We start from the raw sequence: 144,179 nt of genomic DNA on the forward strand, positions 1-144,179 counted from the left end.
ACTCCCCAAATACAGGTGTGCCAAGCTTGTAACGTCATACCCAAGAGGCCTCGAGGCTGTAATTGCTGCCAAAGGTGCCACAAATTACTGAGTAAAGGGTGTGAATACTTATGTAAATGTTTTTTTTTATAAATTAGCAAAAATATCAAAACTGTTTTTGCTTTGTCATTATGGGGTATTGTCTGTATATTGATGAGGAAAATAAACATTTTATTCCATTTTAGAATAAGGCTGCAACCTAACAAAATTTGGAAAAAGTCAATGGGTTTGAATACTTTCTGAAGGCACTGTACATATCCCCACTAACATGGGGTGAACAGCTGCGGTGATTGCGCTCTATCCAATCGCATGGACTGTTACAGACCTGCCCAGCAGCCTGTTTACATAAGACAACACTTTGCACATTTTTCACTTGCGAAATACTGCACCAAACCTGAGATTTAAAAATGTTATTAGCAAAAGAAACACATGCCAATCAGCGGGTTCAGTGGCTCTTTAATAAGCTAGATGGGTTTTTTGTTGCATGGGCTGCGTCTCAATCCAGCGCATCCGCCGATTTTGGCCTTCCTCATTTGCGGTGAAGGATAGCAGAGCTAAAAGTGGTGTTTGGCAGACCAAAACATCCCAAAAATCAGTTTTGCTCTACAACTCCCATGGGACTCAGTACCACCGATCTGCCAACTTATGTCTGTAGCGTCCAAACAGTTTGGGATACACACTAATATTTCATTTAACTAGGCAAGTCAGTTAAGAACAAATGATTATTTACAATGATGGCCAAACCCTAACGATGCTGGGCCAATTGTGTGCCGCCCCATGGGACTCCCAATCACGTCCGGTTGTGATACAGCCTGGAATCGAACCAGGGTCTATAGTGATGCCTCTAGACCACTGCACCACTCAGGGGCCCTGAGTATGACCCCTCTATGATAAGGTGAGACTCTCACAGAGAAGTACATAACTTCTGAGGGGTGAAAGGGGGAGGGCAGAAGTGCATAGGAAGTTCAGCATCCTTTCCTAGGGTATATCCATAAACCATAGCCTCCCAGGTTCAGACAAAAACATGACTCATCCATTGTTTATTATTGTACTATAGTGCAGCTCAACACAAAATGGTTTTCCCTACCGAAGAACAAAAACTGAAATATCTAAAACAATTTTATTTCACCTCAGTGGCATACACTGACACAGAACTCCCCTTCAAAAGATAAAATATATGATAAAGAAACTATAATTAACCAAGAAACATGTCCTTCGTTTAACATGACATTCATGTAAAAAACACAAACAAATCCAAAACAAAACTATAGAGTACAGATACAAATTTGGGACATTAGTCGGGAATGGGATGAGAGCTATGTGCTCACTGGTATTGTTTGCATTGACTTTCAAAGTATTATTACTGGTTAGCATTACAACGGCTGGTAGAACAGAGTGCTTAGTATCAATTTTGTTATCAACTAACATTGTACTAACCAATCATACTGGATTCACTTCCCCATCACCTGTTCAAGCACCACAAATTGCATGTAGAAACCATTAAACTGGGGTTTACCAATAATTCCTATACTGAAAATCAAAAGTTTATCAACAATGGGCATTATGACATCAAGAAAAAATGGCTATGACTTAAGGGGTTTGAGTGACAGTATTTCTTATTTTAATGACAGAAAACTGTCAGAGGCTGGACCATTTTGATGTTCACAGAAAGTGATGAACCCAGGCCAGAGGGCAAAACATACATACATTTTTTTTTTTTTTTTTTTAAATCGAGCAAAAAGTTCAATCAAAGTAACACTGTCGGCTGATCAATGGCTCTGTAGTGCATCCAGAAAGAACGATATACTAACGCTCACTAATGCTAGGTTGTGCCTGCAGCAAAGAAACATGAAAAATCAGCTCTCTTGTACTATGTAGCTGTGTTCTTGAAAGAGTTTGGAATAAAATACATTTTTGATACATCTTAAAGCAGGCTTATTCTGGAGAATGATAATTCTTGTTCCAAGAGAGTATAATACATTCATCTTTCTCATTTGCATAGAGAAAATGGCATATGGGGCAGTAGTAACAAGCGTAAAGACATTGAGACAAACCTACAAGCTAGCTGCTTTAAAATAATAAAAAATAAAACTTTGGGATGGGCATTGGATGGAGATGCTGAATTCTCTACTTCCAACCATTTCTATTTCCTGTTCTACCCCAATTGAACCAAATCAAATCACTTACACAAAAAAAACATACAAAATAAATCTCCTGTCCCTTGTCCAGTGTCCATAAGGTTGTTTGTTCCTCTTATGGAATGTTCTGCAGGTTAGGTTGTGTGCTGGAGTGAGGAACATCAGATCAGTGCTGCATCCTGATTGGCTCAGAGTCCAGATCAGTGCTTCCCGATTTAGCTCAAAGTCAAAACGGAACAAAGTCTTTCTTTTTGTCATGGCTGTAGAACATGTCCCAGGTCAACTCAGCCTGCTGGGAGCAGCCTCCCCGCTCCAGGTCACATGTGTATCCCATGGGGCAGCAGTGCCTGGTGTCCGTGCAGCATATGGCCTGTGAAGAGAAAGCGAGTTTAAAGGATTAGTTCTGGATTTTACAACTCGATGTTAGATGATTCCTCACTCTGAAAGCAGTCTATGGGTCAGTAGAAAATAATCCATGGTTATGTTCTTTAAAACAGCCACCACAAACTTCAACTAACTTTAGCCACCACAACCTAACAATCAATGGAAGTAATTGGGGCATTTGAGCATATACATATATATATATTTTTTTTTTTACAGCATCAGAGTCTCAGACGCCTCTTCCTGATTGGCTAAACAACCGTACGTGCATTTACTACTTTATGCACAATTGTTTTACGTAGCTGCTGCTCCCTCTGCTGCAGCTTCCCCCTCCCTTCCTGTTCTCACTCACCCCGCCGTGATGATTGGACGTCTGTCTTGTGTAAGCAATGACTGTATACATGAGTGGACAAAGCCATCGATCAAGTGACATCAGTCATTCCTATATGAAGATTCAATAGCGCATTAAAGCCAAATGAAGTTGGTTAAGATGATGTCTCATGGAAACCTAACATGCGCAGTTTGAGCTACTCCAGGAAGAGAAGTTGCAGGCTAGCTCAGTCCTGCCCCGTCATTGAGTAATTCAAGTTGAAGGCCGACTAGGGTACTGCAGGATGCCATGAGCAACTCAATTATCGGTATAACAGCCTTGTATTCAAAGTCAGGGGAACTGCAGTGGGATCACCCCAAAAATGTTATTTTGTAACCCAAAAACCCCCCAAAAATATATACTGTCAAGGAGGTGTGTAAACAAAACTCCTTAAAAATTTGGCAAGACAAGAAGTTGGGGTATGGGGGAGACAAAAATACTGATACCTACATATAAAAACATTTTTGGATTAGCCAAATAGGAACTGTTCACATTGGAATTTTGTTGTGTAGACAGGGTAGGCTAAACGTTACATGTAGACTACGTACATTGTCACATAGGCAGGAGCACGGAACGGAACGACGCCATGCCACTTCTTCGAATGTTACTGGTTTAAATAAATTGGAGCAAAGTTGAATCAATATCTCACAAGATCACTTAATGACAAATGAATATAAAATACCAATATCACAGCGTAGCATAACTCTTATGTTAGACTAAAGACATCAGGCAATTCCTTATGAGATTTTAAGAGGAGTGTGCTCATGTGCCTAAAACTCATTGCACACCACTGTGGTTTGATTGAAACAAAATACAGACAGGCTAGCTTATTCACACCATCTGCTCTAAAAGTCACTCACGAAATAGTACTTCTACATTATGAAGGGAGGGGGAGCAGCTGCTATGTTAAAAAAAAAAAAATGTGGGTAATGTAACAAATGTACAGAACGTTTTAAGGTTGTTTAGATATGGGGAAGCGGTGTCCCGGAGGACAGGGCAGTTCAATCTGGTCGCGCAGCCTCAGCCAAATTTTTTGTTTTTAAAGGCTACATTTCCTTTATGTACCAAATATGGAGTTGATTTAAGAACATCTCAACTTGTCAAATGTACACACATTTCCCATCTACATCAAAATTCAAGGTTCCATATTTCAAGTTAGGATTTTCATTCCAAGTAACCGTTTCACTACCTTTGGTGCAGGGCAGCAGGACCATTCTGTGGGTGAGGTCTTACAGCAGGTTTCCAGTTTGGGACAGCTGTACTCTCCAGTGCTGTCACACTTCACATCTATACTCATCTCTGCTGCCCTCTGCTGGGACTCTGCTACCTTTGTCAGGGGCACCGTACTGAGGACTATAGCCTCTACCAGTTTCTCACAGGTCCCAGTCTGCATGTTGCAGCTGTAGCCCTGGGGGCAGCAGTGCTCATGGTCTGTACAGCAAACAGCCTGTGGATTGGGGGCGAGAAGGAGAGAGTCAACAAACGCGGCGAAACGGGGAATTCAGAAAGTAGTCAGACCCCTTTTTCCACATTTTGTTACATTACAGCCTTACTCCAAAATTGAATACATTTTTCCTCATTAATCTACACACAATACCCCATAACGACAAAGCAATAACAGGTTTAGATTTTTTTGCAAAATTATTATTATTATTATTTTTTTTTAAAACAGATACCATATTTACGGTAAGTATTCCCTTTGCTATGAGACTCGAAATTGAGCTCAGGTGCATCCGTTTTCCATTGATCATCCTTGATGTTTCTACAACTTCATTGGAGTCCACCTGTGGTAAATTCAATTGATTGGACATGATTTGGAAAGGCACACACTCGTCTATATAAAAAGGTCCACAGTTGACAGTGCATGTCTGAGCAAAAACCAAGCCATGACGTCGTAGGAATTGTCCGTAGAGCTCCGAGACAGGATTGTGTCGAGGCACAGATCTGGGGAAGGATACCAAAACATTTCTGCAGCATTGAAGTTCCTTAAGAACACAGTGGCCTCCATCATTATTAAATGGAAAAAGGTTGGAACCACCAAGACTCCGAGCTGGCGGGCGGCCAAACTGAGCAATTGGGGGAGAAGAGCCTTGGTCAGGGAGGTGACCAAGAACCTGATGGTCACTCTGACAGAGCTCTAGAGTTCCTCTGTAGAGATGGGAGAACCTTCCAAAAGGACAACCATCTCTGCAGCACTCCACCAATCAGGCCTTTACGGTAGAGTGGCCAGACGGAAGCCACTCCTCAGTAAAAGGCAAACGATAGTCTGAGAATCCAAGCGGGCTATGAGAAACAAGATTCTCTGGTCTGATGAAACCAAGATTCAACTCTTTGGCCCGAATGCCAAGCTTCACGTCTGGAGAAAACCTGGCACCATCCCAAAGGTGAAGCATGGTGGCAGCAGCATCATGCTGTTGGGGATGTTTTTCAGCGGCAGGGACTGCGAGACTAGTCAGGATCGAGGCAAAGATTAACAGGGAGCAAAGTACAGAGAGATCCTTGATGAAAATCTGGTTCAGAGCACTCAGTACCTCAGACTGGGGCGAAGTTTCACCTTCCAACAGGACAATGACCCTAAGCACACAGCCAAGGCAACGCAGGAGTGGCTTCGGGACAAGTCTATGAATGTCCTTGAGTGGCCCAGCCAGAGCCTGGACTTGAACCCGATCTAACATCTATGGAGAGACCTGAAAATAGCTGTGCAGCGACGCTCCCCATCCAACCTGACAGAGCTTGAGAGGATCTGCAGGGAAGAATGGGAGAAACTCCCCAAATACAGGTGTGCCAAGCTTGTAGCGTCACACCCAAAATGACTCAAGGATTTAAATCGCTGCTTCAACAAAGTACTGAGTAAAGGGACTGAATACTTATGTAAATGTGATATAACATTTTGTTATAAATTTGCTAAAAGTAAAATAAAATAAATAATATTGTCTGTAGATTGAGGGGGGAAAAAAACAATTTAATCCAGGCAGTAACGTAACAATGTGGAAAATCTCAACGGTTCTGAATACTGTACGAATGCACTGTATATAAATCCAATCCATTATCACAGAAAGTCAATGGCGACGCACCTTGACCAGGGGACAGCAGCCCCATTCGCCCGTGGGCAACTTGCAGCAGGTGGCCCCCGAGGCACAGCTGCTCTTGTCGTCACACTTTACGTCTTTCAACATGGCTCCCTCAGTCAGGGCCTTCTCTTTGCGGTACCAGGGAATGGTCAGGGGGCCCTTAGTGCAGGAGGTCTTGTGGACATCACAGCTGTAGCCGCTGGGGCAGCAGTGGTCTCCGTTGGCACAGCACACCGCCTGGGGAGGAGCAGACCATTTACAGAGAGGTCATACAGAGATTACTAGTGTATAAATCACTACTTCACCATGTCATTTCAGCCAGCCTTATGCTCCACAAGGAGCAAAGAGAAGTAAGTAACAATTAACCATTTTTAGCATTTTCAGCTGCAAATTTTCTGTTACATTGCCATTGCTTTGTTCATCATAAATAATAATAATATCTTGAAAAGTTGCCACGGCCAAAGTCCCCAGAGTAGCCTTCTTACCTTTGGCAGGGGGCAGCATCCCCACTTGCCAGACTTGTTCATGAAGCAGCAAGTGGTATATTTGGGACAGCTGGTGTGGGGGTCACACATGTTCTTGGCTAGGGGGAAGGAGGGGGCACTGGCTTGAGGAAGCACTCTGTGCAGGAGCAGGGCTGGCACCTTGGGGATCCAGGGCAAGCTGAGGGTCCCAGCTTTGTCACAGGTCTGCTCGGCCACATTACACGTGTAGCCTTTAGGGCAGCAGTGCTCGTGGTCATCGCAGCACACCGCCTAAAGGGCAACAATAACATTATTTCAAATCCTAACTTAAGCATTAAGAGCCCTTGTTTTGCAATCACCAAAAATCGAGGCTGGTATTCACAAAGAGGCGTGCTGAGCCCACAGGAGGTTTGTGGCACATTAATTGGGGAGAACGGGCTTGTGGTAATGGCTGGAGCGGAATAGAATGGTACCAAATACAGCAAACACATGGAAACCATGCGTTTGATGGCATTGCATTCACTCCGGCCATTATCAGGAGCCATCCAAATATTGACATAATAACCATCATATCAGAGTAAACTTGGAATTTAACCCCAAAAATGTATTTTAAGCGTACTACGTCACCACACACAGCCTTTTATCTGCAACAAGTCAATTTGATGGAAACATCTCTGGTGGGAAAATGCTCATATTGTTTTTATGAGAGTATTCGCATGAAAATCTGTCGCTGATTGAATGGTAAGATCGTTATTGAAACCACCAGATGGGGGGAAAAGTTAACTCACATGAGGTAGAGGACAGCATGCCCACTGTCCTGAGTTCTGTCTGCAGCAGGTGGTGCCCCCGGGGCAAATGGTCTGTTCGTCACACTTCTCAGTGGCCAGTTGTGCCTGGGTGGTGAGTGCTGGCACCTTGGTGACCCACGGCATGTTGAAGCCTAAGGGGTCATCGCAGCTACTGGCCTCCAGGTTACACACAGTGCCGTGGGGGCAGCAGTGGAGGTGGTCATCGCAACACACAGCCTGAGGGCCACAGAGAACGCACGGAGTTGTTATTACATGATGTAACAGCTAGGCTACCTTTAGGCTATGAACGTGATGCTTATTTGCCTCGGATTTAATGAAAATGACTCACAGAGATGATTGGAAACAAGGACTATTCATAAGTGTATCAAATTAGCACCACTTGGAGTGACTGTACAGGGACAGTAGTGTTTTCCCAATTAGTCAATTCAAGTCCAGTTACTTTAGGAATAGAATTTAACATGGACGTCATTTAATCAATTACAACCGGAGGTTAGGTTACCTAAAGTGAACTAAAAGGTTAGACCCTTAACAAGGACTGGACTTGGAAAATAAGTCAGTGGAGGGGTAAATGTGGAAATGTTCATACATTGGGCAGGGGGCAGCATGCCCAGTTTCCTGTGGTGGTCTTGCAGCACGTGGATTTGCCCGGGCACAACGTGGATTTGTCACATATGCTGTTGGGCAGCGGCTCCTCCTGCGACACATAGCTAAAGGCGGGCACCTTGTCCAGCATGGGTACCAGGGCAGAGCCCGAAGAGGGGTCATCACACGTACTCTCTGCCAGGTTACAGATGGTCCCGTGGGGGCAGCAGTGGAGGTGGTCATCACAACACACAGCCTAGGGGGAAGTCAAAGGAATTAGTGCGGGGGGGGGGGGGCTCAGGAGGCGTCTACAGTGTATACAGCGTTTCTGTTCTCATATCTGTAATGCTACAAGACAAATTTAACACCACTGACCGTAAAAAAAGAGCAGCACTCACTTTCAATATTAATAAATGAACTTAACTCAGGTCAGGGTCTCAAGGGCTGAGCACTACTGTCAAGAATTATTGCTGACACACACATACACAAATTGTTTACAGTACCTTGGGTAGCGGGCAGCAGGCCCATTCTCCATTTAGTAATTTACAGCACGTGGTTCCATCAGCGCAGGCCACAGAGTCGTTGCAGGGCACAGCATTGACTGAAGGCCACAGAGCACACACATTCACATGTTAATGTATGGACATTACACTTCTGTCGCTATGCAACTTTTCATCTGGAATATTCCCACTGAGTCTGTTGCAAATCGATGTTAACATCATGCGCCAACGTTTGATGTGTAACGTTGTCTCTGACCTGTGCTCTGTAGGGATGTCGTGGTCAATGTGGCGGGGAATTTGACAGCCATGGAAGTTTGGCCGTGTTCAGACACACAGGTGCTCTGTTCCAGGTCACAGGTGGTTCCCTCAGGACAGCAGTGGATGTGGTCTGGACAACACACAGCCTGAGGAGAGCAAGAGGGGACTTGATACAGCTGAATCAAACAGGAGCTGATATTTCCTGGCAGCTGAATATGGATGTGTGGTGAGTTATTGGGTTGAGAGCAGATGACTCACACTTGGCATAGGGCAGCAGCCATAGCTCCTATCCCCCAGCAGGCAGCAAGTGGTCTCATCAGGACACGATGACACCTTGTCTGGGCAATCCACTAAAAAGAGATGCACATAATTCTTATTATTTTCTTAGAGGACTACAAGACTGCATAACCACCGATTCAGCTGGAAAATTACAGGTTTACACTACAAAATCAACTAGCAACATTCAGTAGCCAGGGATTAGGGGGGAGAAGCGGTTGGTGTTAAGTTCATATTTTAATGCTAAATTGTAATTATTTCACCTCCATGGCCTATTTATTGCCTTACCTCCCTACATTTGCACACACTGTACATCGATGTTTCTATTGTGTTATTGACTGTACATTTGTTTACCCCATGTGTAACTGTTGTCACACTGCTTTGCTTTATCTTGGCCAAGTCACAGTTGTAAATGAGAACCTGTTCTCAACTGGCCTACCTGGTTAAATAAAAAAAATAATCCATATATTTGTTATCAAGGTGCTATCACTCTTAATAGTACGCCTGCGCAGAAGTCTCACTGTAGATAGACCTGGCCTGAGTGCGATGGCAACTATGTATGGTAGAAATACGGTGAAGTAACCCTCGTTAAACTGGAACCTTGTCGTTGTTTCATTTCGAGTTAACATTGGTAGCAGAGGATGGTTAATAACTACAATCTGACACCTCGCTTCGACGAGAAGAGGTCGTATGAAAGTTGGAAAAATGTCATTTGAATCCGGACACGGGTTACTAACCTGGACAACAAAAAGCAAGCACTTGCGGTGGTATTATCACTCGAGGGAAGAGCGAGAGATACAGCACTGGAAATATCCCTGGAGGATTTGAACAAGGATGACGGTGTGTGAACTTTGATTAGAGCACTGGGTCTGTGTTTCTTAAAGAGAAAGACAGTGCCTACATAGAATATTAAAAAACGGGCAGTGTTACTGGAGACATTTCAGTTGCAATGACGGACTACATAATTGCTTTCGAACAGAGGTACAATAGGATGCAGTGGTTAGGAAGACATGGTTCTCCCGGATGCAGTGTTCGTTTTCAAGTTAGTAGATACTACCTGGACGGTAGGGAGAAAGAGTTGGCTTTGACTGCTTGTACTTTGCTGACATTTGCGTCAATGAAGTCGGCACTAAAGATACTTTTGGGTGAAAAGACGTCTGCCGCGCAAATAACAGATGGAATGCAAGTGAGTGACGCGGCATATTACACTGAGCAGCAGAGAAAAAAGGTGCCAACAAGTCACGTTCTCAAGACAACTGGTCGAGGGCGCCATTTCCCGGAACAAATCCAATGGACAGGCATGGAAGGAGATCAACATTTTCTATTTGTCAAAGCACTTACCATTGGGTTAAAGACCGTCCTCATAAAAATGAACAAGTTAAACTAACAGAGGAAAATTTAAACAGATAGAGCAGTGTAACATTACACTGTTTTCAAACAAATCTGCTTCTAATACAGATCTCTTTATAGTTGAATCCTTAGGATCTGCTATGATTGATACTGCATGTACAAGCACAGTGTGTGGTGCAAAATGCCTTGCTAGCTATGTCAGTGAACTAAATATGAAAGGAGTACAAAATATGATTGACACACCAAGCAACAAAGTGTTCAAATGTGGATATGGGAGAATCGTCCATTCTACCAACAGAGTCAAGATACCAGCAAAAATGGGTCAGACTAAGAGTCACATTGAAACATAGGTGGTCCCTGTAGATATCCCCTTACTATCCTGACTGGTTGCATCACTGTCTGGTACGGCAATTGCTCGGCCTCTGACCGCAAGGCACTACAGAGGGTAGTGTGTACGGCCCAGTACGTCTGCCTGCCATCCAGGACCTCTACACCAGGCGATGTCAGAGGAAGGCCCTGAAAATTGTCAAAGACCCCAGCCACCCCAGTCATAGACTGTTCTCTCTACTACCACATGGCAAGCGATACAAAAAGGCTTCTCAACAGTTTTTACCCCCAAGCCATAAGTTTCCTGAACAGGTAATCAAATGGCTACCCGGACTATTTGCATTGTGTGCCCCCCCCCCCCCACAACCCCTCTTTTACACTGATGCTACTCTCTGTTTATCATATATGCATAGTCACTTTAACTATACATTCATGTACATACTACCTCAATTGGCCCGACCAACCAGTGCCCCCGCATATTGGCTAACCGGGCTATCTGCATTGTGTACTCGCCACCCACCAACCCCTCTTTTACGCTACTGCTACTCTCTGCTTATCATATATGCATAGTCACTTTAACCATAGCTACATGTACATACTACCTCAATCAGCCCGACTAACCGGTGTCTGTACGTAGCCTTGCTACTGTTATAGCCTCGCTACTGTATATAGCCTTGTTACTGTTATTTTTCACTGTCTTTTTTACCCTTGTTTTTATTTCTTTACTTACCTATTGTTCACCTAATACTTTTTTTGCACTATTGGTTAGAGCCTGTAAGTAAGCATTCCACTGTAAGGTCCACACCTGTTGTATTCGGCGCACGTGACAAACTTTGAATTGATTTATTAAGCAAAGCTTCCCTCAAGAAGGCAGGGGCTGTACTAGACATAAAAAATGACAAGGAAGTGATGTTTAAACAACCAGTGACCCTTGAACTTACTACCTCAGGCTACTATTGTGTAAACATTTTAGACAAAGACATCAGAGTCCATGTAAAAATGAAATTCTGACAGACAGACACAAGAGCAAATGGAGATTGTGTTCATGTTCTCTGGGACTGTCAGAGGAACAAAGTATTAACTTCAAACAGTTTTGACATGCTACAGTTGAGACTTTAGAAATTACTCAGCAGTTCTGGGAATAATGAAGAGTGTATTTACATTCTACGGCAGATAGTTAAGTTGTGAGACTTGCCAGAAATATACAGCAAACCTAAGCTGTTGGTTTGCCACTGGCTTCCAAGTACAATGAACCAGTGGCTGTAGATCTACATGAGCTCGGACCAAGTGTGTGGCACCTTCACATAGTCGACCACTTCACACGCTTCAGCGTTGGAAGCATTGTGAATACAAAGAAACCCAGTGAAATCATCCAGCATTTCATTCATTCCTGGATAAGTGTGCCTGGCCCTTCCCATAAATTGTACAGTGACAATGGAGGAGAATTCAATAATAAGGAACTAAGAGAAATGGCAGAGAAATTCAATATGGAAGTAAAGACAACTGCTGCATACAGTCCATGGAGCAATGGACTTCTGGAGAGACATAATCAAAACACTCGCAGATATCATGTTGAAAGTGCATGGGTGGGACCGCACCTTTCAGCACCACATGCAGCGAGAAAAGCGTTCACTGAAGCAGAGTGTTCAGAGAGAATTCGCAGGGCTCTGCGTAAACAGCTACGACCCACCGATGAGAAGTACGAAACTGGAAACAAAGTGTACTACAAACGAGTTGACTGTCATGAGTGGAAAGGACCAGGAGTAGTCATTGGCCAAGATGGTGTGGTGATATTTTTGAGTCACGGAGGCACCAATGTCAGGGTGCATCACTCAAGATTGCAGAAAGTAAATGATCAACAAGATGGAGGGGCTGTTGCTGAGAATCAGCCTCCTACTGAAAATGACATTAAAAAGACAAACCTACCTGATGTTGCATCCAATGATATGGACACAAATTGACACAGGAAATGGAGCAGTGACCTTCAACCATGACAAAGGTAATACTGTTGAGGGTTCAAATTAGGAAAATGTTCAACAGCCACATGTGTTAAGACAACATGGTTGTTCCAATCTGAAAACTCGAGAAGCTTAAATACAGGGACAGAGAAAGTGTTACTCCACACACAGCAACCGTCATTGGACAAGCACGAAAAGCCAAAGGAAAACACCAGAACTGATACAACTTGCAGTACTCTAAACCCCCCCCCCCCCCCCATTAAAAAAAGGGGACCTAGTCAGTTGTACAACAATGCATTCAACTGAAATTAGTCTTCCGCATTTAAAACATCCCTTCTGAATCAGAGATGTGTGGGGGGCTGCCATAATATCGACATCATCGTTGCCCGGGGTACAGTGGGTTAACTGCCTTGCTCAGGAGCAGAACGACAGATTGTTACCTTGTCAGCTCGGGGATTCAATCCAGCAACCTTTCCAGCTACACTTTCTGGGTCAACAGGGTCAGCTGACCTGATCTCATTGAACCAATGGAAAATCGAGAAAAACAGAATGAGATTTAAAATGATGTACTTGAAACAAAGGACTTGTCATTTGACTCAGTTAAACTACATAAGCTCAGTAATTGGAGGAAAATGTTAGTGTTTGAGGAAGTCAAAGATGGCGGAAAGATGGCGCCGAAGAGGATAGCGGATGTTTTACATGCCCGTAACCAATTGTGCTATTTTGTTCTTTTTTCTTGCGTAGTTTGTAACTTATTTTGTACATAATGTTGCTGCTACCGTCACTTCTTGACATCAGAACTGGGATTACTCACCACGAACTAGAAGAAGCTTTTTCCTTTAACGAGTGCGACGAGAAAGATATACCGCTATCCCGGGAACAGGCCCAGATCCGTCATTTGGGTGAAGAAAAGACGAAGGAAAAGAGGACGCAGATCGGGCTGCCTTTTGAGAATCCGTAGGCGAGCGAGTAAACTCCCATTGCCATCAATTCTACTTGCTAACATGCAATCACTGGAGAAAAAAATAAATAAATTGACCTACGATTATTCTACCAACGGGACATAAAGAACTGTAATATCTTGTGTTTCACCGAGTCGTGGCTGAACGACGACACAGATAATGGAGCTGGAGGGATTTTCCATGCACCGGCAGAACAGAGAAGCTACGTCTGTTCCTTTTTAAAACTACTTTTTTCAAATCATCGTTAGTCGCGTCATGCATTACAATGTATGTATTAAAAATCTAAACACATAGCCCAACAACCTTTGTAGAACAACTAAAGTTACATTAATAACTCTAAATTAAACACTCAACACAGAATAGCCGTAATGTGCGCACTCCCTCAAATCGTTTGGCAAAAATATCCTTTCTATTTTATTCAGCTTTGTTCAATTGCATTCTTCATACTATAAAATAATGCCACGGAATTCTAAGCATATCTTGTCTGCTAAATGAACTAGTGTAGCTCACAGCGATTTGGCATAGCCAGATCAGGACCTAACATAAGGACAACTCCGAGTATGCCATTCTGTTCTTCTGAAATAGACTACATTTTCTTCATATCATGCTTCTTTAGACCTGTCTAAAATAAATAATGATATTACATGGATTTATTGTACTTTTTAAAATGTAGATGTTCCAAAGGTCTTCATCAGTGGCTTGTAGGCTGTGTGTGGAAGCCAGGAGATGCTAAATGTGTTGACGTTAATTAACGGTCAGTTACCGTGAGACACAGTTATTGGCTTGACAGTCACCGGCTGACAATTGTGACCAAAATTTGTGTGCGAAGGTTAACCATTTTGTATTACTCAAGCTGCACCTTTCCATTACGGAGCACAATACCGGATGCTCCCCTTTTAGTCAGACAGTCAGCAAGCTGTTCCTTTTGTGGCCGACCACAGAATCCGCTGGATTCTCTGCTTCAAATACGTTTGTTAATGCTACTAATCTCGAGACGAAGTCTTTTCTCTGTGACAGACTTGGTTGGCTTCACAGCATCAACTAAGAAGTAGTTGTCAGTGACACAAACTACAGGTAGAATGTGCCGTATTGTCTCACCAGTGATAAGCTCTGAGAACAGAGTTGCCAGAAAGATGGCATTGTCAATTACATCCAAAAGAGCAAGAGTTTCTCAGGCAAGTTTGCTTCGGACAATCCTTCTGATCCTTTTTGACTGCCAACAGAAAGGTGAGAATCTTCCTCCTCCTATTAACACGATTTAGATGTCCACCTTGTGTCTCCATCTGTAAGGTTCCCTAGGGAAGCATCACTGAAGACAACTCATTTCAGAGTCATCTTTTGGAACATGCTGAAACTTTAGTCACTTGATGTTATTTCAGTTTACAAACTACTTTCTTTGCCTCATGAATGATTTGTATAGTGGTGTGTTTTGTGTTGGATGCCAAGTTGTAGCCATCTAACATTTTAAAAATCAGGTCTACTTTGTTGCATCAGTATTTTTCCATCAACTATAATAAACTCTATGCCAACATAACAAAAACTATCATGCTCCTCACGGCCGACCTGAAAAACAACTGAGGTGTGGAATCACAGTTGTAGCAAAGGTCTGTGAGCCACCCCAGATGAAGTCATCAACATGACAGACAAGTACTCCAGTCATATTGAAGTCTTGGTCAAGCCAATAGAAGACTGCAGGATCCACTTGTGACATTTTTCCACCTGTATTCAGCATTGTTGCCTTGACTTTGTTGTACCAGTAGAGTGTGGCTGTAATGCATCCGGGAAAAAAGCCATGCCTTTGTGTGGCTGTAATGCATCCGGGAAAAAAGCCATGCCTTTTGCTGCCAGTGGCCATTGTGCTGAGCGCTCCGAATCACCTCTCACTCACATGGCTCTCCATCACGTGATCGGATCTTTCTCGCAGGCTACAAATCAAGAGACACGTCGGGGACACAACTGTGCACGTCCTTATCCAACTCTGAGGTGCATATTGAAGATATTGGAAGAACTTTCCACATTTACATGTCGTCAGCCAACAAAATGAGTAGGCCTAACGAACAACAAAAGCACTAACCTATATCAATCTACTGTCCCCCATAGTATTCAAGTTCACCTATTCTATTCTGTGCAAGAAATAAATATTCCAAAAATAGTCTGGGACAGTTGTGCGATAGTTCCCAAATTAATACAACCACTAGCATCCCCAAAACGTTTTTACGCAATGTGTCAGACGCAATAGATAAGAACGTTTAGCTTAAAATGTTGATAAACTATTAGGCTATTTCTTCACATTATAAGCGCAGCAATGCACACTTGGTAGGAGGCTATAAGCGCGGGAAAAAACTATTGACTGCAAATGCAATTATGCATGTAATGCTTTTATTATAAAGGCGCATTTTTTTAATGGTGAAAATTATCTTCCCAAACTTCAAATTCACACTCTGCTTATGTATGCCAGTTAGGCTTTACACCCCTTGTAAAGCTGATTAATGTGTTTACATTTTAAAGAAGTTATTTGGCCACTTTAGTTGTGATACAAACCTTATCAAAACATAGGCCTATTGGCTAGGTAACATGAGGTGTGCGACTCGAAAAAGTGGCGGGAAAAACAGGCTTTGTTTCTTATGCTGGGCATCATTCATTCAAGTAATGTTGTCACCCATCAGACTAGTCTTGATTTAAATCTTGTCTTTACATATACTAAATAATATGTGTGAAATGTGTTGTGTAGGCAACAGCCCTACACACAACCCATTTGTAATGAGTAACTTCAATAAAACTTGGGACATTTCATTATTTTGTTGATGTTTTATTTGTCTAAGCCTCTAAAGGATCGGACCCTTTTTTTTAATTTTAGCCTAAAATGACATGCCTGCCTGTAGCTCAGGACCTGATGCAAGGATATGCATATTCTTGATACCATTTGAAAGGAAACACTTTCCACAAGTTTGTGGAAATGTGAAATTATGTAGGAGAATATAACACAGATCTGGTAAGATAAAACAAAAAAAAGCATGCATTGTCAAAAAAAAAATTATCTTTGAAATGCAAGAGAAAGGCCATTATCATTTAGGAGTGTAGGCGCAATTTAGATTTTGGCCACTGGCAAAAAAAGGAGTGATGGCAGCAGTGTATGTGCAAAGTTTCAGACTGATCCAATGAACCATTGCATTACTGTTCAAAATGTTGTATCAAGTCTGCCCAAATGTGCCACATTGGTCAATTGATACATTTTAAAGTACATAACTATAGAGAACATACAAAAATTATATGGTAATATTTTTTTTATAGTTTACACACACCCAGGAATGTCATACATAATGGATAATTAGCTTCCCTACAGAAAAAACACTAACCTTCCCACATCTAGATATGGGGGGTGGGTGTGGGGCCAGAGACAGCAGGGGTTCAAACTATAGAACCCAGTTCCTACATTTGAATATAAAAATGTATTTATTTTATCAAACAAAACTATGCTACATTCTCTCTCTGGGACCCTCAGGATGACAAATCAGAGCAAGATTACTGAATGTAAGTACATTATTTACCGTCAGAGGTTAATGTATCAAGCCAGTTGCCGTGACAAAAGTTTTGTTGTTGTGCACTCTCTTCAAACAATAGTATGGTATTTTTTCACTGTAATAGCTACTATAAATTGGACAGTGCAGTTAAATTAACAAGAATGTAAGCTTTCTGTCCATATAAGACATGTCTATATCCTGGGAAATGTTCTTGTTACTTACAGCTTCATGCTAATCACATTAGCGCACGTTAGCTCATCCGTCCCGCGTGGGGGGGGGGGGTTTGGGTTGTGACACACCGATCCCGTAAAAAAGTTGGAGATTGTTATGTTCATGTTTTAAGTATCCCTATATTTCTGTTATTACGGTGTCATCACTATTATTAGTACGCATGCACAGTAGTCTCACTGTAGATGGACCTGGCCTGAGTGCGATGGCAACTATGTACTGTGGAAATAGTGACGTAAACGTTGTTCAACTGGAACCTAGTCGCATCATTTTGCATTAACAGTTGGTGCCTCACCATCGTTGGGGACGGCAGGGGTCTTCTTAGCCAGTGGGGTCTGTGTGTTGGGGGAAGTGCATATATCATGCTCCAGGTCACAGGTTGTATTGCCCGGGCAACAGTGGAGTTTGTCGGTACAGCACACAGCCTGTACAGAACACACGTTGATTAAACACGTAATTCATCAGTTTTGAAATGCTCAACCTCTTCATGTCCCCATTTCTCTTTAGCTACCCTTTCCTCATGTTGAAACACTCTTAGACTAAGAACTGTCCGTCACATGTATCTTACACAGACAGTGTGCAACACATATCGTGCAATACACAGCTGAATAAAATGCTTGAGATTATGTGACCCAGGGTCTTCTGTACTGCCCCAGTTCCACTCACCTCCAGGTAGGGGCAGCAGCCATAGTCGCCAATGGTCAGCAGGCAACAGGTGGTTCTGTCTGGGCATCTGCTCGTACCACCTGGGCAGGTCACTGCTTATCCAACCACCAGGAACAGACAGACACATGGGGAAAATAAATATTAATAAGAGAACGGTGTTGTGTTCATTAGGCACCAAACCGAAGGCAACAGAATGAAAAGGAATAAACTGTGGACTTTTCCAATAGAAAATATATTTTTCATTTGTAGCATTAATTATTATATTTTTTTTTAAATCCCATTGTTTGCCCTAATGGAGACCAGCCTGGAACATAATTCAACAACAACTTCACGATGATCTTGTTGTTTATTTCTGTCTGTTCCTTCAGTACCCGTCTGCTTCTTCATTGCAGGCCCCTTTTCCCTCATGGCAAAGGTCTCCAGGGTGGGAGACACACACTTGGAGTGGGCTAGATCACACTTGGTGCCCTCTGGACAGCAGTGCATCTTGTCCTCACAGCACACTGCCTTGAGAGAGAACAGAAAACAAACATTTAGAATGCTTCAGAATAGGGTGTGGAAGGACCACCAGAGGGCAGGCTGGGCTCACGGATAGTAGCCCAACAAGGCATGTGAGACAAGGTAACCAGAGTCAATTAAGCACAGCTGACGGTACTAATGAGATATTCTCTTTCCCCTACAAGAGAGAGGATGGAACCAGCAAGAAGAGGGGAAGATAAACTATCTCTGGAGAATGGCTACGGAGAGAGAGGTGCTATCCAAGAAGACCCATTAAAACGGTGACGACCCAATATGTGATTGTTGTTATAGTTTGAAGATAATCGTAATGTGATCCTGTGTCATCTAAAGAAGAAGATGTATGTTGTTCCTTTGGAGATTCTCATTGACTGTGTTGGAGTGTTTGTATTGTCAGAAATCCCTCAATAGACAACTGTGTTGAATCAAGAAAACCTACTCTGGACTCGTTTATTCCACCTTTCCACTTTAGAGTGACACCAAATAACTTGGTCCGCTCACAGGTTATTAAATAGCAAATCCAACTCTGCCATTAGTTTTTGTTGTGTATTATGCAGAGATGGCAAAGATGCATTAAAATGTATCTCATTACAAAATAAAGTCTTCAGAGCTTTGTGGCCACTGATAACCCCCCCCCCCAAAAAAAATAATATATTTGGGCAGAATTGGTGTTAGAAATGAGATCTTGTTTGCATTACCATGACGTAATTAGAGGTGCGATGGAGGCGCAAAAGTGTGTGTGAAAGAAAGTTGAGGCACAGGACTCACTTCTCGAGTTCACTTCCCCCTTTTGGAACAAATTCACTGAAATATCCTCACTCTGGAAGCGCATCCTTGTGCTTCAACTTTCTTTTCAAGGTCTTCTGCCAACACCTCTCATGTCTTCACACAATAGTGCCATAAGACTTCTGATCAGTGGTGGAAGTATTAATTTATTCCCAGTACGGTACCCCCTGTGTGTGCACCCTCGTGTGCAATACCAAACATAGATTTACATATAGAATCCCTCTTCATTTAATAGGATCTCTGTGGGCATAACAGTAAAAATGTGTTGTTTATTACCTTTTAAATATCGCATTAACATAACCGGTTATGTTGTCATCTGATTGTCAAACAATTACTTCAGCAGGCTCCTCCTGAAAGCCTGGCTACCTGCGCACGTTTGCCCACTCTAAAATAAATGATTGAATCCATACAGTGCACCCGCCATTTGACGAATGAAAAGAGACGTCTGTGACAAGACACCAAGAAGTCTTGTCATTCATTTGGCCTACATTTGAAACCAGGGTTGATGCGTCCACTGTCCGCGCACGCCTCCGTCACTCATCTCTGCCTTGTTATCGTCGAAACACACCGCATTATGGATCGTATTTCACACGTTTTCAAGTCCATTTTGGAAATGTTTCATGCGGGTGACATGCGGTAATGATAAATAGATTACAGTTCTTGGCATCTTTGTTTAATTGTCGTCATAGGCTCAACATAACGTTGATGATGTGGTTGTTACAAGGAGCACATGAATGAGCTCTTTAAAATCACCAGTCAGGATTCCTATTTCGACTCAGCCATGCCTCATTGCCCGTCCAACATTTCCTCATCTCCCACACATTCTAATGCGACTAGCCCCGATGCTCCTCCCTCTTTTCCCCCTGCCCCGCTACAAAGTTCCTCCCTGCAGGTAGTCACCGAGGTGCTAAAGGAGCTCCTTACACTTGACCCCCCAAAAAATCTGGATGAGATGGTTTAGATCCTTTCTTCTTTAAGGTTGCTGACCAAGCCTATCTCTGACATTTTTAACCTGTCTCTCCTCTCTGGGGAGGTTCCCATTGCTTGGAAGGCAGCCACGGTGGTCCTTTCTTTAAAACGGGGAGATCAAGCTGATCCTAACTGTTATAGGCCAATTTTATTTTGCCCTGCTTATTAAAAGTGTTGGAAAAACTTGTCAGTAATCAACTGACTGGCTTTCTTGATGTCTATAGTATTCTCTCTGGTATGCAATCTGGTCTCCGCTCACGTTTTGGATGTGTCACTGCAACCTTGATTCTAAGCAATGTTGTGCTGTTATTTTTATTGACTTGGCCAAAGCTTTTGATACGGCAGACCATTCCATTCTTGTGGGCAGGCTAAGGAGTATTGGTGTCTCTGAGGGGTCTTTGCGCCTGGTTTGCTAACTACCACTCAAAGAGTCAGAGTGCAGTGTATAGTCAGTACCCCAAGGCTCGATCCTAGGCCCCACGCTCTTCTCAATTTACATCAACACAGCTCAGGCATTAGGAAGCTTTCATCCATTTATACGCAGATGATACAGTCTTATAATCAGCTGGCCCCTCCCCGGATTGTGTGTTAAACACTAATTGCTATATCTGAGGGTTTAGAGCTTGAGGTAGTCCTCATACAAGTACTTGGGAGTATGGCTAGACGGTACTGTCCTTCTCTCAGCACATATCAAAGCTGCAGGCTAAGGTTAAATCTAGACTTGGTTTCCTCTATCGTAATCGCTCCTCTTTCACCCCAGCTGCCAAACTAACCCTGATTCATATGACCATCCTACCCATGCTAGATTACGGAGACATAATTTATAGATCAGCAGGTAAGGGTGCTCTCGAGCGGCTAGATGTCCTTTACCATTTGGCCATCAGATTTGCCACCAATGCTCCTTATAGGACACATCACTGCACTTTATACTCCTCTGTAGACTGGCCATCTCTGTAAACCTGTAGCAAGACATACTGGTTGATGCTTATTTATAAAACCTTCTTAGGCCTCACTCCCCCTATCTGAGATATCTACTGTAGCCCTCATCCTCCACATACAACACCCATTCTGCCAGTCACATTCTGTTAAAGGTCCCCAAAGCACACACGTCCCTGTGTCTCCTCTTTTCACTTCGCTGCAGCTAGCGACTGGAACGAGCAGCATTCAAAGACTCAATCATGGACACTTACTCAGTTGTTGCAGCTCGCGTGATGTATTGTTGGCTCTACTTCCTGTGTTGTTGTCTGTGCCCCATAATGTTTGTTCCAAGTTTTGTGCTGCTGCCATGTTGTGTTGCTACCACGTTGTTGTCATGTGGTGTTGCTACCACGTTGTTGTCATGTGGTGTTTCTACCATGCTGTGTTGTCGTCTTAGGTCTCGCTTTATGTAGTGTCTCTTGTCGTGATGCGTGTTTTGTCCTATATTACATTTTTTTTTATCCCAGCCCCCATAGGAGGTCTTTTGGTAGGCAGTCGTTATATATAAGAATTTGTTCTTAATGGGCTTGCCTAGTAAAATAAATCGGTACGGCGTACCCCCACTATTACGTACCGGACAGTACCGGCTTACTTTCACCCCTCTTTCTGATACCAATGCAGAAAATGTGGGTGATATGGGACCACAAAACTGTGAATTGCTATAAAACGTAGAGTACTTCAAAAATACAAAGTACCATTCTCTGAAGTATCGTGTTACAAATTACATAGTGACTTATTCCAACGCCTTCAAATACAAATGTCCCCAAAAAAATAGATCCTCAAAAAGGAATTGAAATACATGACAGAAATAGGCCTACTGCCCATCTGTTGTTGAGGAATATTTACTCTATGCTTATGGTAAATCATATATTCATGCTCATGTTAATTCTTAATCTGAACAATAAAATGAACTTTTGCTGAATAGTAAAATGCCTATGATCGGTAACTTGAGGGTAACCAGCTTTGCAGAACTATCAGAAGAACCAAGCGATAACATGATGTAGTGAGGGTAATTGGCAGAAAGCCCAGAATAGTGTGTGTGTTTGAGAGCAGGTGCTGTGGGAACACAAACAGTTTCTGCAAGAGATAGACACTCCCTATAACTGTAGTGTATGAACAAAGGTTTATGCAGTCCTACTTTAGATGTGTCTGGAGTGAGTCTCCCTTGCTGCAGCTTGTAATAAAGTAAATTAACAGTTCTTTCTGATATTTGCCACAACACTGTATATCCATACCCAAGTCAACTACATATGCCACCTGGGACAGGGTAAGCAGTTTCAAATGATTAATACAGTAAGTAGCATTTTGCCCCCTGAAGTGTTAACCTCTCTGGGCTAGGCGGGACGAATTCGTCCCACCTACGCAACAGCCAGTTGAATCCGGTGGCGCCATTTTCAAATACCTTAGAAATGCTATTACTTCAATTTCTCAAACATATGACTATTTTACAGCATTTTAAAGACAAGACTCTCGTTAATCTAACCACACTGTCCGATTTCAAAAAGGCTTTACAACGAAAGCAAAACATTAGATTATGTCAGTAGAGTACCCAGCCAGAAATAATCAGACACCCATTTTTCAAGCTAGCATATAATGTCACAAAAACCCAGAAGACAGCTAAATGCAGCACTAACCTTTGATGATCTTCATCAGATGACACACCTAGGACATTATGTTATACAATACATGCATGTTTTGTTCAATCAAGTTCATATTTATATCAAAAACCAGCTTTTTACATTAGCATGTGACGTTCAGAACTAGCAGGAGTAGTAACCAGATTAAATCGGGTACGTTTTTTATCCAGCCGTGTCAATACTGCCCCCTAGCCCTAACAGGTTAAGCATTACAATCACATATTTACAATAACAATTCTGAGACAGAGCGAGAATTTCACAAAGTGAGCCCACTTTTGCAAGTACTGTAGAAAAAGTCAAACGTATTCTGTATTAACTGAATGTAGCTAACTCATTAAACCCTTGATTCCACTTAGTGAAAAGCACCTCCAGCGGTCACGGTGACTCACTTCCTTAACTATGTTTAATCTGTTGCCTAGTAGTCAGGTCAGGTCACTTTCTACGCAAATGTATGCCCTGTTAACAGCTGAAGCCAAGCATAAGGGGCATTGAAACTTAACCTGTATTTTCACGGCTGGATAAAAAACGTACCCGATTTAATCTGGTTACTACTCCTGCCCAGTAACTAGAATATGCATATAATTATTGGCTTTGGATAGAAAACACTCCAAAGTTTCTAAAACTGTTTGAATGGTGTCTGTGAGTATAACAGAACTCAAATGGCAGGTCAAAACCTGAGAGATTCCTTTACAGGAAGTGGCCTGTCTGACCATTTCTTGAACTTCTTTGCCATCTCTATCTTTTACAAAGGATCTCTGCTCTAACGTGACACTTCCTACGTCTTCCATGGGCGCTCAGAGCCTGGGAAAAACCTGAATGTCGTCATCCCAGCCCCAGGCTGAAACACATTATCGCCTTTCTCAAGTGGCCGATCAAGGGACTGTGGGCTTAGGCGCGTGCCCTGGCCGCCCCCGTCTTTGTGATTTTTCCTCTGTTTGCCGAAAAGGAGATTCCCGGTCGGAATATTATCGCTTTTTTACGAGATAAATGACATAAAAATTGATTTTAAACAGCGGTTGACATGCTTCGAAGTACGGTAATGGAATATTTAGAAATTTGTCACGAATTGCGCCATGCGCACGACCCTGATTTACCATTTCGGATAGTTTCTGGAACGCACGAACAAAACGCCGCTATTCGGATATAACAATGGATTATTTGGGACCAAACCAACATTTGTTATTGAAGTAGCAGTCCTGGGAGTGCATTCTGACGAAGACAACAAAGGTAATAACATTTTTGTTATAGTAAATCTGATTTTGGTGAAGGCTAAACTTGCCGGGTGTCTAAATAGCTAGCCCGTGATGGCTGGGCTATGTACATAGAATATTGCAAAATGTGCTTTCACCAAAAAGCTATTTTAAAATCGGACATATCGAGTGCATAGAGGAGTTCTGTATCTATAATTCTTAAAATAATTGTTATGCTTTTTGTGAACGTTTATCGTGAGTAATTTAGTAAATTGTTAGTAAATTCCCCGGAAGTATGCTAGTTCTGAACGTCACATGCTAATATAAAAAGCTTTTTTTTTATATAAATATGAACTTGATTGAACAAAACATGCATGTATTGTATAACATAATGTCCTAGGTGTGTCATCTGATGAAGATCATCAAAGGTTAGTGCTGCATTTAGCTGTCTTCTGGGTTTTTGTGACATTATATGCTAGCTTGAAAAATGGGTGTCTGATTATTTCTGGCTGGGTACTCTGCTGACATAATCTAATGTTTTGCTTTCGCTGTAAAGCCTTTTTGAAATTGGACAGTGTGGTTAGATAAAGGAGAGTCTTGTCTTTAAAATGCTGTGAAATAGTCATATGTTTGAAAAATTGAAGTTTTTGTATTTTTGAGGAATTTGTAATTCGCGCCAAGCCTATCATTGGATATTGGAGCAGGTGTTCCGCTAGCGGAACGTCTAGATGTAAGAGGTTAACATGTTATTTTATGACGCTCGAGAAGACTGGAGGGACTTGAGCGGATGGATCAATTCTCTCAAAAGGGTCGCTGGGGGTATTTTAGCGTGCATTGTCGACAGTTGCAGAATCATCTGAAAGATCTTTGCAACACATTACAGTGGTGGTTCCCAGGTGAACATTGTACAACCATTGGCGAAGGATCCGAGGCAAGTTAAACGCAAAGATCCTCATTTTGACAAGACCTAAAATATGCAAACCTCGACTGTATTATTCACGTCCCCTACAGACGTCGCTGCAATTTAAGACTGTCAAAATTGCACTCAGAGGACTTCAAGATAAGGAATAAGGGACAAGTGTGTAACGTACCTTGGCCAGCGGACAGCAGCCCCAGGAGCCATCTGGGAGTTGACAGCAGGTGGTGTCGTCCGGACACTCCGACTCGCCGTCGGGACAAATTACTGCCCTCACTCCCTCCACCATCTAAATGGAGAGACAGGCAATGCATACCAACGAGGGTTGGGTTGACACATACATCCCATTCACGCAACTAGAGTTAAATAACATTGTTGAAAAGGCTTACAAGAATCATTAAGAAATATAATCTATATTAAACAAAACAGACACTATAGTTTATAATACACAAGAGATACGGAGAATAAATGTTGCATTCTCTTTACCAGAGGGCTGATGATGTGTTGTGCGGGGACTCTTCTGACCCACGGCAGAGAGACTGTTTTATTGAGGCACTTGGAGTGGACTAAGTCACACACTGTCCCCTCATAGCAGCAATGCAGGTGGTCGGAACAGCACTCAGCCTGGAGACGGGTTTAAGACAGTGTGATCTTTGAAAAAGTCATGAGTTGGCAGTAAAACAGTCCATTTTATAGCGATGTTACAACATTCCAATGACTAGAACCCCCACAGAATTAGCAATACCATCAAAACACTGTGTTGCTGATGATGGTGTTGCTGGGCTATGGCGATAAAATGATCTTTGTTCTTTCACACTATGGTGATGAATAAGCATTTTCACACTACCAGTTCAAAGCAGGGTCAGCTGGACCGACACCCTGTCCTGCATACCTCATTTAACCAAGCAATCACTCACATACAAAATTTAGACGACCGGGGACTAATCTCTTACATTTGGTAATGGACAGCAGCCATATCCACCGCTGGGGGTCTTGCAGCAGGTGTTCTCGTCGTCACACATCCCACCATCGGGACAAATCAGGGCTGAGGTCAGGCCTAGGAGGGCCAGACATACCACCCCTATCTGCACAGTTTTGAGAAAAGGGGTTAAGAAAACCTAAGACCGTGTGCTCGCGTTGTTGACGAAGTTAGCTATTACCTCGTGCACATAAAAAGGTTTCTTGAAGCCAGGTACAGTTAAACTGCAAAAATGTTGAATTTATTTGAATAAATAGAAAAATTCAAATGACAGGTTAAAAATCAGGCTGTGATCTAAAAGGCTAAAACAGGGATAAGTTCAAAAAATGTTAAGAGCATAACAAGTAGCAAACAAATGCTCTCCATCATTGCTGGCCCTATAACAAATGAACAAACACAATGAGAAATGTCTTTAGGTCATCCTCACACGGTTGTAGATTTGACTTATTCTGCTACGTAAATAGGTGGTGGTGATGAATAACGTTGTGCACATGGTGAACCATTGTTTCAGCAGTAGGCCTAGACACGGTAGACGAGTTTGCCCAGTCTAGGAAAGTAGAAATCTATTCATAACTCCAAACATTTACTCTGTGGTTCATGTACTTTCAAAGCAAATATTTATACATACTGCATCACACTGAAAATGTAATCTCCAATCTAGGTCTTTATATCTACATGGCACAAAACGTTCATATCTAGTTTGTTATCTGTGGATGTATTAACCTGAAAATGGCCTACTTCACTCTGATTCAGAGTGTTTAATAGTCGCATGTACAGCTGTCATGTCAGAAGTTTATATACACCTTAGCCAAATACATTTAAACTCAGTTTTTCACAATTCCTGACATTTAATCCAAGTAAACATTCCTTGTCTTAGGTCAGTTAGGATCACCACTTTATTTTAAGAATGTGAAATGTCAGAATAATAGTAGAGAGAATGATTTATTTCAGCTTTTATTTCTTTCATCACATTATCAGTGGGTCAGAAGATTACATACACTCAATTAGTATTTGGTAGCATTGCCTTTAAATTGTTTAACTTGGGTCAAACGTTTTGGGTAGCCTTCCATAAGTTGGGTGAATTTTGGCCCATTCCTCTTGACAGAGCTGGTGTACCTGACTCAGGTTTGTAGGCCTCTTTGCTCACAAACACTTTTTCAGTTCTGCCCACAAATTTTCTACGGAATTGAGGTTAGGGCTTTGTGATGACCACTACAATACCTTGACTTTGTTGTCCTTAAGCCATTTTGCCACAACTTTGGAAGTATGCTTGGGGTCATTGTCCATTTGGAAGACCCATTTGCGACCAAGCTTTAATCTTCCTGACTGATGTCTTGAGATGTTGCTTCAATATATCCACATAATTTTCCTACCTCATGATGCCATCTATTTTGTGAAGTGCACCAGTCCCTCCTGCAGCAAACCACCCCAACAACATGATGCTGCCACCCCCGTGCTTCACGGTTGGGATGGTATTCTTCAGCTTGCAAGCCTCCCACTTTTTCCTCCAAACATATCAATGGTCATTATGGCCAAACAGTTCTATTTTTGTTTCATCAGACCAGAGGACATTTCTCCCAAAATTACAATCTTTGTCCCCATGTGCAGTTGCAAACGGTAGTCTGGCATTTTTATGGCGATTTTGGAGCAGTGGCTTCTTCCTTGCTGAGCGGCCTTTCAGGTTATATCGATATAGGACTCTTTTTACTGTGGATATAGATACTTTTGTACCAGTTTCCTCCAGCATCTTCACAAGGTCCTTTGCTGTTGTTCTGGGATTGATTTGCACCTTTCGCACCACAGTACGTTTATCTCTAGGAGACAGAACCCGTCTCCTTCCTGAGCGGTATGACGGCTGTGTGGTCCCATGGTGTTTATACTTGCGTACTATTGTTAGTACAGGTGACGTGGTACCTTCAGCCGTTTGGAAATTGCTCCCAAGGATGAACCAGACTTGTGGAGGTCTACAATTTTTCTTCTGAGGTCTTGGCTGACTTCTTTAGATTTTTCCATGATGTCAAGCAAAGAGGAACTGAGTTTGAAGGTAGACCTTGAAATACATCCACAGGTACACCTCCAATTGACTTAAATGATGTCAATTAGCCTAGCCATGACATCATTTTCTGGCATTTTCCAAGCTGTTAAAGGCACAGTAAACTTCTGACCCACTGGAATTGTGATACAGTGAAATAATCTGTCTGTAAACAATTGTTGGAAAAATTACTTGTGTCATGCACAAAGTAGATGTCCTAACCGACTTGCCAAAACTATAGTTTGTTATTAACAAGAAATTTGTGGAGTGGTTGAAAAACGAGTTAAGGACTCCAACCTAAGTGTATTTAAACTTCCGACTTTAACTGTACCAGGTTGCAGGTGTGATTGCAGGGTATAGTGAAAATCTTAGGCTTCGAGCTCCAACATGCAGGACTAAGGGATACACAATGAAGGACTAAGGGAAATACAATGAAAATAAAACAATATAAATAACACTATATACATAACTGTGGCAATGGAGAATAAATAAATGGCTATTGGGGTGGAGGCAGAGTAAAGACTTGACGGTATGGGGGGGAATGACCATAGGGGAGCAACATGACCATTGAAGGGGTTTGGGGACCTACTATCTATCACACACCAGAAAAATTATGTAGCATGAATGTTGTGTGGATTTTCAGCACATTCATCTCATCTCAAAGTAATGTAGCTAATTTAGTTAAATAGTAAACAAGTATGCTAGTTACAATTATTTTAATTTCGTCTAAACCAAACTTTAAAATCTATTGATCTAAAGAATCTCATACCATTGTGTTCAGAGAATCTGAGAAGAGCAAGAGGGCAGATGAGGGAATATCGTCAGATGTGTTATTCAAGTTGGGAACTGCAATGCATAGTCTTCATATAGTCTAAAGATAGAGGCAAGAAAACAAGTCCATCATTATTAGCTGATCAAAACAATGAATGACAGAGCTGACAGTTGTCGCTAGCTAATTTCGCTAGCTAGCATAGCAAGTTAATAAGCATAAAATAAAACGGGTTAGGCGTAACGTAAGACAACATTAATTACATGTGTTATTTACCTTCGTTAGTGTGCGATGTAAAAGCTCAAACTAGTTAAATAATCTTTCATTCGAAGCGACACTGGAGTATTTTGCAATCTGTAGTGATTTTTTTTTTTTTTCTTCCAACAACGGTTATCACATGACATTCGCACCTTATGACCAAGGGCCTGTTCCAGGGTCGTGTTTACATCAGTCGCGCTGCACACAACTCTGGAGAATTGACTTCTCAGAAACATCAATAAAATAAAATGATTGCTAAATATCTTTGTCAATAGTGTAGCTCAGGGTTGCCCAAACTCGGTCCTGGGCCCCTCCCTGAGTGCAACTTTTGTTTTTTGCCCTAGCAATGCACAGCTGATTCCACCCTAGATGTTCCAGAGAAGATGGTTGACGTTTTACATGCTCCTAACCGATTGGGTTTTATGTTCGTTTTTTTGCGTTGTTCGTAACTTTTTTTTAAATTATTATTTTGTACATAATGTTGCTGCTACCGTCTCTTATGACAGAGAAGAACTTCTGGACATCAGAACAGCGATTACTCACCACGAACTGGCAGAAGCTTTTTTTCCTTTAACGAGTCCGACGTGAACGACATACTGCTTTCCCGGGGACAGGCCCAAATCCCTGTCATTTGCGTGAAGAGATGACAGAGGAAAAAGAGGACAGAGGTCGGCTGCCCTCTGAGAATTTGTAGGCGATCGAATAAACTCCCACTGCCTTCAATTCTTCTAGCTAACGTGCAATCATTGGAAAATAAAATTGACGACCTACAAGGAAGATTAAACTACCAACAGGACATTAAAAACGGTATGCTTCATGGAGTCATGGCTGAACGAAGACATTATCAACATACAGCTGGCTGGTTATACTCTGTATCGGCAGGATAGAACAGCCGCATCTGGTAAGACAAGGGGTGGCAGAATATGCATATATGTAAACAACGGCTGGTGCACGATATCTAAGGAAGTCAAGGTTTTTCTCACCTGAGGTAGAGTATCTCATGATAAGCTGTAGATCACACTATCTACCTAGAGTTTTCATCTGTATTTTTCGTAGCTGTCTACATACCACCACAGACCGATGCTGGCACCAAGACTGCGCTCAATGAGCTTTATTTCGCCATAAGCAAACAGGAAAATACTCATCCAGAGGTGGTGCTCCTACTGGCCGGGGGACTGCAGGGAAACATATCTGTTTTACCAAATGTATATCAGCATGTTAAATGTGCAACCAGAGGGGAAAAAAATCTCAAGACTACCTTTACTCCACACAGAGACACGTACATAGCTCTCCCTCGCCCTCCATTTGGCAAATCTGACCATAATTCTATCCTCCTGGTTCTTGCTTACAAGCAAAGATTAAAGCAGGAAGCATCAATGACTCGGTCAATAAAAAAGTGGTCAGATGAAGCAGATGCCAAGATACAGGACTGTTTTGGTAGCACAGACTGGAATATGTTCCAGGATTCTTCCAATGGCATTGAGGAATACACCATTGGCTTCATCAATAAGTGCACCGAGGACGTGGATCCGTAGCATTCACGTCTGTAGCCATGAAGTGCTTTGAAAGGCTGGTCATGGCTCACATCAACACCATTATACCAGAAACCCTAGACCCACTTCAATCTGCATACCGCCCTAACAGATCCACAGATGATGCAATCTCTATTGCACTCCACACTGCCCTTTCCCACCTGGACAAAAGGAACACCTATGTGAGAATGCTGTTCATTGACTACAGCTCAGTGTTCAACACCACAGTGCCCTCAAAGATCATCAATAAGCTAAGGACCCTGGGACTAAACACCTCCCTCTGCAACTGGATCCTGGACTTCCTGACGAGCTGCCCCCAGGTGGTAAGGGTAGGTAACAACACATCTGCCACGCTGATCCTCAACACGGGGCCCCTCAGGGGTGCGTGCTCAGTCTCTTCCTGTACTCCCTGTTCACTCATGACTGTACGGCCAGGCACGACTCCAACACCATCATTAAGTTTGCTGATGACACAACAGTTGTAGGCCTGATCACTGACAATGATGAGACAGCCTATAGGGAGGAGGTCAGAGACCTGCCGCCGTGTGGTGCCAGGACAACAACATTTCCCTCAACGTTATCAAGACAAAGGAGATGATTGTGGACTACAGGAAAAGGAGGACCAGGCACACCCCCATTCTCATCGATGGGGCTGTAGTGGAGGAGGTTGAGAGCTTCAAGTTCCTTGGTGTCCACATCACCAACAAACTAACATAGTCCAAGCACACCAAGACAGTCGTGAAGAGGGCACGACAAAACCTATTTCCCCTCAGGAGACTGAAAAGATTTGGCATGGGTCCTCAGATTCTCAAAAGGTTCTACATCTGCACCATCGAGAGCATCCTGACTGGTTGCATCACTGCCTCGTATGGCAACTGCTCGGCCTCCGACCGCAAGGCACTACAGTGCGTACGGCTCAATACATCACCGGGGCCAAGCCTCCTTGCCATCCAGGACCTGTATACCAGGCGGTGTCAGAGGAAGGCCCTAAAAATGGTCAGACTCCAGTCACCCTAGTCAGACTGTTCTTTCTGCTACAGCACGGCAAGCAGTACCGGAGCACCACGTCTAGGTCCAAGAGGCTTCTAAACAGCTTCTACCCCCAAGCTATAAGACTCCTGAACATCTAACGAAATGGCTACCCAGACTATTTGCATTGCCCCCCCCCACCTCTTTTACACCACTGCTACTCTCTTTTATTATCTATGCATAGTCACTTTAATAATTCTACCTACATGTACATATTACCTTGACCAACCGGTGCCCCTGCACATTGACTCTGTACCGGTACCCCCTGTATATAGTCTCGCTATTGTTATTTTACTGTTGCTCTTTATCTACTTGTTACTTTTATTTATTTTTGATTTTTTTTAAACTGCATTGTTGGTTAGTGACTTGTAAGTAAGCATTTCACTGTAAGGTCTACACCTGCTGTATTCGGCGCATGTGATTAATACAATTTGATTTGGTTCAAATAATCAAAGCTTGATGATGAGTTGGTTAATTGAAACAGCTGTGTAGTGCTAGGGTAAAAATTAAAACGTGTGAGGTGTGAGGGGATGGTGGTTAAAATTAAGATAACCTGGAACGCGCCCAGTCGTTGCCTACAGCTGATTCCTGACCAATCACTGCGCTAGGTGTATGGCTCTGTAACTTCCGTTTACGCCCAGCTATTCGTTCTGTTTACCCCCCGCCCAACTGTCATTGCTTCCCTCTCTATCACGGCCCGAAAGAGAAGAGAACACCTGTAATTTCAATGAACTAAATCACTGCGCACATACGGTAACGTCTGAGTGTGTTGTCGCGGGTGAAGTTTTGCAAGAATTTGCAACGAATTCTGGTGGTGAGTGAGTGAACGCACACATAGCCACCTGACCTGTATAGTAAGTAGCTAGCTAATGCTGGAACAGCCATGTGGTGGTGCCGGAGCCTCTGCTGTCCGAGCATGATACAGATCAGTCTGCCTTGAGCTGCTCAGTGACAAGTTGTTGACAATGACAGCTTTGAGTGGGTGATAGTTCAAACAAAACATATCATCTGTCATTCTTGAGAAGAGACCGACATGAGTTGCTCTGCCTTTTTTTCCCCAATAAGGGGGACATAATAAGTGATCCTGCAAGGGGCAGGGATAGTTTCATCAGCAACAGAAAAGCACATGAAAGGGAGGAGTTTCTGTGATTTAGACTGGCTTCAGCTCTCCTATTGGTTGAGGGCAGGCCTTGTTTATACTGTACGGAATGTGGAATAGAAAGGTTGGAGAGTAGTCCTTTTTTAAACGAGATGGGCTTGATAGACGTGGCTGCATAACAGACACACAGGACTTGGAGGATAAGCAAGTATTACTGTGAGTTTTTCTGTTCTTTATCCACATGCAAAAATACTGACCTTATGCCATTCTATCTATAAAAACCTTTTATTTAATTATGCAAGTCAGTTAAGAACAAATTCTTATTTACAATGACGGCCTACAATAAAATGTCATCCTTTTGGAACTTTTAAATGTTGAGCTGTGATTTGAATTCTTCAAGTTCAAGAAATGAGAACATGGAACATTGAAGATTTGATAGTGATTAAATGATTCTCTCTCCTCTCTAGCTGTTGGAAGTGCGGGTCAGTTGACCATGCTGCTACAGAGGCTGTCTCTGTGCGCTGGGCTCCCCTTGGGCCCTAGGACTAAAAGCACCATCATCTGCCCTCGTCTTGCTAAACCACTGACACAAGGCAAGTGGGACTGGCAAACATGCATACATTCACATACCCACACACATAATACAGGCCTACATGCATACATACAGTAGGCTACTCCAGTCATTGAGGAGCGGTATAGATATCTATGTAGGATACATTTAGAAAATAGTAGGTTATTATTCCAGTGATTTTTCAATTTCAATAGTTTCTGTAGCTTGGGATTTTAGTAATGGCATGATAACTGCATAGCATATGTAAGCCTTAATATGGGACCACAAGTCAGTGATGTATTTGTTTGGTTTCTTCTCTCAAGCAAGAAGGATAGCCTAGTTCCCTAAATTGATCAAGTCCTAATCGTTTAATGCTATCATCTTGCATACCTGTGCATGCTTGTTTATCCTCCTGGTGCAGGATAAACAAGATTGATTGCATCAAGATAATGGAGGCATATCCCTTTCTGGCCATCCTCTCTCTTCGTTTCTGTTACCCCAGACTTTGACTCTCACACTCACTCACACACGCGGTTGACTGCACTTTAGTGGAGAGATGTGTGCAGTCAGCGATGGCTTTGCCGGGTTGCTGTGCTGATGTGGCAGTTTGCACCCTGTGTTTTTCATCTCCGTGGATACCAGGGAATTTAGGAGGGGGGTGAGGGGGTCCTGGCTGCTCTGTTTGTCTAACTCTTTATATAATCAATGATGGAACAAAACCGAACCCGGCACACACACACTTACCACATGATCTTACTGGTAGGAGATGTACTGATGTGTGTGTGCGCTAATGCTGGTTAGGCACAGTGTTTATGAACATTGCCTCAAGTTAACCAAGGGAAGCAATAAGGATACATTTTATAAAGCGCTCGACCAGTGCTTCAGATTGGCACCACCGTAAGGCAGGGTAGTAACTTGTATTCTTTCAGTGTCCCTGGCGCGTGCCAACGGTAACTCCTTTGCTCATCGTGGGGAGCTCCGCCAGGCCAAGAGGATTGTGGTCAAACTGGGAAGCGCCGTGGTAACCCGGGGTGACGAGTGCGGCCTGGCGCTGGGAAGACTGGCCTCCGTTGTGGAGCAGGTGAGGAAGGTCAAAGGTAAAAAGGCTGACGGGGGAACAGGACCTTCACTCAAGACATGACTTAAAGCTTGTATTTTAACAGTTGTCTGCTTACTGTAGTTTATTCGTTGTTGCAAGGCTACTTGAGAGGCTTTAAATGTGGGTCACTGAGATAGTTTGTGTTGCAGGTGGCCATGCTACAGAACCAGGGAAGAGAGATGATGATCGTCACCAGCGGGGCGGTGGCCTTCGGCAAGCAGAGACTGAGGCACGAGATCCTGCTGTCCCAAAGTGTCAGACAGGCCCTGCACTCTGGACAGAACCAGCTCAAAGACATGGTGAGACCAATGCCCATTATCCACAAAGCCTCTGAAAAGGAGTGCTGATCTAGGATCAGTTTTTGCCTTTTTGATCATAATGAATAAGCTTACATGGAAAGATTAGCACTCCTTTCTGAGAGACTGTGGACACGGGCCCAAATCTTATACAAACTGCTCCAAAATATGGTGAAATCAACTTTATTATAAAAAAATCTATTCATATCGTTCCTCTCTCTCTCAATCTATCTGTCGGGTTTCAGTCAGTACCAGTTCTGGAGGCGCGGGCCTGTGCGGCAGCCGGACAGAGTGGCCTGATGGCCCTGTATGAGGCCATGTTCACGCAGTACAGCACATGCACTGCACAGGTATGCACACTTTCTCTATGTATTTGAATTCACACTGTTACCCAGCACAATTACCTCTCAATAAAGTTGTATTGAATCGAAACAGGATTTGCTCTGATTTAATCCCAGGTCCTGGTCACCAACTTGGACTTCCATGACGACCAGAAGCGGCAGAACCTAAACAGCACATTACAGGAGCTGCTCCGCATGAACATTGTGCCAATCATCAACACCAACGACGCCGTGGTGCCCCCGCCTGAGCCCAACAGCGACCTCCAGGGGGTAAACGTGGGTACAGAGCACAGGGGGGTCCGGAGAGGGCAGGACAGGGGCGAGGGGTGTGTATAGCGGTGTAGTGTTAGCAGCTAGCATACTACCATACGGCTGGTACTCTTCACCGGCTCGCTCTACCTGCCCGCTACTCCTCCTTTCCTCCCCCCAAAGGATGTGCGTGCAGGGAGGGCTGGGGAGATGGGAGAAGGTAATTCCCTTCTATATGGTAGCCGACTGGACCTAAAAGCGTGGCTGTCTGGTCTCACTCCTGGAGGTAGACGCATGCTTCTTTTCTCCTTCCGTAAGCTTAGGCGGAACGAGCAAGAAAAACACACTAGTACTAAACAACTAAAGTTTGTAGTGCCAGTAGCTTTGCTAACCCACACAGTAGGAAAGCCAATATCAACGATAGCCAATCTAGCGGTGCTTCACTTTATAATAAAATGCTTGGATTTCAATGACACGTTTTCTTTTACGCTGACCTCAATTTCGACTGACACAACACTCTATTACTTTTACCCCGTCAATTTCGATGTCTTTCTGTGAGACTAAGTCGGTGTGTTTTCCTCCACGTTAGGTCATCAGTATAAAGGACAATGACAGTCTGGCTGCACGCCTGGCTGTGGAGATGAAGGCAGACCTGCTCATCGCTCTCTCTGACGTGGAAGGTAGATTGCTCACACAGCAACACATTAACACCCATTAGGTAACGCGCCATCTGCCTGCACTCTGGCTCAAAACAATACGCGGTAATTTAGGAGCATTACTGTAAGAGGGGGAACTACAGAGGGGTATACTGCAAAGTAGGATCAAGGAGTTAGCCAGCTAACTTGCCTAAATATTATGAAATAACTTTACTTTTTTTTTTTTTTAAGATACAGTAAGCTTTAAAATGGGCATGGTCTTATTGACTCAACTAAAAACACGTATCCAAGTTTAGCTTTCTTAATGAACCAGAAATCAGTAGTTATTTCTGGTTGTTCATCCTACTTCGTGGGTATACCCCTCAGGTCTTTTTGGTTGTGTTCACTCGGCACTGAATGGAAGAAAACGGACTTAAACTGGCCGTGACTACCTGGACTTGTACAATAGGAAATACTCATTTTTGTTTTCTGTCGGAACCTTTTTTTAAATGTCTTCCGTTATGTACCATAATAAACACGACCCTGGTTGTATTTGGCATTCACTGATGGATTGGACAGGGAGGTAATCTTTGTGCATGTTAGGCTAGCACCAAAGGAAACAATCATGTAAACATAGTTACCTCCTATCTCTTGTAGGACTGTACGACAGCCCTCCTGGATCGGATGACGCCAAACTCATTGACATCTTCTACCCTGGTGACCAGCAGTCGATCACCTATGGGACAAAATCCAGGGTGGGTTTAGGAGGCATGGAGGCAAAGGTAATTACAAAGACAAGCGTAGATTAGAAATGAAAACTGTGTCGTTCACTACATGTAAGAGTTGAGGACTACACATCTGTAATCAGGTTTTAAGAAAGTCTTCGTAATTAGTTACAGACTTTGGAGCTCTGTGTGTCAGAGTGATATTTGGCATCAACCCTCAGTGCAAGTCTTTCCATTGGGGGCCAAATCCTTACTGGAGAAACAAGTGGGGAATTCAAAAAGCCTACGTGTATTCCCACCTCTACCCCCAGGTAAAGGCTGCCCTGTGGGCCTTACAGGGGGGCACGTCAGTAGTCATCGCCAACGGCACCCACCCCAAGGTGACGGGTCACGTGATCACTGACATCGTGGAGGGCAAGAAAGTGGGCACCTTCTTCTCCGAGGTCAAACCTGCCGGTGAGTTCTACCGGGGTCATCTCTTTGGGACGGACACCGACGATGAAGGTTATTAGAATGATGATGATTATGACAACAATGAGCATAATGGTGAGGATCATGGTGATTGTAGTTCTTCTAATGAAGACGATTAGGATTATGATCACGCGTGTTGATGTCCAATGGTCCCTTTTGCTGTTTTGTATCTGTCGTCTGTGCTCATCCGCGGTAACGTGACCATCTCCAGGCCCCACTGTGGAGCAGCAGACTGAGATGGCCCGAAACTCCGGCAGAACCCTGGCAGCCCTGCACCCGGACCAGGTCAGACACTCATACACAGTTATACAGTATACGTGATCCCATGTGTGTCTGCAGTTAGTTAAATCTTTAATGAATCGTTCCCACCCCAGAGAGGCGCGATCATCTGTCACCTGGCAGACCTGCTGGTTGAGAAGAAGGAGGAGATCCTTGCTGCCAACAAGACGGACATGGACCTAGCAGCCAATGCGGGTGACTATTCCCGTCACGTCCGTCTTATCTCTCTGATTGAATCGATGGTATTTGTCAAAACAGGTCCTACTCGTAGGGACGTTTTACTCACCAACATCCCGTTGTGTGACTATGATATTTGAGGGTGCTGTTGCATTTGAAGGTGTATAAGAGCAGCGCTTGAGTAGTTGAAGGGATAGTCAGGGGTTTTCAACTACATCTAATTTCTTTGTGTTCTCCATCCCCCTATCAGGCCAGTTGTCGTCAGCCCTGCTCAATCGTCTGAGCCTGTCCCCGGCCAAGCTAAATAGCCTGGCTATTGGGCTGAGACAGATAGCCGTGGCTTCTCAGGACAGCGTGGGCAGAGTGCTGCGTAGGACCAGAGTAGCCCACAACTTAGAGCTGGAGCAGATCACTGTGCCCATAGGAGTACTGCTGGTCATCTTCGAGGCCCGCCCCGACTGCTTACCGCAGGTAATGGGTTTGTGTGTGCGTTTGGGCTCGTCTATCTTTTGGTAAGATGGTGTTCGTGCTGGTGGTTATGCAATTCTGTGGGTAAAAGGCTATTGTTCTCATTTGTGTGTAGGTATCAGCTCTAGCCATAGCCAGCGGTAATGCTCTGCTGGCGAAGGGGGGTAAGGAAGCAGCCAACACCAACCGCGTCTTACATGAGCTGACCCAGGAAGCACTGGACATCCATGGGGTCAAAGAGGCTGTACAGCTGGTAATCATAGCTGGGAAAAAAACAGCCCATTTAAGAAAAACATCATGGAAGATATTTAAATACCATAATTTATACTGAAATCGTAGAACACTAGGTATGGGCAAATTCTGTGTTATTCTGCCAGTAGTAAATATAGTCAGACACCATCCAAAAGAATCCTTTCATTCCTCCTTTCCTAAGGTGAGTGCTATCCTGTACGTACTCAGCGGAGAATTGAAATCAATGTAGCACAGTGTATTCCCCCTACAGAAAAAAGAAATCCCAGAATGCAGTAGGGTTTATTTTGCGTGTCCCAGGTGAATACCCGTGAGGAGGTGGAGGACCTGTGCAGACTAGATAAGATGATAGACCTGATCATCCCGCGAGGCTCGTCTCAGCTGGTCAGGAACATCCAGAGAGCAGCCAAGAGCATCCCAGTGCTGGGCCACAGTGAGGGCATCTGCCACGTCTACGTTGACTCGGAGGCCACCATCGACAAGGTCATCAAGATCGGTCAGTGGGACAATACACGCAGACACACCTGTCACACACACACATTTTCATTTACTACCAATGAAGGAGAAGGCGTGATTGATTGACGTTTTCTCTCTCCAGTCAGAGACTCTAAATGTGACTACCCTGCGGCCTGCAATGCTATGGAAACGCTGTTGGTGCACAGGGATATCCTCAGGACCACTCTGTTTGACCAGATCATAGACATGCTCCGCACCGAACGGGTAAGACCACACACACACACACACACACACACTCAAATACGCAGTTACAGACACATTGACATAAACAAGTGATATTATCCTCCTCTTCATCTCCTCTTAAATACAGGTTCAAATCACTTGGCTAAATAAGACACAGTAATGACCGACTGGCTGCTTGTTTGGTGGAATGGTTGGTTACATTTGACTACAACTTCAAATCAAATATTTATTTTCTTTCACTGAGGTGGATGGGTTTACACATGTTGATTAACTGCGTTTTTCATGGCTCATTGTTAACGGTTTATGCTAAAACCCAATTCACAAAAATGAACATTTTACAATCCAATTGATGATAATCATAACAGAATTACTTCCAACTATCACTAAAAATGTTTGTTGTGATTCGCTATGACAGATCTATCTATGGCAATCTATGGAAACTTTGGTAATTTATAATCTTAACTTTGAAAAAAAAATCTATTCATATAAAATACTCATTTTTTTTTTATTGATCTGTATAACTGTGTCCATATTGCCTAAGAGTCTCTCTAGCAGATAGATCATATGGTTAAAGAGAAAATAGCCTGATTAATGAAAAAAGAATCTCATCAACAATGACATCATTTGCAATTATTTCTGCAACTCTTCCAACTACTGACTTTTCACAACTGCCAACGGTTTGGCGTCTAAACATTTACAACAGACATATTGACATCGTAAAATCAATTAAAGCATGTTAAAATATAAAGGATATTTCATGCTGAAACCCTCATATTAAACACCAATGGTATTCACTAAGTTGATGGGCTATATTTAGTCATGTTTTACAGCTTTGTCGTTCTATTCTTTTGTTAATTTAAAGTAATCTTATTTTATTATCTTTGTCAGTTGTGAAAATTCTGTGTAGTTTACTGGTAAACTTAAAAGTTACCGGTAATATACCCTCCCTTTGCAACCCTAGATCCACGCAAACTCCCCGATTTGATTAATTGACCGATCGCCGAATGTAATGATAACCCCCTTCCCAATGTGACCCTTTTAGGTGAAGATCCACGCTGGCCCCAGGTTCGCCTCCTACCTGACCTTTAGCCCATCGGAGGTCAAGTCTCTGAGGACAGAATACGGGGATCTGGAGTGCTGCATCGAGGTGGTGGACAGCATGCAGGAGGCTATAGACCATATCCACAGATATGGCAGCTCCCACACCGACGTCATTGTTACTGAAAACGGTAGCTATGACTGTCTGGCTATGTAATAGTTGTGAGAAGTTTCTCTCTTTCTTTTGTCTTCACCTTGATTCACCCAAGTTAGTCTGGGTGAGAGAGACAAAATCTCTCTTTCAAGAGAGACCTGTCCGTCTCTTTTCCCCCCTTGTCCCTTTCTTCCTCTCTTTCTCTAATAAGTAATGACAGCATTTTTTTGGCTTCGTGTAAAACCTCCCCATGAGACTACTTTGAAGAGGACAGAACTGATTTGAATGTAAAATAGGTTTTGCGAAGGGATCTTTGTTATTAATTTATATGTAGTGATATGATTGATATTCTTCTTGAATGTTATTCTCCCCTCAAGTTTTATAATACATTTTGATGGAGTACTTTACTGACAATATCTAAGATGGGTTGAATTATAGATGGATTTCTAGTTGGTTCCGTGCAGAGGACAGAGCATTTTCTGTCTTTGTTCTACCATCTAGTGGCCACAGATTGTATAATATGTCGATCTAAATTGAATGATCCGTTGTGTGTAATAGAGGAAATATAGCTGAGAGATGATGAGAGATGATGACAATGATGGTAGCTGTGATGATGATTCTTACAGAGGACACAGCGGAGCAGTTCCTGCAGCAGCTGGACAGTGCTTGTGTGTTTTGGAACGCCAGTTCACGATTCGCAGATGGATACCGCTTCGGACTGGGTATGCATCGTTTAAAAAAAAATGTATCACTGACTTCCTGTTCAACTATCTCACTCACTCCCTGTCTCACTCCCTCTAGGTGCTGAGGTGGGCATCAGTACAGCTCGTATCCATGCCCGGGGCCCTGTGGGTCTTGAGGGTCTCCTCACCACCAAGTGGGTTCTGAGAGGAGACGGTCACACTGCAGCGGACTTTTCTGAACACGGCACCTTGAAGTACCTCCACGAGAACCTGCCAGTCACACAGCCACAGCCCAGACAGATGGCTGCCCAGCGTGAGGACTGACAGAGGACCTCCGAATAAGAGACACGCTCAACCACTTCCCCGAGAGCAAAGCAATCCCCTGGTACCAAAAAAAAACACTCTCATTGTCTTATTCATTCAGTCTGGATCAGAGTTTACATCGATTTTAAATCTACCTCTGCTCTCAAACGTTTAATTGCGGGGTTTACCTCACTCAGTATTCCAGTCACTGCTTGTTCATGGGACCTACCTGTGACCAAGCAGTGAATCCACTCATTATAGGTAACATTGACCCTGTTGGACTGTAGAAGGTCTCACATCCTTGGTTCAGGCCTTAATCGGTCTAGAAAATATTATACACAATAGGGATGAGTTAGTTACCTATACGCTCTCCAGGACACACACCTAATGGGAATTGTTGCTTAAGCTATTTTACATCAGCGTTATTATCACTATCAAGAGGTTTCCCCTCTTGGTTTTAGTTCCTTTTGATTGGTCTGTTGTGCTGTACACTTATGAGTGGCTGCTCAATCAGGTCAGACCCTTACCCTGAAAGTATTGATTTGGTCTCACACAAGAGACTAACGTTTACATTTACTCTAATTAGAAGTGATACAATTGCACAACCAAACCAGTTTTTATGCTAGGTTTAAGACTAAACCTAATTTGGGAAAGGTACTGATGTGTCATTTTTATATAGTGCTTGAAGTATAGGTCTTCATGGCCAAAAATTGTATGAATTGCTGTTAACATTACTACTGCAATCCTTATTTATATGCGGTTAAATGACTAGTGATGAACCACTGGATAAACAATATTTAAGTCTTAAATGTCTTTTGTCATAAAAATATGAGATTGATGAATAAGAAATTGACCCGATCTGATTCGTAAGCCTTCAAGTTAGATTTTATGTATAAGACTTTATGTTCTTCTTTTGAATGCAAATGATTTATTCTCCTGCTTTTTTCATGCTGTCTATTAATGTGGAATTTACAGTGCCCAGAGCCTCTGTCAAACACAAGAGCAGTAATTGACAAGCTGCTTCCCATCTCATCCAAGGGACTACTGCCTTAAGATACAGTGCCGTTGTAACATTCCAGCCTATGAGCTTTATATCTGATGTCAAGTAACGCACTCTACAGATCAGTTCAGGTTTTTTGTAATTCATAGACCGTATTGTAGAATAAAAGTTTTTGTTGAATATGAATTGGATTTATTTTGTATGGGATTTTACATGCATACCACCACTCTTTCTACTTCCACAAATAACAAATTAGCACCAAAGAAGTCATACTGATCTGAAAACAAACGTCTAAAAATACTTTTTAATGGTTCTCATCTGGGAATAGGACTTTGCTGTAAGTGGGGCATGGAAGATTGAAGACAATACTATAGAGGTTTAATTATCCAGCTATCAGGAAAGAAAGCGGGAAAGAACTGAGACTAATAATGGAATCACAGAGTATATTCTTCTGTGATTTTTCTACTCGCAGATAAAGAATTCATCCTCCAAAATGCACTACTTACCCTTCAATCAGCCTCCCATCACAAATACAAAGGGTTCATAGATGAAGAATAGACAGGGTCTACTCAGATCTCACTGTTTTTGTACTCTTTCTTTGGAAGGAGCTTGATATTTGTAATGCGAAGAATGACTTGCAGAGGTAGAGAGTCTGATACATGGATGTTGAATATTAAGCTGGTCTAGAATGGCCAATTGAGGGATCATGCAGCTTTAGGCCTATTCGATGAGAGATCATGTAGCTTTTGGCCTAGTAGGTTCCTATACGTGTTTATTTCATTACCATAAAGAGGTAAATATACTGGAACACATACAGTACATAATGTACATGGCTGATACTAGATTGAGATCACTGCATCATATCCTCCGACATGAACTTCCATTTACGACAGACGTCAAGCACCCTGTGAATCTCCTGTCATCTTTTCTCTGACGTTTCTCCGTTTAGGCAGAGCCAAATCCCATGTTGCACACTGTTGACACACTGATGACCGTGGGGATTGGAGTCCACATATATCAGAGGACGCAGGGCAAATGACTGGACTTTTACAGCAAAGTCAACAGTCCTTTAATTGAACATTACTCAAGGCCAAAACTCATATTTCTTATTTTGCTTGATCTTAAGAGACTCTCAAAAGTGTTCCCTGCTGAGCTTCACATTTTTTTTAATCAATAATTAACGGTCAAAGTTATTTATTCATGTGTATCTTTGCCAATTATGGGCGTCTAATTAACAATTTCAATAATTGATATTTATTTCTGAAAGGGTTTCGTATCTCTGGCTGATGAAAAATGCATGAGCAGGGATGCAAACGTGGTTTTGTTTTTTTGGTTCTGAGAGGGCTTGATGCTCGGGGCTAGTACCAGGACACTTTGACTCTTCCTCTTTGAGTTGGCGCTATCCCTGTGATGTGGGTCTAATACGGGCTTCTTTCATGGACCCCAAGCGCCTGCTCGGCCCCATGTGATCTCATAAAAACTCCTACAAGACTATCCTCATATAGCCTTTTTTTTGTTCTTTAATAACTGTCTTCAAAGAATAATATCAGTTTCCATGATCATTTTGCTTTGTGTATGGGGGGGGGGGAGATCTCATATCAGTCTGCAGAAACTGGTCGAGTTGGACCTTGGTGAATTTCCCTCTGTGGCTATCCAACTCCATGGCTAATGTTTGAAACTCCAAAGAATTACCGTTAACAAAAGTATGCATAAAAGTGTGTTCCTGTAACCTCTTGATAATGAGGGTAGTTTAGAAGGATCGGACCCTTTTCTCAATTTTCGCCTAAAATGACATAACCAAATCTAACTGCCTGTAGCTTAGGACCTGAAGCAAGGATATGCATATTATTGATACCATTTGAAAGGAAACACTTTGAAGTTTGTGGAAATGTGAAATTAATGTAGGAGAACACATTAGATCTGGTAAAAGATAATACAAACAAAAAAAACATGCGTTTTCTATATATTTGTTCCATCATCTTTGAAATGCAAAATGAAAGCCATACATTGAGATAGGATCCTAGGTGTCATTTAGATGTTGTCCACAAGATGAGATCAGTGTGTGAAAAGTTTCAGTGAACAATTACATCGCTACACAATATCTGCCAGGAGTTTGCCCAAATGTGCCGAATTGGGTGTGGAGCCAGAGACAGAGGTGGGGTCAAACTGTAGAACCCAGTTCCTACATTTGAATATTAAAAAAAAAATTCTAACAAAACTACATTTTATCTCTGGGACCTTCAGAGGTGAATCTATCAAACCATTTGATTGTGTTTTGTTGTGTTTTGTTGTTGTTCACTATCCTCAAACAATAGCATGGTCTTTTTTGGCTGTAATAGCTACTGTAAATTGGACACTGCAGTTAGATTAATAAGAATTGAAGCTCTCTGCCCATATAAGACATGTCTATGTCCCGGAAAGTTTGCTGTTGTTTACAACGTTTTCTAGTCACATTATCGCATATTGAGCAACAACTGTCCCGGTTTAGGGACACCGATGTTGTAGAGGTTAATAACAAAAAAAGGCCCTTTGGTTGACTTTGATCAAGTTTTCATTTATTTTGCTTCTAATAGAACAGGAGGTTGAGGGCTGGCAAAGCACATCATTCTGCTCTGTAACAACAAAAGCCAGAGAGTCCATCACTGTTACCATACGAGCATTGCCTGGGCCCCGAGGTCTACTTTCCCAGTCTAAGCAAAGCAGCAAAGACCCAACACCAACTGGTCCAAAACCCCCAATCACGTTAATGTGATTTCAGGGTCAGAAGACCACAGTAGATACACAACAGTCAAACAGTGCTAGCAATAAAGGGTAGGGGTACAGTACAGGATTTATAATAGGGTTGCATTAAGGGAGGATGAGGGGGTCTCAGTTGACCTTCAGGGGGTCTCGGTGACCCGTCTCAGGGAGCCGATGGTGGGGCTGGAGCTTCCCCACTCGCTGTGCCTCCTGTACTCGCCAGGACGAAGGAAGTACTGACGACCCCTGTAGTGGGGGTGCTCGTGGAGGATCCAGTAACCCTCCATGACGTTGGCGGAGGAGATGTCTCGGCTGTGGAAGCGCTCGTGAAGGTCGGGGCAGTCCTCCATCACCTCCATGTTCTGACCCCCGAAGTCAGAGCGCTCGTAGATCTTCATCCTGTAGTTTCCATGATACTGGGAAAGAAGAAGACAGACGAAATGGAGAATGGATATAGTAAATTATACTGTTGACTTGACAAACAATAATGGTAAGGTAAATGTTCCATAAAGAGAATGAAACATAACTTCAACCATAAAGTTTGTGAAGAAGAAATGTACCATGTGTTTTAAAACAAGGGGTTCAAAATAGGGTGGCATTTGTGAATCTATTTGTCATAGCCTCAGCCAAATGTCGGTAAGATTCTCGACCCAAGCAATGACAGTAAATGCTAAGATAGAAAAAATCTGTAGACACTGCGGCCCTCAACTCAAGGGACTGAAAACTATGTGGGACTGAGGACACCTGATGTAGTACACTCACAGGGGGCACCATACGGCAGGAGCGGATGCAGTCGTTGAAGCCAGCCCATCGCTGGTAGTCGGGGTACTCGCCCTTGTTCAGCATGTATTGGTAGCCAGTGTAGTTGGGCTTCTCGTAGGCCACCCAACAGCCACTTTCCACCTTTATGGAGTTACAGCGGCTGAAGTGGTTGTGCATCTCAGCACAGTCGCTGCTGCACTCATAGTGCCGGCCCTGGAAGTTCTTATCCTCGTAGAAGATTATCTAGAAGAGAGAGATGGAAACTTAAAATGATACATGCATGATAACACATATTGAGGAAATGTTTTACAACATATCACAGAATAAAAACAGAATTCCATTTTCATTCAAATGATTTTTATCATTAACTGCAATCCAATATACACAATTTATGATGTATGATTGAAATAAACCAAGCTTATCATCATAATATATATGTTTAGTACATGTGACTAAGAAGAGAGTGTTATTGGACCAGTAATAAATTATCCACTTCACATTTTCATCTCCCAAAAACCACACATCCCTGAGGCCCCAAGCCCTGCCCACAGGTGATACTTCATTGTTGCACGCACTTCACCTGTCACAGGTGATGCTGCTCATCACCACGTGACCCATTTGATGTTCATTGTTTTGAAAGGCTAGAAAGTATGCCAGCAATTTAGTAAAATAATTTTTAAAGTCAACAGAAAGCAAGCAAAACAACTCGACAAGAGGAGCAAATGACTTCCGTCTTCTGGTTTCGTTATACATCTGGAAAATTTGATTGCTGACAAGCAAAACATTTTGGGACTATGTCAACAATGGGCTAATGAAACAAATACCATGGGGTTTTCCTTTAAGTTTAACTGTATAACTGAACAAGTGAAAAACGTTTGTAAAATGTAAAAAGACACGCTACTTACACAAGTAGGCGCCTAGCATGTATTGAAGTCCACATAGGTCTAAATGTGAATTAAATTAATCTGTTAATTTACAAAATGTGAACGTACCAAAAGTGTTAATTTTAAAATACAATTATAATCTACTTAATGTGTTGCAACATGTATATGTTTTATCGGGCCACAGTTAACCCATTCATAGACGCTAACTGCTTAAGCGCCTATTGAATATATTATCTTCTGGTTGGGGGAGTTTTGTTAAGTTCCCCGACGCTCATTCTGAACGTTAAAACGCGTCACTTGTGGTACGGTTTTGGAAACATAAGGAATATATCTTTCATATCAGTTAGAAATAATGATACAAAAAAGAATAAATTACTACACACCTTGTTTACGGAAAAGAGAGCTAATTAGCTATCTAGCGTGCTCCGAACACCTGTGTGTAAGGGACACGCTCTTTTCACGCCACTTTGATTCAAAGTCATTTTCCTAACCTTAACCTCAGTCTCCTAACCTGCTACGAAAAAGTCACTTCAGTATGGAAAAGTGTCTATTTCACGTAAGTGTAACTTGGGAGGAATTGTAGTTCGTCAACTGGAGGCGCACACACCTTGTGGATCTGTGCTAAACTGCTACAGTGAGTCTATCTTTATTATTAGAAAATTATTTCTCGCAGATGTGAACGATAAGGGGCATGGCAGCATATATATTTCGAAAAGGTTTGAAAGCGATGATTATTGACGTTTCTAAACGCTAAACAACGTCGGAATTGAAGTTGACATGGTGCCAACGTTGGGCAAATGTAACGGCTGAAAACCCTACTGACGGAGAAGGGTTTTCGAGAGCTAGGCCGCAGTGTGCAATTAGCAGAAACAGAAATCAGGTGTGCCAACTCTCACCCCAGTAACGTTATGATTCAACCAAGTAAACAAACACTATTTTGCCCATATAGTTGATTATTATTAATAATGATTGATAATGATATTCTTAGGTCTTTTGTCCTGGCTAAAAAATGCATTATGTGGGGGATGGTGTGCCATTTGACATTGCTGCCTTTGAGGCATTTGTGCGGCCCTCCTTTGTCCTGTCCACTCATACTTGCACATGAGCTTTGAGCCTTTGAAACATTCTATTCAACATCTCCTAAAATCCCCATCCATTATCATTAATGGCCATTAATTTCTGCATGAATTGCAAGCTAATTAGTTATTTATAATAGTATCTGGCAAATCCAAATATGAAACATGTATTCTGATGGTGTTTATCATAGAAAATAGTTAAATGAGCCTCATTCCTGTATTTCCCTGTGAAACGCATAGTGTGTTCATACTTACCTTTCCCATTGTGACTGTATTTAGTTCGGCCCGGACTGGGTAGTGAGCGTTACTGGACCTCTTTATAGACACTGCAGGGATCAGGGCTTTGAAAATGTGGCACAAAGCTTTGTCGCGTCAGCACAATGTGCTCTACAGACTACAGAAAACTATAGGACTGGCCCACAGCAGCAGCTCTTTGTCTCTGTCAAAAGAGCTCTCTCTCTCTCTCTCTCTGGAAAATACTATAACTGCACTTTCCCAAAGTCCCACAATAAGAGTTGCCACATCTGCCTTTATTGGCATGGAGGCTAGCAATGTATAGACAGACAGAGGTTGAAAATGACTATGGCCTCCTAAACAGCTTTTGAATAGATTTGAACGTGTTGCAATGAGTTTCTGATTTGCAGTTAATTCAGTCAATCAGTTAGTTAATCAATAATATACTTAACAGTATATTTTGTATGGTAATTTGGTTGTGCTTATGACATGCTTGTTCACAACTGATTTGTGCAGAAAACCTTTAATGAGGGTGCAGCCAACTTTTAGGGCATCTAATTTCCCTGTCTAATAACCATACAGTTTATCCAAAACTTGGCAATTGCTGACACTTAATTATTAACACACAAGGTAACATTGCTATTGGTTTTTCCAATGATTTGAGATAGAAAGAAAACCACACAGAGAAGCCATGTTTAAAAACCAGCACGTTTAATCACTTTGTTACAGTCCAGAGGTGAGAAGCTCACAGGCCACTCCTCATTCTCCTGAAGGAGCCCACCATGGGGTTGTGGCAGCCCCAATCGCTGCAAGCCCTGTACTCGCCGGGGCGGAGGAAGTACTGACGACCCCTGTAGTTGGGGTGCTCATAGAACACCCAGTAACCTTCCATGACATTGGAGGAGAAGATGTCACGGTGGCGGAAACGCTCGTACACATTGGGGCAGTCGTCCATGAACTCCATCATGTGACCAGACATCTCAGGCCTGTTGTAGATCCTCATCCTGTAGGCTCCTCTGTACTGTTGGCGGAAGAGACAGAACGGAGGGGATAGAGAGGACAAGAAGGGAGTAGTAGAGTTTTGTACACTGGGTGATCTAAGCAGAGGTAAACATACATACATTTCTACAGATTTTCAGTCAAACTGTTCAAAACAGCAGCATAATATATTTTTTCTTAACTGCCAAAAACACTGAGCGATGATGAATGGAATGACAATGAATAAAAGTCTTTGGGGGGGGGGGGTGGAGCCCATTCCTTTAAAAAATGACTGGATCTCCTTGTGGACTTCGCCACGGAGACTTTCATGCTTTGACTCCTCTCCTTATCTATCAATGACATCAAGGGGCTGGTGATTGATGCTGATTTCTAAAGCACTGTTTGATGTGTGGCAGGGTTAACCCTATCAGTTTGATTGACTTACGGGGGGGAACATCTGGCAGGAACGGATGCAGTTGTTGAAGCCCATCCAGTGGTGGTAGTCTGGGTACTCGCCCTGGTTCAGGATGTACTGGTAGCCATTGAAGTTGGGCTTCTCGTAGGCCACCCAGTGACCGCCGGTCACCCTGATAGAGTTACAGGAGTTGAAGTGCCTGAAGGTGTCGGCACAATCGTTGTTGCACTCATAGTGGCGGCCCTGGAAGTTGTGGCCTTCGTAAAAAATTATCTATGGAGAACAGAAATGTATAAAATTGTTTATATATAGAGTTATTTACTGTAATTTCCAGACTATTAAGCGCACCTGAATATAAGCCGCACCCACTGAATTTAAAAAAATATATTATTTTGAACATAAATAAGCCGCACATGTCTATAAGCCGCAGGTGCCTACCGGTACATTGAACCAAATGAACTTTACACAGGCTTTAACGAAACACGGCTTGTAACAAAAATAAATAGGCTTTAACGAAACACGGCTTGTAACAAAAAATAAAAAATTTGCAGTAAGCTTTAGTTGTCTTTTTGCACTGAGTCAATTCCTCACGCTGCTGTTTCCAACGTCTTATCATCGACTCATTAAGACCAAGCTCCCGTGCAGCAGCTCTATTTCCTTTTCCAACAGCCAGATCAATCGCCTTCAACTTGAAAGCTGCATCATATGCATTTCTCCGTGTCTTTGCCATGATGAGGGTGACAAAATGACTACCGTAATCAGAATGATGGGAAGTTTGAGAGCGCTCGATTTAATCTAAACAGTAAACAAAAAAGCTGTTTGACCTTAACCCGTTCGGCAATTTCATTGGTCTACTGAAAGCTTCATGCCGCCAAAAAACTGAGCATGTCACAGAATGTGTATATATATTTTTTTTTATTATTTGAAAGCGGGAAAAATCCATATATTAGCCGCGTCATTGTTTAAGCCACGAGGTTCAAAGCCTGGGAAAAAAGTTGCGGCTTATCGTCCGGAATTTACGGTAGACTGAGTCAAGGATGACGATAGTAAAAGGCGAATGACTTGACTGAAAGCAGTATTCATGGATGTGGTGTTGATCGGCCAATAGGGAACACATTTCACTGCACCTTTTATATATTCTGTAAAATATGTAAGTGACGCAGACAACTTTATTTGAACTTTTGAGAAAGTTAATGCAAGGCACAACAGTTGAGTTTAAATTAGAAACCAACATTACTATACTAGTACTAGTATGGTCTCCATAGGTTAGGGCCCCAAATCAGAGATTTGAGAGCAGTTTTTTCTCCATTAATATTTTAAAGATGCACTCTCAAACTTTTGTATAATTTCAGCCAGTAGTTTTGAAAGTGATGCTCTTGAGCCAAAAAAGGTAGGGTCCCTGTTTTTTTGTGTACTACGCCATACAATTGTGTACTACGTCATTCATTTTGTGTAATATGTTACAAAATGCTTCGTATGATATACGAATTTTACAATTCCTGTGATATTGCACAAATTGGATTTGTAACATATGTTACGAATGTGTTGTGCTCCTGGAGTGCATCTAAGGATCTACGGGATCAGTGTCCCTATACTGGGACAGTTGTTTCTAACATGCGCTAATGTGACAAGAATGACGTTGTAAGTAACAGCAAACTTTCCAGAACATAGACATGTCTTATATGGGCAGAAAGCTTACATTCTTGTTAATCTAACTGCACTGTCCACAGTAGTTATTACAGTGACAAAATTGCCATGCTGTCGTTTGAGGAGAGTGCAGAACAACCAAAACATTTAATCACGGCAACTGGTTTGATACATTCACCTCTGACGGTAAATGTACTTACATTCAGTAATCTTGCTCTGATTTGTCATCCTGAGGGTCCCAGAGATAAAAGGTAGCATAGTTTTGTTTGATAAAATCAATTTTTATATTCAAATGTAGGAACTGGGTTCTACAGTTTGAACCCCTGCTGTCTCTAGCCCCACACCCACCCTGCCCAGCCATTTAGATGTGTGAAGGTTAGTGTTTTTTCTGTAGGTAAGCTAATTATCCATCATGTAGGACATTCCTGGGAGTGTGTACACTTAAACTTTGTACCATATCATTTTTGTATGTTCTCTATACTTGAAAATGAATCAATTGACCAATTTGGCAGATTTAGAAAATATTGTGCAGTACTGCAATGCTTCACTGGATCAGTCTAAAACTTTGCACGCACACTGCTGCCATCTAGTGGCCGAAATCTAAATTGCACCTAAACCCCTAACACGGAACCCAAACCGGCTGCACGCGTGCGCCATCGTGCATACATTTATTTTGTCCCCCCCCACACTAAATGCGATCACGACACGCAGGTTAAAATATCAAAACAAACTCTGAACCAATTACATTAATTTGGGGACAGGTTGAAAAGCATTAAACCTTTATGGCAATTTAGCTAGTTAGCTTGCACTTGCTAGCTAATTTGTCCTATTTAGCTAGCTTGCTGTTGCTAGCTAATTTGTCCTGGGATATAAACATTGAGTTGTTATTTTACCTGAAATGCACAAGGTCCTCTACTCTGACAATTAATCCACACATAAAATGGTCAACTGCATCGTTTCTAGTCATCTCTCCTCCTAGGCTTTTTCTTCTCTTGACTTTAAATTGCGATTGTCAACTTTCATCAATTAGGTGCATTACCGCCCCCGACCTCGTTCGTCTTTCAGTCACCCACGTGGGTATAAGCAATGAGGAGATGGCACATGGGTACCTGCTTCTATAAACCAATGAGGAGATGGGAGAGGCAGGCCTTGCAGCGCGATCTGCGTCAGAAATAGAACTGACTTCTATTTTAGCCCTTGACAACGCAGACGTTCGTTGGCACACGCGAGCAGTGTGGGTGCAGTAATAAAATAATATAGATTTCAAAATTTATTTTGCAATGCTCGCGCACGCGATGTAAGGGATATTATGGCATTTCTCTTGCATTTCAAAGATGACAGAACAATTATTTTTTCTGAAAATGCATGTTTTTTTGTTTTGTATTATCTTTTACTAGATATAATGTGTTATATTCTCCTACATTAATTTCATATTTCCACAAACTTCAAAGTGTTTCCTTTCAAATGGTATCAATAATATGCATACCCTTGCTTCAGGTCCTAAGCTACAGGCAGTTAGATTTGGGTATGTCATTTTAGGCGAAAATTGAAAAAAAGGGTCCGATCCTTCTTAACTACCCTCATTATCAAAAGAGGTTACCGGTTCCCTTTTTCCCGATCCTTAAAATTAATTGACCTTTTCTTTGGGTTCCTGGTTTATCCTATGGAGTATAGATAGTCCCTCGCATCAAGTCCTTTCATGTACTGGTATTAGTTCCACGACTGAAATCTTTGACAAATCTTTGACAGCTTCATAAACTGTATGCGTAGCTTACTTGCCAAATCGCTTCACTATACGCCTTAATAGCATTTGTTGCTCTACATAATTTTATCAGCAGTCATCAAACAAGTAACCGAAATGTGTGTTCGCTCATACCTTTCCCATGGTTGGAGGGCTTGATGTTGGCACCGTAGCCTTCAACAGGGTCATAGGGCCTTTTATACTCTTCTACTGACAAGAGTGCTCTGTTGCGTCACTGACCATTCCCATTGTCTCTCAAACCATAGGCTAATCTTTTTCCCGCAAGTGCTAGTTTACCTATACAATATATAACATCCACCCCCTATGGCTGCCCCATTCTATGTTTTCTGTACACAGACCCTTGTTCAGCCATGGCCTAGTGATGCACCCATTGAAACATCCCACAAAAGGCCTTTAGGTATGTAGTGTGAACAACAGAATATTTAACATTTACAGGAGGTGAGACGGTTCATGCACTCTCTAGTAAACAAAACAAAGCCATATCTTCCACAAATATGTGGGGTTGATATGAAAAAGATTATTGAACGTTGATAATAGAATGTTATGAAAATGCAAATGGTTTATCAGAGTTTATTTCAGTGTGGGTTCATGTTTTCCCTTTCCCTGATCGCAGGTCACAAAGTCTTGGTTGTGTTCTGTTCATAGACCTGTGTGTGTGTAAGTGATTCTGATGGTATTGATTGAATCAAGCTCTTGTGTTGATGTAATCTAGAGTGATATGTTCTCTTTTTGCTTCCATAGCCTGCAGACCTACTATGATGCCATGTACAGATAACTGTGGTGTGTGTGTGTGTGTGTGTGTGTGTGTGTGTGTGTGTGTGTGTGTGTGTGTGTGTGTGTGTGTGTGTGTGTGTGTGTGTGTGTGTGTGTGTGTGTGTGTGTGTGTGTGTGTGTGTGTGTGTGTGTGTGTGTGTGTGTGTGTGTGTGTGTGTCAAAAGGAGGGCATAGTTGTGTGTCTGAGTCTATGTGAAAAGCAATAGTGCTTTGGACTTCTGTCTTTGGCTTGTAAAACATACCCCAGAGCGGAAGGGGAAAAGCCAGAAAGAGTTGCCCTTGTGTGTTCTGTTCCCAAAGCCCAGCTGATGCTAGAAAGGTCAGTCTCATCCTTTAACCTTTCATGAGGATAAAGAGCCCATGTCCTCTCTCTAAAATTGTATACTTCTTTCTGCTTCAACTCTGCAGAAAGACAATGCTTTCTGAAACACAACAGCCATTCTGTTCCCGGGCAAAAACCTGCTACTCTGGTAGTTTCTCTAACCAAATGTGACTCCTGTTGATAAGCTTTCTTCTTTTTTTTTATCAATCATTGCCTTGAAATTCCCATAGGCTTCAATAGATGTAATGTTTCAAGCAGCTCTCTTTTTCCACAACTTAAGTAGCTCATTGATATCCTTTTATCACATCGTGCAGTGTAATTGTATCTGATTTATCAGATGGTTTGGCTTCTTTGTGTTTTATTAACGTTTTTGGGCAACATAGAGTAAAAAATGTGACCAAATTGAGGTCTTGGGTGTATAATAGGACTGTCTTAAACCGACTCTTCATCATTCTCGTTACAATCATCTTCGTTTTTTTGATAAAGCTTTTGGACTGCATCTTCATCATTGTCGTTACCACCACTATCATCATCCAGTACTTTCCTGAAACCTAATAGGTCGGAATATTTATTATCATACCCATCATCATAGCAAGTCAACCACCACCATCTTTGTTGTTGTCAACATTTTTACCATCAGGGACTGTTTCCAACATTTCCACTCATTAGTTCTGATTTCAGCATCTGTGTGTTTTGCAAAGGGGAACATAACTTCAGAGGTTCTCAAATGATCATCTTTAGCAGCACTACAAGACTTCTCCTCCCCAACCTGAAGGGAAAGCAACATCATATGTCACTGCCTGCTTTCTCTGGGAGGAGGAGACGACTCCCCCAGAGAAGCCAGTAGAACAACCACCTCAGACCCGGGCCTCAACACCACAGAGTGGATAAACTCTGGTGCCCAAACAGTCGACACACCTACAAACAAACCCTGGCCACACCTTATATAGCCTCCATCCCCCTTGTTAAGGTTTTTGTCTTACTATTTCCTTTTTATTTAGCAAATATTTGTTGTACTTTTTTTATTCTGCATTTTTGGGAATGGGCACGTATTCAGTGCTCATATTCCGTGCACCAATAAAATTTTATTTAAGAGGCATCAAATCAAATGTTATTTGTCACATGCGCCGACTACAACAGGTGTAGACCTTACAGTGAAATGTTTACTTACAAGCCCTTAACCAACAATCCAGTTTTAAGAAAATACCTACAAAAAAAGTAAGAATAACAAATAATTAAAGAGCAGTATTAAATAACAATAGCGGGGCTATATACAGGGGGTACCGGTACAGAGTCAATGTGCGGGGCACCGGTGTCAAGGTAATTATGTACATGTTGGTAGAGTTATTAAAGTGGCTATGCATAGATAATAACAGAGTAGCAGCAGCAGTGGGGAGGCAATGCAAATAGTCTGGGTAGCCATTTGATTAGCTGTTCAGGAGTCTTATGGCTTGGGGGTAGAATCTGTTTAGAAGCCTCTTGGACCTAGACTTGGCGCTCCAGTACCACTTGCTGTGCGGTAGCAGAGAGAACAGCATATGACTAGGGTGGCTGGAGTCTATGACAATTCTTCAGGCCTTCCTCTGACACCGCCTAGTATAGAGGTCCTGGATGGCAGGAAGATTGGCCCCGGTGATGTACTGGGCCGTACGCACTACCCTCTGTAGTGCCTTGCGTCCGGAGGCCGAGCAGTTGCCATACCAAATATTTTCCGTCTCCTGAGGGGGAATAGGTTTTGACTGTCTTGGTGTGCTTTGACCATGTTAGTTTGTTGGTGATGTGGACGCCAAGGAACTTGATGCTCTCAACCTGCTCCACTACAGCCCCGTCGGTGAGAATGGGGGTGTGCCTGGTCCTCCTTTTCCTGTAGTCCACAATCATCTCCTTTGTCTTGATCACATTGAGGGAGAGGTTATTGTCCTTGCACCACACAGTCAGGTCTCTGACCTCCTCCCTATAGGCCGTCTCATCGTTGTCGGTGATCAGGCCCACCACTGTTGTGTCATCAGCAAACTTAATTATGGTGTTGGAGTCGTGCCTGGCCATGCAGTCATGAGTGAACAGGGAGTACAGGAAGAGACTGAGCACGCACCCCTGAGGGGCCCCCGTGTTGAGGATCAGCGTGGCGGATGTGTTGACAGCTTTGCACACTCTTGGCATTCTCTCAACCAGCTTCATGAGGAATGCTTTTCCAACAGTCTTGATATGCTGAGCACTTGTTGGCTGCTTTTCCTTCACTCTGTGGTCCGACTCATCCCAAACCTTCTTAATTGGGTTGAGGTCGGGTGATTGTGGAGGCCAGGCCAGGTCATCTGAAGAAGCACTCCAACACCCTCCTTCTTGGTCAAATAGCCATTACACAGCCTGGAGGTGTGTTGGGTCATTGTCCTGTTCAAAATTAAATGATAGTACCACTAAGTGCAAACCAGATGGGAGAGCGTATCGCAGCAGAATGCTGTGGTAGCCATGCTGGTTAAGTGTGCCTTGAATTCTAAATAAATCACTGACATTGTCAACAGCAAAGCACCATCACACCTCCTCCTCTATGCTTCACGGTGGGAACTACACATGCGGAGATCATCCGTTCACCTACTCTGCGTCTCACAAAGACACGGTGGTTAGAACCAAAAATCTCAAATTTGGACTCATCAGACCAAAGGACAGATTTCCACTGGTCTAATGTCCATTGTGTTTCTTGGCCCAAGCAAATCTCTTCTTCTTGTTGGTGTCATTTAGTAGCAGGTGACTCTAAAGAACTTATCATCTGCAGCAGAGGTAACTCTGGGTCTTCCTTTCCTGTGGCGGTCCTCATGAGAGCCAGTTTCATCATAGCCCTTGCTGGTTTTTGTGATTGCACTTGAAGAAACTTTCAAAGTTGACATTTTCCGTATTGACTGACCTTCATTTAAATATACACTGCTCAAAAAAATAAAGGGAACACTTAAACAACACAATGTAACTCCAAGTCAATCACACTTCTGTGAAATCATACTGTCCACTTAGAAAGCAACACTGATTGACACATAATTTTCACATGCTGTTGTGCAAATGGAATAGACAACTGGTGGAAATTATAGGCAATTAGCAAGACACCCCCAATAAAGGGGTGGTTCTGCAGGTGGTGACCACAGACCACTTCTCAGTTCCTATGCTTCCTGGCTGATGTTTTGGTCACTTTTGAATGCTGGCGGTGCTTTCACTCTAGTGGTAGCATGAGATGGAGTCTACAACCCACACAAGTGGCTCAGGTAGTGCAGCTCATCCAGGATGACACATCAATGCGAGCTGTGGCAAGAAGGTTTGCTGTGTCTGTCAGCGTAGTGTCCAGAGCATGGGGGTTGTGCTTACAGCCCAACACCGTGCAGGACGTTTGGCATTTGCCAGAGAACACCAAGATTGGCAAATTCGCCACTGGCGACCTGTGCTCTTCACAGATGAAAGCAGATTCACACTGAGCACGTGACAGACGTGACAGAGTCTGAAGACGCCGTGGAGAACGTTCTGCTGCCTGCAACATCCTCCAGCATGACCGGTTTGGCGGTGGGTCAGTCATGGTGTGGGGTGGCATGATGCTATGGACTGGCCCGCCTGTTCCCCAGACCTGAATCCAACTGAGCACATCTGGGACATCATGTCTCGCTCCATCCACCAACGCCACGTTGCACCACAGACTGTCCAGGAGTTGGCGGATGCTTTAGTCCAGGTCTGGGAGGAGATCCCTCAGGAGACCATCCGCCACCTCATCAGGAGCATGCCCAGGCGTTGTAGGGAGGTCATACAGGCACGTGGAGGCCACACACACTACTGAGCCTCATTTTGACTTGTTTTAAGGACATTACATCAAAGTTGGATCAGCCTGTAGTGTGGTTTTCCACTTTAATTTTGAGTGTGACTCCAAATCCAGACCTCCATGGGTTGATAAATTGGATTTCCATTGATTATTTTTGTGTGATTTTGTTGTCAGCACATTCAACTATGTAAAGAAAAAAGTATTTAATAAGATTATTTCTTTCATTCAGATCTAGGATGTGTTGTTTAAGTGTTCCCTTTATTTTTTTGAGCAGTATATATTATTTTAAATGTAACCTTTATTTAACTAGGCTTGTCTTAAAGTAATGATGGACTGTCGTTTCTCTTTGCTTATTTGAGCTGTTCTTGCCATAATATGGACTTGGTCTTTTACCAAATAGGCCTATCTTCTGTATACCACCCCTAGCTTGTCACAATACAACTGACTGGCTCAAACGCATTAAGAAGGAAAGAAATTCCACAAATAAAATTTTAACAAGGCACACCTGTTAATTGAAATGCATTCCAGGTAACTACCTCATGAATCTGGTTGAGAGAATGCCAAGAGTGTGCAAAGCTGTCATCAAGGCAAAGGGTGGCTACTTTGAAGAATCTAAAATATAACATATATTTTGATTTGTTTAACACTTATTTGGTTCCTACATGATTCCATATGTGTTATTTCATAGTTTCGACGTCTTCACAATTATTCTACAATGTAGAAAATAGTGAAAATAAAGAAAAACCCTTGAATGAGTACGTGTGTTCAAACGTTTGACTGACACTGTATCAACGAATTGGTGAGGGCAATAGAACCGTCTGCAGCACCTGGCCTCACCCTACCTAGAGAAGGGTCCCCTCAGCAAGATGGTTCTGGGAATCTGTTCTGGGAATCCACAGAGCCCCTGGACAACAACACAGTTAGACCCAACCAAATCATGAGAAAACAAAAAGAGAATTACCTCACACATTAAAGAATTAATAAAAACAGTGTAAACTGGACTGCTATTTGGCCCTAAACAGAGAGAGACAGTGTCAAAATACCTGACCACTGTGACTGACCCAAAATTAAGGAAAGCTTTGACTATTTACAAACTCGTGAGCATAGCCTTGGTATTGAGAGAGGCAGCCGTAGGCAGACTTGGCTCTCGAGAGAAGACAGATTATGTGCCCAATGCCTGCAAAATGAGGTGCAAAAATGAGCTGCACTTCCTAACCTCCTGACAAATATTTGACCATATTAGAGACACGTTTCCCTCCAATTACACAGTTCCACAAAGAATTCAAAAACAAATCAAATTTCAATAAATTCCCTTGTATATTAGGTTAAATACATCCTACAGGGAGTAGGTGTGGGCCCTGGAAGTGTGGTCACTCAACATCAACAAAACAAAGGAGCTGATTGTGGACTTCAGGAAACAGCAGAGGTAGCATCCCCCTATCCACATTGACAGGACCGCAGTGGAGAAGGTGGAAAGCTTCAAGTTCCTCGGCGTACACAACACTGACAAACTGAAATGGTCCACCCACACAGACAGTGTGGTGAAGAAGGTGCGACAGTGCCTCTTCATCCTCAGGAGGCTGAAGAAATGTGGCTTGGCGCCTAAAACCCTCACAAACTTTTACCAATGCACAATTGAGAGCATCCTGTCGGGCTGTATGACCACCTGGTACGGCAACTGCACCGCCCTCAACCGCAGGGCTCTCCAGAGGGTGGTGCGGTCTGCCCAACGCATCACCGGGGGCAAACTACCTGCACTCCAGGACACCAACATGCACCCAATGTCACTGGAAGGCCAAAAAGATCATCAAGGACAACAACCACCTGAACCAATGCCTGTTCACCCTGCTGTCATCCCAAAGGCGAGGTCAGTGCATAAAAGCTGGGACTGAGAGATTGAAAAACGGCTTCTATCTCAAGGCCATCAGACTGTTAAATAGCCATCACTAGCACATTAGAGACTGCTGCCCTATATACATAGACTTGAAATCACTGGCCACTTTAATAATGGAACACTAGTCACTTTAATAATGTTTACATATTTTGCATTACTCATGTCATATGTACAGTATATACTGTATTCTAAACTATTCTACTGTATCTTAGTCTATGCTGCTCATCCAAATATTAATTCCATTCATTTACTTAGATTTGGGTGTATTTTGTGTATTGTTGTGAAATTTTTTGATATTCTTGTTAGATATTACTGCACTGTTGGAGCTAGGAACACAAGCATTTCGCTATACCCGCAATAACATCTGCTAAACATGTGCATGTTATCAATAAAATGTTATTTCATTTTATTTGAAATATCACAGTGTGCCATCACAGCAGCAATATGTGTTACCTGTTGCCACAAGAAAAGGGCAACCAGTAAAGCACAAACACCATTGGGTATACCCAATCTTTATCTGTTTATTTATCTTCCCTTTTGTAGTTCAACTATTTGCACATTGTTACAACACTGTGCATAGCCAATAATATAACATTTTAAGTTTTTCCATTGAGGAAAGGGGGGGGGGAAGGGTTGATCTGCATCTCTATCTTATCCAAGGATCACATATATATTTATTATTTAACCTTTATTTAACTAGGCAAGTCAGTTAAGAACAAATTCTTATTTACAATGACGGCCTACCTCGGCCAAACCCTCCCCTAACCCGGACGATGCTGGGCTAATTGTGCGCCGCCCGATGGGACTCCCAATCACGGCCGGTTGTGATACAGCCGTCTGTAGACCGCTGCGCCACTCGGGAGGCCCATACATATAGTGCAATATGTTTAATCACAGAGGAGATGACAACACTATTAGCCCACTGACAGTCAGAAAGGGGCCTTGGAGATTGATTTGCACCCTGCAGTTCTGAGAAATCAAAATGTTGACAGACATCAGCCTAATGCTGGTTAACTCTTAATTTTTTTAATCTTAAGGGCTTGGGAAAGAAAGAGCCATACCACATAGTCGAAACCTAATTAAAGTGAGCATATAACATCCTGCAAAACAGATTAGTAAAAACAAAGAGACATTGAATTGCACAAAAAAAAAGAATTTGGCTTCAAATTACAAATCATGATGTATTTAACTCCCTGTCAAAAATCATCACAATAGCCTGTCCACAAAATATTGCAGGCAGAGATAGGACCACTTAAGTAGGCCTCCAATGTGGCCCTTTCTAAGCAGTAATTTAAAAAACAAACAAAAAACGCTACCGTGCTGACTCTGCTGAGGTGTAAACAAGGGGGCTGTATGAATTTGATGGAGTCTTCTCTTCAGAATTCGCTAATCTGGTGTTGAAAACGCAGCGTGATCAGACAGTGCTAGCCAAAGCCGCCAACGTCGGAAAGAGAGCGAAGACCTGTTTTGCTAAGAGATCATCCTCCCCATTCTTCCGTTAAAAAATCTCCAGGCTGCCTCTCTCTCTCTCTGTCACTGCCAGCGCGCGCTCTCTATCGGAATTGCCAGACGTGGACGCAGGAACTGCTATGAGCTCGTGCCAGAGCCGGGATTTACCGATGCGTCTGATGTGCTCCATCTTTTTGCTTGGGGATAATTAAAAGAGGAAATGGTACTGGAAGAACAGAACAGAGGAGGAGATGGAGAGGGGGCTGAGCAAATGTATGCAGCTGTCATTTAATTTAAAGTAGTTCACATGTTGTTTTTCCCCTCAGTGTGACTTTGCTTAACTTTTCTCACCTGAGGATTTCGTCCAAAACAACACATAGGTGGACATTTTAGCCAATGTGGGGGGGGGGGGGGGGGGGGGGGGGGGGGTAGGCTTAGGCCTAAGCTTTATTATAGGCTTACAATGCAATTTTCCTGAAATAACCATGTAGACTACTTGGAAACGCCTAGTCTACAATCCAAACACATAGCCTGAACCTTGTACCATGAACTAGGCTAACTGAATAGTAAACCCACGTCTTCCTATCCAAACATTCACGTCAATTTCACCTGTGGGAATAGATCCTAAATGGACTCTGAAAGTGTTTCCCCATCTCTAAACTCTATAGTTTTGATGTGACATGTCTCCCATGCCCCAAAGCTTTCAGTAGCCTATAAAGAACAACGTTTCACCGTTTGATCCATGCACCGTTTTTTAGGCCTAGCCTACACATGACCAAAAAGTTCAAATTCTCTTTATCTCTCCTCTTACAATACACCTCACATCTCTAACTTTCACCAATCCCTAAATGTATAATCACATGTGATGCCATTTCTTTCTTCCCCAAAGTTGTCTTCAAAGCAAATGTGTTCTAACAACAGTTAGTGACAAGTGTGCCAACGGAGAGGCGGGAAATCAGCCGTTGCGCTTGCTATCAATTATTGATCGCGTCGCCCCTGACCAGCCAGCAGACTTCATGTGATAATGAAATACATGAATAAAAAAATACAAAATTTACAAAGGTCAGCCCCATTGTTGTGTGAAGGCGTATGAGTCTGATTGACTGCCTGCACATTTTCCTAATTCGATAGTGCGGCAGAACAAAGGAGGGCCCTTCTTATTGCCCAAGGCCACTTGCAATTTATTTAGAGGTCTGTCCCAGCAGGTAACAATACTGAACCAAGCCACTCAGGATAATCATAGCTTTGAGGTGTCACCCCCCCACAGGCCACACACAAACACACACACATGCACGATTAAGGGGGACATCCATATTAGGCTGATTAGATTCAATTGGTACACAGGGGTGTATTTTGCACTCAAATTCTGAATAGCCTCTGAGGAATACCCACCTTACCTAGGCCAAATGTTTGTTTTATAGAATTTATTTATAGTTAATTTCGGAGCCATGTTCTGATTTCCAATAGGCCCATATCTGCTGAAAATACCACGTCAATTCTTCCCCCTAATTAAATAAAAATGATAATTCGTTGTTTACTTTGAATACAGTAGCCCTGGCCTGATAAATTATAGGCTGCCCGATACAAAGCAGTTGAATAGCATAACCTGCAGTTAGAAAAGAGGGACAAAACGTTCAGTGTCACAAGAAAAAATATTATTGGATATTAGAAATGAAAGGAAAATGCTTTCTATTGAAAAAAAGTTATTCACAACGGAATTCTCGGAATAGGTTACATAATTTAATGGGGGTAAACATATTTGAGCAGGTGCGAGACATATCTGGGAGTGGAAAACAAGTTCCATTTTCGCAGGAGCATAGTGTTTTCTTTGTAGTAGGCTACATCTGCATGGCACCTTGATACGTTATTTTAGAAAGTGTGTTTGAAAACCCGTCCTGTGTACCGCATTAATAATACACGACAGATAGCATATTAAAGGTGCTCATATTCTGCATCCGGATGCACTCCGGTGCTTACGAGCATGTGCCAAACACAATAGGGGTCTCAGATCTCTTCCCCATAGGAACCCGTCAAAAAACAAAAGGATGAAATACCACACCAGTTTTACTCGCCTGACGTATCTTTTATCTCTCAATTTCCAAATTACATTTAGGAAGTTATTTCAGAACTGTTTTTAATAATCAGAACCCAAGAGAGACAAATATTTTAACATTTTTGCAAGCACTGCTTTGAATTCAGGTAGCACCTACCTCTGTAATATAAGTGTGTCGTTGAGTACAAGGTCTTCTACTAATATTAGTATTGTAAATGTAGTCTGCCTACATTATAAGCATAGCCTAATTGGCTGCGTTTAAACATGCAGCTCAATTATGATCTTTTTTTCCCCACTAATCGTTATTTTCACCGATCGCATCAGATCTTTTCAAAACAGATCTTTTTCAGAGCTGATCTGATAGGTCAAAAGACCAATTAGTGATAAAAAATATAATAATTGGGCTGCCTGTCTAAGCCATAGTGGTCAAAATTATATGTCTAGGCTTACTAGGTGTCATGTTTTGAGAAGAGGTACGAACTTAACAACATTGTAAACAGTCTTCCTTTTTGCTTGCATTGTAAAACATCTGTTTTTAATTCACTATTTATTATTTTATGCAAATAGGCAAATTTACTATAATTTATTGGGTAATATGTTTCATAGGCCATTTCAAAATAGGAGATTTAGGATTCAGTAATGTAGCCTAGTATTGACTGATTGTACAGGTTATGACACATGTTTTGCTATTAAATAGGTATATTTGGATCAAGACTTTTCTTCTTAAAGCACCATAAAAATATAGAATGTTTTTTTTGTCTCATATTAAGAGGAAGATGGAATATGTAGGCTAGGCTACAATCAATTTATTTTAAATAGAGGTGAATTTCAAAATCATGGTTATCTTACCTTGCTGCTGTCCTCCCATAACTGTGAGCTATTCAATCTCTTTGTTTTAGAGATTGAATAGTCTCCGATTAATTCATTCAAAGTCTGTGATGTGGCATCACTTTCCTCTCACAGTTTATTTTTTTTTGTCCTCTCATTTGTGGAGCAGAAACGCTTGATGTGAAGGGGTGAATAATATAATAATATTGCTTTTAGGGGTTTATCTTTTTGGTGAAAATGACAGATGAGCCAGACCATGTGTTTCACTCAGTACTCAGCGCTCAGTAAAACACTACCAACTGCATTTGTATGGAACCTCCTCTTTTTTGAGATTAAAATAAAAAAAATACATTGGTCAACGTTTTATTGCTCATTGTAGAATTCAATGACATAATCCATTTGTGATCTATGTGTCATCAAGACTCCAATGCTGTGTTGCAAGTTTATGGTTCCAACTTGTTACAATGAGCATTCTTTACCATTAGAGGGCACTAGAACCCAAAACATAGGCCTTTCTCAGATAATCTGTCTCCTGCCTTTATACCTGAGGCAGTTTATGGAGAGAGAGTGAGACTTTGGGCACTCAGTCACAGATGTATATTTGCTGAGTTAAACATGGAGTACATATATGTGTGTCCTCCAGGGTAGATGTAGGGACCACACGGCACAGATCTGTGTTTACTTGCGCTGTGGTCCTTCTCTTTGCACAAAATCCTATCAATGTGTGCAGACACGGTTTTGCTCAGTGGAGGTGGCACCAGATCGTTTTAACCAGCCACTGAGAGAGAGGTGACCTGTCACCCAGAATATAACAAGCAAACTTTTGCTGTCACACTGGCTGCCACAAGACTGTTTATCTATGGTACAGTATATGCTCACCAGACTTGGTTCAAATGCTATTTCAATTACTTTAAATACATTTGGAAGTAAGTACTTAGATATTTTTCATAAAAAAATTGTTGGATATTGGAATGTATTTGGAAATATACTTGGAAAGTATTTGAAAATACTGAAATACCCTGTCTCAAATACACTCCCATACATTTACCCTAGGTAAAAGTATTTGAAAATACTTTCAAAATAGTAGGCTATATATAGGAAATTATTAGAAAATACTTCCAACAGAGCCACATTATTTGAAAATGATAAAATACACAGAAAATAAGTATTTAATAACAAATACACATGTATTTGAAACCAGGTCTGATGCTCACATGATGTACAGTATATACAGTCACCTCCAAAATTATTGGCACCCTTGATAAAGATTAGCAAAAAAAGACAGTATAAAATAAATAATACAAATACTGAGCTATATTGTATGCTCAAAAATGTTGAAAAATGTTATTATTTTATTAAAATTAAAATGCACAGATAAAGAGATTTTGTTTAAGAATAAAAATAAATAAAAAGACAAGGGTCAACATTTTTGCCAACCCTAAAGTGTCTCAGCAATAAAATCTGACAAAATGTAATCTGCATTAAGTTTATTTCAGTTTATGGAACAGTATTGAGGCCTTCCATTGCTTCCTGTTTCCCTGGGGTATACAAATTAGGTAACACGTGTAAAAATCTATTTGTCATCCATCAACATGGGGAAAGGCAAAGAACTCACAAATGAAAAGAGATAAATGTTGGCATTGGCAATGGGTTCAAAAAATACCTAAAGCCTAAAAAATAAATATACTTCTTACCACTATTAGGGAAATAATTAAGAAGTTGAAAACCACTTGCTTTCTCTAACAGGCAGGTTTATCTTGTCCCCACGTACAATGAGGAAGATCGTTCTGGAGGCAAAGAAAAATTCAGGGGCCACAGATGGAGAATTACAAATTTGGTCGCATCTTGGTGTCACCAAGTCTCTAAATCTACAATTAGACGCCACCTCCATGTCAATAGGCTCTTAGGAAGGTTTGCCAGAAAAAAATGGCTTTAGTGAGAGCAACCAACAAATGTAAATGCCTGGAGTTTGCTAAACTGCATTGGCACTATGATTGAACCCGAGCTCTATGGTCAGATGAGACAAAAATAAAGGTCTTTGTCCACGCAAACCAGCGGTGGGTTTGGAGTTGAAAGGATGCATATGCAGAAAATAATACCATCCCTACTGTAACATATGGTGGTGGATCTCTACTATTGTGGGGCTGTTTTGCATGTTAAAGGTCCGATGCAGTGGTTTTTATCTCAATATCAAATCATTTCTGGGTAACAATTAAGTACCATACTGTGATTGAAATTATGAAAATGTTTTTTTTTTTTCTAAAGAAGAAAAATGAAACAAAAATAGCTTCTTGACAAAGAGCAATTTCTCAAGCAAGAATTTTGCTAGGACTGTCTGGGAGTGGTCTGAGTAGGGAGGGGAAAACTAGCTGTTATTGGCATCAGTCAAGTAACTAATTGGAATGTATTAGTGGTCCTAGTGATGTCGTCCCACTAAAACAGGCTGACAATTCAGTGGGCCTTTTCAAACAGCTCTTACAATAAAAGGGCATTATCATGATTTTCACAATTTCACAGTATTATTTCAACCTCAAAGTATGGATATATACAGTTGAAGTCAGAAGTTTACATACACCTTAGCCAAATACATTTAAACTCAGTTTTTCATAATTCCTGACATTTAATCCTAGTAAAAATTCCCTGTCTTAGGTCAGTTAGGATCACCACTTTATTTTAAGAATGTGAAACGTCCGAATAATAGTAGAGAGAATGATTTATTTCAGCTTTAATTTCTTTCATCACATTCCCAGTGGATCAGAAGATTACATACACTGAATTAGTATTTGGTAGCATTGCCTTTAAATTGTTTAACTTGGGTCAAACGTTTAGTGTAGCATTCCACAAGCTTCCCACAATAAGTTGGGTAAATTTTGGCCCAGTCCTCCTGAAAGAGCTGGTGTAACTGAGTCAGGTTTGCAGGCCTCTTTGCTCGCACATGCTTTTTTAGTTCTGCCCACAAATTTTCTATGGGATTGAGGTCAGGGCTTTGTGATGACCACTCCAATACCTTGACTTTGTTGTCCTTAAGCCATTTTGCCACAACTTTGGAATTATGCTTGGGGTCATTGTCCATTTGGAAGACCCATTTGCGACCAAGCTTTAACTTCCTGACTGATGTCTTGAGATGTTGCTTCAATATATCCACACAATTTTCCTACCTCATGATGCCATCTATTTTGTGAAGTGCACTAGTCCCTCCTGCAGCAAAGTACCCCCACAACATGATGCTGTCACCCAGGTTGGGATGGTGTTCTTTGGCTTGCAAGCTTCCCCCTTTTTCCTCCAAACATAACGATGGTCATTATGACCAAACAGTTCTATTTTTGTTTCATCAGACCAGAGAACATTTCTCCAAAAAGTACGATCTTTGACCCCATGTGCAGTTGCAAACCGTAGTCTGGCATTTTTTATGGCGATTTTAGAGCAGTGGTTTCTTCCTTCCTGAGCGGCCTTTCAGGTTATGTCGATATAGGACTCATTTTACTATGGATATAGATACTTTTGTACCTGTTTCCTCCAGCATCTTCACAAGGTCCTTTGCTGTTGTTCTGGGATTGATTTGCACTTTTCGCACCAAAGTACGTTAATCTCTAGGAGACAGAACGCGTCTCCTTCCTGAGCAGTATGACGGCTGCGTGGTCCCATGGTGTTTATACTTGCGTACTATTGTTTGTACAGATGAACGTGGTACCTTCAGGTGTTTGGAAATTGCTCCCAAGGATGAACCAGACTTGTGGAGGTCTACAATTTTTCTTCTGGGGTCTTGGCTGATTTCTTTAGATTTTCCCATGATGTCAAGCAGAGGCACTGAGTTTGAAGGTATGCCTTGAAATACATCCACAGGTACACCTCCAATTGACTCAAATTATGTCAATTAGCCCATCAGAAGATTCTAAAGCCATGACATCATTTTCTGGAATTTTCCAAGCTGTTTAAAGGCACAGTTAACTTAGTGTATGTAAACTTCTGACCCACTGGAATTGTGATACAGTGAGTTATAAGTGAAATAGTCTGTCTGTAAACTATTGTTGGAAAAATTACTTGTGTCATGCACAAAGTAGATATCCTAACTGACTTGCCAAAACTATAGTTCGTTAACAAGAAATTTGTGGAGTGGTTAAAAAGCAAGTTTTAATGACTCCAATCTAAGTGTATGTAAACCTCCGAACTCAACTGTATATAAAACACAGGAAACCACGTTTTTGACTGCACTGGGCCTTTTAAGGTCAACAGCATCATTAACCTTTATTGTTTGTTGAGTCACAAGCTTGATGTAATCATTGCGTGCTAGGAATATGGGACAAATACTAAACTTTTGATTACTTTAACACACATACAGTGCATTCGGAAAATATTCGGACGCCTTTTTCCACATTTTGTTACGTTACAGCCTTATTCTAAAATTGATTACACATTTTTCTCTCATCCATCTACACACAATAGCCCATAATGACAAAGCAAATAGTTGTTTTTTTGGTGCAAATTGATTCAAAATTAAACATTAACACAAGTATTCAGACCCTTTACTCAGTACTTTGTTGAAGCACATTTGGCAACAATTACAGCCTTGAGTCTTCTTAGGTATGATGCTACAAGCTTGGCACATCTGCATTTGGGGACTTTCTTCCATTCTTCTCTGCAGATCCTTTCAAGCTCTGTCAAGTTGGGTGGGGACTGTCGCTGCACAGCTATTTTCAGGTCTCTCCAGAGATGTTTGATCAGGTTCAAGTCCGGGCTCTGGCTGGGGCACTCAAGGACATTCAGAGACTTGTCCCGAAGCCACTCCTGCGTTTCCTTGGCTGTGTGCTTAGGGTCGTTGTCCTGTTGGAAGGTAAACCTTTGTCCCAGTCTGAGGTCCTAAGCACTCTGGAGCAGGTTTTCATTAAGGATCTCTCTGTACTTTGCTCCGTTCATCTTTCCCTTGATCCTGACTAGTCCCCCAGTCCCTGCCGCTGAAAAACATCCCCACAGCATGATGCTGCCACCACCATGCTTCACCGTCGGGATGGTATTGGCCAGGTGATGAGCGGTGCCTGGTTCTCCAGACATGACGCTTGGCATTTAGACCAAAGAGTTTAAATATTGGTTTCATCAGGTGCCTTTTGGCAAACTCCAAGTGGGCTGTCATGTGCCTTTTACTGAGCAGGGTCTTCTGTCTGGCCACTCTACCATAAAGGCATGATTGGTGGAGTGCTGCAGAGCTTGTTATCCTTCTGGAAGGTTCTCTCATCTCCATAGAGGAACTCTGGAGCTCTGTCTTAGTCACCTCCCTGACCAAGGCCCTTCTCCCCGATTGCTCAGTTTGGCCGGGCGGCCAGCTCTAGGAAGAGTCTTGGTGGTTCCAAACTTCTTCTATTTATGAGGCCGCTGTGTTCTTGGGGACCTTCAATGCTACACTTTTTTTGGTACCCATCCTCAGATCTGTGCCTCGACACAATCCTATCTCTGAGCTCTACGGACAATTCGCTCAACCTCCTGGCACTGTCAACTGTGGGACCTTATATAGACAGGTGTGTGCCTTTCCAAATCATGTCCAATCAATTGAATTTACCACAGGTGGACTCCAATCAAGTTGTATAAACATCTCAAGGATTGTCAATGGAAACAGGATGCACCTGAGCTCAATTTAGAGTCTCATAGCAAAGGGTCTGAATACTTATGTAAATAAGGTATTTCTGTTTTTTATTTTGAATAAATTTGCTAGCATTTAAAAAAAACAGTTTTTACTTTATCATTATGGGGTATTGTGTGTAGATTGATGAATAAAAACATGTATTTAATCCATTTCAGAATAAGCCTGTGACATAACAAAATGGGGAAAAGGGGAAGGGGTCTGAATACTTTTCCAATGCACTGTATAAGTGAATTTGTCCCAATACTTTTGGTCTCCTTAAATGAAGGGACTACGTACAAAAAGTGCTGTAATCTCTAAACGGTTCACCCAATATGGATGAAAATACCATCAAACTAAAGCTGAAATCCAAAGTGATTGAGTAGAGAGATAAAACAACGCAACATTTGTCACTGTCCCAATACTTTTGGAGCTCACCGTAGCTCAGTATTTGTGTCATTTACTTTATACAGTATTTTGTTTCTCGTCTTTATTAAGGGTGCCAATAAATTTGGAGGTGACATATATATATATATATATATAACACACACACACAGTCAACCCCACAACAATGGGCGGTTGGCTTTGTACCAGTATGCAGCTCAGTGTGTTTTTGAACTGTGAATGTGGATGCTGATTGAGAGATCTGTGGAAAACCTGCAGGACTGCAGAGATGGCAGTTCTCCCATGGAGAGGGGCTCTGTCCAGGCTTTTGTGCTGTTGACCGTTTACTCCATTCATTTAGCTTCGTTTTCTCACATGTGCAAAAGCACCAGTGTGGCCAATTCATCATTCAAAGTATGTCCTCAAGCCAGTTTATCTGTGCTCATAGCATGCCATATGTACTGTGTGCCATATGCATTCAGTCAAAATTCTGGATATGGAATAGCTGGCTAGCAAGAATGCTCTTGTCGTACATCATTGAGGACCACATGATGTATCTGAATTAAGTCATCCATGTTCCCTCAGGATGCTCCCTGCATTGTTGGAAAATGACCCGTAAGTAAGCATTTGACTGTTTACACCTGTTGTCTACGAAGCATGTGGCAAATAAAAATTTGATTTGATTCATTGAAAACTCACATACTCTCTTGTATAGTCTTTTCTGTAACAAAAAGGCCGATTAAATTGGTTGTTGTATGTGTTTGCCGGTGGGAATCAATTGTAGGCTAGTGCCTTAAGATGGTAAGATGGGATAAAGCAGTTGTCATTAACGTTAGTGTGTGCAGTTGTTTAGTGTCTGTGGATATGGTAGTGAGATGCACAGGATGGCTGACTACATGCGAGAGAGAGAGAGAGAGAGAGAGAGAGAGGTCTCAGAGGAGTTAAGAGTAGCGCTCCCCATCCCTGCACTACAGCTGATAGAGGTCTTCAACACAATCCCTGGAAAACCCACCGCCCCACTCACTCACTGGGGACTTTCAAACAAATTAAAAAAGCAATGGAACGACGAGGGAGAATCCAATGCCTATTCCCACCATCAAGACCCACATTCCTCTTCTTGTGCTTTTAACTTTTGTTTTCTCTCACTATCTCTCTCTCTCTCTCTCCCTTTATCTCTTTTTCCCTCCGCAGTGTTGTTTTCTTAGTTTGCTTTCCACTCGTACTCCTCTGGCAGTCGCAGAGCGCTGCAGCCACTTTCAAAGGCTCGGCTGTCACGCACCGGCTTTGAGTCGCGTTTGAATTTTTAACGTACATGTTGTCAGTGTGCCGTCAGGAGTGATTGACAGGTTCGTCCCAGAGCAGCACCGGGCTTGGCAGGCTGGCTGTCTTTTGTCAGAAGCAGCTGAGGAAAAGCAACAAAGGAAGGAGCATAGGAGGGAAAACACACATAGGCCTGAATAAAACACTGCTCTTACCCATTTCTCAATAAAGACCAAATTAGATTAAACCTAAGGCAGGCAGTCGTCAGTCAGACTTGGTATTTTCCGCCCTTTTGTTCTTCTAGTATTGTTTTGATGGTAGGCCTACTGCTCAATAGCTCTCTCAACAGGACACAAACGGAGCTCAGAAAGAGTTGCTTATAGCACTGGATGATATTTACGCTGTTCGTTATAAGCGATGTGCCATATTGATTTACTTGACTGATTTCAGTTCAGCCTACACTCACCTCGTTTTGTAGATATGAGCTATAGCCTCAGAATGGCCTTGTTCTGAATAAGAGACTGCTTAATACTTTGATAAGGGCTGTGGATGTAAAGCTGTTACTAGAAAACAGAAATATAAGACTAGTTCCTAGGCACATGATGGCACCCGCTTTACCCATAGGCCTACTAAGAAATAATCAATGGTCAAAGAGTTTATTGAATCGAGGGCAACAACAGCAAGCATAACATGATTGCTCAATAGCGTATATACTTGGCATCAATAAGATTGAGAAAGTCATCCAAAGACAGCCAGCCATACATTATAATGCTGTCAGGGCAGAGATTCAGCAGGAGGCAGAAGGTTCAGGTGCATACGTGTCCATATTTATTTACAATGCTCAAGTACAGCAGGTGATAAAGATGGTGAGGAATACACTTAGACAAAATACTTACTTGCCTTCATTACAAAACAACAAAACTAGCTGAGCCTCAAGCAGGTGTACCCTGTAGCTTCCATAGGTATTACAGGTTGGATGTGTACCTGGCTCGATCCCCACTTGAATTCAAAACCAGAACTGAATTGTCACCTAAAACAGGCTCATGCCCGAGGACGCTCCCTGGAAGATACCAACAGGCATGGCAACATGCAAAAGAATTATACAAATGCAACTGGCATTCTCATAATAAGCACATTACTTAATATTGCATCTCAGTAGAAACACGTTCTCTGGAGTGATGAATCACGCTTCATCATCTGGATACCAGCAGAACGCTACCTGCCCCAATGCATAGTGCAAACTTTCAAGTTTGGTCGAGGAGGAATAATGCTCTTGGGCTGTTTTTCATGGTTCGGGCAGCGAGGTCCATGCAGAAATGGTTTGTCGAGATCGGTGTGGAAGAACCTGACTGGCCTGCACAGAGCGCTGAATTCATCGAACAGAGCCCTGAACTCATCGAACACCTTTGGGATGAATTGGAACGCCGACTGCGAGCCAGGCCTTATCGCCCAACATCAGTGCCCAACCTCACTAATGCTCTTGTGGCTGAATGGATGCAAGTCCCCGCAGCAATGTCACAACATCTAGAGGAAAGCCTTTTCAGAAGAGTGGAGGCTGTTATAGCAGCAAAGGGCGGACCAAGTCCATATTAATGCCCATGATTTTGGAATGAGACATTCGACAAGCAGGTGGTCCACACACTTTTGGTCATGTAGTGTATGATCCGTGAACCGTATATGATACAAAAACATAATCATACTCCTTATAGTGTGCTCTAAATTATGGAGTATGTCTAGATTCTGAAATACACATTTTCCAATTAATTTCTTCAACATTAAACATATTGATATGAATATCTCAAAAGTACCCTTTTTGATTTAGCAATTTTTTTTCATATATCGTTTGTAACAATATACTCTTCAAAAATGTCAAATTTCCAGAGTGGGCTTTCTGGTACATTTGAAGGTATGACCCATTTTTATACATATAAATTGACATTATAAGTCATTAACCAATCACAGCTCTCCTTTAGGATTGCATATTCAGCAAATAACCAGCAGAGGGAGTTCCCTTTTAAATATTTTTTTTATTAAGAGCCTAAGTTATCACCATTCAATCTACTCATAACATTAGGAATAATAGGCTTGCATTTGTCTTCAAATGCGATGATAGAGGCATGCATACGTTTGGTATAAAGGTTCCTTTTTATGGTGGAAAAATAGATTCCCCAAAACTTGAAACTCATGCTATACATGCTAGTTGCTAGACTACAAGCTATCTAGCTAGCAAAGTGTTGTTGTTAACACCTGGTTAGCATAACAGCTAAACTAGACTTGAAATTGATCAGACTTGACTTACCCGTGATGAAATGATCCAGGCAGACCCGTTACTGACAGCTGTCTGGGTTCAGGTCTTGACGGGTAAAATGGTTTCTTTGCTTTTCTGACAGTTATTGAGTCTTATCTTGGTTTCACCAATGGTGTTTCATGTTTGCGGAGAATCTGTAAACATATTTTTCCCCGTTGTATTTCCTGCCTTGTAAGAGGAGCCAAATGCTCTACAGAAAATGACCATGGTGATGAATCAGTTTTAGGCACTGTTATCATGCAGTTTGGGGTAGCCACTTGGCTGTTGTTGTCAGAAGAATGAATGCGGTAGTCTTCCAACATGGCCGCCAGGAGGCATCGCACGTCAACTGCTATTCACTGTGTTGGTGGTGCACATAAAATGTATCATAACTTCAAAAGTAGCAGAAAGCCGGCTCTGGAAATGTGATGTACTTGTAAAGTATATTGTGTAAAATGTAACTAAATCAAAAAGGGTACTTTGGAGATATGAATATTTTTAATTTAGTATAAATTTATGTGATTTTTTTTATTTCAGAATCTAGACATACTCCATATTTTAGAAGACACTATAAGAAGTATAATGACACCAAGATGTTGTCTGAATTATGTACGGTTCACGGATCATAGGGTCTTACAGGAAAAAAAATGTTGGTCTAAGAAGGCCTGAAATGGCCACTTTCATCACGATAAAAAAATACAAATTGTGATACAAATGTTAACTTCAGGATCGGTGTCCCATCCACAGGACGGTTAAGCTAACGCAGGCTAATGCGATTAGCATGAGGTTGTAAGTGTAACAGTATACCTTCTGTCTCTCTCCTCGCCCCAACCTGGGCTTGAACCAGGGACCCTCTGCACACATTAACAACTGACACCCACGAAGCATCGTAACCCATCGCGCCCCTTGCAGAGCAAGGGGAACAACTACTTCAGGTCTCAGAGCGAGTGACGTCACCCGATTGAAACGCTATTAGCGCGCACCACCGCTAACTAACTAGCCACTTCACATCGGTTACACTCACCCCCCTTTTGACCTCCTCCTTTTCCGCAGCAACCAGTGATCCGGGTCAACAGCATCAATGTAACAGTTTTGCTTCTGTCCCTCTCCTCGCCCCAACCTGGGCTTGAACCACGTTCCACTGGCATGGAATCACCCCACGGTAGCTAAGGACTGTGTCATGATTGCTGCTGTTTCAAGTCTTGTCAGTGCTGCTGAGCCACATCATCACATTTCCCCATGCTTTACAAGCGTTCTGTATGAGAGGAGTCCAAGCAACATCAGCCCTGAGAATTAGACCAGGCGTTTGCAGTGGATGTAGTTGTGAACAAGTTGTTCCTTTCAGCCAGTCAAGGCAGATGGGGTGATGTACATGTAAGCATAATGTGGGAGCTACTTAAGAGTGTCAGACATGTGACGGGGGGGCCTTGAGCCCCATCAGTGGTGAGGAGAGGAGGTGGGGCAGGGAAGGCATAACTAAGACCCTTCTTTGCCAATTGTACAATGTACAGTATTTAGACTGCCGTTTTTGTATTTATTTCATGTTTTATTATTGGCCCATCCACCAACTCCCCTCTCTGGAGGACAAAAATACATTTGTTTAACATTTTAGTTTTTTACAGGTATGTTGATACGTATACAGTACGAGTCAAAAGTTTGGACACACCTACTCATTCAAGGGTTTTTCTTTATTTTTACTATTTTCTACATTATAGAATAATAGTGAAGACATCAAAACTATGAAATAACACACATGGAATCATGTAGTAACCAAAAAAGTGTTAAACAAATTGAAATGCACTACTGTTCAAAATGTTGGGGTCACTTAGAGATTTCCTTGTTTTTGAAAGAAAAGCAAATTTTTTGGTCCATTAAATTAACATCAAATTGATCAGAAATACAGTGGAGACATTGTTCATGTTGTAAATTACTATTGTAGCAGGAAACGGCTGATATTTTCATGAAATATCTACATAGGCGTAGAGGCCCATTATCAGCAACCATCACTCCTATGTTTCAATGGCACGTTGTGTAAGCTAATCCAAGTTTATCATTTTAAAGGCTAATTGATCATTAGAAAACCCTTTTGCAATTATGTTAGCACAGCTGAAAACTGTCGTCCAGATTAAAGAAGAGCCTTCTTTAGACTAGTTGAGTATCTGGAGCATCAGCATTTGGGGGTTCGATAATAGGCTCAAAATGGCCAGAAACAAGACCTTTCTTCTGAAACTCGTCAGTCTATTCTTGTTCTGAGAAATGAAGGTTATTCCATGTGGGAAATTGGCAGAGTTGCAATAGGCAGAGTTGCAAAGAAAAAGCCATATCTCAGACTGGCCAATAAATTGAAAAGGTTAAGATGGGCAAAAGAACACAGACACTGGACAGAGGAACTCTGCCTAGAAGGCCAGCATCCAGGAGTCGCCTGGATGCTGTTGTCGTTGAGACTGGTGTTTTGCGGGTACTATTTAATGAAGCTACCAGTTCAGGACTTGAGGACACAACATGGCATTGGAACACAGGAGTGATGGTTGCTGATAATGGGCCTCTGTATGCCTATGTAGATATTCCATAAAAAATCTGCCGTTTCCATCCACAATAGTAATTTACAACATTAACAATGTCGACACTGTATTTCTGATCAATTTAATGTTATTTTCATGGACCAAAAATGTGCTTTTCTTTTAAAAACAAGGACATTTCTAGGTGATCAAAAACTTTTGAATGGTAGTGTATATTTTATACTTGAGATTCTTCAAAGTGGCCACCCTTTGCCTTGATGACAGCTTTGCACACTTGGCGTGTGATGGCTTCGGGATTCTGTAAGGACCAACGCCGGACAGGAGAAGCAGGTACGGGGAGTCAAACATTCAATCAGGAACAGACATAGAACACGACAGGAACAGCGTCAGCACACGGGAAAACAAGGACATATGACAAACAATCCTGAAGCAGGGATCAGAGCTAGGAAACAGATAGATATAGGGAAGGAAATTACACAAGTAATTGAGTCCACGTGAGTTCATTGAGTGCTGATGCGCGTGACGGGGAAAAGCAGGTGTGCGTACTGTAGGTGGCTTGAGTGCGTAATGTAGGGAAACTGGCGCCATCGAGCGCCAGAGGGAGGAAGAGCGGGAGCAGGCATGACAGTCAGTCAATCCGGAACATTTCTACCTTCAAATGTCAAAGTTTCTTCAAGTACAATCATAAAAACCATCAATCACTATGATGAAACTGGCTCTCATGAGGGCCGCCACAGGAAAGGAAAATCCAGAGTTACCTCTGCTGCAGAGGATAAGTTCATTAGAGTTAACTGCACCTTAAATTGCAGCCCAAATTAATGCTTCACGGAGTTCAAGTAACAGACACATCTCAACATCAACTGTTCAGAGGAGACTACGTGAATCAGGCCTTCATGGTTGCATTGCTGCAAAGAAACCACTACTAAAGGACACCAATAAGAAGAGACTTGCTTGGGCTAAGAAACATGAGCAATGGACATTAGACCGGTGGAAATCTGTCCTTTGGTGTGATGAGTCCAAATTTGCGATTTTTGGTTCCAACCGCCGTGTCTTTGTGAGAAGCAGAGTAGGTGAACGGATGATCTCTGCATGTGTGGTTCCCACCGTGAAGCATGGAGGAGGAGCTGTGATGGTGTGGGGGTGCCTTGCTGGTGACACTGTCTGTGATTGATTTAGAATTCACACTTAACCAGCATGGCCACCACAGCATTCTGCAGCGATAAGCCATCCCATCTGGTTTGCGCTTAGTGGGACAATCACTTGTTTTTCAACAGAACAATGACATAAAACACAACTCCAGGCTGTGTAAGGGATATTTGACCAAGAAGGAGAGTAATGGAGTGCTGCATCAGATGACCTGGACTCCACAATCACCTGACCTCAGCATATGTGGGAACTCCTTCAAGACTGTTGGAAAATCATTCCAGGTGAAGCTGGTTGAGAGAATGCCAAGAGTGTGCAAAGCTGTCATCAAGGAAAAGGGTGACTACTTTGAAGAATCTACCATCTAAAATATATTTTGATTTGTTTAACACTTTTTTTGGTTACTACTTGATTCCATATGTGTTATTTCATAGTTTTGATGTCTTCACTATTATTCTATAATGTAGAAAATAGTAAAAATTGGTCGGTGTGTCCTAACTTTTGACTGATATTTATTTCATTTGTTCTCTTAACCCAGTCTTCTGAGGCTTCATCACAAACATCAGAACTGAACCCTGATGGAATGAAGTGCCCCACTTTCCAGTGTCAAATGGTGGCAGATTATTCTCGCCGCCCTAACCTTCTCCCAGTGTTGCCAGAACATTACAGTGACGTAGTTTTCACCAGAGGCCTCACGACTCAACTAAACTCTTCCATATTGGCACTTACTGCTTTTATTCTGAGGATCATCTTCCCCATATATTTTCTATATAGTCATACATTTTACATACACATAGACTGCTGTTGTAACATTAAGAAAAGTCTGAGAACTTTCTGAGATCATACTCTGTAAGAACTTACTCTTACTTGGCAATTTAAGTAAAATGTCTGTTGTTGTATCCCTTCTTTTGCAAAATGCATGCGTTTCTTTTTTTGTGGTGAAATTCATGATTTACTCCCCAAACAGTCTTTTTTTTTTGTGGCCAGGCAGTGAATCCGACCAGTCAAGTGTCTTTATAATTTGGAAGCATTCCATGTTGTGGATTTTTGTCCAAATGGATTTAATCATCTCGGCTGAATCATCTCAACAGTCTACGTCAACAGCCGTAGATTTCAATTAGCGGTGAAAGTGTACGCCTTGTAAAAATGACTTTTTTTTCTTATCTATTCTAGAGGGCCGCACATGATGGAGGAAGAGTGACTTCCACTCCCCAACTGAAAGGTTACGCTTTTCGTTCTCCCGGCATCTTTCTAAAATAACACATTTCTGCCCGTTTGATAACTCCTTGACATTTGACAGTCTTTTCAGACCAATCAGTCAGCGCTGACAGGTTTTTTTTTTTTAATGCTACCCGTCTCGAGGAGTAGCACTTGGGGAAAAACCGTCCTACCACTTTTCTCAAGCCTATCAAAGGCAGCCCTTCGCCACGACGATCAACATCTGATACCACCAACACTGCCATCAATGTTTTTGGACTTCTTTCATTTTTATTTATTTCATTTTTTCTCTTAACCCAGTCTTCTGAGGCTTCATCACGAACATCAGAATTGAACCCTGACGGAATGAAGTGCCCCACTTTCCAGTGTCAAATGGTGGCAGATTATTCTCGCCGCCCTAACCTTCTCCCAGTGTTGCCAGAACATTACAGTGACGTAGTTTTCACCAGAGGCCTCACAACTCAACTAAACTCTTCCATATTGGCGCTTACTGCTTTTATTCTGAGGATCATCTTCCCCATATATTTTCTATATAATCATACAATTAGACCTGATGTGCATTATCTACTGTATGGCCTATTATCCCGGAGGAGAGCGAGGGCTATGGGAACGCAACAAAGCTGTCATTCTTTGGTTACATAATTCATATCAGCCATATTCAAACAAAATTTAACATTGTCATTCATCTAGGCAGGCGTGTGTGTGAAAGCACAGATAACTCCAAAGTAATAAATTAATAACGCTCTACCATGGGAGCATGTGAATGAGCATGTTTAGTCATTCTGTTTGACAACAAAAGGAAACGGCCTTTTCCGGGGAGTGGAAATCAAATTCACACTGATATTGTTGCCTCCTCCAAATGAGTCTGAGCCTGTACTGGCAGTAAAATGGCTCAAATTAACTGTATGAGAGCAATTTTTGTTTGCCCAGAAAGAGAGGAAGATATTCAAGGAAAACAGTATGCAGTCAGAGCGTCCTTGTTCTTAGAAAGCATTGTTTGTTGAAGAAAACATGAGTTTATGATTGCTTATAAAACTTGTTAAAGGATTGGGAACCTTGAATCTGGAGGTAGCAGGAAGTGCTTGTTTATTTGTTGTTGCCTAGCATTGTAAACAACCAGCGCAATTATTTGAGAAAAGTTGCTCTGATACACTCAGGTGCAACCTCAGTACGAGCAATTTTCGGTGGTATAAATACAGTTGAAGTCGGAAGTTCACATACACCTTAGCCAAATACATTTAAACTCAGTTTTTCACAATTCCTGACATTAATCCAAGTAAAAAGTCCCTGTCTTAGGTCAGTTAGGATCACCACCTTATTTTAAGAATGTGAAATGTCAGAATAATAGTAGAGAGAATGATTTATTTCAGCTTTTATTTTGTTCATCACATTCCCAGTGTGTCAGACGTTTACATACTCTTAATTAGTGTTTGGTAGCATTGCCTTTTAAATTGTTTAACTTGGGTCAAATGTTTTGGGTAGCCAAAACACATGTTTCCCACAATAAATTGGGTGAATTTTGGCCCAATCCTCCTGACAGAGCTGGTGTAACTAAGTCAGGTTTGTAGGCCTCCTTGCTCGCACATGCTTTTTCAGTTCTGCCCACAAATTTTCTATGGGATTGAGGTCAGGGCTTTGTGATGGCCACTCCAATACCTTGACTTTGTTGTCCTTAAGCCATTTTGCCACAACTTTGGAAGTATGCTTGGGGTCATTGTCCATTTGGAAGACCCATTTGCGACCAAGCTTTAACTTCCTGACTGATGTCTTGAGATGTTGCTTCAATATATCCACATAATTTTCTTACCTCATGATGCCATCTATTTTGTGAAGTGCTCCAGTCCCTCTTGCAGCAAAGCACCCCCACAACATGATACTGCCACCCCCGTGCTTCACGGTTGGGATGGTGTTCTTTGGCTTGCATGCCTCCCCCTTTTTCCTCCAAACATAACGATGGTCATTATGGCCAAACAGTTCTATTTTTGTTTCATCAGACCAGAGGACATTTCTCCAAAAAGTATGATTTTTTGTCCCCATGTGCAGTTGCAAACCGTAGTCTGGCATTTTTATGGCGGTTTTGGAGCAGTGGCTTCTTCCTTGCTGAGCGGCCTTTCAGGTTATGTCAATATAGGACTCGTTTTACTATATATATAGATACTTTTGTACCTGTTTCCTCCAGCATCTTCACAAGGTCCTTTGCTGTTGGTCTGGGATTGATTTGCACTTTTCGCACCAAAGTATGTTCATCTCTAGGAGACAGAACGTGTCTCCTTCCTGAGTGGTATGACGGCATAGGCTGTGTGGTACAATGGTGTTTATACTTGCGTACTATAGGATGAACCAGACTTGTGGAGGTCTACAATTTTTCTTCTGAGGTCTTGGCTGATTTCTTTTGATTTTCCCATGATGTCAAGCAAAGAGGCACTGAGTTTGAAGGTAGGCCTTGAAATACATCCACAGGTACACCTCCAATTGACTCAAATTATGTCAATTAGCCTATCAGAAGCTTCTAAAGCCATGACACAATTTTCTGTAATTTTCCAAGCTGTTAAAGGCACAGTCAACTTAGTGTATGTAAACTTCTGACCAACTGGAATTGTGATACAGTGAATTAGAAGTGAAATAATCTGTCTGTGAACAATTGTTGGAAAAATGACTTGTTTCATGCACAAAGTAGATGTCCTAACCGACTTGCCAAAACTATAGTTTGTTTACAAGAAATTTGTGGAGTGGTTGAAAACGAGTTAAACTTCCGACTTCAACTGTATGTACTTACTGTTTTTTTAAAGCCACATTTGTATCTAACCTAATGGAAGTGAACTGAATCAACTGTTTATTAGCACGGTAAATTCTCACGGAAACCACTTGACGTCACACATTTTTTTTCCGTAACTTTCCCTGGCTGACACTACCATTGCTCAAGTAAAAATGTTATCTCATCTAAATTGTTTAGGTCACTCTAACAAAACGATTCTGAGGTATGTTGATATAACAATTCTTCATTTTGAACAAGTTATATAGATAATCTAATTAAGTCAGATCTATTAACTTTTAATAGATCTACTATTGGGGGAGCCTAAAGATACATAGATCCATAATCCACTTGTTAAGAGATTTAAATTGTAATCAGTAAAATGAAGCAGTAAAATTTGAGTGTGTTGGGGGTAACTGCCCCCCCCCCCCCCCCCCGGTACTTGGGAAAAACACCCCTTTTCTAAAAGCAACATTTAATGAAATAACTAAAAAGTGTCAAATGTAGCCACTTATTTCCCTACATAGTTTATTCACCTAAACATTACCATCATCTACATACCAATTTTTACTGAACTTTGCTTTTTTTGTGTCAGTAAATGGACATTGTTCTTCGGGGGGTTACTCCACCCTATGCAAAAACATTTACTATATATATATATACACACACACACACACACACACACACACACACACACACACACACACACACACCAGACCTGGGTTCAAACACTATTTCAGGTATTTCAATTACTTTTCAATACATTTCTAAACAAGTATTCAGATAACCTTTATTTGAAGAAACAAGTAGTTGAATATTGGAAAGTATTTGGAAATACTCAAATACACTGACTCAAATACTCTCATGCATTTAACACAGGTATTTGAAAATAGTATAATACTTTCAAATACAATTTGGTTGACTATTTGGTTTCTACAAATAACCATTCAAATACTCAAATAAAAGTACTTGTTTTTGGCTGTGTATTTCAAAATATTCAAATACACAGAAAAAAGTATTTAAATAACATACTCAAATAGTCAGATACAGACACAGATACTGACAGAATTTGAATTTGTCTGAATGCTAGTTTGCACTTCATGTGAGGTGTGACTGAAGATTTGATTAAAAAGACAGAGAGAGAGACATGCCGACTTCCACTTGTCACAGACTCTGAAGTCAGCCAGGTGGCAAGTGTTTCTGAGAAGTCATATGAAATCCTTGTGAGAGGGAGTGGAAAAGGGAGACTGAGTGAGTGAAAGACTCTTATCCCTCCCAGATAGAACGGTTATGAGTAAGAACAATGCGCTACAGATAAACAAACCTTGCCATCTCAAACGGGAAGTCTCAGATGTGTACTGTACATTTGATATTTTATCATCAGCAGGGTTTTTGCTCTTATCGGCATGAAAGGCATCTTTCAGTGCGCTCCTCTACTATAGACAGCCTGCCACCACATGTTCTTACATACTTCATGTGCTCTTGTTTGGATGAGTGCACTGGATAATGGAGAGATTGCCTCTTTCTAAACGGAAGAAACTCTTCCTCTCCTTTTCTTTCTTTCCCTTTTGTCTGAGGCTGCTCTGACCCGTCTTGCACCAGGTGTAGATTTCCTTGATCCCTCTCTTACCTCCCCTGATCCCCAGCCCACCACCCGCAATGAATGATTCACTTGGAAGACCCCCCCCCCCCCCCTCCTATCACAACCAACCATACACTACAGCCAAGCTTCTGCCTCTCTGATCTCATTGTGTTGTGTAACACTTGAAAAACCTTTTGCGTTCCTCGTACTCTCTCTTTCTCGCGTGCTCTCACTCTCACTCCGAGTTACATTCAGTATTGACTGCTTATGCTTTTTAATGTTGTGGAGAGGGCCCCGGGCCTGCGGATGGGGGGGGGGGGGGGGGGGGAGCGTTCTTCTTGACACACTTACGCCCCCGTACTGAACTCTAGCTGCCAGCGCTTTCGCAAGTACAGAGACTCTCACACTCTCTCTCTCTCTCTCTCCTCTCTCTCTCTCTCTCTCTCTCTCTCTCTCCCCCCCCCCCCCCCCAACTGGGAGTTCTTCGCAACATCGGCACCCAGGGTTCCTCCTCTCCAAAGATCACCCAACGGAAGATTATGACGCACAAACACTAGCGCAAAATATTCACACAATAACCCCTTTTTGCTTCAAAGCGGAGGCAGTTGAGTTTTGCAGAATTTTCTCAGGGGGGCTTGTAAGGCTTGTAGTGTAGAGTCACCCAAGAAAAGGCCAGGCCTCGGTCAAACCTGACTGGGAACAACAAAAGTGGTCCTTCTTCTCCTTTTCTATCCATCTGTCCGTCCATCTTTGTATCAGTCTTTGAGGCATTTTCTCTTACTCTCCATACTTCATCCTATCGATCCACTGTGGTATCTTTGGACGAAGTCTAGTGAGAAATGCATCAGACCTAGGATTAGACATTTTAACCCACACAATCTTGAAATGTGTATTAGGCTATTTGCAAACACAATTTCATTTTTTTGGGTTTGTCAACATGCATTATGCTGCATTAGAGAAAGCATCAACTTGCGTGGGTTTTCTAAGAAAATCTGAGTGTGGCGAAGTGAAATGTGTAAAGATGACTTCGTTAACTTCCAGTAAAGTATGACTGAGCCATACATACAGCACTGTGGGCTGCTTGACTCTGGTTCTCGAGACTACACATTTTATAATAGCAAATTCATCCTAATTTGACCCGCATCTGTTATCATATTCCTCAGTGTAATATGCACAGACAGATGGTAACTCGCTTAACGCACAGCGTTTGCTCTTGGTGTAGAATCAGTCCACCATGGCCAACATGAAAGGCAGTCTGAACACACAGCCCATGGTTGTTGTATAGTTGGGTTGTCTTGTCTTGTACCCGGGCTCTTTGATATCCAGTGATTGGCTCCTAACTGGCATTTCAGAAAGAAAACACTTTTCAAGCCCTGCACATATGCATAAAAAAAATTTGCATTTGATAGTAAGAAACGGTGTGCGTCCTCTACGGTAGAACAGAGAACAGCCTGTAATGGAGTGGGTTTGAAGGCTATTTGGTGTGTGTTTTAATGAACGCTGGTACACAGTCAGATCCATCAGTGTGGCACTTTGCGGTGACAAGGAGATGCTGTAATGTCACTGTTTAGAGATTATGCTACAAATTAAACAAGCGCTTCTGTCCTGTCATGCCCACAAGGGAATATATGTTACAGCCCCCCCCCCCAAAAAAATACATCTCCATCTATTATAGGACCAGATAGATTCAGTATGTTCTAACTAAATGGGATTCTAATGTGAAAATAGCCAGGGTCTGTTTTGCTCCTTCATCATCGAGTGTGATGACAGACGAAAGACGATGCTTTCACAGACAGACAAAGGAAAGAGGGGTCTTGTTCTGTGGTGGCCAGTGGGGGGCCACCAATGCTTCCCAACGGCCACCCCCTCTTAAATCAAAGGAAGACATCATTATGAGTCAATGACATGAGGCAGTTAATGCCCCTCCCTGCCTCCACCCCCAGGACTCCTTGCCCTCCCAGCCCTTGTTACTGCTGGCCACCGGCCGTCTAAGCCCAGGCCTAGACTGCGACTCAAAGGGATGGCCACTCACGCGTTATCGATCTGCCGCTCGATAAAAAGGTCACGGGAGCCCTCTGCTGTGGGGTCCAGCTCTGGGAGTAAGCCCATTCTCCCTCGCTCTATACGCTCCTCCACACACACACACACACACACACACACACACACACACACACACACACACACACACACACACACACACACACACACACACACACACACACACACACACACACACACACACACACACACACACACACACACACACACACACCGTTGTCCCTGCCTCTGCCTCAGCCACCTGGGGGATAAGCAAACAAGCTAATCATCTTTCTCTCCACACAAACACACACACCTCATGACTGGCTGACAAATGTCAGGGTGACTTGTATGGTATTTTAATGAAAATTATTTATTAATTGAACTGGTTAATTAGGTCCCTGAGGCCTGTACGCTAATTGCGAGCCACAGAGTGGGCAAGCCAAGAAAGCCCAAACAAAAGAGGATGGCTCAAACAGACAAGCGCTCAAGAGTTAAGAGACACACACACACAGACACACACGCACAGACACACACACACACATATGCATAAACACATTCATCCACACATAAATTAGCACACAAATAAACACACACAACTTTCATTTTCTACTCTTCTAGGGCTTCCCCTTCTCCTCGCATAATACTGTGACCTGCCAAATGTTCTCGCCTTCTTGATGTGCCGAGGAAGGAGAGAGACACGCAGCCACTGAAATCTGCCACATTGCACAAAGCATCTGTCTCCACACAACACCCTGCATTCATTAAGTTTGTACCAATTAGCGGCAATAACTTTGCACAAACATCAATTTGTGCTTCCCACTTTGAAAACCCTCCTAAAGTGAGAGTGTCCCTCAATGTTTCCCTTATGTCACCCAACTTTATCTTCCACAAAGTCACTTTTTAGCGCATAATTAGAGGAGAAATCTATTTCTTCTCCCATCTTCTCGCTGGCTCTGTCTTTGTCTTTTTTTATGTAGAGCACAGGAGTGCACCTTGAGAAGCAGCGTGCTTTGTCAAAAAATCACACCAAGGTTGTCTGAAAGACTTGTGAGAAGGAGACAGAGGCGGAGGTTGATTTTAGGGACCAGAACACAGACCTGTTTCAACAATTATCCCACACTCTGATAAGGAGCTGAACTCCTTGGATCAGTGTTTGGTTGAGTTAACAGAAAAGTTTGAGTCTTTTTGCCAAAGTCTTCTTGTGTTTTCTCAACTTTCACACCTCAGTAGTACAACAGTAGCTGAAGAGGTGTTGATATTGTCAGAAAAGGGGGCTCCCGAGTGACGCAGTTGTCTAAGACACTGCATCTCAGTGCTAGAGGCTTCACTACAGACCCTGGTTCAATCCTGGGCTGTATCACACTCGGCCGTGATCGGGAGTCCCATAGGGCGGTGCACAATTGGCCCAGCGTCGTCCAGGTTTGGCCGGGGTAGGCCTTCTTTGTAAATAAGAATTTGTACTTAACTGACTTGCCTAGTTAAATAAAGGTAAAAAAAAAAAGTATTTAACAATTAAAAGCTGTTGAAGACACCACTGTGTGGCAGTAAGATTAGTGCTATCTGGGATCCTTGGGACGTGAGTGATTGGAGGTGCCGAATAGGCATTTTTTCGGTATCTTGTACATTTTTATTTAGACCTTTCTTGGAAGTACATACCGGCTGTAAGGGGAGTATATGTGCACTGTATGTATGGTGATTTAGTTTTCTTGTTCAAAAGTAAGTGAATATGTAGAGTAACTACATTGGTAGAACACTGGTTAACACTGGTTAATTAACATTGGTAGAACACTGGTTAACACTGGTCAACATATTGGTAGAACACTGGTTAAAAATGTCAAGCAGCACTCATTGCAGATAATGTTAATCTCCTGAATATGATACAGTACCACAATAAGGTCAATGTTTGATTTCAGGGGTAATTTTTGGAGCCCTTTGTAACAACCCGTCCTTAACATTCATAAGCATGCATGATCCCAGAAACAAGCACTATCGCAGTGTGATAGCCTGGTGAACACTTCTGCGTTGTTCAAGTAACCCCCCCCCCCCCCCCCCCCCACACCCCCCACCCCCCAGCGTTTCCACGGTGCCCTCTGCAAACTCTGTCTCTGACCCACAATCCTTTACTCTTGAGGGAGCGGCCATGCTCTATTTCTGCAAGAAGAGAAGGCTGATGGAGCAAGGGTCAGGTGCCAGAGAGCTGGAGAAAGAATTTTCAAATAAACGGATGAATAAATAAATAGAAAAATTAACAGCTAAACAGAAGTCATCAGGGAAAACCAGAGATTGCATTGTAGTAAAGGAAAAGGGAATAAATTACACATTTAAATGTGATGTGTAAAATGCCTCTTCCGGTGTTTTCATGAAATTTTGAGATACTTTGATTCTCATAGTAACATGCCCCAGGGCACAAGAAACACACTTTTTTTTTTAAAGTTGAGGATGAGAAAGCACAGAGAGAACCTGCGCTTAATTTCTTCTCAACGTCTGTTTCTGTTCATCACTCTTGGGAAAGGGCCTAGCTAGAACTTTTCTCGGAACGTAATGACACATAATCTTGAAGCAATAAAAAGCTAAAAGAAACTGCCGACGGTATGTGATTGACATTTTCAGTGGCGTCGTCCATCTGCAAAGCCCAGTTAATGATGTGATTTGGCTTTGAATGCGTGGCGCCTCAGAATCTTCATGCAACAACAAAAAAAACAACACAAGTCCTGCTGTTCCAATCCCCCTCAGACTAGCGCATATCGATCAGGTTGTTATTGACATGACACCTGGCGAGCCAGGCTTTAGCTATTGATAATCAATGCTATTTCTGCTGCAGATCAAAAACGGCATGGCGGCTTTCATGTTTGTAAACAGTATTGATTTGCATAATGACCTCAAAAATTAGTAGCCCAGATTAGGCAAGGACAAACCTGTTTCAGCGTGTGTTATGATGTATGCTGCACAGACCTAATAAAAGAAAACGAGCAGGGAACAAGACTGGGATTGGCATGACAAGTCAGAGCGTCGCAGTCGACACCTTTTTGGAATGACGCTGTTAATAAAAAAAACATTTTCAAAATTAAATAATAAAGTGACAACGTAAAACAAAAACACCCCCAGATCTTGGAAGGCAAAAGCGCTGATGCGTCACTTTTTACACAGATGCAAATTATCGCTGTGTGTCACAATCATTTATTCGTGAGAGGGCTGCCTTCCTCTTGGTGGGTTCACCTGTATGCACGGCATTGCTTTCTCTTTCTCTCCATCACGCTGCCGTGAAAGAGATGTCAGCCTCCAGGAGTGATGAAGAGACAGAGTTACTAAAGAAACGGCACGGCGCCTTTCTCCGTTCACGAGACTGGTCCAGTTAAAACCACTGAATTATGCATCCTCTGCCTGTCAGAGTCACAATATTACACGTATCACTGCATATCTCCATTTTCTGTCCTAATAAACACATGACCTCGTTGGGCTCCTGTCACGGCATAGTATAAAGTAGGCAGCTTGGGTATTGTGTCTGTGCCTCACAGTAGACGCCACTGTGTATGTTCAGCATGATCACTTTATTTTAAGGAATATCTACCAGGGTCTACTATACCTTCGTTTTCTCTTGGCATGAATTAAACGTGGATGAATTAAGACAATTACTCTAGTCACCTGTGATTGGAGGGAAATCCTCTGGTTAATTTCAGTTTATCGTAATGCCTTTTGGACTCCATCTAGGCACCGCTAAAAAAAAAGACCTCACATAAAAGATGCTTCAACAAGGGTGAGATGGAGGCATATTCCGCACCAAGTCCCAGTTGTGGACCGTTATTTTATTATACACCTCAGCATTTCAGCGTGAAGCATTCCCCAACGCAAGATACTAAATAAAAACCCTGGGTTTATGGAAAAAATAGAGGGCTTATGGTGTCTGACAAGCTCTTAAATCTAGGACAGCCATCCCAAAGAGGGGTGCACTATACTCATTGCAGAAACATAAAAGCCCTTTTTTGTATGTTAGAGAGGGAGATGATGCGCTATCATTGGTCTGAGGTTCTTAACCACTAAAGCCTTCTTGTGCTCCCTGACACTTGTAAAGTGTAGCTCAGATGGATATTGTTGACTTTATAGGCAAGTGAACCATACATGTTTATTCATTGTTTACATGTCATGTGACAGAAAATAATTTGGAGGGATGGGGCTGGATTTCACCTCTGGGTAAATTCAGATAAATTGTCTGATAGTATATATGGGAGAGTGGGGTAAGTTGAGCCAAAGGGTTAGTCAACTCTTCTAGGAAACAATACACAAAATGAATCATGTGACCAAATATTTAGGAAGAGGAAAGCAAGTTATTTTCACAAAGTTAAATGAATTCTATTGTGTTATAGTATTAATGATACTTGTATCTAAACCAAAGCAGATCATTTTAAGATTGTTTTATACATCAGTTGGGGTCTCTATACACTACAACATGAGATCCTAAACTTGTAGCTGTGTGGGCTAATATAGTCATAATGTTTGCCTTGGGGTAAGTTGAGCCAATGGCCACCATATCCCATACAAAGTATTATTACATTTTGTTTGTTTTATGCATAATATGCATAGTCTTTTTGCAATGTGTCATGCATATGAACTCAATATGTTTTTATTATTACATTATCATACCCTGTGTATACAAACATAAAACAAGCAGGGGTCTAGGTTCTTGAGAGAGCAGCCTAAGAAGTCCATTCGAACAGCGGCGAGGGTTGAAAAAATAGACTGAATGACACTGAAGGGGTACATTGACAAACCTGTGCAAAAGAGAGGCTATGATAGAGTAGCAGAGGCACACAAGGTTTTATCTGATGACATGGAGCCTGAGCTTGCTAAACAAGAATGTCAAGAACCACTTTCATGGGCTTAGTAGCCTCAAATGCAGAGAACTTGCCTCCGAATTGGCAAATTGAAGCAACATCCCCTTTCCCAGACAACTGGTCAAGAAATGGTAGGGTAAGTGATATTGAACAGAGAGATCTATATCTGAATGTAGGCATACATTTAAGATACTGTATACAATATAACATACCCCCAGTCCATGAATTAAACGTTGATCTACCAGCACCATCACCCACTGTCACAGGACACCCACTTACCCTAAGGCGGCGCAATGTACCCTGTCCCCATGATCAACTTACCCCATACCCGGGAGACCACTTTTTTTTTGGACAAGCTTTTTTTTCAAAACTTTTTGTGTTTACCTTCATTCGGATTATTCCTAGGGATACGCAACACCATGAAATATATGTAGATATCTTTGTTAGAAAGAATACACTATTTCCCTTGACGTAGTGATGGTGAATGTAAAAAATGGCTCAACTTACCCCACTCTCCCCTTATGTCAAACCGTACCAGTATCTAATCAGGTCGTATTATTGTTTTGAATGACCCCAACAGGCTTGTCTTCACCATAATGCCAACAGTTTTGTAGCCAGGGGTAGGCATTTAGCAATGGTAAAACACTGTGTCTGGAAGCATGCCCCCCCCCCAAAAAAAAATGTGAAGGAAAATAATGTGAAGAAAAGGGGTACAATACTGAGGGCCAGACACAGGGACAGATGTTGAAGGAGGGCAGGGGCCTGGAATTGGGAAGCCTGAAGAGTTGATATAAAGACATGAGGGAGACAAGAGGAGATGGGGACACTGGAGGGAGAGACAGCAAGTGATTAAGGCTGGGGAGTGGGAGGAAAGAGTTGGAGAGGTTAGAGAGGGAGGCAGAAAAAGGGAGACAGAGTGTCGTAACGTCACTCAAAAAGACCATGTGTCGATACAGCAGATTGCCACAGCGAAATGGCTCTCCCAGACCTGCCTTGAGAAAACAATACCATATGTGCCTGCTTATTTACGAAGTGCTGACACGGGGGCCTGAAAGAATTAGTATTCTGTTAGGTAAATGTTTTCCTCTGGGCTCCCCTCTCTGCAACAGCTTACAGATGTTTCAGCCATGCAGAGAGCGTGAGCCTTTTCCCACTACGCTATGAATGAAAAAGCATGTAGAAAGTTCTCCCCTGGCCAAATTCTGACTGTGATCTATGACTTATAGCTGCATACACTTCTCTGTACTACCCCCAGCATCAGCATCAGAGTTTTGTCTGTCAGATACAATATTTAGTGCTGCTTCTACAGACCCCATTGCATATTTTTTTATGCCACAAAGTTTTCAAGTATTATGTTTAGCTGGCGACTGTCCAACAGCAGATGTGCTGGCAGTGACGTAACAGAGGGAGAGAAAGCTTACACCCCACGGCCCTGTAAACAGAATCATGCTATCGCAGGTGACAATGGCGTCTTGAGCTTTGTATGCAACGGAAAATGCTAGGAATGCACCCACCGTCCTGCAGGCTTAGATGGATCTGAAGACGTCAGGCAACATGGCTGCTAAACTCTGTTGCGGGCCGAGGGGAATTATGGAGACATAAAGCACTTTTACTATTTTTGCGTTTACACAACAAGGAATTTAGTTGATTGAGAATATTTGGCTTTTTTTTGTCTGTGATATTGGAGATGGAAGGTACTTTGTAAGTAACAGACACAGGCGCACACTCACACACACACACACACACACACACACACACACACACACACACACACACACACACACACACACACACACACACACACACACACACACACACACACACACACACACACACACACACACACACACAGAGGAAACGTAAAAGCCAACAACCCAATCTTGTTTATGAGAGTAGCGTTGGTCTTGCCAGACTGCCGGTGAAGAGGCTTGACTCCCATTATTAATAATAACTGACGAAGTCAGGCAGGGAAAACATTCTTATCAGCAGGCCAGATAAAACCCCTCCAGAGGTACCAGGGATAGAGAGCAGGTCTGCCGCTGGCCAAATAGAAAGATAATATCTCTTTGCACTGAGCTGAGCCAGTCGGCCAATCAGACCAGCAACACAAAAACGTTATACCGGGGAGATATAGAGAGAGAGGCAGAGACAGCTGACCTAGTCTGGTTTGGAATGTTTTTTGAGGGAAAGTGGATCTTGTCTGGCTTTTTGGAGACTGTCGAGAGGGGCTATACCAGGTCTGTTTTTTAGACGATATGGAGAGCACATAGACCGGACCTTGTTTTGAGAAGGTTCTAGAGGTGATAGTACTGTAGACCAAGTCTGGCTAAAGATGTCTACGAAGAGCATAATGTGGATTGAATAGTGTTAGCAGGTGGAAGGTATTGATTTAAGGGGGATATACATAGTAAATAGATGTTGATAGAGCAGCTAGAAGCCACCAGGCTATAGCCTATATGGATTGGCTGTAGCCGTTTAGTGAGGAGCCACCACAGAACAAAATCATAAGCATATTGTAATGAGAATACGCTGTTCAGCCTACAGCATGTAACATAGGGCACACTCTTAGAAAAAACGGGTTCCAGAAGGGTTCTTCAGCTGTCCCTATAGGATAACTCTTTTTGGTTCCAGGTAGAACCCTTTTTGGTTTCAGGTAGAACCCCTTTGGAAAGGGTTTCACATGGAACCCAAAAGGGTTTTACCTGGAACCAAAAAGGGTTCTCCTACGGAGACAGCCGAAGAACCCTTGTCTGATAGGACAAGATGTGGCTTTCAATTTAAGCACCAACACACCCGATCCAGTCCATGCCTTTGGGTAGCTTGCTTGCACCATAAGTCTCACAGTATTCTGCTGCTCCAGTAGTACTTTTCAAGGAGGACTTTTTGCATCTTGGTTTTTAGAATTTGTAAAAATGCGTAAGGCTTGAATTTTACATCAGTCAAATTTGTGATGTTCTCTCTCTCTCTCTCTCTCTCTCTCTCTCTCTCTCTCTCTCTCTCTCTCATTGTAATTTACATATTTATTTAGGAATTTTTTACAATTTATTTTTCATTTCCGGGAAATTACTTTTTCGGATGAGGAGTCCCAGATTTTTTTAATTGACCTTGTCTTTTCACAGTCCATGCTGTAATTCGGCATCAGGGCTTGACAAAGTGTGATGAGTCAAATGCACACTGTATGGATGGAGATATTAAAAAAAAACATTTTCCAATCTCTCCTCCTCCTCTCAGGGTTTCTGTTGTGTTGTCTAAGTCTATCGCTCTCTGTGCTATTCCTCTTTCTACTTTCCCTCTCCAGGTTATTGTGGTTTGCTGCGCTCTACCTGTCTTTGAGGGTTTGCCAGAGATGAGGGAGGCAAGATGTTCTCTCTCTCCTCATGAAACAATGGGCTTAGTCCTCAGGGTATACCAAGGGAGAGTCAACTGAACAACAGAAAAGACCATTCTACTGCACAGATATCTATGTGTCTGCCTATGTCTCCAACATGCACCGCACAGCGTGATTCATGCTGGTGGTGAGGGGCCAAAAGCCCTCTGACAGACAGGATGCAGGTTTATACGCTGATTTGAGCGATGTGGGGTGAAGAGGCTACACCTGTCATCACTAATCACAATGGCCTGGATTAAAGAGCAGGAAACGAGGAGGCTGAGCAGTACACATGATGAAAACGCACATACACATGAACACACGCGAGTGCAACCCGAATACGTATACACACGCAAATAACGCACACAGACGCGCGTGCGCACACACAGAGCATTGCCTGTGACAGATGTTGTCAGGAAGGAAGCACTTTCATTTCTTTCAATTATTTTATTTTGAAATGTCTACAGCCGTACACACTGTGGCCATGTCCCTGTATCTTCTTCTTTTTACCTCCTGATGGTTTTTTTAAATATTTTATTTTTTTTGTGAAATTTAAATGGAATAATTTGTGCCAACCAAGATTAGAAGGGAACTGGGAAAACGGGGGGACATTAGTAAAGATATAATTTTTTTCAGTAATGAGCTTTATTCTGTGTATAGCGCAGGCGAGAGGGGGTCTAATGATAACGTTAGTACAGAGAGAAGAATGGACTCTCAGGAGTCCACAGCCAGAAAAACCGCAGCTTTAGTCATCAGCATAACTCTGTTGCTCTATTTAATTATGCAGATTATCCCATTGGGCTCCCATCGCCTTCACTTTAACGATGACGTGGTGCGTAAACAGACGTGCCGTTATTTTTCTTTAGGATTCTTTCTTTTTCTCCCATAGCCTTGTTTCCTACTTGTGAGAAAGTTAATTATCTTAGTCATTAAAAAAGAGGTTTCACTGTCATGCAACTGACAAAAGGAGAAAGGGAGGATATGAAGACACAAACAAGAAGGAGAAAGGTTTATTTTTGCCTTCTGGGCTGAATCTCTAAAATGCAATCATCACATTTGATGAAGGATAAGAACTCAACTTGCCAACCTCTCATGTGTGCTGTGCAACATGATATCATTGAAAAGCGTCCATCTGGTATTTTTGCGAAAAAACATACCTTAAGAAACATGAAGCTTATGTGGATACATTGCATTCATTAGTATCACAATTTTGATGCCTAGAGATAAGCATCAGAGACATGATGCCTAAGTGAATACATTGCATTCAATTAGATTTACACATAGACATTCATAAAGTAGTTGATGCATAAGTCAATTGCATTCTTGTCTGTCGGTTTTCTCTCTCGCTCTCACTCTCCATTCTCTAATCCCACTCTCTCTCTTCTCTCTCCCTCCCTCCCTCTTTTTCTCTCCCTCTCTTTGCCTCCCTCTGTCTCTCTCTTAACCTCCTCTTTATCCCATCTCCTTATCTTCTCTCTCCCGACCCTTCTTTCACCCCTCCACCCTCTTCTCCCCCTCTCTCTTCTTAACGTAAAGACTTGAAACTCAGGACATTGTTAAGGAGTGTCCCCAGGAGGCAGTACATTGTGATTACAGGAAGTGACTTAATTGGGGATTATAGGAACTGTTTTGAAGGGTTGAAAAAGATAAATCTTCCCAAATTATACATATTTGTGACCAGGGGACTGTTATGACCCGACATTAAATTTAAAGTAAATCGGCCCCAATTTATTTTATTTATTATTAACAGTAAATCTGTCTCTCAATCTGTCTGCCTGTCTGTAAATGGATCTATGTCTGGGAGTCTGCCTGTCTGTCTGTCTGAGGTCTTTGTCCGATTTACCCATTTCCACTTTATCACCAACTTTCTTGCCTCGAATGCAATGTATTGACATACGCATCCAATCAATTGATGCATATATTTTTGCATTGAATGCAATCTATGGACTTGCATAAATATCCAGTCTGTGGAGGTGGGAGAAAAGAGGGAGAGAGAAAAGAGACAGAGTCGACTCAATAAGGAAGGAGAGAAAGGGAATTAATAGGACAGAGGGGGTGCTGAAAGAAGTTAGAGAGAGAGAGAAACTGACAGACATGAATGCAATTGACTTGTGTCAACTACTTGATGCATATCTATCTATGGGTCAATCTAATTGAATGCAATGTATTCACTTAAGGCATCATGTCTCTGATCCTTTATCTCTAGGCATCAATATTGTGACACTAATCTTGCCCCCATTGAATGGAATGTATTTACATTAGTACCATATTCCTTGAGGTAGAAAACCTACCGGATTGACGCTTTTCTGCTGATACCAGGCTATGCAACAACAGACTTGAGCTATTTAGAGAATAAGCGGTTTCTCCCTTGTGGCCACCGGGTGGCGGTAGAGTACAAGGAACACGCACGCTTTGAAACGGCATCGGCACCAGCGCTCCATCACAAGAGACAATTTATTACTTTGTTTGCCTGGATCTAAGGAATTTACAAAAACTATGCCCGACAGGCACGGCGATTCATTGTTAACTTTTGAACGTAGGCTATAGTAATCTGATGTGATTTAAGATAATATTTTTATGGTTGTAGGTAGTGCATTGCAAAGTAGGTCTACACATTATTAGGCTATTGACCCTTTTGACAAGGACAGGAGCATACTTGGTTTTATAGGTTTATAATGACATGTTTTTTAATATGCTGGCTAACAGTAATACATATTATAGGTCATATATTCTACCTTGTTTCAGCTTCTTGCCCTATAGTAAAGTTTATTAAGATGATTTATTAAGGATGCATTTGCAAATCATTGCAAACCATGCATCAGAAAATGGGTTCCTATACTACGGACCGTTTATAGCCTATAGGCCTACATCTATATGTTATAGTATACAAATATGTTAGAGTTTAGAGAGGATATTGGTTTGAGGACGATTGTGCCTTGTAGTCTGTTTAGTGGGCACTGCATGGATGTTATGACTGTAGTCTGTTAAATCAAATAATATAAGATAAAATGACAGCTTCTCATACTGAACGTTTCCATTTCATAACTAACACAATTTAATTCGTATTGATGTCTACTAACAAGTCAATATTATCATTGTGAATATTATTGTTATGGGCTTATTATTAGGCTATTGTCGTTTTCGGTAACCTATATTGGTTTTATTTTTTCATTTTATTTAAATCATGAGTGAATTTTGAGAGCATATAATAGGATAGCCAGTCTGTATTTGTCACGCAATTTGCCTAATCCTGACACTTCTGAAATAGCTGTCTGTAGGCCTAATTTCCGAACTGAATAGTTATTATAGTGTTTTAGCTCTGTGTGTTATAGAGTATTTTGTGTTGTAACTATTAACATTATTCAGAGAATACACTTTGTTGTGTGCCTTTTGTGCCTCTTCATGGTTCTATATAATATCATTTTGCGCTCTTATTGATGCTTGCTATTGGTGAAATAAACCAGCTCTTATTTAGGATTCAAATGGAAGTGTAGGCCGATGTTTGCAGTAAAGGCAATAAGGACAGATCAGTAGCAGCGAGATGACTGCGTCACAGCCTAATTATTTAACTTAATGATGGAGAGAGAATTTAGGCACATTTAATTCAATGCAATGCATTAGTATCGGAGTGTGCCCATGACAGAGCATTGCAAAAATGATTAATATAGGCCTAAATAATTGCCCAGATCTTGTTTTGGCATCATGTATTATCTCAAAGGACATAATAACTTCCTTCCATAGCCTAATAATTGTAATTATTTGTGTAGGCTAATTGTCTGTTGCTGAATATAATGCGGGTAGGGCCTAACATTGAAGTAAGGCTATGCGGTTTTTACATTTTATCTTAAAGTTGAAAACCATTCCAAGTTGGCCTATAACATTGAAACATTCTAAAATTGGCTTATTTCCATTGTTCAGTGTATGCTACATCAAATCTGCTTGTTTCTGACATGCTGGGGAAATGCGGCTATTTCATCCTTTGGTTGTAGGATTTGTTCAAAATCCAATGCTGTCCTTCAAGTAGCCTTTTACCTTATGTTTATCCAGAATTGTTACAATGTCGGCATTGTCCCTTACTGTGTCCGGTTTCATAGACCATTAAAGCACAATATCATCTGTCAGTTTCCGCAACCCCTCGTTTCCCCATGTGCGCTGCAATGCGATGCGGGACATTGTCTCCATGGAGACTGTAGGACCTACTACTGCTAGACCTTCTGCTGCTAGGCCTACTCATGTTAACGAAATAAAATTACACAAAGTTGCCAACATTAGGGTGAGGGGACAGAGGCAAAGATAGATCAGGTGTCCAGTAAAGTTGCGAGAGGACGCCCTCCTTCCCTCCCTTTCTCAACTTGGATGAGATTCTTACTCCCTTGCGTTGATGTGTGTTTATCGCGATCCATCTCTGAAAGTGACAGGGCCATAGCTCATTCATTCCGCGCAGCTCGGTGTACGCAGCGGGAAACGTGCTCTCCCTTCGCTCACTCCTTGCGCAATCGCTCCCCGTCTCTGCAGAGGTGGTGTGCTAATAATTTAAACAGCAAAATCAAAGGAAATAATGTTTCACACGAGGAGGAGAAAAAAAAAAGCTGAGGAAAGTGGTTATTAGTGTTTGTGAGCCGCAGCGAGAGTGATTGAGTTGAAGGGGACTTTGATTTCGGTCTTTCTGTTTTTACGATGCCAAAAGGTTCAGCTGCTAGTCTTCAGGAATCTATGCGTAGCTGTCGTCATGCAATTGGGAAGTTTTTTTTTTTACCCACATCAAAAATCCCTTTCACTCGTGGAGGCCTGCCTACCTGTTCAGTTCTTGAGTGGGCACGAAATTGGCTTTTTCAAACATGAGGCTTTGATGTGTGTGGTATTTTTATTTAGGAATATCATTGTCTTTATCTTCTGTAGTCTCTAGTTTTAGAAAAAGGAGAAAGAACATTTTAATACAAATTGTAATACAAATTCAAGTAAGGGAGAAAAGTCAAGGGGAAAATATCACATCTAAGGATCACTGAGTTAAAAATAGTGAGGCCTTATTCACTTCAGTTTTGTTCTTAGACTACATAAAAACACGATCTGAAACCCACATGAGCACACACTCAAACACAGCACTGACGATGAATCACCTTGGCTCTTGGAGAGGTTAGTTAATAGACACATTTTATGTCATGTGGCCCCACTTGTGTTGAAAGGGATTTGTTAGTGTGTTGGTATCACCTCCTGTGCATAAAGCCCCACTTTAAACAATAAACAGCAGAGAGCATATCCAAGCAGCCACAGTTTAACTGTTCCCTTTGATACCCGATACCTATTACTGTGGGGTTTATCTAATGGACTGGCTTCTCACACTATATTCTAGTGCCTTTTTAAAGCACAAACCATTAATATGACTAAGTTAATGTGATCAGTGCAATAACTAATAAAGACAGTTGAATGACAGCAATCAAATAGTGAGTTGTGACCTTTGACCTTTTGAGTGATGCCCATTGGGCCTTACAGTTTTTCCTATGGCTGTAGGGCAGGGATTGGACAGTGTAAATATAGCCATTGTAACTTCTAAATAGATTTTAAGTGGTTGAATTTTTTGCCGTTCAAAACAAAACATTTTGGTGTAAAAAAAAAAAAAGAAGGGGAGTCTTTAACAATTTTCCGGCCTTTCCTTTTACACCGCCTGATATAGAGGTCCTGGATGGCAGGGAGCTCGGTCCCAGTGATGTACTGGGCTGTCTGCACCACACTCTGTAGGAGCCATGTGATTGAGGGGTTGCAGTTGCCATACCAAATAGTGACACAACCAGTCAAGATGCTCTCAGTGGTGCATCTGTACACTGTAGTAAAAATTCTAGTTGTTTAAACTAATTATTATCAAGTAACTGGTTCCATAGCCTTTTTAAGTTTACTCAACTTTTCAGTCAACGTGTAACCTGAACTTTACATTTTTAGTTCGCCCAAACTTAGCTCCAACTTCGGAAAACATATGCAAAAATTCTGTCATATGTGCATTCAACTACACTGAATAAAAAATAAACGCAACATGTAAAATGTTGGGACCGTGTCTCATGAGCTGTAATAAAAGATCCCAGAAATGTTCCATATACACAAAAAGTGGATTTTTCTCAAATGTTGTGCACAAATTTGTTTAAATCCCTGTTAGTGATCATTTCTCCTTCCACCTGACAGGTGTGGCATATCAAGAAGCTGATTAAAAAGCATGATCATTACACAGGTGCACCTTGTGCTGGGGACAACAAATGCCCACTTTAAAATGTGCAGTTTTGTCACACAACACAATGCCACAGATGTCTCAAGTTTTGAGGGAGCATGCAATTGGCATTCTGACCGCAGGAATGTCCACCAGAGCTGTTGCCAGAGAATTGAATGTTCATTTCTCTACCATAAGCCACGTCCAACATCGTTTTACAGAATTTGGCAGTACGTCCAACCGGCGTCACAGCCGCAGACCACGTGTAACCATGCCAGCCAAGGACCTCCACATCCGGCTTCAGGTAATACTTTGAATTTCAAGTTGAGTAAAATAAAAAACGCTGTGGAACCGTTACTTAATAATAATTAGTTAAAACAACTAGAATTTTTTACAGTGTAGAACTTTTTGAGGATTTGAAGTCCCATGCCAAATAAATTCAACCTCCTGAGGGGGAAGAGGCGTTGTCACACTTTCTTCACAACTGTTTGTGTGGGTGGACCATTTTTAATGCTTTGTGATTTGGACACAAACATGTTTTTGTTGAGGTGGCAACAATGCTCTATTGAACTCTGCTGAATTCCCTGATCATAGAGCACTCCTCTCTTTCTCCCTTCTCTTGTTCCCTCTGTTCTAAAACAGGAGTGGGACAAAACCTAACACACACCAAGTTTAGCACCACTCAGTACCGTTGGTCAGCCTAGAGGCTCACTGACTCTACGTTTTGAAGTGCCCGATAAAATAAGAAGGGCAAATTGTTAGTTAGGTTGACAGATTGTGTATTTATTTCAGCATTTCTGCCCTTTTTAAAACAGGCCCCAACCAAAATAGCCATGTCATTCAGGTCTGTAAAATGTTTCCATACTACTGAAATTATATGTAATAGAGTATGTCTGAGTCTACGCGTTTGTATGTTTATAATTAGATTAGGAGATATATCATTAGTATGTATGATAATAGCTATACTATACATGTACGGTGCCTTCAGAAAGTATTCATACCCCTTGACTTATTCCACATGTTGTGTTACAGCCTGAATTCAAAATTGATTACATAGATTCTCCATAATACTCCATAACGGCAAAGAAATAATATAACAGAAATATCTCATTTACATAAACATTCACACCCCTTTGCTATTACACTATTACAAATTGAGCACAGGTGCATCCAATTTTCTCTGATCATCCTTGAGATGTCACTACAGTTTGATAGGAGTCCACCTGTGGCCAATTCAAATCAATTAAATTCTGTCAGAGCAGAAACTATACCATGAAGTCCAAGGAACTGTCCATAGATCTCCGAGATAGAATTGTGATGAGGCATATATCTGGGGAAGGGTATAAAACAATTTAGAGTGTTGAAAGTTTCCAAGAGCACAGTGGTCAGAAAGAGCACAGAAGAAAAATGTGAATAACACGGACTGGCCATCCAACCAAACTAAGTAACCGGGCAAGACTAGGTCAGGGAGGTGACCAAGAACCCAATGACCACTCTGACGGAACTACAGAGTTCCTTGGCTGGGATGGGAGAACCTGCCAGAAGGACAACTGTCTCTACAGCACTTCACCAAGCTGGGATTTATGGGAGAGTGGCCAGACAGAAGCCACCCCTGAGAAAAAGGCACATGACAGCACGCCTGGAGTTTGTAAAAAGGCATGTGAAAGACTCTGCCATCATAAAGCAAAAGATTCTGTGGTCTGATGAGACAAACATTTAACTCTTTGGCCTGAATGGAAAGCGCCATGTCTGGAGAAAACCAGGCACAGCTCATCACCCGTCTAACACCATCTCTACCGTGAAGCATGGTGGTGGCAGCATCATGTTATTGGGATGCTTTTCAGCTGCAAGGACTGGGAAACTGGTAAGGACAGAGGGAACAATGAATCGAGCCAAATACAGGCAAATCCTTAATGAGAATCTGCTTCAGAGTGCAAACAACCTTAGATTGGGGTGAACATTTCCGTTCCAAAAGGACAATGACCCCAAGCATACAGCCAAAGCAATGCTGGAATGACTTCAGAACAAGAATGTGAAAGTCCTTGAGTGGCTCAGCCAAAGCCCAGACTTGAATCCCATTGAAAATCTGTGGAGATACTTGAAGATTGCTGTTCATTAGGCTTGAGAAAATCTGCAAGGAAGAATGGGAGAAAATCCCCAAATCCAGATATGCAAAGCTGATACAGATATACCCAAGACGACTCAAAGCTGGAATTACCGCCAAAGATGCTTCTACAAAGTATTGACTCAGGGTTGTGAATCCGTATGTAAATTTGATATTTCTGTATTTCATTTTCAATACATTTGCAAACATTTCTAAAAACATGTTTTCGCTTTGTCATTATGGGTTATTGTGTGTAGATGGGTGAGAAAAAACATGTATTCAATCAATTTGGAATTCAGGCTGTAACACAACAAAATGTGGAAAAAGTCATGGGGTATGAATACTTTCTGAAAGTACTGTAAGCGGGAATGGATGTGAGCTGAGCCAGTGTGTTTACAGTGTGTTTGTGCTCGTATGCCTTCCAGAACTGTAGCAGCAGGCAGCGGAATACTCAGACAGCACAAACCAAATAGCTCCTGAAGGGGGCGGTCGGACTACAGCTGTTTTTTTATTTAACTCCAACTTGTAATTATGGCTCTGACAGACTGCACCATGGAGAAAGCCCATATCTGTCTCGAGTTAAACAGGTAGGCATATAACGAAAATGTCTAGCAACCCAAAGGTTGCATGTTTGAATCTCATCACAGACAACTTTAGCATTTTCTTGCAACTACTTACTACTTTTTAGCTACTTTGCAACTACTTAACATGTTAGCTAACCCTAACCCAACCAAGCTAACTTCTAACCTTAACCCTTCTAGCGAACTTCTAACCCTAACTCCTAGAGCTAACGTAGCAAGCTAGCCACCTAGCTAATGTTAGCCACCTAGCTAACGTTAGCCACAACAAATTGAAAGTCGTAACATATCATACATTTTGCAAATTCGTAACATATTATATGTTTTGCACATTCATAATATAATGTACAAATTGAAATTTGTAACATACTGTACGAATTACAATTCGTAACATATCATATTAATTGTAATTCGTACATATAATGCGAAATGGATGATGGACATCCACAAATTAACACATACCGTACGAAACGTGACTTATCACACTAAATGACTATGTCAGATGTACGTATCAGAATGATACAAAATGCTCTGAGATCACCTTGGTTTGAAACCAATCCTCTGAGGCTGTGCTCAATTGCTCTTGATTGCACTTCATTGTTTAACCCATGCCTGCCATGTAACAGGGTCAAGTTGTGTGTTTAACCCATTCCTTCCATGTAACAGGGTCAAGTTGTGTTTTTAACCCATCCCTGCAATGTAACAGGGTCAAGTTGTGAGGCAGCAGGTTTTTGTAATGTCAGTTATCAGTTATGCATCCAACATGGCACCGGACTTTATTGATGAATTGTACACTATATACACAAAAGTATGTGGACACCCCTTCAAATTATTGTATTTGGCTATTTCAGCCATACCTGTTGCTAACAGGTGTATAAAATCAAGCACACCGCTGTGCAATCTCCATAGACAAACATTGGCAGTAGAATGGCCTTACTGAAGAGCTCAGTGAATTTCAACGTGGCACCGTCATAGGATGCCACCCTTCGAACAAGTCAGTTCGTCAAATTTCTGCTCTGCTAGAGCTGCCCCGGATCAACTGTAAGTGCTATTATTGTGAAGTGGAAATGTCTAGGAGCAACAACGGCTCAGCTGCGAAGCTCACAGAATGGGACCGCCGAGTGCTGAAGCGTGTAGCGAGTAAAAATCATCTGTCCTTTGTTGCAACACTCACTACTGAGTTCCAAACTACCTCTGGAAGCAATGTCTGCACAAGAACTGTTCGCAGGGAGCTTCATGAAATGGGTTTCCATGGCCGAGCAGCCGCACACAAGCCTAAGATCACCATGCGCAATGCCAAGCGTCGGTTGAAGTGGTGTGAAGCTCACCACCATAAGACTCTGGAGCAGTGGAAACACTTTTTCTGGAGTGATGAATCATCTGACAGTCCGACGGACGAATCTGGGTTTGGCAGATGCCAGGAGACTGCTACCTGTCCCAATGCATAGTGCCAACTGTAAAGTTTGGTGGAGGAGGAATAATAGTCTGGGGCTGTTTTTCATGGCCCCTTAGTTCAAGTGAAGGGAAATCTTAATGCTACAGCATACAATGACATTCTAGACGATGCTGTGCTTCCAACTTTGTGGCAACAGTTTGGGAAAGGCCCTTTCCTGTTTCAGCATGATAATGCTCCCATGCACAAAGTGAGGTCAATACAGAAATGGTTTGTTGAGATCGGTGTGGAAGAACTCGACTGGCCTGTACAGAGCCCTGACCTCAACCACATCAAACACATTTGGGATGAATTGGGACGCCAACCTCGAGCCAGGCCTAATCGCCCCCATACTCCAGTGCCCATCTCACTAATGCTCTTGTGGCTGAAGGAAGCAAGTCCCTGCAGCAATGCTCCAAAATCTAGTGAAAAGTCTTCCCAGAAGAGTGGAGGCTGTTATAGCAGGAAAGGGGGGACCAACTCCATATTAATGCCCATGATTTTGGAATAAGATGTTGGATGAGCAGGTGTCTACATATTTTTGGTCACGTCGTGTAGAATGTCTAAATTCTCAGTGTTATAGTATAATTGTATTGTGTTAAACTTGAAATGTGTGTGTGTGAGAGAGAGAGAGAGAGATTATAAGTCATTATACAATCAATCCATACTCCATAGATGAAGGTCGATCAGAATTTTGCTTATGAGACAAACTGTGTGTAAATACCAGCTACAACTGCTGCCGTACACATTTCCTAATTTCCCTCATTTTCATGAGTTGTCCTGATGATGAGTTGGCCAATCTGTTTTGCTTTCATTATTAGGCCTATCCATAAGGTGGAGTTGAGTCAGAGACATATAGTCAACGAAACCACAGACCTCAAAAGGAGCAGGAAGAGAGGGACTCGACTTCAGAGCAACGACACAAATCCAACCCAATCGCTCTCTCCTTCCATCACTTTCCCTTTCTTCATTCTCTGTTTTCCACTGGTTTAAAGTTGTCCTGGCTTTTATTTTCAGAAACATTAATTTGGTTGAGAGTGCGCCGCATCAGAACACACCAAGAAGAAGAAAAGAGATGGAGATGGAGAGCAGGGAAAAAAGGGGGGGAAAGAACTGCTGTGTGTCTCTCTCTTGACGTTTTGCTGAAGTTTGTACGCCACTTGAGCCTGCCGTATCCCTCGCTAATGATACCAGCGGAGCCTCTCTGGGGAATGGCGTCCGTCGCGCGCCTGGCTTTCACATTTCCAGCACTGGATATTTCGGGAGGCACGAGCGAGGCCTATGAGGCGCATCATTCCAAGAGCTCATCTCGCTCTTTCTATCTCTCTCTTTCTCCCTCTCCCTCTTCCCCCCTCCAATTCGTTCCCCTCCTCTCCCTCTCTTTTTTGTTGTTGTTGTACTTCTGCACACGCACACATTCTCTTAGTCACTCTCTGTAGGTTTGTCCCCCTATTGCCCTCTCTCTCAATTTTTTTGTTGATTTTCCGATTGATGAGAATATATAGAGAAGAGGGATAAAAATATGTGCATGATAAAAAGCCGTATTCATTGTATATAAAATCAATTGTTTTTTTCCCCTTCTCCCTCCTCTCTTCTTGGTTAAGGCAAATGAATGTTTAAAGAGGTAATTTACTAGGCCCTGGCAGGATCCACATTGTGTATCATAAAAACACACGGGAAACAAATGGAAATTCTAATCTAGACAGGATTCTCTGCGGGGGGCCGGATGAATTATACAACAATCTGTGTTCTCCCACATTTAATTTAAAGGTCTGTTTTCAAGGCTATTGCCGGTTCAACATCAGAGAGGAGGGTTGGCCCGTTGAGGTCATGCCCATATTGACAAATATGAAGAGGCAAAAAGAGCGCCCAAAACGAAGTTATGAATAAGTAAACGCAAAGATAAGCATAAATGAACTAGGGAGAGGAGGCAGACACACACACCACACCATGTTTGTTGGCCATGAAAATGGGCTTGGGTGAGGTTTGTATGGATATAGAAAGAAAAGACATGAAAACAGTGTATGGTCTATTCATAAATAAAAATAAGTGTTTGACTGTATTGCTTAGCTGTGATGGTTCTGTGCTTTTATCTGTGCCTGTACCTACAACTAGTATTTACCATTTAGGATTTGGAATTGGATAATATGTACAATCAGAATTGAAAATTGATGATCCATAGCTACTGTTGAAGTCGGATGTTTACATACATTTAGGTTGGAGTCATTAAATCTCTTGTTAACAAACTATAGTTTTGGCAAGTCGGTTAGGCCATCTACTTTGCATGACACAAGTCATTTTTCCAACAATTGTTTACGGACCGATTATTTAACTTATAATTCACTGTATCACAATTCCAGTGGGTCAGAAGATTACGTACACTAAGTTAACTGTGCCTTTAAACAGCTTGGAAAATTCCAGAAAATGATGTCATGGCTTTAGAAGCTTATGATAGGCTAATTGACATCATTTGAGTCAATTGGAGGTGTACCTGTGGATGTATTTCAAGGCCTACCTTAAAACTCAGTGCCTCTTTGCTTGACATCATGGAAAAATCAAAAGAAATCAGCCAAGACCTCAGAAGAAAAATTGTAGACCTCCACAAGTCTGGTTCATCCTTGGGAGCAATTTCCAAACGTCTGAAGGTACCACGTTCATCTGTACAAACAATAGTACGCAAGTATAAACACCATGGGACCACGCAGCCGTCATACCGCTCAGGAAGGAGACGCGTTCTGTCTCCTAGAGATGAACGTACTTTGGTGCGAAAAGTGCAAATCAATCCCAGAACAACAGCAAAGGACCTTGTGAAGATGCTGGAAGAAACAGGCACAAAAGTATCTATATTCACAGTAAAACGAGTCCTGTATCGACATAACCTGAAAGGCCGCTCAGCAAGGAAGAAGCCACTGTTCCAAATCCGCCATAAAAAAGCCAGACTACGGTTTGCATCTGCACATGGGGACAAAGATGTCCTCTGGTCTGATGAAACAAAAATAGAACTGTTTGGCCATAATGACCACCGTTATGTTTGGAGGAAAAATGTGGAGGCTTGCAAGCTGAAGAACACCATCCCAACCGTGAAGCACGGGGGTTTCAGCATCATGTTGTGGGGGTGCTTTGCTGCAGGAGGGACTGGTGCACTTCACAAAATAGATGGCATCATGAGGTATGAAAACTATGTGGCTATATTGAAGCAACATCTCAAGACATCAGTCAGGAAGATTAAAGCTTGGTCACAAATGGGTCTTCCAAATGGACAATGACCCCAAGCATACTTCCAAAGTTGTGGCAAAATGCCTTAAGGACAACAAAGTCAAGGTATTGGACTGGCCAGAAGTGAAAAAGCGTGTGCGAGCAAGGAGGCCTACAAACCTGACTCAGTTACACCAGCTCTGTCAGGAAGAATGGGCCAAAATTCACCCAACTTATTGTGGGAAGCTTGTGGAAGTCTACCTGAAATGTTTGACCCAAGTTAAACAATTTAAAGGCAACGTTTTGAAATACTAATTGAGTGTATATGAACTTCTGACCCACTGGGAATGTGATGAAAGAAATTAAAGCTGAAATAAATCATTCTCTACTATTATTCTGACATTTCACATTCTTAAAATGAAGTGGTGATCCTAACTGACCTAAGACGGGGCATTTTTACTACAATTAAATGTCAGGAATTGTGAAAAACGGAGTTAAAATGTATTTGGCTAAGGTGTATGTGATACACTGTCATTACGAGGATTAGGATGGAACAATATCATAGACCTATATGTAAAACATTTTATATTGATCTATCATGAAAGCGTCCATGAAGGTATCCAGATATAATTCTCAAGGCCAAGAAGTCCTCCAGATAAACTCATAATTCCACAAACACGCGTATAAACACACAACGGTAGGAAATCACAAACGTCTTGGATCATTGGATAGAGCAAGACTCTTTTTGGCCACACGCCTCTCAGCTATTCACTCTCTCATCCTCCCACCACCTTGCTCGATTGTCTCGTACCTACTTCCGCTATCTGTCAGGTTGTCAGCTGGCGACAGAATTACGCGGCCACCCCGAGTCTCCTCGTGTCGCCGCTGATTTCCCTCATAGCTCAATGGAGCCGTGCTCCCGAGCGTCACACTCCATCAAACCATGGTGAATCAACAGGTCTCGCCCCCTGACCACACCCCGCTGCTCGCCGCCTGTGTCATCTTGACAGAATGAGTTTGACCTCTGACCTCCCGGAACAGACAGCTCAATTGACTCTTTTTGTGCCACTGGGAGGCTGTGGCAGAGAGCTTAGCAGGGTTTCATCACCGCGTCGGCTCTTTGACAGGAGAGAAGTGTGTCTATGTGCCTCTTCTTTTTTTCTCTCGCTGTTTTTATATGCCTCTTTTTCACCGTTGACGATCCTTTGACCTTTGGGAAGGATCTGTATTTTAAAACACTTACTCACAATTAGAAAACAATGCTGCTTTATATGTTTTCATACCCTACAATACTCATCTCATATGTATATACTGTACTCCATACCATCTATTACATCGTGCCTATGCCGTTCGGCCATCACTCATTTATATATTTTTTATGTACATATTCGTATTCATTCCTTTACACTTGTGTGTACAAGGTAGTTGTTGTGGAATTGGTAGATTACTTGTTAGATATTACTGCATGATCGGAACTAGAAGCACAAGCATTTCGCTACACTTGCATTAACACCTGCTAACCATGTGTATGTGACAAATACATTTGATTTGATTTGAAATACTTAGAAAGGATGGATATCACATTGACATATATTCAAAGTAAATGATTATACGTTATTTCCTTCCATTGAAAAACTTGGGGCAGATTTATTTTGCTTGTTAACTACTTTCATAAGTCTAACCCTTGCCAATATCGTGTAATTGCCTGTGGAAAAAAAGCTACATTTGCCCCAAACCTACAGCCATGCAGCATGCTGGAGCTAAGTCGGTTGCTTATGTTCAGAGTTGTACTGTACCACTGATTTAACCTCCTGGGAGAGGAGTGATCATCACACGCAGAGGAAGTTTAAGGCCTCTCTCTCTCTCCAGAGGACGGCGCTTCTCTTCCCTCTTCTCGATCTGTCAAAAAAGGAAGGTAAAGATAAAAAGCACAGTGTGTGTGTGTGTGGGCTTCACACAAGTCTAAAACTGCGTCATCAGCACAAAGATTTAACTGTGTTTCTGTGTGTGAGTCATGTTGGGGGAAGGTGGCTGCCCCGGAGCTAGATTATGAGCAGGGAAGCAGATGGGAGATTTAACGCAGACCCAATGGGGTATTTCTGTGGTAGAACTGGCACACAGAACCTGTCTCAGAACCGTTCCCAGCCCGAATGGATGCCAGCACTGAGGTTGAATGACAGCGTGTGCGTGCGTGTGTGCGTGTGTGCGTGCGTGTGTGTGCGCATGCGCGTGTGCCTCTCATTACTTCCTTCACCCTTTATTTCACTCTTCTTTTTGTGTTTCACATGCTTCCCTTATCACACTTTCTAATCCTCTCATCCTGTTTGACTCCCCTCACTTCTGCTATCTCGTTCTGCCGTTTTTATTCTTCATAAATGTCAAATACACTCCGTGTGAAAATCAGGCACGCTCACCGGTTCCAAAAAAAAAAAAAAAAACGAATATATTTATCGAAATCTAACTGCAATGTGTCCAAATTTAGCCCCTCAAATGCTGTCAAAAGAAGTATTATGAGAAAAGTTGTACACTTAAAAGCAGCTCTTTATGACTGTCCTTTAACAATACATTACATTTTTGTGTATTTTTTGTATAAAGATGATTGACGTGGAAATGCTCAGTGGGACATCTTTGGAGAAGACAAGTGAGTTGTTTGTCAACCCACAACCCCCTGAAATCCTGATGAAATATACAGACAAATCATACTTATGTGTATGCACACCCACTCACTCAGCCTAGACAAGTATGAATGGTTTTACATCAACCACTATGCAAACCGACAAATGCACAGCACACTCAGAGTATAAAACGAGTATAGCCTGTACTTAGTTGCTCTATACAGTAATAGAAAACGTATTATTAGTCGTTATTTAGTCAAGAACACATTCCATTTGACAGTACGACCTGGAAAAACCACATGCTAATGTGAAAGATTATGTATACTTTGCAAACAGTTTTTTTCTATGTAAACATGGTAGCACTGACTGCACTGAGTTTGCTGATAGCTGCTTTATCGAGGGGAAAATGTACGTGCTACAACTGCGATGTGTCTCACCCAGCTATCTTAAGACGAATGCGGTAATGGCAAGTCGTTCTGGATAAGTGTCTGCTAAATGACAATTTTTTAATTTTAAAAAAATTAATCATTCAACAAAAAAACACAAATATTCCAAATATGTACCCAAACACTCATTAATCTACAGTACCAACGTTGAGTCGTAGTTCAGACTCTGCATCCAAATCACTGGGGGCCAATATCTGAGTTTAGTAAATCAAACTCTGCATCTCCCCATTCTAAAACAGTTGGGGGTTTGAAGAAGCTCGCAGTGAATGAGCCCCACAATGAGAAGCACATGTTGCTGCTGGGTGGGTGAGGCTGGTGGAGGAGAGGAGGGGAGGGGAGGGTTAATAATGAGGTGAGGGAGAGCTTCTCCAGTCCTTTACTTTCCCCAGTTTCCCACATTATCACAGCAATGTAAAGGTCAGGACTGATGAGGGAGAGAGTGGGGGTTTGTTTTGTCAGTAGCAGTACAGATGGTATGTATGGTAGAGTACATAGCGTCCTTCAGAGAGCTATAGGCCTTGTAAGTGAGGCTACTAGTACCAAACTGACCCATAAGCCCAAGGTATACAGGTCTCCTTTCTAGCTGAGCGCATTGCTGCACTTTTGTTGCTGAGGCCACCCTAATGTTCAGAAGTCTGGGGATTGCTGGTGTCTCTCCGTCCATCTCTGTCTCTCTCCCGTTCCCTCTCACACACACACACACACCCCTCCATACAAACCCTCAAGTATGATTGATGAGGAAATAGCGGGCAAATTGCAGTGTCCGTTCTGATGGATGACATCATTTGGCCAATGTGCTTATCACGTATGACAAACAGACCCTGGCGCTCCTCCCTACCTCCCCCCCTCCCCTCCCTCCCTACCTCCCCCCCTCCCCTCCCTACCTCCCTCCCTCTTTTTTTTGCTTACAATTGATCAGTTGGAGTTTGTTTTTGTGTGCACCCGTCTCCTTTGAATTAAATGCATGAAGAAGACCACATGACAGGGCTCTCTTCTGCCCATCTCTGGCTATCAGCCGCGGTCCGCACTATCCATCCTTATCTGGGTGGGGCGCTGGCCCGTGACAGACAAACAGTGGCAGGCCGTTAGTTTGCTTACATTCACTGTTAGACACAAGACTTGCGGTGTCTGTTAAATTGGTATTCTACTCTGTTTTGGATTGATTTTAGTTTGCGGTATAGTTTATAGCTTTTACTAAGAGAGCTGATTTAATACAGAAGCACAGATAAACAAAGTGCTTATAAAGTGGTGGTTGATGTCCCTAGACATTTATTTGGAAATTTCTCTCAAGTAGCAGAGGTTCTCAAACTTTTCTTCAGACAGACATTTTTACAAGGACACAAACTACAAACGGAGCAGATGCCTTCGAACCTGAGAAAGAAAAAAAAAAATCACAAAAACTTCCTAAATGCATCTCACTTCTTGATAGAAATATATGTTGTGGTATCAGTACGCTATAGAAATTGCGAGTCACTCTGAATAAGAGTTCTAGTTAAATGCCCAGTGTAGTCAAAAACGTGCTTTTCCTGTGTTTTATATACACTAGGAACACTTTCCTAAAATATTGAGATGCCCTCAGAACAGCCTCAATTCGTTGGGGTGTCGAAAGTGTTCCACAGGGATGCTGGCCCATGTTGACTCCAATGCTTCCCACAGTTGTGTCAAGTTAGCTGGATGTCCGTTGGGTGGTGGACCATTCTTGACACACACAGGAAACAGTTGAGTGTGAAAAACCCAGCAGCATTGCCGTTCTTGACACAAACCGGTGCGCCTGGCACCTACTACCATATCCCGTTCAAAGGCACTTAAATATTTTGTCTTGTGCATTCACCCTCTGAATGGCACACATACACAATCCATGTCTCAATTGTCTCAAGGCTTAAAAATCATTATTTAACCTGTCTCCTCCCCTTCATCTACACTGATTGAAGTGGATTTAAAAAGTGACATCAAAATGGGATCATAGCATTCACCTGGTCACTCTGTCATGGAAAGAGCAGGTGTTCTTGATGTTTTGTATTCTCTGTGTATATTTCCACACTATGACGTTGGAATAATACTGTGAAATTGTTAAAATTATGATAATGCCCTTTTTAACCCCCTTAAACGTCTAAGGCGTTTTGTATTATGTTAATTAAGGTGCTTCAATCTACTCTTAAGGATTAAAGAGCAGGAAGAGCTGTTAGAAAAGACTAGCTGAAATGTCAGTCTTTTTTGGTGGGATGGAGTTTTGGCCTTCCATGGTGACATCACCATGTGGTAAATTAGGTAATAGACCAATAAGAAAGAGTTCCAAACCTTTCTGCCAATAACGGCACATTTTCAGTTTTCCCCTCCCCACTCAGACCACTCCCAGAGAGTCCTAGCTAAATTCTTGCTTGAGATATTGCTCTTAGCTAACAAGCTATTTTTGTTAATCTTTGACCATTTTAATTGAAGAAAAAAAATCATAGTAAGCTACTTAATTGTTACCCAGAAATTATTTGATATTGAGATAAAAACGGTTGCATTGGCCCTTTAAGGGGAGAGAAAAAGCTGTCCCCATACTTTGAGGCAGGAGGTATGCATACAATATTCCTCAATCAAAATTACAGCTCCTAACACATGTAACTGATTTGCAAGACCTCATTCTCCCTCCGGCTTATTTGCGGAAGCCATCCAAGCGCCACCTTATTTCAGATGGGTTGACAGATGAGGAGGGGGGAGACCAGTTGATTGATGGGCAGTACTGTGCGGGTTTATGAGGCAGAGAAAATCTAAATATTGAGAGTGTGTCCGTCGAGTCACATTGCCATACTAATAATTATTTGACAATGCATTATCTTGGAGATCTGTCACACAAAAAGATGAGCAAGGCGTCCCCTGTGGCTGAAATGATGGTTTGTGGTATAGTGAGTAACACCCCTTTTCCAACCTCCCCTGTTTCCAATCCTCTGTGGACTATTCCGACACGAGTCCCATTGGTCGGCCACCCCTACTTTCTCAGAATTAGCGACTACCAAAAAGGACATTTTATCAACATGCATGGATTTCAATATTTAAATTTTTTTTAAAGGTGAGAAAATCGCTGTGCCATTTCCTGGTTGTTAAAATTCTAATAGTTTGCGTAATTTCAGTTTATATGACAAAACAAGCAGTGTATAGTGTAGAGAATCATTGTACCATCTAAACCTCTGTGAAATATATTTTCAATAACCAAAAATATTTTATTTTCACCTGTTAGAAGCTGGTGTACAAAACCGGAAGTAAAAAACTCAAAAATGTAACTTGGGAATTAAATAACAGATCTACCGCTTCTTAGACTTGCATTCAACGGGATCGACAGATCTATAACTCACATTTCCAAAAAGTTACATATTGCAGCTTTAAACCACTGCAGAGGTTTGTTCATTAAAGAGATTGAAAGGGATCTTAAGCACTTCCAAATTCGTAACATATTGTACAAATTGGAATTCGTAACATATATTTTTTTTTGCAGGATGTAACATATAATATGAAATGGATGACGTTGTACACAATTGTGCTGCACAAGTTTTGAGCGTTACTTTCAAAACTGCTGGCTGAAATTATACAAATTCATTTTATAACACATTTTAATGAGAATGAACTGAAATGTCCCCCAATTAGCACAGAGCTACAATACAGAACAACTCATGTAGCATGGAAATGTCAAATTAATCTGAAATGTAATTGTAAAAAAAAACTATGTGAGGAGAAAAAAGTGAGTTAAATACAGAAGATTATGCAAAAAATGGTATTTTAAAACTAGATAAGAAGGGGGTGCTATGTCTGAATCATAGATGTGACAAAGTTTAATCTTACATCATCCTGTACAATATAACATTTGCAAGTGCAGCTATGCATAATATACAGTGTCTTCAGAAAGTATTCATACCCCTTGACTTATTTCACATTTTGTTGTGTTACAGCCTGAATTCACAATGGATTAAATTGATTTCAACCATCTACTCACAATATCCCATAATGACAAAGTGAAAATATGTTTTTTGTATTTTTTGCAAATGTATTGAAAATGAAATACAGAAATATCTCATTTACATAAGTATTCACACCCCTAAGTCAATATGTGTTAGAATCACCTTGGGAAGCAATTACAGCTGGGAGTCTTTTTGGGTAAGTCTCTAAGAGCTTTGCATACCTGGATTGTACAACAATCAAGACGATATAAGTCAAAACTGTAACTAGGCCACTCAGAAACATTCAACGGGTGTCTTGGTAAGCTTGAGTTATTGTTTGCTGAAAGGTGAATGTGTCTCCCAGTGTGTCTCCCAGTGTATGTTGGAAAGCAGCCTGAACCAGGTTTTCCTCTAGGATTTTGCCTGTGCTTAGCTCTATTACATAAATGTTTTTATCCTAAAAAACTCCCTCGTCCTTGCAGATGACAAGCATACCCATAACATTATACAGCCAACACCATGCTTGAAAATATGATGAGTGGTGCTCAGTGATGTGTTGGATTTGCCGCTAAACATAAGGCATTGTATTCAGGAAATAAAGTTAATTTCTTTACCGTGTTTTTTGCAGTTTTACTTTAGTGCAGTGTTGCAAACAGGATTTGAGTTTTAGAATATTTTTATTCTGTATAGGCTTCCTTCTTTTCACTCTGTCAATTAGGTTAGTATTGTGGAGTAACAACAATGTTGTTGATCCATCCTCAGTTTTCTCCTATCACATGGTAACTGTCTTAAAGTCACCTTTGACCTCATGGTGAAATCCCTGAGCGGGTTCCTTCCTCTCCATCAACTGAGTTAGGAAGGATGCTTGTATCGTTGTAGTGACTGTGTGTATAGATACACCATCTTAAGTGTGATTAATTAACCATGCTCAAAGGGATATTCAATGTCTCCTTTTTTTATTTTTACCCATCTACCAATAGGTGCCATTTGTGAAGTATTGGGAAACCTCTGAGGGACCTTACATATAATTAATTGTATGTGTGGGGTAGTCATTCAAAAATCATGTTAAACACTTATTGCACACGGTGAGTCCATGCAACTTATTATGTGACTTGTTAAGCACATGTTTACTCCTGAACTTATTTGGGCTTGCAATAACAAAGGGGATGACTACTTAATTGATAACAACAGATAGCTCCAACAACCAGAGTGACATACTGTATGCTATTAACTGAAATTAAGAACACATTTTCTCCACGTGTAAACACTGATGTAGATGCGTCATTCTACAGAAGTGGTGTAAATTAGGGGATGCTGGTATAAATCTTGGCCTTGGCTCCTGGATATTGCCTTAGTCTTTGGTTTACAAACCATAGGCAACCCAATTTGAGGAAGACAATGCTCTCTGATCATTGGCTGATCCCTCCCAGCCCATAGGAATCCCCACCCAGTTGATTGCTTTTAAATGGTGGAAGCACTCAAAGGCAATGTCTATACTAAAATGAGTTATTTCCATCTAGAGTCCTTTATTACCGTATCTCTATGATTGACATTTGACACTGAAATGCCTGTTATTTTGTCAAAATAAAGACAGGTAAAGTGATCATTTTAAACAGCGAACAACATCATTAATTATATGCATAAGTAATTCAATCAATCAACAAGTTTCAGATTTATACAATCAACATTGAACATTTTACAGAGACCAATAGAAATTATAGTTCTCTAAATTCAATTTAAAGGTTTTGAAAATCAGGTAAAAAAAATATGTTTTCACTATTTTGTTAATTTGGTACGTAAAAAAATCTTCTAAAATGTATCTGTAGTAGAAGGTTAATCAAAAGGATCGCTACTGTTCATGGTTCTTCCTTTACTGCAACTTTTACACTATGTTTATGTAGAGACAAATGTAGTGGTGTTAAAGAATTCAGGTGTATATTTTAAATATGCAATAAAAACAAAGTGAGTGAGTAGTATATACAGTGCATTCGGAAAGTATTCAGACCCTTTGACCTTTCCCTAATCAATTTTCACACAATACCCCATAATGACAAAACAAAAACAGGTTTCAAGATTTTTTGGCAAAAAAACTTAAATATCACGTTTACATAAGTATTTAGACCCTTTACTCAGTACTTTGTTGAAAGACTTTTGGCAGCGATTACAGTCTCAAGTCTTCTTGGGTATGACGCTACAAGCTTGGCACACCTGTATTTGGGGAGTTTCTCCCATTCTTCTCTGCAGATCCTCTCAAGCTCTGTCAGGTTGGATGAGGAGCGTCGCTGCAAAGCTATTTTCAGGTCTCCAGATATGTTTGATCGGGTTCAAGTCCGGGCTCTGGCTGGGCCACTCAAGGACCTTCAGAGACTTGTCCCGAAGCCACTCTTGCGTTGCCTTGGCTGTTCGCTTAGGGTCATTGTCCTTTAGGAAGGTGAACCTTTGCCCCAGTCCCATCTCCACATCTGTCTGTACTTTGCTCCTCCAGATGTGACACTTGGCATATAGGCCATAGAGTTCAATCTTGGTTTCATCAGACCAGAGAATCTTGTTTCTCATGGTCTGAGAGTCCTTTAGGTGCCTTTTGGCAAACTCCAAGTGGGCTGTCATGTGCCTGGCCACTCTACCATAAAGGCCTGATTGGTAGAGTGCTGCAGAGATGGTTGTCCTCCTGGAAGGTTCTCCTATCTCCACAGAGGAACTCTAGAGCTCTGTCAGAGTGACCATTGGGTTCTAGTCACCTTCTTGACCAAGGCCCTTCTCCCCCGATTGCTCAGTTTGGCCTGGCGGCCAGCTCTATGAAGAGCCTTGGTGGTTCCAAACTTCTTCCAGTGAAGAATGATGGAGGCCACTGTGTTCTTGGAGACCTTCAATGCTGCAGACATTTAGGGGTACCCTTCCCCAGATCTGTGCCTCGACACAATCCTGTCTCGGAGCTCTACAGACAATTCCTTCGACCTCATGGCTTGGTTTTTGCGCTGACATGCACTGTCAACTGTGGGATCTTATATAGACAGGTCTGTGCCTTTCCAAATAATTTCCAATCAATGGAATTTGCCATAGGTTGTCTCCAATCAAGTTGTAGAAACATCTCAAGGATGATCAATGGAAACACGATGCACCTGAAAAAAAACAGGATGCACCTAATAAATAAATATATTTACGTTTTTATTTTTAATACATTTGCAAACATTTCTAAAAAAACAGTTTTTGCTTCGTCATTATGCGGTATTGTGTTTAGATTGCTGAGGATTTTTTTATTTTATTTAATCCATTTTAAAATAAGGCTGTAATGTAACAAAATGTGGAAAAAGTCAAGGGGTCTGAATACTTTCCTGAAGGCACTGTAGTTTCAACAGTATTGACAGTATTAAAAAACATCCCGTGTCTATTTCCAAATACCCCAGTATACGGTATATACCGTATACCGCCCAAGTCTAGCTGTGGCATAAGGCACATTCATTCTACAATCTTTTAAAGTGTGTGTTTCGGTAGTGACATCAAAAGTGGGGACAGCATTTTTCAGAGAAAAAAAAATCTATTCATTTCAAACATGAAGTTTGGGAGTCAAGGTTAGGGACAGCCACCTCTTAATAGAAATAGGTGTATAAACAATGACTTTGTACTATATTCATTTAAAAAATATGTTTGTTATTGCCTTGGATTGATTTAGAACGTATCGTGATGTAAATAAATGTCCTAAGTTTGGAGACGTATTTTTTGGGGGGGACAGCAATTTACACCACCACTGTAGAATCACACAGATAAGATAAACAACAGCCTCTGATGGACGCATATCTCATATAACCTAACAGAATAACACACAGCTCAACCACAGCCATAGACCGATGTAGCCATCCACAGTTACAACTGATAGGTGGCACTAAAGACCAAATCATGGAGACATTTGTAACTAGCTTAACTAAACTAACTTCGCTGGTGGATGAGGTTACAGTCAAACAGACAAGCTAGCTGTTTAGCTCGCTAGCACACTCAATCTGATCACAAACCCATTGTAGCCCTTTCCTGCAGCCAAAAACACCCTCTTTGGCCTCAAAGGTGGAATCTTCATAATTTTCATAATTAATAAAGATCATTTAAAAACACCAAACAAAAATCCGGCGTTTCTATGTAAAACAGTTTTGTTATACTTCAGTCTTCTGTGATGTATATAAAGTGTAATATTGGGATGCAAACTCAAAACTGAATACATTTCAACTCTATATCTAACATGGTACAGGTGTGTTATTTTAAAGTCCATAACCATGTGTGTGAGGTGTATACTTTTGTTTCAAAGTAGATTTGTTTAAGACAACCAAGAATCACTCTGTGTGACCCTGATTTAGCCCACTGCAGTAAAAGGTTAAACAAATGAACAAGCTAGCTAATACATGATCTTGTTAAACTGTTAAATTAGTAGCTAGAAAGCAAGTTTTTCCAAATAACAGACAGATAATGTCTTCTTCAGTGGCACTTGGTTGCGACGTGCAGAAAACGGCCAAAATTCGGGGATGATTTTCTCTACACAGATGATCAGTGTTGTAACTAGCTCTGCTACAATCAATTATGAGAGTTGATACCCAAACTTGATATTGTTACGAAGGCTATGTAGAGTTAAAAATGTATGTCACTGATAACGATGACGGCGCAAGTCAAAACGTCCCTACAAAAAGGTACATGCATACCATTTCACATTTGTAAAAAAAACTGTTATTCTCATGTTCATCCAACGTTGACGAGCGACTTGCAAAGTAAAAATGCATTTAAGCCTACCTCTACTTGTAAATTAAGACATTTGTCTATCCTCATGGTGCATTATGTCCATGTTGCTAGCTAGCTAGGCACAGATTGACGATGCAAACCCTGGCGACTCCTACGCTTTTGATGTAGTTTTAGCAAATTTGGGGATTTTGAGCACAAAAAACACCAGAATCATAGCAAAAAAACTATTGAGAAAATAATAGATAATATATATATATATATATAATTTTACTTTGTATTTGGCTTTTCATAACAGCTATTTTAATATGATTATCACAGGTTAAGCAGTGCCTAGTGCCTACCCTGACCACAAGTCATTGTAACACAGTATACATAAATAGTTGCCAGGGTAGACATGATTTAAAAGCCCTCACTCTCCATCTTGTGGTTTCTGCAGAAAGGTCGGTACACTGAGACCGTCACAGACCTAATAAAGTCTTTAGTTACGTAATGGGAACTAGAAGGACCCATGACGCTGCTCTCCCCCAGCCCCTCTCAGATGATTAGTCACACATGGGCACGGCAGTTGGGGTGGACTGGGGTGAGATGTGGGGATATTATCATATAGCCCCAGCTCATCTGTTTGTGTCGTGTCAGCACGCTGGTGATGATTAGCTCAGGTGCTGGGTGGGCCTGGCCTGGGTGATATGATCAGCGCACAGCCATCGTCTTTGATTAGGACTTGTGTGTCTCTGTGTCTGCGTGTGGGTGTGGGTGATCTTGGGGGGCGGGGGGCAGGAACAGAGATGGACAAAGCCAGAAGTCAAACGCTTTCAAGCTGCTGAAAGGAACGGTTTGTAGCTACTAGTGCACAATTTAGAGTTGCCAACGCTCAAAAAATGAGCCGCCTTATTTTTCTTCAACGTATCGTCTCAAATACAAGAAAGGGTTTTCTGTGTTGATGTGACTCTTTACCACCACCAGGAGCATATGTTGATAGTTTCCACTATCAAGTCTCCTGCACGGAAAACGATATGCTTCGGAAAGGTATTGGCGCCACTCGACCGGGTTGGGGTACACAGCGTTTCCCATATTTTGTTGGTGCAAGCGGTGGAAATTTATGGTTAAGTTAAGACACTGGAGGAGAGGTGAGAGGGGCTTCCACAGAGAGAGTGGGGCTCAACCCCCCCCCCACTTCAAAGCTTTGCCCACTGGCGGTGTCTTGTGATATTTATTTATTGAGATGATTTTGCCAGAAACCCACTGCCCTCCCCATGCCCTTCCACTCTTTGATATGCTGCTTCATTCTTAGCTCAGTGTCCTCTGAGAAAGAGGGGTCAGGGGTCGCCAAAGAGACCTCCTGAGTAAAACATGGCTCACACGCACACAGAGACACACACACACACACACACACACACACACACACACACACACACACACACACACACACACACACACACACACACACACACACACACCACACACACACACACACCTCAGATGATGCACCGGGAGAGAGCAGGACAATGGGAAATTAGGAATTGATTGTTGTTAAAAGGCCAATCATCTGTTTCCTCCATCATGTTGAGGCCTGCACCTCACATCCTAATAAACACCAGATTAGCACCTTGAAATCATTACTGTGCAACCTCTATTACATCAGCACTGTGTGTGTCATACTTGAACTAGCTTAATGCTGCAACCCATAGTCTCTGGATGGGGCCTTTCCCATAGTGAAACTCAGTAGTGAAACTCAGTTTAACTTTGTGTGGTTAGGGGGACAAAAACACCCCGAGGCCTGATTACACTCATTTAAAACCTCCATAAAACAGATTGACACCAAAGTAATGAGGTGTCATGACACACAGAAACACACACACACACTCAAACAGGTTTGGTAGTGCATTGAAATCTAGGAACAAAGTCACAGAATGAATTCCCCTGACTGATACCAACAATACTACACATATCATCTTGGATATGCAGTAAACCCCTCACTCTGTGCACTCTCAGCCCAGTAGCCTTGATTATGTGAAAGTGGTGCAAAGCAAAATTCTCCATCATGCATATGTGGTCTCTCCTCTAAGAGAATACAGTTGTGCAACACAATGTATGCATGTTTCGTTTCCAAGGCTGCGCTACATAAACAAATGTTGATTTATGCCCCATATACTTTATCCACATAAATCTGACTAATTCTATAATGATCCAGGCAATTAACTCTGTAATCTGCTATGAGAGTTAACAATATTGTTAGGGGAGCGCCATCGGGGAACAGTTTTGTTTTTACTTTGGAAAATAATTGCCAGTGAAAAACTGAGCAATTTAGTTTCTTCAAGGGAATTTTGTGGCTATTGCTGGCTGTTGCCTCACTCTGTCACAAGGAAGCGACTGTGTGTTTGTTGGTGACCCTGGGGGGATATGGAATGTATTTTTCAAGTGGAAGTACAATCACGCTGGAAACTGGATTTTGCTGAGACTGATTTGTAATGGATGATAATGGTAGCGGTGGCTTACTGTGTAACAGTGCCTCTTAGAGCAGAACATTTATTCTATACAGGGTATAGTAGTTAGAGTATAGTAGCTAGCATATACCTAATGGTGTGATGAGTATTGTGTAATCTTACATGAATTAACATACAGGTATTGAATACATATCAAGAAGCTGATTAAACAGCATGATCATTACGCAGGTGCACCTTGTGCTGGGGACAATAAAAAGGCCAGAGCTGTTGCCAGATAATTTAATGTTAATTTCTCTACCATAAGCCACGTCCAACTCTGTTTTAGAGAATTTGGCAGTACGTCCAACCGCCCTCACAACCGCAGACCACATGTAACCACACCAGCCCAGGACCTCCACATCCGGCTTCTTCACCTGCGGGATCATCTCGGACCAGTAACCTGAACAGCTGATGAAACTGAGGAGTATTTCTGTCTGTAATAAAGTCCTTTTGTGGGGAAGAACTCATTCTGATTGGTTGGGCCTGGCTCCCCAGTGGGTGGGCTAATCTCACAAGTGAGTGAGCCTATGCCGCTGCCCAGTCATGTGAAATCCATAGATTAGGGCCTAATGCATTTATTTCAATTGACTGATTTCCTTATATGAACTGTAACTCAGTAAAACCGTTGAAATTGTTGAATGTTGTGTTTATATTTTTGTTCAGTATATATACTGTATGTCTATGGCCACAATGCATCAAGCTGTAGCCTATATTTGTGCGCATGCTGCCCAAACTGCGGATTTCCCGACTGTAGGCATACCAGTAACTGCCAAAATAAAGGAAACACTTGAGTAAACAAGGGATACAAAGTATATGTTATGTTGTGGGGTGCATTTTCCTGGTGTGGTTTAGGTCCACTTGTAGAATCTATGCCAAGGCGCATTGAAAGTGTTCTGGCAGCTCACGGTGGTGCAACACCCTTGACACTTTGTTGTTGTTTCCTTTATTTTGGCAGATACTGTACCTGTATATGCTTGTGATAAAACTTAATCCACACTTGTTTTTTTATAAACTATTTATCCTCTGTGGCTAAATTGTGCTCTCTGGTGTACTTAAACATATATATTTTTTGCCACTTGGGTCCAGTCCCTGACTCACACAATTGACCAGTCGCATTTATTTATTATGTAGTTTATTTTAACCAGTTACCCAATCAAGGCAGGGCCACCCAGTTACCCACGTGGGCCCCCCTACATCCTTTTCTTCCCCTATCTGATGATTAGCAGAGCGGCAGCAGGCAGCAGCAGGTTGTCTACACTCATTGAGAGCGGGCTCCTGAGTCTTCCTGGGGTTGGCGGTTGCAGTGAATATAAAATATATATACTACATACAGTACCCGTCCTAAGTTTGGACACACCTACTCATTCCAGGGTTTTTCTTCATTGTAACAGTTGAGAGAAGGCCAAGAGTGTGCAAAGCTGTCGTCAAGGCAAAGGGTGGCTACTTTGAAGAATACGAAATGTATTTTTTGGTTACTGCATGATTCCATGTGTTATTTCATAGTTTTGATGTCTTCACTATTATTCTACAATGTAAAAAATAAAGAAAAACCCTTGAATGAGTAGGTGTGTCCGAACTTTTGACTGGTACTGTATATAATATATAATTTATATATAAAATATACAGTATATATATATATATATATTTTCTTAATAGTTTTTATTTATTATTTATTTATTTAGAGCACAGTACAGTAAAGAAAAGTAGAGTATAGGTCAGTACTGTTCTGTACAGTAGAGTTTAGTACAGTACAGTAGAGAATACTCGAGTGGAGTACAGTATAATTTACTGTATTGTACTGTACTTATTAGAATAGTAACCAATATGAAGAATAATACCCAAACAATTAAAAGAGGATATTTCATTTTTCTACCTTTGTGTACCGATTCAGGATACATCACCATGAGGAGAATGACATTCATAATTATGCATTTCTGTGTGGTACAGATCAGGGACCCATGATGTCATTCTGTTACCTCCACTCTGTTACCAGTTGATAATCCAATTCACTTACTGCAGTTCAATAACCAAAATAGATATTTTTCAAACTCAAGGTGTCATACAGTGTCATTGCTGATACCCCATTCATTCTGCAGACATCTTTTGAAATCTTAGTTAAGAGTAGATATTTAACAGAGTTTTGGGGTAAACATTGACATATAAAAAACAGAAGATTTGACCATCCTTCTATTACCAAACTGTATATCTGCACTGTTCTTGGAGTAATTTTTTGTTGTTGTAAAATGTTCAACAGAAATTGTTAGAGGTAGTCCATATATAGTTGTATGGTTTGTTTAACTTTGCAATCAGTGGTCTAAAGTGAAAAAACTGAGTCTCAGCACCATTCTGTTACCGTGGAGTTGGCCATAACTGTTGGTCTTGTGATTCTATGAAGCACAAAAATGGCCAACCCCAGTGTCTATCTACAGTCATAGAAACAGCAAAGAATACCATATCATTATATGTCTCCCTCCAGACTCAGATACTGATGAACATGACCGTAGATATGACATCAAGTCATCACTATATTGCAAAAGCGTATGCTTTTAAACCAGTTACAAGCCAGTACTAAGCAAGCATCGGTCCTACAGTACATATGAATGATTTTAAAGGGAAGGTCGATTTGTAACCAACAGACTGTTATTTTCCTATCAGCAACAAGAAGCTCCCTTCTCCTATCCCTGTAATGTCACTGTCAGACTGTAAGGTTGTCAAACCGTCCTTTCCATCCTTTCTAATTTAAACACGGTGCCATCCACCGCACCATCACAACACCGCGGACACAGATAAAGCAGCAGGAGGAGGAATAGCCCGGGGGGGACATTAAACTCTGTAAATAGTCAATAACGCTTAGTCCGTCACTAGCTGAGTAGCGGTGGGGGGGGGGACCGCAGGCCCCCAGGGAATATGTTATTGACTGTTGAACAGCCCAAATTAATTTTCAACAGCACTCTACAGTTTGACAATAGCGCTGGATTATGGTTGTAAGGCGCCCTCGCATTGTTAACCCCAGGCCCTCCTCTCTAGATTGCGCTTTCTCGTCTCTGTGTGCTTTCCCCGTGAATGGAAACTGTTCTCTGTAGCGATAGCGCTCATATTGAAGCATAATATTTTGGGTGGTGATATTTTGTATTACTTACAACTGACTTACTGGGGTGTTGTTGACAGGAAGTGTCGTAAATTGCTTTTTGTTTTCACTAAGCTACGTCCTTATTCAGAGGACACTATAATTGCATTAGATGTATTCTACGCATGATATAGATATGAATGCGTCTGTTTAGATTGTGTAATGCAGATGCACCGGGAGGAAGTCAGGAAGCAGAGTTGAACAAGAAGCTGCATTGTTCATTTGAGCATCCTGGCTTATTAGTTTGGGTTTTGATCTGTTTCAAGTGGTTGGGTGTCATCGCAGCTCTTGTTCCCTCTCCCACTTTGAGTCGTACAAGTGACAAAGGGCCCCCCCACACACGGCGGTGTCGGTGTGATCGCTCGCACAAAGAGACACGGGAAATGTCAGCACTAATCTCCTTTAAAATGGCTCTCTTGTCTGCTCCAACACTCACCGTAGCGTGAACACTGACTCTCTCTAATTATCTCCTCTATGGTATACTTTCTGTTGCCATCATAGATTCATGCTACGCCTCGGTGAAGTCACAGCAAAGCTACCGCTCTAAACTAAAGAGGAGAGCAACGAAGTGAGAGAGAAAAAAACGTGTGGTTTGTAAGTAACGATAATACGTATCAGATTATGGTTAAGAATAAAATATATGGCTCTTGGTTAAAGTGACCTGAGCGGAGTGAAAGTGGAACTAGTAATATGACTGATAGCGGTAGATGACGGAATAACAGGGTAATAACTGTGTAATAACAGCAAAAATGGTGTAATAACAGATTCATACTGCCTCTGCTTGTTTAATGACACTTATGTGAAGTATTGGTTTTGATGTGAACCAATACTATATTCCTGCAAAACCAGCCCAGATATAAACAACCTCCCTGAGTAAAACCAGAATCAAACAACTTTTGATGTCTGTCATCATTATTTCCCTGTTTGATCCGGAATATATTTGATTTTTAATCGTCTCCTTTCAGCATATAAGATTTTTTTTTGAAACTTTGTCTAAATCTTACTTTGTAATCTTCTCAGGCCCTTGCTCTATTGTACAATGTACTGTACGGTGCATGTTAAAGCCAGAACAGATGTGCCGAGGTGACAGTGACATTCATTTGTTATAACAACAGATCAGGTCAAAGTCGGTGGAATAGTACAACCTCCTGTATGACAGAGTAAGGGGGTTGGTGGGGGTAGAGAACTCCACCAGTATCTTCTAAGATTAAAAGAACTCTGGCAGTGGAAAACCCTTGGAAATGTCTACTCACAGTCCCTAAATGGGGAACTTTTGTTGCTTAGTTCCCAGAGCAGTTGTGACAGATAGGAGAGGAGCCATGTCTGAGGTTTCTCAAGCTTACAGATCAGATGATGGGGAGCAGTACTGGCTCAATACATCTGGACACTATTATATCACATTGGAATGTGTTCCTCTGTCTCCTCTACTATCTTTGGGGGGGGGGGGGGGGGGGGGGGGGGGAGACAGACTGACTGTGTCCAGATACCCGTACTTGCGTCCTCAATAGTAGGCCATTTGGGTATGTGAAAATAGAACGTTTTATAATATGTGACATTTCCGAAATGTAGTATGCTTGAAATTAGCCCGACGACTCACACTAAATTCTTCTGCTGCTCTAATACTTTAGTCTGAGACACTGCCATCATTGAAGTCGTTTGTGATGATGAGGGGCACAAGAGGCGTTGTACAAAACAAAGCAATCAGTGATTGGATCGTCTCGAAACAATCAGAGCATCAAAGCCAATGACGAACTGTCAAACCAACCGCTGCTTTACACACGTGTTCTGGCTCTGGCCCAATCAGACAGTTTCTGGCCCAACCCAAGAGTTTCTGGCCCAATCAGACGGCCCTGAATGTGTTCGCATTCTGGAAAGTGTTGGAAAGGTACTCAGATCCACGTAACCCCCCATAACCCCCCCCCCCCCCCCTTTACCCCACGCCCCTACCATCTTCCCCATATGCCCTCATCCACACACCACCCCCCGCCTCACTCGTCCTCAATTTTGCAGATGAAATCAAAGAGACTAGTTTTCGCCTCTACGACTGAAGCTGTGCACTCGACCGTTGTGGCTAAGGGGGAAATCAATGTGTCCAAAAGTATAACATCAAACTCAACATGTAGGTTTGGATTGGGAGACAGCGTCTTCATTACAACCAAATAAATCTGTATGTATTTGAGCGGGGGTTGTTCAGGATTTATTTGTGCAGGTTTGTCTGAGATGTATCTGGACTACAACTTACAATAACAAGAAGCGATCTCTATTCATTCCAGTCTACATCGTGTTCTAGGAAACGTGGCACATTTCTTTGTGGTAAATGGCTGAGGTGATTATAGTTTGCAACACCTTATATTACGTAATGGTTCACCGTGTCATCATTGCATCATCCACATCTGCAGGACATCGCTAGAAGTGATGGTGTCATGTGATTATAATAACCTCCATTGACCTCAGTGTAACGGGCGTCGTATGAAGTGGACCAAGGCGCAGCGGGTTGAGTGCTCATTTTAACTTTTATTAGAACACTGAAAAAACATGAAAACAAACGAACAGTAATGCAGGCTACACATAGCTATGCTAAAACAACTTCCCACAAACCACAAGTGAAAAAAGGGCTACCTAAGTATGACTCCCAATCAGCAACAACGATGTACAGCTGTTCCTGATTGAGAGCCATACCAGGCCAACAAAGAAATACACAACCTAGAAAATCATAGAAATACAAAACCAGAACAATACCCAAAAACCCCTACAACACAAAACAAACACACCCCTCTTACATAATAACATACCCAATAAACCCCGAAAATCTCTAAACAAACGCCCCCTGCCACGTCCTGACCAAACTATAATAACAAATAACCCCTTTACTGGTCAGGACGTGACACTCAGCCTCATACATTTATCATTGTGGCCTTAAGACTACTTAACACATTTAGTACAAATCAAAGAGTGGTCATTGGTGAAGTGTAAACGAAACATGTGCAAACGAAGGTATGTAACGTATACAAAAGAAATTTGAACTAAAAAAAATTGGGAGTGATTCGAGGTGTTATATCTGGACCTTTTATAGAGATGCACGATTTATTTATTTATTTGTTAAAGTTGGATTTACCCTGAGAATTCTGAAGGTGACAAAACAACATATCCATTTTAATTTTTTTGGCGAGACGGCCATTCAAAACCACCGAGCCAAGGATTGTATTATACTGTCTCAGAATGTCACAGAGTTCCAACACCTGCTTAATGAGGTAGTGTGGCAAACTTTCAGGCAGCTATGAATTATTTGTCATTGAGAGTGTGTATGTGTTCCTGTCTTTTGAGTGGGCCGGTGTAACACAGGATGAAGGCCTTGACGGAGAGATGTGGCACTAGCCTGGGGGCTCGCTCCACTGTGAGGGTAGTTAGCTCACTATAGGCTACACACCGCCATCATTAGGGACTGTGGCAGGGAGAGGAAGGTGACACGCACACACATACACAGTCGTATGCGCACACACACAGGCGCAAGCGTACACATTCTGTTTGTGTATATGTTGTGTATGCAGGTGTGTGTGCGCGTGTTTGTGTGTCTGTTTGTCAGTTGAATACTTATCAAATAACACTTTATTGTTGTGCGTATTAACATGTCCTTGTAAAAGACAGACTGTAGGATACTCTGCAAGCATTGTGTACTATGTTTTTCCAAATCTCCGATTGTATCGGGTGGTCAGTATTTTCTAGATTGAAAAATAGTTTTTCAAAATGTAAAAACCTTCTACCATATTCATCTTTTGTGTGTCTCGTGTTTCCCAAAGTTGTAAGACAGTTGGCTCCTTACAAAATACCATAGAATGATTTCCCTTGTCTGAATAGAAGTATCTTTGTGAGAGAGAAATCTTCAGAAAACATAGAAACCTCCCCACATCACCGTAACAAGAGCCAGGACGGTGTAGATACATGAATGAAAACAGATCAAATTCGCACCCAATCTAACATAAGAGAACACAAAACACTCCAGTAACCTTCCAATTCAAATAACTGTTCCAACGATGCTCTTCAATGACAGTTGCTCTCAAATGTTTTGGCACCCTTGCACATTACAATGGAGTAGAATGTTGTTTTCACTTTTCATAACTGTTTGAATGGCTATTTCTACCCTGTAAGGCACCTGCAATTTACCACAGATCAGATCAATTACACGGTAATGAGAATCACCTGCCTCCAACCAAATTCATTTGAATTCTTCTGAATTCGAAATATTTTAGTCCAGGTTTTTTTTTTTTTTTACTTTAAAGTGAGAGGAAAAAAAGGGTGGTACTGTGCAGTTGTAAATACAAAATAAAAAAGAAAATGTTTTGAAGAAGGATAAATAGTTAATTATAAAAAAGAAAAATGTGCAGAAGTGGCAACAGACAGTATGTGAGTGCAAATGTACAGGCCAAGCAAAAGAAAAGTAGTGAGAGAATTTGACATATTAAAATATCCAGAAAGGATTATAGATTAGATTAAATATATGGAATTAAGATAGGACAGGCACCTCTAATGTTTGTACATTCTAAAGCCCTCACTACCAAACATTCACCCCACCATACACACCGCACACACTCCACTAGTGAAGCGTTCTACAGCTGTCACACGATTCCTCAATGGCACAGCAGTTGTCTCCAATCAAAGTGAAGTCGTCTAGGACTCTTGGGCTACCGGCGAAGGCATTGCTCAAATCATTAGAAAGCTACACAGCATCTCCATGGGATTTCTACCTTGTCTCGTCCTCTCTCTCTTCCACCCTCTTGAGATTCATATTCTCTCTCTCACACACACACGCACGCACGTACGCGCGCACACACACAAAGTAGGATGCAGCCATGATCACACTGTACCGTCTGCCTTTTCCTTCCCCCTTTCGTTTCTCATCTTCTTCATTTCTGTTCCCTCTTCATGATCCAGTTGTCATTGATATGGACTAAGGTGTCACCTCAGCCACCTGTCCACCAGGAAAGCTAAGTGGGCGCAGACTAGGTGAGAAAGTTCCCTTTCCCTTTACAAGGGCCACAGAAACACACCGCTGTCTCTTCCAAGAGTCAGTCAACCTTGGTTCTACTGTAACTTTGGAATTCATTAACGGTTGTAGCAATGTCACAATATGCCACAACAGTTAATGACAAACAACCACATTTTTTGGGGGGGGGGGGAATATTCTGCATTGTCAGGGGTTCCAATTAGTTAGCATGAATATCAATATTTGAGACAATCTGTGGGGATATGTGAAGTGTGATCCATTTCTCACTTTGCAGCCATAGAAACACGCACGGCTACAAGCTTCGCCGTCCCACTTGAATAGGGGTCACACAAGACCCTATTCAGCTCGTTTTAATAACTCAGGACAGACAACAATACATTTCTCAGTCCCTGTAGGTCAGGGGATATATTTTAGTTAGATTTAAGCAGGCTCTATGCTATTTGTATATTTGCCTGCAGCATGGACCTACCCTACATCGTCTGCCAGTCCCCTCCACACCAGCTTACTTTAAAAGACACCATTTTCTTTACTCGGGTACACCAAGCTTTTTATCCTGTAAATCTAAGTGAACGTCTACACAGATGTGTTAAGTAACGCATTTCAACAAAAAACATAATTCTGTCCTGTGGTTTTTTGTAGTTAACTGCTATGTCGGCACCTGCAACTTACCACAGGCAAAATCAAAATGTATTTGATAATTAATTTAGTCCAGGCCATTTGACTTTGAAGTGAAACAATTTAATTTCAGTTAAAAAATATATATATATTGGCCCTGCGCAATTGTAAATCAAACAAATACATATGTGAACACAATTTATTTTTTCTTTAATGTATTTTAAAGCGTGCAAGGATGCCAGCATATTTGAACACAACTGTAATCATCTTGATCCACTGAAGTTAGACTGATATTCATATACCAAAGCAGGACAAAAGCATGAAAATAAAGTGCAGTTTGTTTACAATACCAATACCAAGAACTGCAATACTTCAAATAAGGCAAAATACCGATGAAATAGCAATGAAAGGAATTGGATAAAATAATAAGACTGAAATCAAAGGTCGAATCAATGGTCCCCTCAAGGTCAAGAGTGAGTTTCAGAAATGTGAATAATATACACTGAGTGTACAAAACATTAAGAACACCTTTCCATGACATGGACTGACCAGGTAAATCCAGATGAAAGCTACAATTCCTTATCCATGTTACCGGTTAAATCCACTTCAATCAGTGGAGGCAAGGAGACAGTTTAAAAAAATATATTTTTTTAAGCCTTGAGACAATTGAGACATGGATTGTGTGTGTGCCATTCAAAGGGTGAATGGAAAAGACAAAATATTTAAGTGCCTTTGAACAGGGTATGGTAGTAGGTGACAGGCGCACCGGTTTGAGTGTGTCAAGAACTGCAACACTTCTGGGTTTTTCAAGCTTTTTCAGTTTCCCTTGTGTATCAAGAATGGTCCACCACCCAAAGGACATCCAGCCAACGGCAGGCCAGTAGTAAAAAATTGGTTATTAATGAAAGAGGACAAAGGAGGCTGACATAAATTCGGCAGAGCAACAGACGGGCTACAGATAGTCAACTGACAGTCCAGTACAACATTCGTGCCCAGAGACCATCAAATAATGCACAACTCGGCAGCAGACAACCTTTCAGAGAGTTCCACTTTTTTCAGCAAAAAACAAGAAACTGAGGTTACAGTGGGCTAAGGAGTGAAAACACTGGACACTGGAGAATTGGAAAAACATTGCCTGGTCTGATGAATCCCGGTTCATACTGTTTCACGGTGATGGGAGGACTAGGGTATGGAGAGAACCACAGGAGTACATGTGCCCATCGTCAATCAGTTGCGTCCCTTCATGGCAGTGCATCCGTCTGCGAATGGATTACCTAATGTTCCAAATGTTTTGTACACTCAGTGTGTGTGTGTGTGTGTGTGTGTGTGTGTGTGTGTGTGTGTGTGTGTGTGTGTGTGTGTGTGTGTGTGTGTGTGTGTGTGTGTGTGTGTGTGTGTGTGTGTGTGTGTGTGTGTGTGTGTGTGTGTAAAGTTACAGTAGTATAATGGCTAGCTAATTCAGGACATTGTAAATCATTTCAAGGGACAGACAGACTGACAACATAGACACAACTCACTAGTTTCTTTCACTTAACCCCCCCCCCGCCGCCGCCCTCCATTCCATGCATCCTTGAAATAGGAATGTTTATTGCAATGATAGAAGGACTGTGACTATTTAAGTGGCCATGGATGAAGGGGCTTTGTTAACCGGCAAACAGACCACACTCCTCTGAGCCTTTACTTACTGATAAGATACACTCCCCTACGTATGTATTTGGACAGTGAAGCTAAAACTTAATTTGGCTCTATACTCCAGCATTTTGGGTTTAAGATCAAATGTTTCATATCAGGCGACAGTACAGAATGTCACCTTTTATTTGAGGGTATTTTCATACATTGTCTTTTTTATCGTTTAGAAATGAAAAGCACTTCATGTGTCTAGTTCCCACATTTGAAGGTGTCATAAGTATTTCGACAAATTCACTTATACAGTGCATACGGAAAGTATTCAGACCCCTTAATAACTTCCTCCACATTTTGTTACGTTACAGCCTTATTCTAATATGGATGAAATAAAAAAATATTGAATCACGTCGACAAATCTCCTGGCAAATCCTTTTCAGTCCTTGTCATAGGAAGAGAACTCATAGATAAAACTTATCGGTGCTCATCGCCCATCGCCCATTGTACATAAACATTACACAACATGTTGTAAATAGCAAATTCAACAATGAGTGGTTTGGAAGGAATCAGTGGCTAACCATAAATCCAGAGAATGACAGACTTTGATGGCAAAGTTTAATGACAAAATCTGCCCACAAGAAGGAACGTCACACCACCTTCCTGTCCAAAAATGTCTTGTATGCTGCTGCATGAATGATGTAACATGCCAGAGAGATATGTACACTGCGTGCACAATTATTAGGCAAATTGTATTCCTCGGGATTAATTTTATTGTTGAACAAACACAATGCAGAATTATTAGGCAACTAAATTACAAAAATAATTCTCTCCTCACGACTCAATTTTTAGAGTAAGTGTAACAGATAAGTAACACAAAATGACAATTATATAACATTTTTGGCCTTTCAAAAATATTCAGTGACCAATATAGCCACCCTTATTTTCAATAACTGCCATGAGCCTTCCATCCATGGAGTCAGTCAGTTTCTTGATCTGTTCATGATCAATTTTCGCTGAAGCAGCAACCACAGCCTCCCAAATGCTGTTCAAAAAGGTGTATTGTCTTCCATCACTGTAAATCTCACGTTTGAGAAGGGCCCACAAGTTCTCAATAGGATTTAAGTCAGGTGAGGAAGGGGGCCAGGTCATTATTCAGGCAGCTTTGAGGCCCTTGCTGGCTAGCCAAGCAGTGGAGTACTTGGATGCATGTGATGGAGCATTGTCCTGCATAAAGATCATGGCCTTCTAGAATGCTGAGGACTTCTTCCTGTACCACTGTTTGATGAAAGAATCTTCCAGAAACTGGCAGTAGGTTTGGGAGTTGAGTTGCAGTCCATCTTCAACCCGAAAAGGTCCAACTACCTCATCCTCAATGATAGCAGCCCATACCAGTAACCCTCCTTCACCTTGCTGGCACCTGACTAAAAGTGGTGCCCTGTGTCTATTACTGATCCAGCCACGGGCCCATCCATTTGGTTCATCAAGAGTCGCTTTCATTTCATCTGTCCATAAAACCTTTGAAAAATCTGTCTTCAGGTATTTCTTTGCCCAATCTTGACGCTTCAACTTGTGAATCTTATTCAGTGGTGGTCTTGTTTCAGTCTTCTTGACCTTGGCCATGTCTCTGAGCATTTGACACCTTGTACTTCTGAACACTCCAGGTAGGTTGCAGTTCTGGAATACGGTGGCGCTGGAGGATAATGGGTTCCTGGTAGTTTGACGTTTAATTCTTCTCAAGTCTTTTGCAGTTAATTTGCGCCTTTTCTTCCCCATGCGTTTTTTGCACCCCAGTTGACTATTCGCAACAAAACATTTGAATGTCCGGTGGTCACACCTCAATAGTTTAGCTATTTAAAAAGTGTCGCATCCGTCTGAAAGGCATTTGACATTTTTGGCTTTTCAGTGTCAGTTAAATTTATTTTTTGGCCCATTTTACCTGAGGTAATGAGGCTGCCTAATAATTATGCACACCTTGATATAAGGTGTTATTCACGTTCGCCACACCCTCCCTCATTACACAAATACATATCACCTGAAAATGATTAAATCCAATAAGCATTCAAGTTTATATGGTTTGGAGTTCGTAAATGTGAATAGAAACAATAAGATCAGAATACTCACTTGCCTAATAATTGTGCACGCAGTGTATACTGTAGCTAAGAAAGTAATACTAAGTGTATATTGTGTAGTGAGCTGTTAGTAGCCCATGTGCCTCAACCTAAGTATCCCATGTGCCTCACCCTCCTTTTCCCCCTCATAACTTAGCCTACTGTTCTGACTTGGTGGTGCACATGTAGCCTATACTAGCCTGTCTTAATGTCATCATCAAATATTGTAAGAGCTTTCATTGTCTGCTTACATGGCCGCTTTATTTATCCTATGGTTCTGACTTGGTGTACAGGGAGAATACTGTAAGAACGACCCATGTTCTGAATTCTGTCGCTGTACATTTCAAAAGTGCTGAACAAATAGTTATATTGACAAGTCCTTAACCTGTTCGGGATAGGGGGCAGTATTTTCACGGCCGGATAAAAAAACGAACCTGATTTAAGCTGGTTACTACTCCTGCCCAGAAACTAGAATATGCATATAATTAGTAGATTTGGATAGAAAACACTTTGAAGTTTTTAAAACAGTTTGAATGGTGTCTGTGAGTATAACAGAACTCATATGGCAGGCCAAAACCTGAGAAGATTCCATACAGGAAGCGCCCTGTCTGACAATTTGTTCTCCTTCTAGGGCATCTCTATCAAAAATACAGCATCTCTGCTGTAATGTGACATTTTCTAAGGCTTCCATTGGCTCTCAGAAGGCGCCAGAAAGTGGAATGACGTCTCCGCAGTCTCTGGGCGAAAAACAGCAGGAGTTTTTGTGAGTGGTCAGGCAGGGAACAATGACACTGGAGTCCGCGTGCACGAGACGAATCCATATTTTTCTTTCAGTCTATTCAGTCTATTCCAGTTGGAATATTATCGCTATTTTACGAGAAAAATAGCATAAAAATTGATTTTAAACAGCGTTTGACATGCTTCGAAGTACGGTAATGGAATATTTTGAATTTTTTTGTCACGAAATGCGCCCACGCGTCACCCTTCGGATAGTGACCTCGACGCACGAACAAAACGGAGCTATTTCAATATAACTATGGATTATTTCGAACCAAAACAACATTTGTTGTTGAAGTAGAAGTCCTGGGAGTGCATTCTGACGAAGAACAGGAAAGGTAATCCAATTTTTCTTTTAGTAATTCTTTTTTTAGTGAGTACCAGACTTTGTGGGTGTCAAATTAGCTAGCCTGTGATGGCCGAGCTATCTACTCAGAATATTGCAAAATGTGCTTTCGCCGAAAAGCTATTTTAAAATCCGACACCGCGATTGCATAAAGGAGTTCTGTATCTATAATTCTTAAAATAATTTATGTTTTTTGTAAACGTTTATCGTGAGTAATTTAGTAAATTCACCGGAAGTTTGCGGTGGGTATGCTAGTTCTGAACATCACATACTAATGTAAAAAGCTGTTTTTTTTATATAAATATGAACTTGATTGAACAAAACATGCATGTATTGTATAACATAATGTCCTAGGAGTGTCATCTGATGAAGATCATCAAAGGTTAGTGCTGCATTTAGCTGTGGTTTTCGTTTTTGTGACATATATGCTTGCTTTGAAAATGGCTGTGTGATTATTTTTTGGCAGGGTACTCTCCTGACATAATCTAATGTTTTGCTTTCGCTGTAAAGCCTTTTTGAAATCGGACAATGTGGTTAGATTAACGAGAGTCTTGTCTTTAAAATGGTGTAAAATAGTCATACGTTTGAGAAATTGAAGTTATAGCATTTTTAAGGTATTTGTATTTCGCGCCACGCTCTACCATTGGATATTGGTGAGGCGTTCCGCTAGCGTTCCGCTAGTCTGTCCCTTTTAATGTCTTAACCAAATTACGGATTGCCTCTTATCCGCTCATCCTTCCCTTATGCCATAGTTTGTACATCTCAATTGTCAGTAGAAACCATATTTGTTTAAGCAAGTCAGCCATATCAGCTATGTTTTTTAAAAAGGCAGTAAACCAGGCTGAATTAACTGTTTCGCTGCCAGACAAGGCTCCTCTGATAGCCAGGTGTAGCGGTGGAAAGGATTCACTCCATGGTGCTGAAAATAAAGCTCTGCTGTTGGGACAGCTTTATGTGGGTCCCAACAGTTTGTGGGCACCGTTTGTCACTGTAACAGTGCAATTAATGTATTATTTAGCGTTGTGCTGGCATGCATAAAAAAAAGTTACATTTGCCCCACCAAGATTTACATGCTAAAACCGCCACTGGGAAAGATGCCTGTATCTTTGTAGTGACTGGGTGTATTGATACACCATCCAAAGTGTAATTAATAACCACCATTCTAAAAGGGATAGTCAGTGTCTGCTTTTTTCTTTTCTTACCCATCTACCAATAGGTGCCCTCCTTTGTGAGGCATTGGAAAACCTTCCTGGTCTTTGTGGTTGAATCAGTGTTTGAAATTCACTGCTCGACTGAGGGACCTGACAGATAATTGTGTGGGGTAGTCCATGCAACGAGTCCAAGTACACATAAAAAATGGACCATCGGAGTAACAGTTCAAACTTGGCTTTGTGCACGTCTTTTTAGCCTCACTGAATAAAGCCACTTCTCGAGACTTGGAGGAGAGAATACTGTGAAAATGTTCTTTAATCAAACTGAGCTAATTCTTTCTTGTAATTTCAAACTGAGCTCAAGGAGTTATCGTCCTTGACCCAAGGTGTCATGGTAAGGGAAGGCAGGCATTGTGACATTTTAGGCGGTTTCATCCAATTCACAATCCATCTGTATCTCTTTAAGATGCCTTTATGTATTTGTGTCTTTAAAAACATTTCCTCACTGATATATTGTTAAAAGCATTATAAATATATATGATGGGCTGTCGTTTCTCTTTGCTTATTTCAGCTGTTCCCGCCATAATATGGACTTGGTCTTTTACCAAATATGGCAATCGTCTGTATACCACCCCAAACATGTCACAACACAACTGATTGGCTCAAGTGCATTAAGAAGGAAAGAAATTCCACAAATTAACTTTTAACAAGGCACACCTGTTAATTGAAATGCTGGTTGAGAGAATGCCAAGAGTGTGCAAAGCTGTCATGAAGGCAAAGGGGGCAACTTTGAAGAATCTCAAATCTCAAATATTTTTTTATTTGTTTTACACTTTTTCGGTTACTGCATGATTCCATATGTGCTATTAATAGTTTGATGTCTTCACTATTATTCTACAATGAAGAAAATAGTAAAAATAAAGAAAAAACAAATATCCAAATATCTTCACAGATCTTCATTGTGGTATTAAACACTGTTTCCCTTGCTTGTTCAATGAACCGTAAACAATTAATGAACTTTAAGACACAAACAGTTTACAGACGGTAGGCAATTAAGGTCACAGTTATGAAAACTTAGGACACTAAAGAGGCCTTTCTACTGACTCTGAAAAACACCAAAAGAAAGATGCCCAGGGTCCCTGCTCATCTGCATGAACGTGCCTTAGGCATGCTGCAAGGAGGCATGAGGACTGCAGATGTGGCCAGGGCAATAAATTGCAATGTCCGTACTGTGAGACGCCTAAGACAGCGCTACAGGGAGACAGGACGGACAGCTGATCGTCCTCACAGTGGCAGACCACGTGTAACAATACCTGCACAGGATCGGTACATCCGAACATTATACCTGCGGGACAGGTACAGGATGGCAACAACAACTGCCCGAGTTACACCAGGAACACACAATCCCTCCATCAGTGCTCAGACTGTCCGCAATAGGCTGAGAGAGGCTGGACTGAGGGCTTGTAGGCCTGTTGTAAGGCAGGTCCTCACCAGACATCACCAGCAACAGCGTTGCCTATGGGCACAAACCCACCGTCGCTAGACCAGACAGGACTGGCAAAAAGTGCTCTTCCCTGACGAGTTGCGGTTTTGTCTCACCAGGGGTGATGGTCGGATTCGAGTTTATCGTCGAAAGAATGAGCATTACACCTAGGCCTGTACTCTGGAGCGGGATCGATTTGGAGGTGGAGGGTCCATCATGGTCTGGGGCGGTGGTCACAGTGCACACCAGAATGAGCTAGTTGTCATTGCAGGAAATCTCAATGCTGTGCGTTACAGGGAAGACATCCTCCTCCCTCATGTGGTACCCTTCCTGCAGGCTCATCCTGACATGACCGTCTAGCATGACAATGCCACCAGCCATACTGCTTGTTCTGTGTGTGATTTCCTGCAAGATAGGAATGTCAGTGTTCTGCCATGGCCAGCGAAGAGCCCGGATATCAATCCCATTGAGCACATCTGGGACCTGTTGGATCAGAGGGCTAGGGCTAGGGCAATTCCCCCCAGAAATGTCTGGGAACTTGCAGGTGCCTTGGTGGAAGAGTGGGGTAACATCTCACAGCAAGAACTGGCAAATCTGGTGCAGTCCATGAGGATGAAATGCACTGCAGTACTTAATGCAGCTGGTGGCCACACCAGATACTGACTGTTACTTTTGATTTTGACCCCCCCCTTTGTTCAGGGACACATTATTCAATTTCTGTTAGTCATATGTCTGTGGAACTTGTTCAGTTTATGTCTAAGTTGTTGAATCTTGTTATGTTCAAACAAATATTTACACAAGTTAAGTTTTCTGAAAATAAACGCAGTTGACAGTGAGAGGACGTTTCTTTTTTTGCTGAGTTTATATACACACTACCGTTCATAAGTTTGGGGTCACTTTGAAATTTCCTTGTTTTTTAAAGAAAAGCCAATTTTTTGTCCATTAAAAAAACATCAAATTGATCAGAAATACAGTGTACACATTGTTAATGTTGTAAATGACTAATGGAGCTGGAAATGGCAGATTTTTTATGGAATATCTACATAGGCGTACAGAGGCCCATTATCGGCAACCATCACTCCTGTGTTCCAATGGCACGTTGTGTTAGCATAAAAGGCTAATTGATCATTAGAAAACCCCTTTGCAATTATGTTAGCACAATTATGTTACAACTCTAGGCAGATTTCCTCTGTTCTTTTGCCCATCTTAATCCTTTCTTTTTATTGGCCAGTCTGTGATATGGCTTTTTCTTTGCAACTCTGCCTAGAAGGCCAGCATCCCGGAGTCGCCTCTTCACTGTTGACGTTGAGACTGATGTTTTGCGGGTACTATTTAATGAAGCTGCCAGTTGAGGACTTGTGAGGTGTCTGTTTCTCAATCTAGACACTCTAATGTACTGCGGTTGTGAGGCCAGATGGACGTACTGCCAAATTCTCTAAAACGACGTTGGAGGCAGATTATGGTAGAGAAATGAAAATTAAATTCTCTGGCAAAAGCTCTGGTAGACATTCCTGCAGTCAGCATGCCAATTGCATGCTCCCTCAAAACTTGAGACATCTGTGGCATTGTGTTGTGACACAACTGCACATTTTAGAGTGGCCTTTTATTGTCCCCAGCGCAAGGTGCACCTGTGTAATGATCATGCTGTTTAATCAGCTTCTTGATATGCCACACCTGTCAGGTGGATGGATATCTTGGCAAAAGAGAAATGCTCACTAACAGGGATGTAAACAAATTTGTGCACAACATTTGAGAGAAATTAACTTTTTGTGCTCATGGAAAACGTCGGTGATTTTTTTTAGTTCATGAAACATGCAACCAACACCACATGTTGAGTTTATATTTTTTATTCAGTGTAGTTTGGGGTGGGGGTGCAGCGACTTTTTTGCCGACGGGGTGGATGCAGACAAAAATATTGCCCGTGCTGACAACATCTATATTGGTCCGTTTATATAAGACTACCACACTTTTGGCATTAAATGAGTAGATTTGTCCAAACTTATGTTTTCCAGTTTCTTGAAATACTTTGCAAATGCAACTTATTTCAATGTAAAAACTGAAATGGTCTATCACTCCTTTTCCATTTTAGTAGACGCTCTTATCCAGAGCAACTTACAGTAGTGAGTGCATACATTTTCGTACTGGTCACCATGTGGTTATCGAACCCACAACGCTAGCATTGCAAGCACCATGCTTTACCAACTGAGCTACATCATCACAAACCACTTGATGTCTCAAAGTACCTTTCATGGTGATGGAAAGTCTACAGGCACAAACCTAGATGACCAGCCTATGTACAATACACAAATGTACTTTGACATTAAGTGGTTTGTAAGGATGGAAAATTAATACTGTACAAAAAGTGGTTGTTTTACATGTTATTTGATCAAGAAAAATATTTAATTTGATGTGGATGTTTTGTGTGTTTGCCCATAACTTTGCACCTTTTGATGTAAATGTTTGAGGACAGGGTTTAGTTTTTTCTGGATTCCATTAAAATGACCATCGCAGAGAAAAGGGACAGGGCAACAGCTCTTACAATTCCAACTATTGAATCCTGCAAGATACTGTACTTAATTATACTACCTTTTTTGCCATAACGGACATGCAAAACAAATAAAAATGGCCCAGCTACAGACGTCTATATTGGTCCGCTAATACTAACAAAGGCCCAGTGCACAATTTTTTTGTTGTCATTTAAAAAAATATTTTATTAATATTATTTTTATTCCGATTTTTCAGGGGGTGCTGCTGCACCCTCAGCACCCCTAATGCCTGCGGCTGTGCCTTTACACTACTGCGACCTCTCATTTTGTTGCTGCACTCACATATTCTATCACAAAAGTTAGACACAGATTTATCTGCACATACTAAGTCGCTTTTATTAATACAGAACTGCATGCTACAGAGACTGTACAGCATAAACATTTATTCATTACAAAAACATGGTTTTGGAACCATTTAAAATAACAGGGAAAAAAACAAAAAATTTAACAAAAGATAAGAGCATAAAATAGAACAGGAACATCACAGCCGTTAAGGAAACATTCAAACTATTCATCATTAGCATCTTAATAAACCAGAGAAGAAATCGACAGGTTACAGTCGCGTCATGTCAACTACAATGGTACCGAGTGGATGATTCTCTTGTAGCTTTTTTTACAGCCTCTTGCAACATCAACATGCCTATTTTTTCTATCTACCTATATGTAGCTGTGTACTTAAAAGTGGCAGTTTGTGTATTTTTTTGTAGTTATTTCATAGTTTTTTATGAACCTCCTAATATACATAATTTGGCCCTTGTGGGTTTATACAGTATGATGTCCGTCTTTTTAATCAGTTTAAATTGTAATATTTGACAATCTGCTACCAAACACATTTGTTATAGCAACATTTATACTACATACATAGCAATCTATGTAACGTCACAGCAAAGTATGGTTTTAAAAAACAAAAAACAATCAACAACAGAAAAACCCTACAGCGTGGTTAGAGGGGGGAGAGAAAATTATCACAAAATTTGGCACGGAAAATCTGTACACAAATCTACAGTCTGGTAGAGATGAGACTGTGCAATAAAAAAGAAGGGCTTTGACACTTTCCCAAACTACTGAAGACACGGTACCCACTGTCCCTTGTTGTTTCAAGTTTCTTTTCTTCTTTTGTAAAATGGCTTATAGACGCATTTCTTGAAATGAAGTTGTGCATACCTCTGTTCGTGAAATCTACACAGTACATTGGGTGGAATCCAGGTTGTCAACAACAACAAAAAGATTTACCTTTAAAACCTCCTTGTAAAAATGGATCATTTTATATATAAGTTGCTTACGTTAAGAAAAAATATTTATACAATGTATTAAGAAAAGAAAATATTTAAAAAGGGACAACATACAAGATACAACAAGCAATCTCTAAAGCAATAAATACTACTGGTCCTAGCGTTGTGACATTTTGTATTGAATACCGCAACCCCCCCACCCACCCCAATAGCCCTCCCCCTGTCTCCCCTCCAAGTCCAACCACCCCACCTGACTCCACCCCCAAAGGTAAACAACAACAAAAAGGACAATGTAATGGAACAATGCACATTAAAACAATACCCCCCCCCACACACACACCAATATTTCTGTACATTTAAAGAAGAACAAGTAACATCACAATTAAAGTTGTTCCTCAGTAAGAGAGGTGTCTCCACGATCCTCATGCCCTCCAGGGTTTGTACGGGTGTCAAATGATTGGTTCGCAAGCTCGTATTTAATACAAATAATGAAGGAGAACCAACTCTTTCAAGAAAAGGGCTCATTGAATAATCATCTAACCTAGCTTTTTATATCTGTCATTTAAACATGTTTAAGTGGAACTACATAACAATTTTCTGTTGCACTGTTTAACACTACAAAATAAAAAAGAATGAAAAAAAAGTTAAGAAAATGTTGGCAGATTCCCAAAGCTATACTCTACAGCTCTTTGTATTATTCATTCATTATAATAATTATATATATTTTTTGATAATGATGGGTCAAATATTGACCAATGAACTTTGATAAAACAATAACAAATTTTCAAAGCCTTATGGCACAGAAATAGACAAAAAGATAGAAAAGAAAGAGGGCCCGAATAGAGGTGTGCAGAGCTAGAAAAATAGGAAGGAAGGACAGGAGTGAATAAGGAGGGGGGGCTACTCTATAGACTTGGTCACGAGCGACAGAGGCTGAGGGGCCGTGGAGTTGGGGTGTAGCGAGTGGGAATGACACAGCGATGCTGCCAAGGGCCTGGCCAGGGAGGCGCCTGAGGAGCCCGGTTGCCGCGAGGACGAGACATTGCCGTGGTCATGGGCTCCGTTGTGGGCTGCGCCAGGCATTTTACCCGCTGCAGCAGCAGAGTTTTCCAGCAGAACCAAAGATGGCGGAGGAGGATGCCCAGCCAGGAGGTGCGGGTGGTGGAGAGGCTGGTGGGCCGGTTTCATAGTCAGTGAGAGAGGTTGCATTTGTTCAGTCTGAGGTTTGGACTCTTTCGAGGAGGGGGAGGGGGCCACCGAGGAGGGGGAGGATGGGGGGGAGTCTAGTAAGCTTCCGTCCGAAGAGGGAGGACTGGCACAGCTGCCTTCACCTTGGATGTAGCGAATGCACTTTTTTTTTCTCCTGGAGATGGGGGACAGAGAAAGATGCTTTTTAGCATGACATCCCAGAACTGACAGCAATCTGCTGGGCAATAGCTGAGCCTTAGCAGTCAACTTAAATGCACCATCTTGTTTTATTTGCATAATGCATACCATCAGTGTCTTAAAGATTCAATCTAAAACCTATTTCTGTGCCTTAATTGATTGTTGTTTTCTGGTGCATTTAAGTGGTTGCCACCACTACAGCCTGGCTGAGGATTAAGGCTACAAGTGGCCTTCTCAGATTCCCAGGACATATACAGTACAACACAGTACACCAAACAGACAGACAGGACAATGAAATAGGAGAGGCAGCAGGATGATGAAAATGATGGATGAGAAATGGATGAAGAATAAAGAAGGATGAAGAATGTTTTTTATGGCAAATCTATAACAGCTCCCTTTTCTTTCTTCTATTTTAAAAAGTATTTTAATCTTACAAAAGCTCTGATGAAGGTCTTAAGGCCGATAGGTAAAGCTTATTAAAGAGCAGTGATACTATCAAGAGCAGTGTGCGGGCTTCTTTTTTTCTCAAACGTTTCCTCACAGACTTCTGATCTTGACTGAAACAAAGAGCTGGCCCTGGTGAAGAGCTACCGCCAGGGATCACCCTGCTCTTCTGAAATACTAGTCCTCCCTCCCTCTCTCCTCCCATCCCTCCACTATCCTGACCTCGCTCTCTCTCCTTTCCTTAGAGGGGAGAGTTTGGATGCAGAGGTAAGAGTTCAGGGGGATCCACACTATGCTGCACCTGCCCCTAAGACATATGTGTGAGTAAGAAGGGTAACGGCGTCATGTTTGCATTTCTGCTCGGGTTTGGACCCTCCCCTGTCTGGCGTGCCTGCAGCGTGTGTGTGTGTGTGTGTGTGTGTGTGTGTGTGTGTGTGTGTTTGTATCTGAGATGGCTGTGTGTGTGCTATGTTCAATTGGGGTGGAGGAAGGGAGGGAGGGAGGGGGAGCCTCTGCCCACCTCATCTTACCCTGACCTCTACAACAACTCCTTATCACAAGGACTGTGCTTGCCTGAAGGGCAAGTACACTGTGGTTCAGACTGTGTTGCTAGCTCACAGGGACAATGAGCAAGAAGGAGAAAGAACATTTGAACAGTACGAATTGTAGGTGGGGAGGGAGGGAAGGAGAAGGGCAGAAGTGACTGAAAGAAATGATGCTTTGGTTCAGCTAGCCTTTGAGAAATGTCAGTATCTCTGTTCTATTGTTCAATCAAGGTATGGCCTGTTTGTCAAGTCATAACCTGCCTGTACAAACAGTGTGTGAGAGAGAAAGAGGTGGAAAAAAGAGGTGGGGAAATGGGGAAAGAAAAGGAGACATTTGGACAGCCACATATACCTTACACTGATAGCATGCTGAACAAAAAAGGCAAGCACTTCTGTGACTGAACAATTACACAAAGAGGACAGGCACACAACATGGACACACAAGAAAGAGTAAACCACAGGGAAATGTCAACTGAAAAGCAAGGAAAGGGAGTTGGGTTGAGTTGTCTGCTTGGCTGTCAAAGACCCTGTATGAGTATTGTGTGGTATTGACTGTTAGCTACCATCGTAATATGCTATTAGTCTGCCAGTGCTAGGCTGTGTCTCTTCCTCTGTCAAGGCTAAACTGATAACTGCCTGTCAAACTGCTACAAATGAGCTAATATCCATTTTTTAACAGACATATCGATTGATAGTATGTGCCTGTGTAACATATTGATTTCTCCGTCTCCAGGGGAATTACACCAGATGCATCTTTCAGGAAATGGATCCCAGTGAGGTCTGTTAACCTCTCGGCTCCTTAAACGAAGCAGGAATTATCCCTAGCTATTCCCAAGCCTGGCCCTCTGGCACCCTGTTGCTGCCTCGCTCATCATTTACCCGTTACGTTCATGGACTAGATCAGGAAATACTGTGAGAATATCATCCCTTTCTCAATGTGATCAACGTATTAATTAAAATCTACAGTAAAAGTACTTGTTACTGTTGAAACTGAGTGTGGAGCATTTCTATAAGAGTTCAGCTGTATGAACAGCTTTGTGGATTACTTTAATTGGATGTTGACTTCAATTGAATGCCATATGAATTCAACGTTTATAACAGCTCATAAAATGTGAGGGGAAAAGTGACTCGGTAAAATCACTCAATATCCTGTTTTCTTTGAGGCAATGACAAAACGGCAGAAATCTTTCCGGTGTAATAACTCCAGATCAATATCGAAAACAAAATGACAAAAATGAAATGTGTTGATAGGTCGCATGCCTTGGGTTGACCAGTGATACACAGTACCAAACGGCATGTCACAATGGTCAGGGTAGAGGTGGGGACACAGTGCAAGCCAGACACAGAGAGGGGTATTACTTAGCAGAAACAAATACCTACCATGAAAATATTCCCAATTCAAAGACTGCTTGTGTCAGAACAGAAAGACAACATGTAGGGACTAAGTACGGGTTATCAGAGAGGAGTTTGGAGGAAGAAGAAGAGGAGGAGGAGGAAGAGGGCATAG

The 144,179-nt window shown here is 41.8% G+C and overlaps 5 protein-coding genes and 1 non-coding gene across 42 annotated transcripts in view; 2 read left to right on the plus strand and 4 right to left on the minus strand.

The window, feature by feature from the left end:
• Positions 1 to 1,050: 1,050 nt before the first annotated feature.
• grnb (granulin b) lies at positions 1,051 to 29,094 on the minus strand. 2 transcript variants are annotated; one of them, NM_001140047.1, is given in 17 exon segments: positions 1,051 to 2,547; positions 4,118 to 4,375; positions 6,003 to 6,236; positions 6,485 to 6,754; positions 7,252 to 7,488; positions 7,859 to 8,110; positions 8,358 to 8,455; positions 8,611 to 8,758; positions 8,871 to 8,962; positions 17,530 to 17,659; positions 17,901 to 17,992; positions 18,272 to 18,407; positions 25,068 to 25,181; positions 25,379 to 25,516; positions 25,846 to 25,977; positions 28,673 to 28,774; positions 28,949 to 29,011. In NM_001140047.1, coding segments are annotated over 16 exon segments (2,478 nt in total). In that variant the 5' UTR covers positions 28,676 to 28,774; positions 28,949 to 29,011; the 3' UTR covers positions 1,051 to 2,403.
• A 3,025-nt stretch (positions 29,095 to 32,119) lies between these two features.
• Positions 32,120 to 42,192, plus strand: LOC106589322 (delta-1-pyrroline-5-carboxylate synthase). Of its 4 annotated transcripts, none has more exons than XM_014179130.3 (18): positions 32,120 to 32,305; positions 33,058 to 33,183; positions 34,070 to 34,221; positions 34,389 to 34,538; positions 34,781 to 34,885; positions 34,994 to 35,152; positions 35,715 to 35,805; positions 36,418 to 36,542; positions 36,797 to 36,941; positions 37,168 to 37,241; positions 37,331 to 37,430; positions 37,663 to 37,883; positions 37,996 to 38,133; positions 38,430 to 38,625; positions 38,728 to 38,849; positions 39,871 to 40,057; positions 40,647 to 40,742; positions 40,822 to 42,192. In XM_014179130.3, exons 2-18 carry the CDS (start codon positions 33,084 to 33,086, stop codon positions 41,025 to 41,027), a joined length of 2,367 nt encoding a protein of 788 aa, XP_014034605.1. In that variant the 5' UTR covers positions 32,120 to 32,305; positions 33,058 to 33,083; the 3' UTR covers positions 41,028 to 42,192. The 4 variants fall into 4 exon arrangements, with proteins under 4 accessions (XP_014034605.1, XP_014034604.1, XP_014034606.1 ...); XM_014179129.3 differs by lacking the exon at positions 32,120 to 32,305 and adding an exon at positions 32,313 to 32,806; XM_014179131.3 differs by lacking the exon at positions 32,120 to 32,305 and adding an exon at positions 32,313 to 32,806 and having other exon boundaries at positions 34,994 to 35,146.
• On the plus strand, positions 38,228 to 38,358 carry LOC123731490 (small nucleolar RNA SNORA15). The gene has a single exon (XR_006762643.1). It is a non-coding gene; the product is annotated as a small nucleolar RNA SNORA15 (small nucleolar RNA).
• A 2,347-nt stretch (positions 42,193 to 44,539) lies between the features above and the next one.
• Positions 44,540 to 47,849, minus strand: LOC106589323 (gamma-crystallin M2-like). The gene is made up of 3 exons (XM_014179132.3): positions 47,723 to 47,849; positions 45,508 to 45,750; positions 44,540 to 45,161 (listed from the first exon to the last, which is right to left on the minus strand). Exons 1-3 carry the CDS (start codon positions 47,729 to 47,731, stop codon positions 44,886 to 44,888), a joined length of 528 nt encoding a protein of 175 aa, XP_014034607.1. The 5' UTR covers positions 47,732 to 47,849; the 3' UTR covers positions 44,540 to 44,885.
• A 546-nt stretch (positions 47,850 to 48,395) lies between these two features.
• Positions 48,396 to 52,677, minus strand: LOC106589324 (gamma-crystallin M2). The gene is made up of 3 exons (XM_014179133.2): positions 52,618 to 52,677; positions 49,125 to 49,367; positions 48,396 to 48,722 (listed from the first exon to the last, which is right to left on the minus strand). The coding sequence occupies exons 1-3, from the start codon at positions 52,669 to 52,671 to the stop codon at positions 48,447 to 48,449; spliced, it is 573 nt and encodes a 190-aa protein (XP_014034608.1). The 5' UTR covers positions 52,672 to 52,677; the 3' UTR covers positions 48,396 to 48,446.
• An 86,698-nt stretch (positions 52,678 to 139,375) lies between these two features.
• Positions 139,376 to 144,179, minus strand: part of LOC106589326 (transcription factor 7-like 2) — a 102,323-nt gene continuing 97,519 nt past the window's right edge. For 22 of the 33 annotated variants that reach the window (XM_082970410.1, XM_082970403.1, XM_082970408.1 and 19 more), the window contains one exon: positions 139,376 to 141,660. In XM_082970410.1, coding sequence (XP_082826536.1) covers positions 141,198 to 141,660 — 463 coding nt within the window. In that variant the 3' untranslated portion in view covers positions 139,376 to 141,197. Of the gene's footprint in view, positions 141,661 to 144,051 lie in introns of those variants that run through there. The other 11 variants (XM_082970411.1, XM_082970417.1, XM_082970420.1 and 8 more) reach the window with 7 other exon arrangements.

The sequence above is a fragment of the Salmo salar genome, chromosome 28 (genome assembly GCF_965601325.2).
Source record: "Salmo salar chromosome 28, fSalSal1, whole genome shotgun sequence".
NCBI lineage: Eukaryota > Metazoa > Chordata > Actinopteri > Salmoniformes > Salmonidae > Salmo > Salmo salar.

Excerpts from the sequence above, each read along its gene's own strand:
- grnb (XM_014178869.3), bottom strand. Across the intron at positions 18,408-25,067 it reads GCTGCTGTCCGCTGGCCAAG|GCAGTGTGCTGTGAGGACAA; the intron begins GTACGTTACACA and ends TTCTCTCTCAAG. Across the intron at positions 4,376-6,002 it reads GCTGCTGTCCCCTGGTCAAG|GCTGTTTGCTGTACAGACCA; the intron begins GTGCGTCGCCAT and ends CCCAATCCACAG.
- LOC106589322 (XM_014179130.3), top strand. The coding sequence starts at position 33,084 with ATGCTGCTACAGAGGCTGTCTCTGTGCGCTGGGCTCCCCTTGGGCCCT. Across the intron at positions 33,184-34,069 it reads TGCTAAACCACTGACACAAG|TGTCCCTGGCGCGTGCCAAC; the intron begins GCAAGTGGGACT and ends GTATTCTTTCAG. Across the intron at positions 36,942-37,167 it reads CTCCGAGGTCAAACCTGCCG|GCCCCACTGTGGAGCAGCAG; the intron begins GTGAGTTCTACC and ends GACCATCTCCAG.
- LOC106589323 (XM_014179132.3), bottom strand. Across the intron at positions 45,162-45,507 it reads CCTGCCGTATGGTGCCCCCT|TATCATGGAAACTACAGGAT; the intron begins GTGAGTGTACTA and ends CTTCTTTCCCAG.
- LOC106589324 (XM_014179133.2), bottom strand. The coding sequence starts at position 52,671 with ATGACCCTGTTGAAGGCTACGGTGCCAACATCAAGCCCTCCAACCATG. Across the intron at positions 49,368-52,617 it reads GCCCTCCAACCATGGGAAAG|ATAATTTTTTACGAAGGCCA; the intron begins GTATGAGCGAAC and ends TGTTCTCCATAG. Across the intron at positions 48,723-49,124 it reads CCTGCCAGATGTTCCCCCCC|TACAGAGGAGCCTACAGGAT; the intron begins GTAAGTCAATCA and ends TTCCGCCAACAG.